The 125,898-nt window shown below is 42.4% G+C and overlaps 3 protein-coding genes across 5 annotated transcripts; 1 reads left to right on the forward strand and 2 right to left on the reverse strand.

Annotated features, from left to right (window-relative positions):
- Positions 1–26,515: 26,515 nt before the first annotated feature.
- Positions 26,516–29,995, reverse strand: LOC118787310 (jnk1/mapk8 associated membrane protein). Its single transcript, XM_036542826.1, has 7 exons — positions 29,893–29,995; positions 29,375–29,454; positions 28,777–28,931; positions 28,411–28,617; positions 27,889–28,070; positions 27,699–27,775; positions 26,516–27,504 (listed from the first exon to the last, which is right to left on the reverse strand). Exons 1-7 carry the CDS (start codon positions 29,894–29,896, stop codon positions 27,286–27,288), a joined length of 924 nt encoding a protein of 307 aa, XP_036398719.1. The 5' UTR covers positions 29,897–29,995; the 3' UTR covers positions 26,516–27,285.
- A 3,949-nt stretch (positions 29,996–33,944) lies between these two features.
- On the forward strand, positions 33,945–36,307 carry LOC118787345 (G-protein coupled receptor 135). The gene has a single exon (XM_036542874.1). It carries the CDS (start codon positions 34,265–34,267, stop codon positions 35,639–35,641), a length of 1,377 nt encoding a protein of 458 aa, XP_036398767.1. The 5' UTR covers positions 33,945–34,264; the 3' UTR covers positions 35,642–36,307.
- A 5,033-nt stretch (positions 36,308–41,340) lies between these two features.
- On the reverse strand, positions 41,341–121,120 carry daam1a (dishevelled associated activator of morphogenesis 1a). 3 transcript variants are annotated; one of them, XM_036542180.1, is made up of 26 exons: positions 121,024–121,120; positions 81,610–81,838; positions 74,997–75,086; positions 65,588–65,659; positions 63,477–63,571; positions 61,942–62,275; positions 61,563–61,673; positions 61,359–61,462; positions 61,184–61,250; positions 60,966–61,083; positions 60,447–60,585; positions 59,448–59,506; positions 59,111–59,298; positions 58,441–58,734; positions 58,076–58,183; positions 56,858–56,887; positions 55,574–55,671; positions 52,266–52,350; positions 50,680–50,786; positions 49,296–49,384; positions 48,789–48,957; positions 48,572–48,679; positions 46,742–46,802; positions 46,025–46,156; positions 43,634–43,804; positions 41,341–42,915 (listed from the first exon to the last, which is right to left on the reverse strand). In XM_036542180.1, the coding sequence occupies exons 2-26, from the start codon at positions 81,790–81,792 to the stop codon at positions 42,718–42,720; spliced, it is 3,210 nt and encodes a 1,069-aa protein (XP_036398073.1). In that variant the 5' UTR covers positions 81,793–81,838; positions 121,024–121,120; the 3' UTR covers positions 41,341–42,717. The 3 variants fall into 3 exon arrangements, with proteins under 3 accessions (XP_036398073.1, XP_036398072.1, XP_036398074.1); XM_036542179.1 differs by lacking the exon at positions 121,024–121,120 and adding an exon at positions 98,449–98,703; XM_036542181.1 differs by lacking the exons at positions 56,858–56,887; positions 121,024–121,120 and adding an exon at positions 98,449–98,703.
- Between the last annotated feature and the right edge of the window lie 4,778 nt (positions 121,121–125,898).

Below are 125,898 nucleotides of genomic sequence, written 5' to 3' on the forward strand. Positions count from 1 at the left end.
TAACTTTGTATATCGATACCCCAAATGTATGAAACAGAAATAGAGACACGCATGTTCATTACATACTCTAATAGAGAGTATTGCCACAGTATTGATTGACTTTGCTCTGTTTCACACTTTTAGCACCAATAAGTGGGAAACAGTGCACATAAAGCCACATGAAACCTATATATATATCAGTATCCTCTCTTTACTGCGGATGAGTATGTATTCTTCTGGTTTCAGTCCTCTCTTCAGCGAAACACAGCTGCAGTTGTGCAGTCATTCAGCTGTACAGCTGTACCTATCCTAAAGCTCAGTTCTTGAGTAAGCAAAATTTCTCAACTTCCTTTGTAATGCAAACATCTGAAGCACTGACAACCTGACAAAGCAGGTTTGATGTCTCATCCAGATATTTTTATTCAAATATTTTTTATCCAGAAATTAAGAGCACCTTTCACGGCTCGTCATTATGCCATTGGTAAGTGAGACACAAAACATTGCGTGTGAGTAAAATAATCAACTATATGAGTCATATTTATGACTTTGGGTGGAACAGGGGCAGGACCTGCCTGCTGGCCCCCAATGCACCCCTGGAGGCAGAGGAGGTGCAGCACCACTCTGCTGGAGGGAGATCAGACCCAGCTCCCAGTGATTGGCAGAGGTCCAGCACACCTGAGGCTGGGCGTCTCTGATTAGCAGCCGCATGAAGAGAAGCTCAGCCTCCCCCTCAGGGCTCAGTCTTGGGCTGACTACCAGGTCGTTAAATGCTCTCCCCTGCTCTGTTTTCCTTCACAGAAACCAGTGGTCTAGAATACGACAAGCCCTGACCGCGAGCTGACTCTCGCTCTCAAGGAGCCACAGGAGGACTCCCGATACCAGCAGGACCTCAAGGCCCTGCCTCTCTACCTAGCTGAGTTGCCTCAATCCCCAACCCCAAAAAGCCAATGTTGAGTTTTTGTTTGTTTGCAAAACCAAAAAAAAAAAATGGTGACTATTCTTTGAATTAATCCTTCATAGGTTGCTGGCGATCTGGTCTCTTGCCATATTGTTGGGCGCCTACAGGGAGGTCAACCCCTGAGCACCAGCATTACCTATATGCAGTTAGTCATCCATGAAAGCACCAGCAGTTCTACATAAGGTCCAAAAGGCATTTCCTTTGTGAATACCTACATAAATTATATCATACTCATTATGCTTGCATGACCTTTACTATTTTGGAAGTGAGCGATTTAATTTTGAGAAGGCAGTCAGAACTGTCTAGTGTAACAGCATTTCTAGATCTAGGTACTAAATTCAATCTGCTGGATTGTTACATGTGTTAGAGTTAGTGGATATATATGTAATAGCACTGAAGGGATTTGCTTTCAGAGCTCCTTTGAACAGTAGACCCAGAATAGCTCGACAATGGACCATGAACCCTTTGGATCTATATTGTTCTCCTTGATCCCCAGAGCTTTCCCCTGAACAGTCATCCATCAAAAGGCAATCAGATAAGGTTATCAATTATTACAGAGCAAGGGAATGAGTGATGTTCTCCCTTGTACCTCAAATACAAAAGAAAGTACAGCTGAGGGACAGCTCTCTTGGGACCTCATTATTTCATTAGTATGGAAGCCTAACACATTTTATTTAACATTGCAGGAAGAACAGACTTCCTGCTTTTTTAAGTATATAACGGAAATAAAAGTAAATATTTGGATATTAGAATCCCAGTTGGGGACTTTTAAAGCTGACCAGCATCATTCATTTGAGTTAGTTGGGAAAATATACAAATAGTAAACTGTTCCCATTGCTTTGCCCGCTCCTATTGTTAAACACCTGGTTTTGCTGACGAGTCTTGCAGGAGAGTGATCCATAGCCTGTGTGCTGAGGAGCCAGTGGTGAAGATCATTCATCATAACTCTGCAGGGTAAACAGACGCCACTGGCTTTTGGCAGTGTGCAGGCGCACAGCAGAATCCTCAAAGCTGGTCTGATTCAATATCAGTCAGGTATGTTCCCTGCAGCAATTTGGGTTTTTTTTTTGTTTCTTTTCAAACCCTAGTTTTATAATTCATGCAGTGGTTTGCTTCTTGTAAAGGCCTGTGCTTCTCTGTATTTGTGGAACCCAATCCCTTAACCAATAAAAACTCAAGAACAAGGATCTGCAGACATATAACTTGTACTGTACTGGCCCCCCTTTGGGCACTTCAATATTGCATGCATTGTAGGAGTCCTAGCTATTTTAGACCGGGTTCACCCATGGATAACATCAGAAGTGGCCACAGACTGGCAGCTTGCTGCAGTTTACAGTGTAGGTTCACCTGTTTGCCTGAGCAGTTAGTTGGGTTGCTGGGGATTTAAATGTTAACATTCTCTACAGCAATCTAAATATTCCTCCATAGTTTTGAGGACTGCTGATTCTAACCACACCAAGATGCATGTGTTAACCTGTAATGAGATATATGTCAAAGTGGGTCATATTGCGTAAGCACCTTCTTCTCTGTATTTGTCAGAGTTTTCGGAAGCCACTGAACCAGCATCCAAATACGGTTACCGGATTTTCTTCTCTGCCGACTTCTGCTCAATTATTAAATAGCCTGACAACCGCTGGGGAGGATTGCATGTGAGACAGTGGAGGGCAATAGGAGAACTTGTCAGAATATAAAGCACTGCATAACTGTACATAGAAAGCCAGCGTCTACTTCACACCGTGCACAACAGGTCTCTGTCCGAATAAAGAGGCCATTCCCTGCCCATTGGGAGTGCAGTTACGTGTCACTTGGCTTTAGATGTGTAGCTGGGTTCCCTTCAGACTCAGTATAAATACTTCCCTACTGAGCTGTACAGCCAGCCAAACACTCCCCATGCTCTCTGCTCCTCTCATCTCCACAGCACTCTACCAGCACTAACACAAATTTTAAGGCATATTAAAAGTCTTTTTAGAATACCTCTCCTTTCCAGCTTATGAAAGCTAAAGACACAATGAGCTCAGCCAACTGGGTATTTGGTAGGTGTTGGATCACTTCCTGCATTAGGGCAGAGCTGATAAACTCTAAATCCGTTTCACTTTTGTCACACTGCTTTGAAGCACGCTGCACCCACGGATGCTAATTTCCTTTATTGATCTCTGTTCTTCCTGGCCTACGCTGGGATTTAATTGAGTTAATGCCTTGAGAACTTGTGAACTAAATCAGTTTACTGTGGCGTGATTCGTTAAGGAAGGCGCTAACTGCTCGAGCAGGAGCAAATAATAACTAATTATTATCTGTTTCGCTTTCAAAATAAAAGCATGTTAAATTTAATTAGGCAGTGTAAAAAATCTATCAAACAGAGGGTGTGAATCCATGTTAATCCATTGCTAAATTTGCATCACAGATGCTGAAAGCCCCACTCAAAGTGAATGAATTATCTATATTTTCAATACGTGTTGGAAAACAAAAAGAATTCCCCCTATTGTTTTTGAAAGACATGCTTCTGCATCAAGCTGGCACTACTACATGGTCTGGTTATCAATTCTCCCTTGGTCCTCGTAAAAGCAAAATCATTCTTTGAAAGCAAACGTTCAGCTATATCCATCAGTGGATGTGAATGAAGCCAAGGAATAGTGTGTGTAGTAAAACATGGATATTCAGATGCACTTCAGATGAACCATTTCATCCTGGTTGAATGTGACATGTGTTATAGGAACAAAATACAAATGATATCTTAAAAAAACAGAATTAATGTAGACGAACTGTGAATCAGGAGCATGCATACTCAGAAATAACATTCAACATTGTTTGCTATAGAACAATAGATAATACACAATAGCATTTGTAGCGGAAGATTGAACACATTCTAGTATACTTGGTCATGACAATGAAAATAAATTGTACAAATGCAATAAACTGGAACACAAAAGGAAGGTAATCTCCCCTTCAGCCTCAGTTGTTTTAGACTATAATAACATGCCGGGGAAACTACAGTTTTACATTAATCCATACATCATTTTACACATTGGACAAGTATTGAGAACAACTTTTTAATTTTGAAATCTTCTAAAAGCCATGTTATGGTTGATACATTGACCAACATATGATTTAAACATGTTTGATAACACTTGCTTTTTAGGTTTGATATGTAGTTCAGCTGAATGCTTCACAAAAACGTCAGAGTGTGTACAGCACTCTGCTTACCAAGGAGTAATGGTCTTTTTTGTCTCTGTAATTTCCTAGACATTAATCAAAGTCTGACACAAATCAAACAAGACAAAACACGCTGGTCAACTCCCAAGGCAAATGTGATACTTAAATCAGTGCATGCTGTGTGATACCCTTCTGTATCACTGAGTGCCAGTGTTTCTAGCTCTACATACTCATACTATCTATCTATCTATCTATAAGGCTGGACATACTGTACACAGGAAGGAAGTTACTCACTACAACTAAGCGTACTCTGAGCATATTTTTGCCAAGATTCTTTCAGAGTCTGTTCAAACAGAGCTGTCTTAATCACTGAACTGGACACACACACACACACACACACACACAGTTATCACATGGTATTGCTGAAGATGATGTCACAAAGTCCTTCTGGGAGAAGACCAGTCCTGGTCACACGCATAAGTAAATTGTGACACTAGTACACCGGAGCCTCCGTTCGCTGGCTCCTGTCCTTAGCCCCCTCTGCAGATGCTAAGAGCTGATTAGAGGGAAGCCATCCCCCATTTCTCTCAGTGTGACGGCGCCATTCACAGGTACTGCACAGGTGCGCCCTGACAGGGAGGGGAGCAGATTGATTATTCATTATTCATTGGCGTCAGCTTGCGCTTTCATCTTAAGCACCTTACAAATGCAGAGACACAACATACAGCTGGAAATCCAGGTGAGGTAGATTGCATACACAGAGCCATTTCCACACAGCGTCCCATGGGGAGCTCAGGAGTCTGGAGATTTAACTGCCGCATCGCCACCTTCCATTCCTCATTAGGCTTTATCACAAAAACATGCTGTGTGCAGGGCAGCTTCTCACATGACACATTGCATATTCTAATGATCCATGCAGAGGCAATCTGCTTTAGATGATCATTTTGTATATTGTGAAAATTAGGTCTTGTGCTGTAGTCCCTCTCTCTCATCTCTTGACTGTGTCCATGTCTCTGTTTGGTAAGGAATTCTTCATCCCTCCCAGAACTTCCTGGTAACAAGCTTAGCAAGGAGAGAGTCAGCTCCAAACATGCAGATCAAGTTCCAAACATGCAAATGACACCAGTCATTTTTACAGTAGCCTTTCAGGACTGTTTTGAGGGGAATAAAATGTTATTAAATGGGGAAATTGCCATTAATGGACATATTTAGGTTTATAATGAACATGTCGTATGGTTAATTTGACGCATTATTAGTTTTAAGCTGAACAGGCTCCTCACTGGCAGTAAGAAATAATAACATCCTCACTGATGCCACAACTATGTGGTTAGCTATCTAGCTAACAATGTCAGTGTTCTGCCCAAAAATATAAATGAGTTAGATAAAAGGTAATAATCATTTGCACATGTGAGTGAAATTGTTGTTTGGTCCATTAGTATAAGCCACTAAGCAAATTACAAGGCTGATGTTAGCCTGTCACGATTTTGTCATACACAATAAGCATTAAATTGGTTGATTTTCCCTTGGCAAGACATTCTGTTTATACAGACTGTTTGTCTGATACTCAGATTAGATTCTCATCCATACAAGTATGGACAAAATTTTGTGTACAGTAGTAGAAAGTGCCGAGTATATAACAAACACAAGAAATTCAGTGTTTCACTATCACTGGTTCTTTACCAAAATAAATACACTGTTATGGCTATAACACTGCTGTGTATTTTTTTTTTTCGCTGGTGCCCAAACTGAGGGACCAAATGTAGCCTGTTTTTGTGGCAAATTATCTGCTCTCTGGAAATGTATGTGTGAGCCACTGACATCATGCTAGGTAAGCATTTCTATTGAGCAGTGCAGTATCATTTCTCATTCCCACTTTCTCAGACAATGAGACCTTTTTAAATTGAGAATGGTGAGTGAGTGAGAGAGTGAGTGCTTAGACTACTGTGGGACTACTGAGCATTATTACTCCCTAGACATTCTGCCATGGCTGGAAATGAGAAAATGTGAATGTCAGTTCAGAGATGTGCAGTATATTGTGCAGGAATAATTAATCTATTCTGGCTGAACTTCAGCAGAACTTCTAAAAAAAACCCCACAATGTTTGTTTTCAGACAGCATTGTTTTCAAGTAAAAGGCAGTTTTTTTCTTTTGCACCCCCTCTTTCACCCATAATTTTGGATTTGCAAATTACACACATTAGGCTCGTCTCACTCTGACAACCTCTCCACTCGTTCGGGCACACTGGAGCATAGCGAATCCTCCAAAAAACACACCAACCACAACTACTTTTCACACTACAAATCCCACAGCAGGCCAGGAGTGCCAACACCACACAGCGGATAGGGGCGTCTCATGATCGCCTGGTGAGTCGCAGGGGGGCTGAGAGCAGGACGAAAAGGGAGCCCTGGCTGATGAAACCCACCCTACCCCAGTGGAACAGAGTCAACTGTGTTCCACCACCACAGACTCCTGGTCATCACTGTGAATAACACAGCTCAGAGCTGAACCTGGGTCTGAGCCCCAGGACTCGGTCAGCACTCGCAACGAGACTGGGTCACTCAGCAGCTATTGTGTGTAGCAATGTGTAGGCATAGAAATCTTTGGTACTCTTTGGACTGTACTGATATTATCGGAAAAAGTGATGACACATGAGCCAAGGGGACCTGTACAAAAACAGGTGTGGCAAAGCAGAAGTATGCTTTCATACTGTTCTAGAAAATTCTTCTGTCCTGGATATTCCTCTCACAGCCCTGAAACTGCCTGGAGACTGGATTGATTAATTTACTAAATTAAACTGATAAGAACACATTCAAAACATCCATTCTAAGTAATAAAATTAATTTATTCATGAACACAAGCCATGAATTTGATATCTACTGGCTTACGGAAATGGCTGGATTCACGAAATTAACAGATACATAGATACTGAACAAATAATTGTTTGGCAAAATGTGAATATTGCAATGATTCCAAGCATAACAGTTCAGTACACTGGGAGCTGAATCTGGTTTATACAGCTGTCACTGACAAAAGATGAAGCGCTAGGCTGTGATAACTGAGCTAGATAGGACGCTTAACAAATCAGCTGTAGAACCATAATTCATGCTGCTTTGTATTCATAACTTCCAATTAAACTAGTTTGTACTAAGTTTGGTCATTTGTAAGAGTACTGGATATTGAATAATAACACCAGTAACACCACTGGTCTAATAGCTGAATAGAAATGTTACTGGTACTGCAGCCCTTCTGTAGCCCCATGTCATTCACGACAAATTTGAGGCACACAGCTGAGAAATTGGTCTTCTCCCTCACAATTATGTAGTCAGGTATACTAACATGCATATGTGGAGACCTGAAAGATATCACATGCCTTCTCTACTCCACTGCTTCCAGCACTTTCCTGGCATTTTAACCTCCACATGTTTTAATGTTACTTTGCCACCTGGTGGCTGAAGTCTGAATTTTAATGTTTGCTTGCCTGACGCTGTGTGCAACAAGATAACTTTGGTTTTAGGCAGAGCTCAGGAAATGTCTTTCTGGGGCATTTAAGGTTGTACAGTCATAGTTTAAGGTTGTACACCCTCTGACAGCACTTAATCCCATTGTGGCAATGTTTCTCACAATGGAACTACATTTCAATGGACAGCACTAATGTCTCAGTATCAGTGCAGCTAATTGCCTAATCCTGCTGAATGCACTTTTGTAAGTCGCTCTGGATAAGAACATCTGCTAAATTACTAAATGTAAATGTAAAAGTAAACATCACATTTCATAAGGTACTTGAATGGCGTTTCTTTTTTTGTAACTAAGTGCTTAATGTTATCCACAGAAATCTACCGGGAACATAGCAATATGTACTAATTCAGTCTGTTGATTTCTTTATTGTATAATGTGCTGTGGGAGACAAAAAAATGTAAGGGGAGGTACAATATGCCCTTCAATAGCACATACTTGTTAACAGGCTTCACAACAGCAGCAAGCACTGCGCTGACAAACCAATGGACTGGCCAGCCCATGAATCACCCAGCAAGTCCCAGTTCACCAGTGATGACCTCTGTTGCATGTATTACAGGTATGCCTTACAGTTTTCACTGAGATATTATACACACAGACATATGTATGTGCACATAGTTGGCTAGGTGTATATACTGCTTTCAGGTGCAGTGCAGGTACTGCTTTAGTATGTACAACGGAACACACACACTGAATTAAACCTAAGAAAAATAACAGTGTCTGGTACCTTTCCTCATGGTTAATTGGCGAGTCACTTCCAATTACCTTCCTTTAAATATTCATGGAATGCTGCCAAACTGTGTAAAGGGTGGGTTACTAAATATTCAACTTCACTAGTACCTTGCATGGCATGTTGTAAGTTGCAAGGTAAGTCACTTTTGAAATTAATACTGCACCGAGGTGTCCAAAGAGGATCATTTTCTGTGGTCCTCAGCGGTGAAAACTACTTTCACTTATGAAATATTTATGTTGGCAGTTCAGGGCCTTAAATCCAGCTGAAACCCTGAAAGTGTACCTGCTAGCCTTCAAGGCGCCTTTGTGAATGTGACTGCTATCTTAATCAGAGAAGCCAACGCCAGACTATATAAATGGCACTCTGTAGAACATCTGACTTTTTGTTGGCATATGATGGTGTGCCTTGACAAGGTTAGTCTGCAACAAATTAATGATGTACACAATATCAAATAGCAGCTTGATCCTCAACTGCCTATGAAACTGCATATAATAAAAGTATCTGCAAACCCAATACTATTTCATTGCAGTCTTCAGTGTCAATCTAAATGTTCGCAAGTCTCTGGGTTGGAAAATAGGACCGTAAGTAGAATAAATGTACTCAGCCTAAAGATGATGTTGAAAGATTAGCTATGAGTAAGTGGGATGGTTCATTAATTGACAAAAAAGCATGTACTTCAGCTATACTTATCTTACTGTCACACACAGTAATTTCCCTTTTCCCTGAATAAAATCTGGCTTTAATGGCTGTGTGACATATGGCAATTGATAAATCTGTCACCGAAAGGCACAGCCAGTGATGGAAACTTAATTTGGTGTATTGAAGCCCATCAATGCAAGAGGGAACGCAGAAGACTCTTGGTTCAGTCACAAAGCAGGATCAGAGACGCTCCTGTGTAGCATCCAGAGATTGCACCTTGTGGCACTCCATTGTAAAGTGCTTGCTTATTTTATCATTGAATTTCCACAATTTACTGAATTTACAGCTTCTTAAATATTCAATAATTCTTATAGATGTACAACTCCAGGCACACAATATTTGCTTTAAATTTATCGATTGATATAGCTGAATATCTGGAGTAACTCATCTTAAGTTTTTTTTTCTCAATTCAACAGCAGTGCTCCTATTATGTTGTGTCTCTAAATCGCAACCCATAGTAGTCTACCATTTGATAATGTAAATATTTCCATTCACACCTATCATTCAGCAGATTACAGTCACATTGTATCCAGGCAGTGTAGCACTGAATATCCAAAAGGCATTGTAGTAGAATGAGAGGTTGACAAAGTAGTCTGGGACAAAACTGAAGCTTGTGATAATACCAGCACTTTGACATAGATAAGGCACATGACAACGGCTTTAATGGTACATGACGACACCACGTACTGCAGCAGTTCAAACAGAAATTGCTTTAAATTCTAAATCACTGTGGAACTTACCATCAAATTTGAAAGCGCTACGCTGAAAGACACATCCTTGAATTATGTGCAGGACCACTCAGTGTGAACGTACGTGGAATATGAAGGCATGAGGTGACACGAGAGGCAAACTTTTGGCTGCTGCAATCAATTGAATAAAACCAATAACACTGTGGATATATAGAAAGTCCAAGGACAGCATATACACTGCCCCTTCCTTTCTCAAGAACTGCCACAAAAACAGGCAGCTTTCACATTTAAAAAGTAGGTAGGTGTGAAAAGGGAGGATTCATTCATGTGAAGCCGTTATCCTGCAGGAAGTGAAAAATGACAGTATACCTCACTCTATTCATGGCGCAGACAGGGAGAACTTCACTCCAACATTCAGGATTTAGCACAGTGAGAATAATAAATCAAAGGCTGCGTCATGAAGTGGGACCTTATGAGAGAAAATCTTATAAAATCTTATTAAATAACCGAAAGTGCAGACATAAGGCTCAGCCTAAGCCTCGGTACAGAACAGGAGCCCCTCCTGGCAAACTCCCCCCACCCCCCACCACCGCCTATTTTCTCTCAGGAGCATCAGATTAATAAAGCACTCCTCAAAGGAGAGGACTTGCTGTTGCTTGCCACCAGATTTTAAGGCTATAAATCATCGTTTGTGTTGTACAGAGGAAAACAGCGTTGGCTGCACACTGCTAATTGTGGGACATCTTTCTGGTCTCCATCTGACCATGATGGCAGCTTTTTCAATTATTCCATTAATTTTAAAGCTGCACCTCAGACAAGGTGTAACATCCTTTTTTGTTCGCGGGCTTAATGTCGTCAATAATGTAGACAGTGTGCCCTAGGTACAAGAGGAGTCCTCTTCTACCCAACTGCTCTCTCTGTGTTCCCCTCTCCATTTACAGTCCTTTGTTGTGCTACAAGAAGGCTATTACTGTTATCAGACACCTGACGCACAGCGTACCGTGGCACAGGTAACGCAAACAGAATTAATCTTGGTAGAGCTATTTACCGTGCGCGTCAGCTCAGAAAACGGCTGCTTTTGACAGTTCACTTTGGCAGCTGTGCTTTCTTTGTATGATGTAAAGCAGGCTGGTGCTATGTTGGTAGCTTCTGTGAGGCATCCTTTACGGCCTTACCTGCCCCCAAATCATGCCTTCTGTCTTTTTCGCTTGCCGCCAATTATCAGTGTAGCACTGACAAGTTTGCTCATTCTTTTAGGCCTAATCTCTCCGAATCACTGTGATCTGGATTTACGGTGCAGTTTGTCAAAGTACTGTTTAAGTAATTAAAGCCTCATTGCTACAGCAGCAGATGCTGTAGCAGTACACTGCAAAAATCACTGTAAAAATCACAAAACAAAGACAGCCCAAGTTTCTCGGAAGCTGCAGGGGCATTTGAAGATCGTCTGAGTGTGGCTTCCTGAGCGATTGCCGATGAGAGGGATCTGTGTGACTGAGGGGGGAGGCGCGCCGACAGCGAGCTGATCCCCCACCATGATGGATATCTCGCCGAGCGTTCATATCCCCGAGTCAGCGAATCAGTCTGCCAGCACAATGAGTGGTCAAGGTAAGTCAGACGGGAGACGTGAAGGTGACGAAAGACGGGGGGTGGGAAAACCTCAATCAGGCACCAGCACCGTGGGCTGAATTCACTGAGTGTGGTTTACAGAGCCAGCAGGTTGACGAGGTGCTTTTATGCGTAGCTTTTAGACGTCCGGTTTAAGCCCCTGTGGAATGGGAGCACAGGGAGGACCCCGAAAAAAACACCGTCACCCCTTCTCCGCTTCAGCCAGGTTGAGAGGCCCACGCAAGCTCTGTCATAAATCTCGGGCCTGGTCTCTCGAAACTGCCTCCGAACGAACTCGTTTGGGAGGAAATTGAGTTGTGATTTTGCCGTATATATCACTGTCCTCAAGGAGCTTTCCCAAGGCCTCTGGGACTTGGGAGGAGGGTGGTACTTAAGGATATATTAAAGGCGGTCAGGTTGGGATCGACATTGGACCATCCTGTTACTAATCAGACAAGCTGTCGGATGAGAAACCTAAAAGAGCTTGAGCCCCGCAGGCTGAGTGAGAGAGACACGGTGATATATGATCCCCTCCGCTTTGGAGTTCATTACCAGAACCACCACTGGCACTTTATCCTCTGTCATATTTTAAACTTTACTTTCCCCGCAGAGAAGGAGATGCAAACCCCCTAAAGGAATATACCAGTGCATCCCCTGCATCAGCATCTCTCAGGTTAAATTACCTCCAGTGCAGACTGTATAAGGCCCCCACTATTTGTCTGAATTGTTGTATTTATTGCCACATCATATAACATTCAGACACCCACTCATTGTAAGAGGCTCAATAATGTAGAACATGAATACGCTCTCTTATCTGAAGCATGTTGCATGTATCGAATGACAAAGCTTATGCAATATAAGTTAATAGCAGTGCATCAGCAAAGAATCGAATTGCCATGCAAGTAGCCAGTTTTTGTGAATAAAAGCCTCTTTGCTGTGTGTTGCATGGTACTCCTCAGTCACCAGAACAACACATAAGAAATAGCCAATAAAAACACTCATCGTTTTATACTGCAGAATGAAAACAAACAACCAAGCTGCTGAAAGCTTCAAGAGGGGGATAGCGTAATGTATCGGTTTGGATTGATTTAGTTGCACCGTCTGAATCATTGATGAGCAATATTTTCATCACTGTAGAAACTATGTACTTCAAACAAGGTGTATATCTTAATTATACACACAGAATTCATTAAAAAAAAACCCACAGTAAGTGTTACATGTATTACTGCACAGCCTGTTTTATGACATTGAGAGGAATATGAAGATAGATACCTTGAGCTTCATACACCTCCCTTAGGCGCACTTTCTCTATGCTTTTAGTATTGTTTTCTGGCAACACACCAAGACAGATAGCTAGAGCTATGCCCTGCAATATCCTATTAAGTCTCAGGTTACAAGAAGAAAACAATAAGCAGGTTTTAGACGGGAAATGTCAAGGCCTTACCCCGCTGTCCACCAAGGCTCCTCATCTCAGAAAAGAAATCTACTCACCGTTGACACAACATTAATATTTGTCTCACACAGCGTGTTTGATTGTTCACATGCTTGACGCCGTGTTTACTGCCAGATTACAGGGTGAAACTGTTTCCTATCATCTGAAAGAGGCTTTAACCCGGTTCAATAGCTTCGCCCTGTTACTCACAGCTGCACGCTTGTGTTGGTGTTAAAGGATGAGGACTTTATGCACAATTGCAGCTAAAGGTGTTCAAGTGTAGCAGGTTTATCGAGGCCATAATGTCTTCCTTAAACCTGCCAAGTGGGACATTTTTCTCCCTTGGATGAGCACTGCAAAAAGATAATGTAAAGTTCAAATCATCTGCCTCATTTTACGAATGTTTGTGGTATAGCATGATATTACAGTGGATGACAACATGACATGTTTTTTTTCACAGAAAGAAAACCAGCAAATGTGGTGGAAAATTCATTTTGTACATGTGTCACATATGTATACAAGATTGCAATTTTCAAATAAATCAAGAAAAATGCAGAATGCATGCAACATCAATGCACCATAATAAGGTTTTGCAATATACAGTATTATAATCTCAGGCTGACTGTGTATGCTTTCAAGCCCAATGCTGAGCGATACTTACTGTACATGGTTGAGTTACCAATAAACACATTGTAATTTGAAATTCTGGTCCGAGTGCCTATTGTATTACAGGACACCAATAAATCAATAGTTGTCTTTTTGATAAAGCTACCAATTCTGATGAGTGATGACTGTAATGCTGTGGAGGTAAGTCAAGGGTAAACCAACTTGGGTTCTGCAGAAGTATAAAAAGACATAATGATCTGAACTTGAACGATACAGTAGTTGATTTATGACAAACATTTTGTCCAGCCACTAGGCTACAAATATGAGCAGTCACATTGCTATTTATATTGATCCAGCAAAATTAGATGCATCAATTACCCACAATTACATTGCAATAACCTGTAAATGTTGTACAAATAAAAACATAGTCAATTAAAAATGATATACAAGCTTAATATTTTTTCTATATACTGTGACCTTTTTCCAAGTAGACATATGAACTGAATGTTATTGCATTGCTTCATTAGTTAATTTTGAATATGTTCACCATTGACATATACTTATCATAGTGCAAATACTGTAGTTAGGGGGGAACTGACAATGTTTTCCCTCCAAAAGTGAGGCCAGAGAAACTTGGGCTTTTTAATATGACTACAGTGGTCCAGTGGTCTTATTTTGTGTGCCAGATTACAAACATTGCAAGCAACTTGGGTTACGGTCATGCTGTATATTGGTTCACTGCCAGCTTCACAGACTTCCCTTTATAACCTTTGAGTCTGAGTAGTTAGAGATCATCAATGGTGTAACCATTGTTTCAACATTTTTACATTTTCACATTTTCTGATTCCACAGTCAAAATGTTTGTGAAAAGACTTTTGGACTCACACATATTTGGAAAAAAAATTGAGCAATACTAGTTTAAAGTAATATACAATTAATAATAGGAAATACATTTTAACTGGTACATGTAGTTCTGGCAGATTTGTCGAAGAAATCCAATCACTTTTTAATTTGCATGGTCTGTGTCTTGGGGATAGAGACATGGCTATACATATATATGCAATACATTTGTGTATACCTGGCAATACTGATGAGTTGCACGTTTGTTTGGACTGTCTTAGAAATGGTTTCAAACTGCCTGATGCAACATTTTCCCCATTGATACCCCAGCTACGGTACCTGTAGACTACTGCTGTCATCACTGTGATGCTGGACAAACTGTGTCTTGAAACTCCCACTGATTGTTCTACTGTAGTAAAAATCATGTCAGAGAAAACATACATATTAATAACGAACATAACAATCATCCTTCAAATTCTCAATGTGACTCTATATCTTATGCACCCTAATAGCCTTGCTACACACCAGAATTTATTTCCACCTTCTCTGTAAAATGAGTTTTGACAGTGCGGTAATGGTAGCTCCCTACACAAGTGATACAAGAGCCTTTTAACACCATGGCATTGCCATATAGCGTCACACTTACCCTTACCCAGAAGTCCTTGACCTTGGTTAGGGATAAATTACTGAAAGGGGCCCCCTGGACCACAGCCAGAGTGCTTAAGCATACATCTAGCTGTTACGGTATGCATAATCAACCCTAATAATGCCTTGTCCACAAACAACACAGGAAGCAGCATTTTGTGACAGGGTCTGGGAGCTGAGGAGAAACAAAACCCTTATTATTCAAATGGAAGCATGTTTACACCCTATAACAGAACAAAGAAAACATGCTCCCTGCTTCCTAACATGACACAGGTAAACAAACAGGCCACGAGCAAGCAAGTTTGGAGTAAACGCTACTGTAAATTGAGATGGAGGTGTCGGTGTACTGCCAGCAGCCTCGGTGGACATGATATTGGCTCTTCAGTGCTACCTGTTTAAATTATGGGTTTCTACTGAACCCCTGACAGCTACTTCTGGAGTCAGCTATCACAGGACCATTTCACTTCCCTTTTTTTAGAGAAAGTCAGAGGACTTTCATACGGTGCTCGCATACCATTTTAGCAAGCCATGGCCAGACTTCACTGATTCCTAAAGACGTGTCTGTTAAACTTTCCTTCAGAAAGCCCCAAAGAATAAGCCGTTGAAGATAACAATCCCAGGCCCTGCCTCAGAAATGAGAAAAGCTGCTCCTCACTTGGCTACATGCCTGACCCAAGTGCCCTACAAGGAGTCTGTCTCCAGTTTATTTCCTCATGGTAGTACCTTTCTCTCTGACTCACAATTGTATTACTTTCGAATCTTTTTGACACACTGGGGAACACAAATGGGCCATGTCATATGCAATGATCTTAACTGTTGGACTTAAATATAACAATTACAAACCACACGTTAATGATATTGAGAACAAATGTACTGCGATCGCAGGCTTGTCATGGCATTACCTCTCCACACCAGAAAAGAGGTTGGGTCTGTCGTAATTAACTTCAGTATGCATTGCGAAAGGTGCTAAATGCAGACTGCATTGTGATATGCTCAGATGCTTCCATTCTGCATTAGACCTGCTGCCTTTTGTTGCAAGTAGTAGTTTTTGCTTTCTCAGCAGCTATTTGCAAGTTATTCTTCAAAAATCAAATATCCTGCAGGGTGTTCAGTTTATATCAGGTTCTGCTGACCGTCACACACAGGGTTATGAACTCATAACCTTAAATTACAGTGGGGATAGACACAGAGGTGGATGCTTTATAGAGGCATTGATTGAGAAGGTGGACTGCTGCAGTTTGTGGACATCTTGGTCGGTGGTGGGGGGAGAGCAGCATACAAGAGATTTCCTCTGCGTTGTAGTAAGACAATCGATACAAAAACACTGCAGGGCTCAAACTTTGTCTAATTACTTTTCAAGTGCAGTGAATCGGCCATCCCTGCTCGGAATACACAGACCAACAGTGCCCTCTGCTGGAGGGCTCAAGACCCAGCCCGACTCCTCAGAATGCTGTGCAACTGAGCCAACGTGTTTGCATTCCGTACGTCACAGAAAACACAGGGTAAAATCTGACTGACTTACTGGAGTGCTAGTGATGGCAGTCTTATTATAAGCATGCCTTTTGCATTGAAATTACTATGTTGGTAAGTGTTATCATGAGTCATCAATTCAAATCAGAACCTTTCAGTTATTGACATTCTGTGAAGGGAACATACTGTCTTAGTGGTCAGATACATATATTCACATGTGTATGGAATTTATGTTTGCTGGTGCAATTTATGAATACTGTTTTATGAGAGGGCTGAAAATACATCCCAATGTTTCTGATAAACCTATCATCGGGAATAACAAATGCATTGGGATATACTACAGTTTAAAGCGGAAAATGATTGACCTATTACTAAATGCTCCTCATTTTGAGAACCTTCTTCCAGGGGGAGCATGATTTCATGTAGCTGTGAGCAGTAGAATATAGAGTATAGCCCTATTGTTTCCTCCTCTCTGCTTACACATATCTCCAAAGCCCCCGCTGAATACAAGGCCACCATTCAGACACACAACACAATACCTGGACAGTGAACATTCCACATCCAGTGTAGGTGTGCCTCATACCATTGTTAAATGTCAAAGGATTTTTATACGCAACAACCTTGGAGATGACAGAAAGGAGATTATCATTTCACAGAGCTCTGAGCACAGAATTCCTGACCCCTTGCTGCCACCTAGTGGAGAATCACGATACTGGTCTTAACGAAGTTACAGCCTAGAATATGTTGTGGTATGGTTATAAATGCCATTTCCAGAACAAATACATATTCCTATATTAATTATTATCAAATTTGACTTCATTGTTTTCTTAAGAAACTGTATGGTAAACATAGCTGCCAAGTTAAAATGATCGTGTTGCTAAATTTCTCTTGTTCAGAGTCAAATTGATAAATACATCAGAAGAATACAATCCATCACACACAACAGACATGAATGTCGACCACCAAGAGAAGTGACGGGAGCAAGCCGGGGAGTCAGACTAGAAGATGAGCTGAGTTCAGCGGGCATGGAGCAGATAACACTGACGCATGAGAGATACTCTTTTACCTCAGAGCAGGTTCACGAGCTGGGTAATCATTTGAAACTAAACCCAGCCCCAGACCATTCTGCACTACAGAGTAAAATGGCGCTTTCTGAGAGCATAAAATAGCACAGCTGGCAGCGAGTTTATTGGCTGCATATGAGTTATGATGCCAGAAAGGCGGAACACTGCCCTCACGGACTACTGTGAGTGGGCTTTAAGGGACTGTGAGAAACAGTGAATTTCATGGATATGGCGTAGAGTTTCACTTTATTGAGTCTTGAATTTAACCATCAAGCATCATGCTTCCACGCTATCAACACTGCCAACTGAAAAACAAGGAATGTATCAATGTAATCTGCAGCTGTTAAAATAAGAATCATGTCACCTTTACAGATGACCCACAACTTTTGTCTTTAGTTTCTAATAATAAAGTAGTTTCTATTAATACAATTCTGAGCACTACTGTGCATTGAGGGGTTTAGTAATGGCTTTTTTAACATTGTAACAACATTGTATGTAACTTGTGTTATTGGCCTAATACCATTATTTTTCTGTACTATTTGTCTGTGTCTGGGTTTGCATATTCATTTTAGGTTTTCAGCACTGACTGTAAATTTAAATAGGCTCTTAGACTTCTCTCTGTGTAAAGTAAAGGTCGATGTATTTGGCGTTACTCCATTTGGTTTCTGGAAATGTCTGACTGTTTTGGGTTCATTTATGTATTGTTATGTATTTTTCAGCCAGACCTGTTGGCAATTCCATAGTAGCTAAACAAAATGTTTGTTGGCTCAGGGTGTCCTGAGGGTGACCCTATGTTAAATTATGGTTCATTGGAGTTGGCTTAGTTCTCTGCTCCAAGTCACATAAGCATTATTGCTGTAATAATTTGAACCTTGCTGTAGTAATTTTATTATTTTAATTAAATAATAATGTTATAAGTGTAATTCAAAATTTCATTTTGTTAAAGTTTATATGGGCAATTTTGAGATATATTGTTTTACTGTGTGCTGTAGCCAGTTTAGCTTTGCCGATTAAATTCAATACTTGATCAATTGGAATAAACTTCTTGACCTGCAGTCGAACATCTGCCTTGTGATTTATTTTCTACATCCATGCCTGCAGACAGGAAAAATGTCATTTGCAATATGGGTTTGTCTTTCATTTTGCAAATCATACAAGCTGTTGATGACATCAAACACAAAGAAAAAATGGTAACATTGCGGGGTAGCAAACAAATAGTCAATCTGTAGCCAGCAGACTCACCAACATGACCCCCTGACGTAAGGTCATTCAGTGAGAGCGGAGTCTTCTTGTGTGTGTCATCTTGGTTAGCGGTATATGCAAGTGCTGTGCATTGTCTTGACACAGTACAAACATGCACAAACAACGATCAATCAAGACAGATTTATGTCAAGGGTCGTAGAGACAGATTAGAGAGGGTTTTTTTCTTCATCCCGAATGAAACCAGCTTAGTGGCAGAGCATTCCATGCAAAAATAAACCACAGAAAGTAAATTTGAATGCTGAACTCCTGTGCTAAGACAACTTGTCTGACTGCTTCTTCAAAGCTTTGCTTTTAATGGTGCAAACTAGATATGTTTTCAAAATCATTATTTTCATACTTAAATAAGATAGTTACTTATGCCATGTGTGGGGGACCAAAATTTAACTAACTTGCAACATTACCATGAATTATGAATCATATTCAGCTAATTAATCAACTTAGGCGAGTTCAGTATTATTACTTTGCTATTTGTTTTCAGGTGGACATCTGAAAGTGAGTCATCACCTGAAAGAGATATCAGCTGAATTGGTTAAAAAAAAAATCATCAGCTGTTTCTCCCAGAACAAAGCCATTTTAATACACTTTACTTCAGGCTCTTTGCCTGAAATTTGCAGCAGAGCATGTGTCTTGTTATGAAAACTATATAACAGGGGAAATATGAGGCATGCAATTGCTTATTTTTTATTATCTTCTATTATGTTTATTTTACAATGCTTATGTAGGTGTGGTGTGGGTTTTTAAACCAAAACTCTCATCGCTTCCACAGCAACCCAGCTAAAGACCAAGGTCCACAGTGACACCACAGCAGACGCTTATGGGCCCACTCACACTAACACAGCTACACTTTCCTTACTGGCTTAATATAATTAATGTTCTGGCTATTCACTGGAAACACAGTATATGATGCACAATGTGTACTGTGATCTGACTGGTTGTGCGTAGGGAGATGCAAGTTAACATTGCTCTGTAGACCATTGTTTGGCACCATATGAACTACAAATCTACAGTAATGTCCCAGATCATTGATATTCACTATATTCACTTTAGTACATGTGTTTCTTGCTTGAAAAATTGCTAACCAATATGTTTTGATGATATTTTTTAGGTTTATGCCTATATACTGCAATTCTGATTATTCGATGTGACTGTTGCTCCTGCTATACATATTTAATGTGTGATGCCTTATTAGCTTAGTAAGCCATCTGGACAGGATCATCTGCAAAAAAAAAAAATCCAGTACATAAACATAAGAACAAAACCTCTTGCTGTAACTACAACAAAGATATTAAGTAGTCTATATTTCTTGAGGGGAAGTGCCCAAAAATGAGGCCAAGCTGTTTTGTCTTCATTATATGCACAGTGGGAAAAAAATAGTTGCAGGAGGCTGTTGTGACGTGTGGTGTGTGCACAACAAAACGTGGGCAGGGCAAGCAGGAATGCCACTCTCTGGGACAGTGTGAAGGGCAATGGCCAGAGAGCTGTATTTATCAAGGGTAACAGCAAAACAACACACAAAAAACAACTCAGTCGGGACAAAAAGCCTCAAACAAAGGCAGTAAATCAAATTTGGGAGCAAAAAAAAAAAAAAATTCAGCTGCATCCAGGTCCCACAGGAGCTCTAAAGGTGCCTGCCAGACATGGGATTCAATGGTTCTGAGCGGCACAATTTGGTGGCAGTGCAGCTTTTCCCACACTGAAATTGTCTGGAAAGAAGCGAGACCAGCAATTACTGGGAACACAGTGAACAGTCTGTGTCTCTGAGGCCTCTCCACTTCTCCTCAGGGTGCACACCCTCAATGAGGGAGCGCAGTGCAGCTGAGTTGATTAGGCATTTTGAACAGGTGAGAGCGGGGAGCGGCCGAAGACAGCAGCTGTCCATGGTTCTGAAGGCCAGTGCTGTTTTCCTGATGCTGACGCTCGTTGTCCGTGGTTCCGACAGCCCTCACCCCCCATGGGAGAACATTGGCTCGCTTTCCCCAGCCTGTGTCAGGGCCTGATGTGACTGAAATGCAAACTATTCACCTGGTGTTTTGCACATTATTACCTGTTCTATTGTTAGTTATGTGGAAAATATTGAATATATTGTGGCACAGGGAATACCTGAAAATAAAAAAGACTAAGTAGGCTTAACTTGAGAGAAGTTCATGCTATCTACCTGAAATTTCATGCATCAGTATATGATCTATCGCTAAACTAAATGCCAGGTATTGAGCATATATATCTGAGTGGAAGCGCAAACAAAAAATGTTAATTCTCCCTTATTATTACTGGGAAAAATGCTAATTGATGTTACTTTTGGAAATAAAGCCACCAAGCCAAACTTTCACATGGTACTACATGTTCTCTTGTTATATATACAAGGGATGAATGTATTTGTCTTTTCATAGCAATGTCCTCTCTGACCAGTGGGGTCGTTAGGTCCAATCATTTGGGGCTATAGGCCCAAATATTTTCACCCTGAAAAAGGAGGTGTTTATAGCAAAACAACAGACAGACTGTGTAACAGAGTGGAACTTGACTTGCAGTGTCCGAAGGTGTGATAATATTTATTTATTATAAAGGTAGATATAGACTCCCCAACCTACCAACGCCCATCTCAATTCAAACAAAAAAAGACAAGCCCCAGGCAAACTTGACTTGGCTCCTGATCTTTTCAATAGATAGAAACGCCCCTGTCTCTGACAGTATATTCTGTGTGTGTCTTATTTGACCCTCACCCCCTTCAAAAAACTGTGAGGACTGAAGTTGCTTACATACTCTACAAAAGTGATAAAAAGAGCTTAACATCTGACCTGTATTTATAACTAGCTGTCCAGTTACACACCTTTTAATTTTGTGGAACTGTACTGTGGAATTTTCCATTCTCTCACAGCTTCTTTATGTAGCTGCTCTTTATACAAGTGTGTAAAGAGCAGCATGAGAAAGTGATGAGAAAGTGAGAGGACCCCCTCTGTCTAAAGTGTGACTTTTCATTGAACTGACTATGTTTGCTGAAGAAATATCTGAATACTCTGAATTCATTTAATTACTGCATCCATTTCACATTTGTGTTCTTGTTGACATTTTCAGATCACACTTTCCCTGAAGCTGTTTAATCAAATGTGTCCCATTTTAATGAGCTCCATGAAAATGACTGAGTGAGGAGAATAATCTCAGCAAAAATTTTAGTCTCTCTAAGAGAACATCTTACTCATTTGTTCAAATGGAGATGTAGTGCATTAATATGCTGCACTCCCTTGATATGATATGCATTTTTGTCTGCTAAGAAAACGTGTCTGGCAAGACTGCCAAGGTTTTATCAGCCAAAACACAAGCATGCTTCATCCTTTCAAATTCCTTGATGCCATTTTGTTTTACAGTGCCCAATTACACAACAACATGCACTAACAGCACACAAGATTTTAAAATGGCAAAGCAAGGAGCCAGTAACCCCATTGTTGTGGATGAAATTAAAACATCAGCCACGTTCTTCGTTAGATGTAAAGAATTGATTTCCTGCCAGAAGCTGGCCCTTCTGTTCTTTAATAAAATTGATCTTTCAGAAATGCCCCCATCAAAGGCACTTTGTGCAGAGATGACCTTTGAAAGAATCGGGTTACTGGACAGCCCTTAGATGTGGTATAGTTCACACAGTCGATGGGAGGGCAACAGGTTTGGCCCCGTGAGCTCATGAAAGGCTCAGCAAAAAGATAAAATTCCCTTTGGAAAGAGAAGGACCCAGGGAGCGTTCATATGTATCTGGTTTGTTCAGCAGCCAAGCTGTTCATCATTATTATCTAGTTTATCTTCTTCCAGAAGCCAGCTCTTTTAATGCTCATTCTACCATCTAAAAACATTCAGATCTAGGTTTGATCCTACAGTGTCAGAGGGAAGTATAAGTGTGAGCCCCAGGGTTATTAAAAAAAAAACAAGAATTAAGACTTCTGTTCCACGGTGATACTGTGCTGTGTGTTGACGAGATCGATCAAGTCTACATGTGGAGACGGAGCTACAGAAAGGTCACACAAAGACCGGGGCAAACAGGCGGTCAACAGGGAGACAAGAGTACAGCTCAATGGCAGTCCACGGCAATGTGTCTAGATACTGTGCTGGGCATTCCCTATGACCTAAACAATCGGACACGTATAGAAGTAAAGCTCATAAATAAAGTATTAATGCATTTCATGATTTCAGGGCATGCAGCCCCACTATTGTTTGTACTTGCTGTTCTGTACCCTTGCAGACCTTCTGTCCACCAGATAAATAAATAACTTTCCTGTGAAACTGAAATGCTTCATGTTTAGTGCATGAGCCTGCAGATGTTGTGTGAAGCAGAGATCAGCAAACTGGGAGGGCTATGAGGACAACGGGTCAATCTGTAGAACAACCTGCACATACTGTATAGGGAACTGCACCAATCACTGCACCTAGAACAGGGCATCACAAAGTCGACACTGTTTCAAAATGCCATGTCTGAACGGTATTGCACAGTACTAGTCTAGCAAATACAGGTAGGACTTCTAAGATGCAAATATTGGAAGCTTCGTCTTAGTGTTCTCAAATCTATCCATGTAACTTTGGAAACATGTATCTGTGCTGCTTTTATTTTTACAATTATTTTCCTTTTCTCCCTTTCTCTCAGTAACAGCTTGTGGGCCCAATGTGATGGTGTAAAGGTCAATGTCCAATTGTGATGATGCAAACATTGTCTTTTTTTGGTCAACAGCATCAAGATTGCAATTTTCACTCCTTTAGCGTGATCGCTTTGCCCATGTAGGATGGTGTTTTGTGGTAAAATCATTTAGGTAATTGTTGCATATATTCAGGGCATAGTGTTATTTTGGACACAATGCAGTATGCATTTTTGTTCTTGCATTTACAGAACCTGAAACCTTTCAGAAAGCCTGGTGCAGTATCTTCCCTGGACATTTGATGTGGGCACTTCATGACCAACTACTGAGTAATAACAATATACTGTAGAGGTAAACTCTGAGAGCCAAGGATGTCCTATTCTCTTGCCCTGAAAACACATTACAGTTTCTTTACTCACACTCTGAAAAAAGCTGTCAATCCAAAACAGGTCAGTGTTCAACTGGTGTTCTTCATTCTTACAAGAATACACCAAAAGAAACAAATGCATTCTTGACAATTTAGGAAGTGTGCCTGAGCCATGTTTGAATCTACTTAATTAGCTGTAAATGTTGAGTGTACATGTTTTCAAATTGGTGAGGGAGGAGAGTATCTGACAAGAAGCACTTCAGAAACAGAATGTGGGGAAATACAAAAAAAACGTCAATTGCTTTTAATTGCTGCGTGTTAAATGAAGTGGCAGGAGCTGTCTTATCTGCCACATTAAATAAAGCAATGACTGAATGGGCACTGGGACATTCTTTCAGCTGTTGCGATTAGCATATGGCATGTGCGTCTGGCGTAGGCCCAAGTAATCCACAGTTATCAACAATCATTTTTTGAATGCTCACTCAGGGGGGCAGATGAGGGTGCCACAAGCACCCTCCACAGGCTCTGAATTGCCTGCTGCTGTACTGAGTTGCATACAATATGGTGGGTGGAGAGAGTTAGCCAGGGTGGGTGCAGGAGGGAGATTCAGATCTGAGGAGGAGGTAAAATGTAACTGGATTGTGACGCAGCCAAGCAAAACCAGGGATAAACCAAACTACCAAATACTTCTGGGCTTAATGCAAAGATTTCGGAATATTATGCCAAAGACAGCACAGCAATATCCCAGTCCCTGCAGCCCTCCCTTAGCCCCTAGCCCTCAGTTTTTCACGTGTGTGTGTGTTAATCCGCCATTGACGTCACCTAAAATTTAGAGAATTTAAGCATAGGTTCAGGTGCCTTCTATTACACCCTCTATGTCCACTTTGTACAACCCAGCAAGGCCTGTCCCAAACCAAATGCTAAGCCCTATTTACTCAATGATCTGCAGACTTGGATGATGAATGCCCTTGGTGTTCTCAGAAGTACCCAAATGAACTCCTCTGAGGTTGACTTGATGATCAGTACTACGCTATCGATGGCCACCAGGTTTCGCAGCCACAGATGCCTTTTCATTTATCTTTGCTCGGAGGCATTAGTTCAGAGCAGGAGTTGCTCAGATCCATTAATATTCATGGAGGAAAACCATTTGTCTGCTATCATGGCATCCAGATAGTATATCGGTGGATCTGCACGATGCCAGCTCTGTCAATGAAAGATGAGCCCATTATAATGTGAATTCATTCCAATGGAGGCTTGGTAAAAGACCCAAAAAAGAGATTTCTGTCAAGAATTTCATTTACAGAACTAAATTATCTAATTGATCAAAAGAGACACAAACATTAACCAGGTAGCTGAAGCTTCTTGCTAGTTTGAAAACCGATGGATGATGGTTTTAAGCTGCTCCATGGTAAAACCATTTCCTATGACACACATTTGTAGCTATTAGACCAGACAGCCTCTTACCAGCTTGGTACCACAAACTGTAAAGAAAGACTGCTTAAGAAAGGCAAACCTGACATACAAAATTTCAAATTAGCAGGAAGCAAATACTAGCCAGCAAACCACACTGTTAAACTAAAATAATGTACATAAATAAACTTTTATGGGGCTATTACATTACCAGCTGGTACACCATGCAGCCACCCACTATAAGGCTTCTGAGCTTGAATGGTGGTGCTGCTTTTAGCTGTTCAAGACAACCAGAAACAACTAAGAACAATTTTTTAAAGGCATGGATTATGTTGGTATGGTCAATGGTACACAAACTGAAGAGCTAGCATGCGAAGGGGGCAGCTGGTGCATCTACTTAAGAGGCTCCCAAAAATGTCCCCAATTCATTTTAAAGCAAAATGCCAAAAATATACACCATTTTAACCAGATTTAACAAATGTTTGTTAACATAACAAATGACAACAGGAAAAATACACTGAAGAAATATGAAACAATTGTTCTGCAGAGTGGAAATATGACGGACCATAGTGCATTTTTGCATTTTATCAACTAGCTAGAAAGAATGAAAATTGTTTCAGATAGCCAGATAGCTAGTTAGCTCCCTTTCTCTAGAGGAAAATGAAATTTTTTATACTTTTCAACAGACAAAATGAGATGTCAGCATATATAGAAATAAACAACTTCTCTGCCAAAGTCCACCTGGATGACAGAGGCGTGAACCGACATTACACGCACCAGCCATACACCACCTCACCAATCCACCAAAGCCAATCCATCTTATTGCAGTCTTTAGACCACATCCAAGGTAGTATCAAGGAAAGCTCAAAAAGGCAGTTTGGAGTCAGTTGGCTTTCTGGCGATTCCCTTTCACAATTCAAGTGTATGCTTGAAAAGGTGTGTCAAGCTGTCTTTAAGGTGGGTCACTCTGTCGAGTAAAAGGGACTAGAGTGACAATAACATCACTATACTGAATTTTTGATATATGTTTATTTGAATAAAAGGCCCCTTTGTCAGAACGTTCACATAGACACACTTATGACATACAAGTTTGAATCCAACTCTGAAGTCTGAACCTTGTTATTCTGAAAGATTTCACATATACATCTGGGTAATTCAATGTAAAATGTCTATATGGAAGCTACCTTCACACAGCACTGTTTACAACACTAAATCTCGTGTAAAAAGTAAAAACCACTGCCGTGCCAATGCCATTTCTTTAAATATTAAAGATAACCACTTGCATTTCAATTTATATAAATAGAAATCCACATATAAATTCAACAATTCCCTCTTTAACAATCAGAAAAAAAATAAATAAAACAAAATAATATCAGTGAGGTTAAACGCTGTTGTCCTATAATTACATATATACATACTGTATGCACACAAAAAGCAATTTTCAACCACATACCTTTACAGTGAATATATTAGGCATGCTTTTTTGCACAGATATATACATATTAGTATTTATATACAGCAGCAAAATATTACATTAATGTGTTTGATTATCCTACATGCAGAGTAGATTTACAAAATTTGGTTTCTTTAGTGCTGAATGCAGTTTTACCTGTGTGTTGGGAAAGGATACAACAAAGGATTTGGCACACTGATACTGACATTTCTTTCAGCCATATAGAACAGTTTTCCCTCTCAACACCATTGTGATCTGAGGCAATCACAGCACAATGTCAACACCTGCATTTCAAGGACTACACATGACTGTACCACAATTATGACAAATGACAAATTAGTACAACATACTGTATAGCATATGGGGTGAACTACATTGCAAATTTCCTAATTATTTGGGATAGAAAATGTACAATGCAGACATTAAGACTGGATCCAGTTCAATTCAATGCACAAGTCAGAAGACAGATTAATTTGATCACAAATATGTATTGGTACAATGTAAGTCACACATTAAGGTGATATGTGAATTACAGATGTGTAGCTTCACTTTCTACAAGTATGTACAGTAAGTAATTTCAATATTCATTTTGGATGGACTGTAACATGCGACTACCCATAGAGCAGTCACCAATTCTGGGTCTGCAGCAGGTACAACAGACAAAGCAAGGGTAAACCGCAGCTGAAACCAGTAGATCCCCTCCCCATGTTGACAGCTGCTGACTGGGCAAAACATGGCAAACCTGTGTGAACACTGACCACACAAGCAATTAGAAGGCATGTTTCCTAACTTAGAGCTGTCAGTGCCCATTTCCCCCTTCTGACAGGATCCTGTTCGGCTCGGTGAACTTGGCGGTGAGTAGGTAGAAGAGTGCAGGACCAGGTACCAGGGCCAACAGAGGCAGGTCCTGCTCCAGTTTGTCCAATCGGGAGATTGAGATGATGCCATATGCATGGAGCAGCCAATGGCTGAACAGAACCACCAACCTCTTTTTCTTGGCAATCAGGTTTTTGAAGGACTGAGTCCAAAAAAAAGGAGGAGAAACCGAGACAAGGCATTTTGACGTGAAGACATGTCTCTTGTGAAATCAGGCAAAATATAAATTGATCATAAGATAAAATCATTAGGTGAGGCAAATACAAAATGAACCTCAGCAATATATCTTAAACTCATGTATTCATTGTAATTACCACTTAACATAAAAATTCTTACCTGTATTTCTGAGGCTGACATGTACACTGCAAGCGTGACCAAGGACAAGACCAAGATAATGTATGGAAATGCATAGTCTAAAAAAAAAAAAAAAGTATGTGAAATTATAATATTTATTTTGTTCTCCTCTTGCATGGAGTTAACACTATACAGGAATTCCAGCTTACACTACATCTGTACTCATACTTACAGAGGAGGCCTCCTCCTACAGCCTGCAGAACCGTGAGAATTGGGAAGAAATAGAGGGCAGCATAGATGCTTTTAAAGCGGTCCGATTTTCCTAAACCACATGCAATCTTCTTCACCAGCAGTGGCCTCAACAGCATCATGAGCACCAGGCAGAAAGCGTAGTATATTAACACTATTGTGTACCTGTGAAGGGACACAGGGGAGAAAACATTTTGAGAGCTATTACACAGAGGATCATCTGGGTATCACAGAGTTCAGTAAATTGCAAGTTTGCAACCAAGCTGAAAGTACACCACCAAAATGTAATCTGAAGGTGACGTTAATTTATACATTTCAGTCCTCCAGAACAGGCTTCTGGTATTTCAGCATTAACTCTCTTTTAGCAGCTTGGAAAATAGGTACTGATACTCAAATCATTATTTCCAATTACTGCTTAATCTATGAATGCTCTGGTGGACTGAAATAAAAGTACTGCAAGAGATCCCGTTTTGTATGGTTTGGAATGCGTGCATTGTGTACTCACAGAGGGAAGACAGCCTCTTGTGTGCAATGCAGTGTAGTGACATAGTCTGGGCTGGGGTTATACAGCATGGTGTACCAGTCCGACAGCATCTGGACCCTGCAGGACCGGATGGACAGCTGACCCACTGGGTCATTAACCAGCAGCGTCATGATGGCTGCCACACTGCACTCCAACAGTGCTGTGATGTGCTGGAAGAGTGCACTGGAGCTGCGGATAGAGACATCATTTTTAATCATTATTATTTAAATATAAATATGAGCCAGGTTAGCATCAAGTAGCACAAAACAACAGATGTGAAACTGACTAAGTGGATACGAAAGATGGTAATTAGTAGCAATCAACTACTGGTGGAAAAAGAGCACCCACCTCTTCTTCCCAGAATACCATTCAATGAAGAACCAGTGCAGTACAAGAGGAAGCATTGCCATGAAACCTAGGTACAGCCAGTCATAGAGCTCTGGGGACTCTGTACATTTTTCACAGATCTTGTGCGCATTGGTCCTCTCACCTCGTGGACACACCTATGAAAAATGGAAGCAATTTGCTTGTAGTGTAAGGCAAGACATGTGTAGCTTCAAAGCGGTACTTTTCAAAGCATGGCATTACCAACCGTAATAATCCAGTTCTAATGGATTCCCATAGCAAATTAAATACAGCTCGCTGATTAATGTACGACTGCTGGAGAATGTCCCCACAGAAGCAGGAAAGCTAGCCAGCCAATTCATCCTCTTCAGACAATGTTGGAGATGCCACACAGATGGTGCCACAGAACACCAGCAAATCCATGCAACTGAAACAGCTTTTTTTTTCCCTGTATTAAAATTACGAGTAATCATTCGTTGAACCTTTTTGTATTTTACAAGGTACTTTACTGGGGAAAACTAACACGTTAGACAAGTTAGCCAGCGACGTTACAATCACTAACCTTAAGAAAAGCAAGCTAACATCTCGTTCGTATACTCACCCCGCATTCCCCCTCGAAAGAGCCGTTAATCAGTGTCTTTCCACAATACAATCCCGGGCACGTCGAGCTCATTACTACAGCTGCAACGAAAATAATGTGAAGCATAAGTATGTTGCTGAAAAAGCAAATCATTCACTGCTTTTAAGGAACGCTTCTCAAGAAAACGTTAGCTTGCTATGCTAGTACGGGAACGCTGACGACTGAATTAGCTAGCTAGCTAGTTAAGATAACTCCCTACACGAAGAACAGCCAGCGGGAACACTGTCAAAGACTAATCAAATATCTAAAGAAAATACATACCCAGTTAGCCATATTTAAATCTGTAAAATATTTTGGCACCCAGTTGGGTTATCTAGGCAGCTATGTAAGCTACACAAGATGCTAGGGAGCTAACGATGATGCCCAAGACCCAGCTAGGCTAACTAGCTAGCTACGAAAAAAAACATTTGTTCGGTTACTGTTAATGGCTTAGTACTATCAAAAACATGGTCATTATTTTTTGACAGCTGTATACGTACCCATGATATATAGCTAGCGAGCTCCTTGAGTACCCTTAATCGTGAAAAACAGATAATTCCGCATCTGATGATTTTTTCCGACAACTTGGTGTTAGGCAAAACGGGACCGGAAGTCTCGACCTGTACAGTCTCTTAGGGCTTGCATTTTGTGATGCTACAAGTCGCCATTTTTAAGATCAAAGCACCTTTAAGACGTTGACTTATTATTTCTACATTCAATACAATTATTGTCTGTTAGATTTTAAATGGTCCTTTATTGTTATTATTATTTTATGAGGTGTATAATTATTACTCAGAAATTCCTCCCGAGAAAATCTTTGAGCAAAGTACATATCAAAACCGCTAAATGCGCATGTGCGTTGAACCTCCTAAGCGCTTCAAGCCCTTTCCTCTCCTCAGCTTAAGCAGTTTGTATTGTGCATTAACGTAGACAAAACTTCAGAGAGTTCAAGCGTTTGGCAAGTGAGTGTGCTGGCGTAAGCATATGATAAACAAGAAGTATAACAACCGTAAATCTAATCATATAAGAAATCTTAAACCTTATATCGGTATATGATCATTCCAAACCTGAAATAGGGTGACTGCTTTACACATCTTTGGCACTGTAAGTACATTAGTAAGTTTCAGGGTAATGTTCTGACGAGTCATTGTCTGGCATGCGTGTGTTCGCTGCGTTATGTGCTAATATCGCTCTTATACAAATAATCCTTTCATTCTTTGTGCATATCGCCAGAAGTGCCACTCTCAAAGATAATTGTTAGGTACTGTGTGTAAGCGTGAAACAATTACTGGTGTATACTTACACCGTTGCACCATTTTCAAGCTTGATCATTCTCAATCACTGAGTTTCTGGGTATTCTGTTCTGTGATACATTTCTAGTCACGACAACCGTGTAATCTGCAATGTATCTGCAAGTGTCTTCCAAATAAATAAATAAAAAATCAATAAAGTGAATAAATATTAATGGAGTAATAGTAAACTTGACAAAAAGAATACAACATTCTGAATATACAGCATAAGAACAGAACACATATTCAATGGTTAAATCAAATAATGTTATATAAAATTTGGCTAACAAAGTACAATATGTAGCGTGTGCATAGTGTTTGCAGTTAAGGAGATGAGGTAACTTCCAAACCACTAAGGCCCAGCGCTTAAGAACTATACATTGCAAATGAAACTAACCATGAAAGCTTGTGACTTAACAATGACAATATCAAATCACAGGTCAGGATAACATTTCTGCATAACAGAGGTGAAGACACCTGGGTTGTGTGTGCCTTTGTTGTGTCATGTTATTCTTTGATGAGGTATTATCACTACATCGACCAGCTTTCCTCTATGATGCCACGATATCCTCACTGATGGCACAAACATCTCCCAGGGTTCCACACCCATCAAATGTATATTTTCACTGATGCTCAGATCAGTAAAGGAGAAGACAATTATATGTTGATAAGATTGTACAAATATATAGTTATACAATTTAATTCCTTTGAGAGTGGTAATACTGTATTATTGCAATTTCATTTCTGCTATGCAGAACATGTGATTTTATGCAGGGTGTGATTTTAACAGTGTTCCTGTTTTTATTGTTCAGTTTAATGTTTTCAATAAGTACATAGTGTGCTTGAACACAGTGCCATTGCTAATTAGAAAACAGGCTGTATAGGCTGTAAATTAATGAGGCAGAACTTTCTGGCCATGTGCAGCACATTAATTTAGGTTTTGAGTTTGGTGGAAAAAAATGGAAAGATATGTCTGAGAAATGCCTTTCTCCTAAAATGCAGTCCATAGCTCTGGCTGTTATATACATATGTCTCAGTTCTCTGAATCTGTACATTCTTGAAAATATGTCTGCGTAGAAAATACCTGAAGAAGGAGAACATCCATGTGACACAGTAAATTAATGAAATGTATACAGCAGAAGCAACACTATGCATTCTGCATAAAATGAGCCCATTACTCTCTGCTGTCCACTGTTCTGAAAAAAAAGTATGATCTGCCTCAGGGGAATATGAAATAATACATGAAAGGTAATGAGTCTGTTGAGTACACTATGTTCATATACAATGTGTTCTTTTAAATGTACCTGACTGTTATAGTGTTGGCTCCTCATTCACACTGACATTATCACTAACATTATATAAATGTTGATATTATTAGCATTTACCTTCTGTCTTATTACAAGCAAGCACTGCGTAGTAATGATGGCATGACTCACCATAATTGACCTTCAGAATCAGAATCAGACTTTATTGGCCAAGTATGCTTTTACACATGGAATGTGACTCCGGTTTTTCGATATAAAATGGTTCTCACCTTTGCTAGGAAAAAAGCATTTTGTTACAGAATACACTATTATCTCTTGAATAGAGTGGAAGCAGTTTGAGAGGGAAGGGGAGTAACAGGTTCATTTGGTCTGTTTTTTTGTTTTGTTTTGATATTGTAAAAGATAGAATAAAATCATCAACCAGAATTTGTCATGCAACTTTAGCTTTCAGTCACACTTAAGTGTCTATCCACAATATAAAGTTAAGGAACTAAATAGGAGACATGACACAACCAGTATATACTGTTGTAAGATGGTGTTATTCATTATTTCTACATAGAAATAATGAAATTATTTATATATATATATATATATATATATATTTTTTTTTTAATAAAATTATATAAAGAAATTACGACAACCTATATGCTCTATGCTATCTTAAGGAGGTTTTTCATTACCTAAAAATATTTAGAAACTAGAAACAGGTTAGTTTTACACTCTCTGACCTATTCCCGCACAGAATACCTAAATATAAATCGAAAAACGTGTTGCATTATTTGTAGGGGAGCTCGTTTAACAGCAATACACTTATTAAAACAACAATCTAAGTTGTGTTGTAAATAAACAGTTCAGTGTGTGACCTAACTAATCAAAAAAGGATGAACCAGCTCATTTAAAAGACCCTTTGGGATTGCAGGTATCCTATCCTTCAAGTTGGCATACCCCATACAGTATGTCTTGGCATACCCAAGTTGGCATACCCCATACAATATGTCTTATTATAGATATATCTTTCTGCTCTTTTGTGTTACAATATTAACATAAGGTGCATGGCAGAAAGATATGATATCTATAGTAAGATATATTTTCAGTAAAGAAAAAGTTACTCACCTGTATAAATCATGTCAGCACAAATACTTTGGAAAAATTTGGATCCGTAACAAGAACACATTCTGCCGCAAAACACACCAAGTTGTAAAGTATATAATCCAATTTCACATCAGACCGTAACATTGAAACACTTTCATGGTTAAATGACACCAGAGGAAAAAGGTATTTGAAAAAAAATGGAGGAAATATTGGGTAGCCTTGCACTCTTTTGAAATACCTCATTATCAGCAAATGTGAATGTACTTTGATAGAAATTACATCATTCCTACGCGACTTCAGCAGTCAATATTGGTAGGGTCTATTAAGGAAACACAGCTTTTTCATCTTCATTTACATTGAGGCTGTGATCTGCTCAAAGAAAGACCTCTTTCACGAATAAGGCAATGAGCCTGTAGTTTTTTAGCTTTAACGTCAGAACGTTACATTACGCTACTGGTTCTTTAGGTGCAAGGATTTACAAGATGTTAATCTTGCATACATGGTTACTCGTAGTTACTAATTCTCTTGTTTTCTGTCGTCATATAAACGCATAGTTTGCGGATCCATTCACAAAGTCATCAATACAGAATTATATATTTCCGCCATATTCTGTATAATCATTTAAAGATCACTTTTGTGAAACATAATTGTTATAGGCCTGCCCTTACTAAGCACTGTCAAATCATCAACGCCAGGAATATATTGTAACTACGGGGTCAGTATGATCTAAAATGTACATCTTTAAATTAAAATGGCAAACCTTTCAATTTTCAAAATTCCCCTCCCACATGCTTACAAGAGTAAGAATAAAATCATTTTATAAAGTGCGTAATACTACTAGGACCACAAAAAAAAAAAAAAAATCAACATCACCGGTACCTTGGCAACGGCTCTCGACGTCACGAGTGTAGCAGAGGCTCCAAAATATGTACGCTGGGGCAGGCGGAGACTATGAACGAAGAACGAGACTGGGAGTGACTGAGAAGAAAATTAATAACATTCAAAGAGAAATGTCCTCCTGGGACTGTAGAATGCGAGAGCGCAAACGCCAAGATAATCCGAATCCTTCCTATAGATTACGTGCCACGCCGCAATCATCGAGATCTACTAACGGGAGCGAATTTTACCGATGAGACTGCTGCAGCTTTTAAACTGAGACGTTGATCTAAATATTCCAAAAGGGATGAGTCCTCCTCCATTCCGTGGATGCCCCCCAGTCGTGTCCGATGGATTTTCCTGTGAACATTGCCTTGCTCGGCACAAGCAACACCCCAGCTGCAAACAACGCGTCGGGCACAGGTCTGATGCTGGATATAGTCACTCTGACCCCCGTTTTGAACAGCCTAGTAACCCAGAGCAGCGCTGGAAACTACACTGGGGGAGGCGATCAAAACCAGCAACACAAACCCGTCAACAACGCCGAAGCGAATTCTCTTCTTCATGGCATTGCCGTCGCGGCTCAAGCACTGGTGCTTCTGGCCATTTTCCTCCTGTCAAGTTTAGGAAATTCAGCAGTCGTGGTTGTCATTATCAAGCACAGGCAACTGAGAACGGTGACGAATGCCTTCATCATGTCTCTATCCCTTTCCGACTTCCTGACAGCCATTCTTTGTTTACCTTTTTCCTTCATAATGCTTTTCAGTAAAGATGGCATGTGGATATTTGGGGACCGTTTCTGCATAGCCAATGGGTTCTTTAACACCTGCTTTGGCATCATCTCTACTCTGACGATGACTTTGATCTCCTTCGACCGGTACTATGCCATCGTGAGGCAACCTCAGGAGAAAATAGGGAGAAGGAAGGCCATTCAGCTGTTAGTAGCTGTGTGGCTGACAGCGGTTTTTTTCTCCTTTCCTTGGTACTTGGTGTTGCGAACATCCAAGGACCTAGTGGTGCACAAAAGGGGCTTTTATCACTGCATGTATGTCTTTCATTCAGGTACCTCCAGAATGGGCACCGCTTACAGCATAGCTTTAATCGTGGTGTGCTATCTCCTTCCGTTTGCTCTGATGTGCTTCTGCCACTATAACATTTGCAAGACTGTCAGGCTGTCAGAAATAAGGGTGCGGCCAGTAACCACGTACGCACACCTGCTCCGTTTTTACAGCGAGATGAGAACGGCCACGACAGTACTGATCATGATAGTGTTTATCATCTTCTGTTGGGGCCCGTATTGTTTGATGGGCATCATCACGGCTGTGGGTGATTATTCCTTCAGCCCTGTCATGGACACCGTCGCGATATGGATGGCGTGGGCAAACGGGGCAATTAACCCTCTAATTTACGCTATTAGGAACCCCAATATATCAATGCTCCTGGGGCGAAACAGAGAGGAGGGATACAGGACTAGAAACATTGCTGCCTACTTGTCAACGCAAACCCAGAGCAGGGAAGCCAGAACGCGCGCCGACAGAATAAGAGACAGGTATGTGAATAGGCACGGTGCAGGCAGCAGAATGTCTTCCTCCAGCCCAGCTAACGGAGGCGAAATCGCGATGTGGGCGTGCAAAAACCCCGCCGTCCTTTTCTGCAGAGACGGCCAGCCGGACACAGTGTCTGAGCCCACTGTGCCCAAAGTTGAGACCGCGGATACTAGTTTATAAGTTTTTTGTCGAATGTCTTATTGTTATCCAAATAATGGTAATGCATTTTAAACAGGCTGTTTATACACAGGACAATGTGCCAAAAGAGCGTTGTTATCCAATAAGGGTCATGGATGTCCATCCACAGACACGAACATACTTGATGGTGTCAGCGAAAAGATACGATACCAAGCATTTCTGGAGTGCCAATATGCAGTAGGTCATTACAGTAGGTAGTGTATCGGTTGAACACTGTGAAAGAATGAAAAAACGGAATAAGCTTTTTATTCCGGAGCGCATTTATAGTGTTTGATTATTGACGTTCACTTCCACCTGATTGTCTCCACGGAATCTGAATTCAAAAGCTGAACTGAAACAAATGCATAATGGTACATAGCGAGGGTCAAAGGCTATTGTGTAAGTAGCAATTCGAAGATGAAATGCAATTGCATACATGTTGCATTTTCGTACAAATGACTTAAAACTTTAGGCCATTAAATCTGTGCATTCATATTCATCAGTTCCAGATTAATATGCATGTATTTAATTATACAACCACTGCAAAGGTCGTCATGCACACGGACAGGTGACACATAATCAACCTGTTTAGATTATGAAACATTAAGGTCACATGTCTTTGATCCCAAAACGTTTATCTATAGGAACCCAGGTATTTAGATATTAAAAAGAGGGCTACATTTTGTTATCCAAACATTCCGTTATGGTATTTGTTATCTCGTATATGTTCCCGAGATATTTACAAGTGATTTATTACCAGTGTTTACCAATATTTACTATCAGCATCTATTGTTATCAAAGACAAAGCCAAAATCAAGGATTTGAAGAGGTATCAAACTGTGTTCCTTTGCACTTGTGACCTGTCACAGTTTTATAAAGTGGCTTTCCATTAAAAAACATGGTAATTTATGTGATATGTTGATGTCATTTATCCAGATCTTAGAATGTAGGCAACATAAAAAGGGAAGATACGAATGTAAATCGGAATTTTTGTTGGTTTGCTTTTTTGTTTGTGTAAGTCTGGCTTTGTTTGAATAAATCCAAGAATGCTAAAAATGAATGCTTGTTAATCATGAATGCTTTAGACCAAGCAACATGTTCTGTTTAAACAAGAGAGTGTCTTACACATTCAGCTTCATGTGGATTTGGATATATATATATGCTTTCATAAGCTATTAAATAGAAAACACATATTTGAAACTTTGGAATATAGTCTGAAGTTATCACTATTTAATACCTGTCCCAGAAGTATCCTTAATTCAGGCAAACCCACACAGTATTATTAAATTCATGAATATTTATACATTTTACTGTTGAATTACCCATTTTTACAATGTGGGTAATGTGTGTAAAGACAGTATGTCCACAGAATATGTCAAGTTACTCTATTGCTTGAGTAGGACTACAATTTCCAATTATCTGGTTATGTATTTTATGTTTTTAACTTGACAATATATTAATATTGATTTCAGAGTGTTGATTTTGAAACGAGTCATTGTTTTGATACTTAGTAATTAGGGACATTGCCAGATAAAAGTTATAACTGTGAATACAATGAATTTGTAATAAATCACAAATGTTCTCTTTTAGATTGAAGGTGATCATTTATTAACAATTATTTAATATGCATAACCCATGGTTTTACAGTGATTAACTTTTATTTTGTGTGCTTGTACAGGTACAAAACAGGTTATGTAATGTCATTGATGACAATGCTAGAATAACAACACACCCGCCCCCAAAATTTATTATGTTTTTTTCTGGATTTTCTTTCTTCTGAATGTGTATGACAAAAGCACAATATTTTATACACTCCATTCTAAAAACTAATTGTACTAAATTTGTAATGAGAATGTGCTCATTGATGTAATGCCTTAAACAGTGTCCAGTTAGAGAAAATGTTGATTATTTGTTGGGTATGGAACATCTGATTTGTTTACTGCTTGCCATTTTGAAATGTCTGTAACTAATTCGTCTGAACATTTGTTATTGTTTGCGACCAAAAATGTGTTTGTAAGATACTATTTTGCAATTGAAAAATTTAATGAATAAATGTTTTGAGGCTTCAAAAACCTTTTTTGTGTGATGATTTTATTTTATTTATGTATTATTTCATGATAGTTTTAATTCAATGTAAAGTTAAGGAGGAAATTACCTAGAAAAGCTTTGTATTCCTGGACTTATAAATTGCAGTACAGATAAGCACATTAAATATCCTCTCACTTTTGATGTCACTGGGAAGGATATATCCTCACCTGGCTGTGAGGGACTTCAAATAACTGTGCTGATTTGTGTAGATGTCTGTTTTGTCTTGACAATGTTCTGATAAGGTAGCCAGTATTGTGTTTATTTGTATGTAATGTGAGTGTGTGGTACTGTTTCTGTAAATGTTTGTACATTTAAGGATCCTGAGGTTCCACTGCCAAACTCAGCAGCAGATTAGTTCTGTCTGCCTCATTCCAAACTGTGTCGATGTCACTCAGTGACAGTATGAGTACGGGGACTGTGTGGGGAAAAGGGACCCAGCCATTGGCCAATGAGTCAAACCTGTCCAATGAGTTGTGCTTAAATGCACATTTGTGGCAGCATTTTGTGGAGTATTTGTTGAATTGCTTTTTATGTGCAATATTCTGCCATGGGTCAGCTTTCCAGTGTTTTGTGTTTTTTTTTTTTTCCATTTTCTCTGATGTTTTAATGAGTGGTGCGTTGGGCAGCACTGTCACAGTAACCTTTCCTCGAGGACCACTTGCCACTCCCCACAAATTTCCATGTTAAATAATTTCTTTTAATACCTTATCAGAATCCACATATTATCTCTATTTAGGACTGTGTATCAAAGCTTAGATGCTGAGGTGTAGGGTTCTCAAACCAAAAATATTGATTTTACATTAATGAACAGCCTAATTTTATGTTTATTGACTGGTTCATGTTGTAGATCAGCCACCTAAGCACTAGCACTTTAGCTACATACAAGTGGCTACAGCAATGAGAAGTATGTACATTGCCATTAATTAGTGATTGTCTACATCCTGCTCTTGAAGTTGGAAGATTCCTGTGCTAAAATCATAGCTTTGGGAACATATTCATCTAAACTAGCCTTTCCTCCAGCAACAAACCTTTTGGATTTTTTCTCCAATAGCTAGCTTGATAACTTGCTTGTTGTATTTATGTAAATGTCTAGATACAGTGACTGAAAAGCTAGTTATCTCTATAAATTTTGCTTTGAGTGATCCTACATTGATGTAATTGTCAACTTTAGACATGCTGCACACTAGTCAGCTAAAATCAGTATACTGAAGTATACATCTATAGCAGCACTATAAACAGCAGTTTCTGAGATGGTGTTCCAAAGAGAGTCCAGACACAATGGCCATTAATTACTGAAAACTTGACATAAAAACATGTTTTTTCTGTGAATTGTTTAAATGGTCTTTGAGAGAACACAAAATTCCAGCTGTCCTGAGATCCATCGTCAAATATCAAAGAAAATTCATCCTTGCATACCTAATGATTTCTGCCCTGTTGCACCAACATCAGTCTTAATGAAGAGTGTTGAGTGTCTTGTGCAGACTCTGACAGACCCTTACCAGTTCATCTATAACCACAACAGAGAGGTGGGTGGGTGACACTGTTCTGCCACTGCATCATCTTCACTGTCATCTGAAAAGACCATGATGCTCGGCTGGTGGTTGTGGACCGTTCCAGTGTTATTAACACAATCCAGTCCGCTGTTAATGGCTAGGTAACTCTTAAACACGAATGCGAATCATTATGTTATTTTATGGATTACTATCTTGGGTTAGATTTAGGACAATGCAGTAAGGTGATTTCAACTGGCCCACCCCAGGTTTTAGCTATCTCACCTGTCTTCACACTGCAGGAGTGTCTGCCTCGCGAAATTTTCTGATGATACAGTTACCTTCGACACACTTATTTCGGACGACATGTCCTAGTCTAGCGTGGACCGATTCAGACAGTGGTGCAGGAATAACGTTTTAGATCAAAATGTCAATTGGAGCTTGTCAGTGAGCTGAGAAGAGGACCTTGTAACACCCTGCTGCAAAAAACTAACAATAATCAAACCAGAGCAAGTAAAAAATAACTGTGCTACATTTTCATTGAAACTGTTGTTTTTGCCCAAGAAGAAGAAGACTTAATACAAACAAATCCTGCAAGCTTTTTTTGATGTTTTGACATTTAGCATAACATCCTGGTTTGATTCCCTTGCCTCTAAAAATCAGAATAGGTTCATCTTTGAATGACCAATGTGCTAGTACAATGTACTAAATCTATGTCGTCGGTTTTCTACCTTGTTCATTCCTGTAGAGACCTTTTTATATTAACTAATCACAGAGCTCAAAACAAAGCCTTGGCAGAGAATTTCTCCTGTTTTTCGTTATGTATACTTAAATGCTGTAGATCCCCCTCTGATTTTTTGATGCTCTCCTGATGATTTCCATGTAAATTTTGCCTTTTGCTCACTATTTCATAGTTTTCTTTCCACTCATTTTGTATTTGCAATACATTCCTATTTGAAGCACTGGTGAATATGCAAAGCTATGTAAAGTGTTTCAAAATACAAATTGTGTAAATAACCTACATATATATTGAGCTTCACATCAGGAGGGCCACTTTTCACTGACTCCATTGTCTTCCTTACTACAGGGCACTTATAGCACAGACTCCTATTGTGAACTGTATTTTGAGCTTGCATTGAGTGCAGGTGTTTGTGAAACATTGTCACATTTTTTCACTCAATACCACACACAAAATCAGTCAACAATTAATCTAAGATTAGGAATTATCTATAACACTACATAAAATTCAAAGGTACATAATATATGTATGTACATTACATTCATTATATGTATAAATGCAGCCACTGCAGTGGAGGTCTGGTGCTGAGGTATTCATTTTTGTAGACAAAGGACTTTCTCTTGTGTTTTCCTTTCTTTAAATGTGTTTCAAACGTTTCTTGAGGCACATTTCATTCGACGTTAAGTGGCTCCATAAAAAATACAAATTATGCATTGTAACATAAATTTGGGGAATCATCAGCCTTTCTTTCCAGGCAGATTTAAACAGGTAGCTTAATGGTAGTGTTCACTTCAGAGTATTTGATCTGTGGTATGTGTGCCTTGTTGAGAACAGTAGGCTATACACTGTACATGTGGAGTAGAAAGTATAGCTTTTCTTTTACAATTACAACGGAGCAAATTGTGTTCCACACACCATTGTATTTGAGTAAAATCCAAATATTGTATGGATTGAATTACTTTTCCACCTTAGGTAGGAGTGCTCTATACTGGGGCTCTGTTTCCTTTCTCAAATAGGCTTTAGTCATGTTCACTTACCTTACAGAAACAGGACCAACTGCAGTAAATTGGATTTAACACTGATTTTAGCTATTCATACTGTACAGCCACAAGAGGGCACTCTTTACCCACCGTTGCAAACATTTTTGCAGGAAAAACAAGTTCATAAAAACTATTCATATATTTCCATGCCAATAAATGAAACAAATTAATTTCTGAATACTACTGGTTGTTCAACCACAAATATGTATATAATAAAAACACTGATTGGAACGAGTATCACATAACTTTCAAGAAAAGATTAAAAAAAATATTACATCTCCAATATTTTTATTTACTTAAGATCTACATTACATTAAAAAGCAGTTTTAAATAAAAAAGGTCATACAGAAGGAACCCACATGGAAAGGAAACCGTAAAAGGAGGCTATTAATAAAAAAAAACTGTATTCCAGGGGACAACGACCAACAGGATGTAACTGATGGGAGAGGTGCTGCCTGATTTAAATGTGAGTAAATACGTGAGTAAATATGTGTGTATGTTTGTATGTACACACATACAGCTGGGATAAAACAACTTTTTTGGATGCATAGAAGTTTTGAAACTCATATCCACAGTGCTTCAACATGACAGACTTGTCTTTTAAATATTCCTTGAAGACATACCAAAAAGTGAGCTCACACAGGCCGACCTCAGAATTAACAAAGTGCTGCTCTTGAAATATTATATTCTGCATACATTTTGCATTTGTCTCACTTTTTCTTGGAGAAATAGAGAAGATATTTTCATATTGTTTCAAACTTATTGCATGTGTGGTCCTATTGTAAGTACTCATGTCTCAAGTCCTTAAAAAATCCAGCTTTTTAAAAAAAAATATCGTCAATGCAGAGCAGGAGAATCTCCCTTTGTGTCGTTTCTGTGGGGTGAAAACAAGTCTGCCATTCAACGGGGCACGGAATGTTCTCTGTGAGCACATGGTAAGTCAGGGTATCCTGGCTGAAATAAACATGCGCTGTTATTCTCTCCCACAGCCCTAACACTGCAGATATTAGAGAAAAGCTTATCCTTTTGGGTTATCTTTCCCTTCTGCATTTCAAGAGGAGGGTAACTTGGTTCAGCTAGGGGGGAAAAGGAGTGCACGTGCTCTCTTCCCCACAGTTATGAAAAGCCGCAGCTGAGCAGAAGCCCCCTCTATATACCCAAGGGTGGTTTGTCCCAGTCCCGCCTTCTGCTAGGGCCAGGTTGCAGGTCCCAGAGCTCTGCAGTCAGCACTGCTACTGAAAACTAGCAGCTACAGTGCACCAGCACCATAGCATTCACAGTCACATCCACTGACTGAAAACACCATCATATCAAACAAAATAAAATTTAAAAAAAAAACATATTTTGGCAGGTAAGATAGGGAGCTAGCGAGCCATTCCTAACTCTGTTTGCTTTTTCCACTCTAGTCTTCCTCAAAGCGAATGTCCATTTGGTAATCTGTTTCCAGACAGACAAAACCTCTTAAATTTTGTGACTTTTGTGCTTCTGCAACAGAGGAGAAAATAATGGCCTTTTTATATTTACTGTTCTTTTTTTTTTTTTTTTTTTAGCAAAGGGAGACAAATAGGGGTGAATCAGCTTCACCAGAAACAGCACCCCACTGTTTGCCACTAGAGGGCAGTGTGACCAGAGGATAAAAGCTGTTCTCAGCAGGCGTGAGCTGAGAGGAGGAACCTCTGGTGACGGGGGGAGAGAGGGAAGGGTGTGTGGCCTTCCGCCTCCTTAGAAGTTGAGCTTGGTGACGGGCCGCTCCCTGCTGGTTTCCGTTGCCTGGCTGTTGATGCGCTTACGGTTGCGCTTCATCTTGGACAGGTCCTTGTCGAACACCTCCCCAGAGCGCAGCGCTGACACCAGGTCATCGAACTCGCCGTCCTCCTCCGCCTTCCGCGCCTTGCGCTCCCTCTCTCGCTGCTCCTTGAGCTGAGGGAAGTGGGACAGAAAAGGTGAATCATCTACAGCCGACACATACCTTCACCAAAGCAACGCCACCGGCACTACAGTCAGATCTGCAGCACACAATAAATGCGGCACTGCTGACCACAATGAGAGCATCAGGTCTTGAGGAAATGTATGAAATGATGATAAGGTTGCTGTATTGTGGGGTTTACCATATGTTGCAGTACGTTATATTACATTCATTTAGCAGACGCTCTTATTCAGAGCGACTTCCAGCACAAAAGAACAGAGGTGTATCCATTCAAGTGGAATGAACAACAGTGTCACACTAGGCTAACAACACTCCCAGACCAGTGAATATGAGCAAAACACTATTTAAGCCATACCACAATATGTCGAATGTTTTGCGGGATTCTAGCAATTTTCTAATAACTTCCAAAGAATATATACAGAGTTAGGACAGGGTCAAATCCTCTCCATCTGTGACACATGTATTTGGGTCTGCAACTGTTAACAGATTTCATAAACATGGATCCGCAAGAGCAAATGCACCTTTGCTTTTATATCGGAGGGATGAGCGGAAGACTATTTTAGTGCGTGGCCAGTAACTTCAGTACACAATTCCAGACCGACATGTGCAGGCCGTCTGCTCCAAGCACGGGCTCCAGGCAGCGTAAACCGCGGAGTTTCCCTCTCAGGCCAGCGACAGCGACACGAGCGAGACTCCCCTGCGCCTCCTCACCTGCGCCTCCATGCGGGCCCTCCTCTCCTCCTCCTCCTTGCGCCGGCGCATGTTCTCGTTCTCCTGCCTGGCCTCGGCGTAGGACTGCAAGAACTGATCGAAGATGCCGAAGAACTCGTCCGGCTGCATTCGGGCTGCATCCTCCCCGAAGTGCTTCACCACCTTGGCGAACTGCAGGAGAACAGGTTGGGAAAGGCACGCTTTAAATCGGCGGCAGGTTAATTACATTCGGTGACGCAAAACAGGTAAAGATCCTGGTGTGAGTAATAACCTCTCAGGATTACTGCTCAGACCAATCGAGTCTATGCCGGAAACTACAGTAGACGGGGCCTTCTTCGTGAGCTTGTTTAAGCTAAGCTCAAACAAGTGTGACAAGAGCTCAAACAATGTGTCCACAGTGAATCAGAACCTCCAGCAACGGGGGCTCTCACTATACAGGAACTAAATAAGGAAAATGGCTCTTCCAAGGAATATAATAAAGCCAAACTGCTCATTTGATTTATTTACATCCAAGAACTGGTGCGTTTTTCCTTCTCCCCCCTTGTCAAACGGTGGCAGCTTCCTCTACCCTTCCTTACACAGCGTAACCTTACACATAAATATCCTTCTACCAAATGCAGTAGCATTAAACGCATTCCATATGGCACTTCAGGAACACAGCAAACGGGGGAAAAAAGGCCTTGTGAAACTGATATCCTCACCCCACCTCAGTTAAACATTGACCGTGTGTTTTCAATCGTTCCAACGTCCACGCAGGCAGACAAACCTATTAACTCAAGAACAAGCGGCAAGTTAACTCCTCCACTCGAATGTAAACCGGTGACCTGAAGCGAGGGCTTTCATGTCTGTGGGTAATTACCGACTTTAAAGCTGAGTTCAAAGCTAAAGTAGGCGCTCTTTCTGCCTCTTCCACGGACAAGCTGTGTTCAAATTGCGGGCCTTTTTCGCTGACAACACGCAGCCAGAGATGAAGTTACCGGATTAGCGGCACAGAGAGGCCCCTATCAAGACTTCCCGAGCGCCATCCATTAGCTTTATGGGAACATCGGAGCTCTCTGATCTGGGGCTGCAGGACACATACACACACTGGGGCACCGCAGGGGTGGATTTCCTCCCTGGGCCCGCAGACCCAACACAACCACAAACCGGCCACGAGACGCATCAACACCGCCAGGATCTCACACCCTCCCAGCATCTCTGGATCTGTTTTTAAACACCCTCATTAAGCGAGATGCGATCACTCAAAGCGAATGCCAGTGAAGCCAAAAAAGTATACGGCACGACTGTGCGGTTTGAGGGCACCGGCGACACGTCTAACCCCTCAGTGCTCACTGCAGGAGTTCAGGGGGCCGGTGCTCCCAGCGCGCCTTTGATGTGCGTTTATAAGTGCCATATGGGGGCGCATATCAGAACCAAATGTGCTGGAGGCAGGAGGGCTCTCGCGGGCCGGCGCCCGGTGGAACGTGGCCCAGTTTGGGAGCTAAATGGCGCGTGATTAACGGGCACCGCGGCTCGCCGTGTTGGAGCCCGGCCCGAAAGCGCCGGAGTGACAGGCGGCTCTTTCACACATGCGCCAGGGGGAGACGCCGCGTCACCCCCTTGCGGTTCCGTCTCCAGTGCCGCCGCCGCACACAGAGCCACCGTGCCACGCAGGCTCAAACGCGAGGCTCAACCAAACCAGATTAACAGCACCAGGAATAGCGCTCTCAATGTGTTTTCAATGTCCGCTTCCTTTACATCTTGGCCACAGAGAGGTAGAGCTGGAAAATGGTGATACAGTTTCAAAATCCTCGTTCAAATACTGTCCAGTCTTCACATGCTGTATGGGTTACATCACATGATGCATGGGCTTTGTTTTATCATACAGGATGTGGTATTCCAGTAAATACAAAAGCAGTGTCTCCCACTTCTGCTCCCTCTACCAGCCCTGCTTGTGGCAGTGTCGCCGCAAAGGACCAATGAGACTGAACAAGACACTGCACGGGATGTGCAGGCATAGAAATGGTGGGCTCCCAGCATTCCCCCAGCTCTGACTCTCAGAGATGCAGCTTGGGATGCTTTGACACGTGTTTGATAATGTAAGTCAGAGGAAGTGCCAACAGGGCTGAAACATCAGTACTAGGAAAAATTATACAATTTTTCTGTTTTTCATACGTAATCAAGTGTTGCAAGGGTTGTGCCTACTTTGCATCAGTGACGAAAGCTGGGAATTCAATGCCGTGGCTGGTTCTGAGACAATTCTTTCCATAGGGCGAATGCTCACTGTGGATGCAGTGGATGTTTAGGGAGCCCAGAGAGTGGATTAAATGGGAGCTGGTATGCAATATGTTTTACTGAGATGCTAAACAAGTCTCTGGATTTCCATGGAAACTTCAAAGGCTCTTTCCTCACCAGCTCTTTGGCCTCCTGAAGGGAATCCTCCACGTCTGAGAAGCTGAAGCTGGCCACTGTGATGAACTGGCTGACCACGGACACAAACTTGTCCCCTGACTCCTGAGGACGGTTCTTCTGGTAGTCCAGCTCCTGTGGAGGAGAGGGTGGGAGGAGAGGGTTAACAGCCACACCATGGACCATGACATAATCACCATCAAACCATTCTATCATACCCTGGAGCGCTAGGAGTGAGCTCACTCTCACTGATCAACTGCATTCACACAACTCCTGAATGAATGCATAATCAAAAGATCTGTTCTCTGCACTTTATTTTTGTATGGATGGGCCCCTTGTTTGAATGAGGGACTCGTCAGGAGTTAGACCAGAGAGACTATGAGAAATGACTTTGTGTCGTGGTTGCTTTTACCTAGGTGATCTTTAATGATTATTACACCATATAGTGCAGCGTATTTACTGAAATAAGTACAAATGACTTTGCAAAAGGATGCATCAGTACAGTAACTCTTTGTATATTAGGGTTGTTAGTATTTATCCTGAGTTCACTGTTACAAAACCACTCCATATGTAGCCAAGAGTTACATGAGTTTTGGAGGGGACAGCATCACGGGATTCCCCAGAGGGAACAGAGGATAATGATGGGCTCTCCCTGCTTCGTCACTCCCCTTATTCATCACAGCCCATGTGTGGAGGAGAAAAAGAAAGCCTTTCACTCACACTTTCCACGTTCTTCAGACCACTGCGGAGGTTGTTGATGTCTTTCTCCAACTCCGTCATGCTAAGGTGAAAGAGTTACAATTCTAGTTACAATTCTAGCAGTTCTGGTTACACAGTTACAATTCTAGCAATGCAGAGGCACTCCTTGAGACAGGAGATCCGATCACAAATCAGCTCCTATGACAGTGATTCCCTGCTGATCTCCGCCTCAGATGAGGGTGCGGTCGTACCATTGTTCTATGAATAATTGTTGCACTCACAAACAGGAAACACTGCGGCCTTCTGGGTCCAAAGTGCGCACATTAACGCTGTTTACTCTTTCTGACGCACAAGGAAAAAGATTCTAAAACATCATCATAGCCCTGAAGGAGGGTCAAATTAAACTGACACTATACTTCACAGACACTGCTGCACCATTTATAAGTGACTTGGATCATTAACAACACCTGACCCACACTGGAAAACGAATACTAACAGACCTTAACCTTTTACCTTTGTGCGAAACAGTTTTTCTTGTTAAAACATCCACTCTCAAATGCGGTATGAAAGAAATCAGTCAGACAGAGTCATATTATTCATAGAAACAAGAAATGACATAATGCAATCTGCGAAACCTGGTGGCTGTTCTCTATCAGTGGTGTCCTTTATTTTCTGATGGCCACAGCCAGGCCTTTGTTCAAGGCCTGTAAGTACACACATGCTATGCCACAAGCTCCACCAAGGAGGAACAGTATCAAGTGACATCAGGGTGACTCCACAAATACAATGGAAGCGACTGTGTTCACTCCGAACGGAAAGCAGATATGTCAAATGTTAATGGCTACCATTCTGATTCTGAAAACAGAAATGTAGCTGCTTTCTCAGTCCACACAAGTCACATTAATTAACACATGAATTACATTACTTAAAGCCACTATAATGGAGACAGTGGTCGTGTGACTTTTGAATCTGAATTTCTATTGCCAGTCAGGCAAGCTCACCATTCAGGCTTTTATGCAACATTTGCTGACCCATTAACGCTAGGTTAGACTAAAAGGGCATTGCAGTTTATTTGTTTGTCCTGCTGGACTTAAGTCTTCCACAGACCACAGTATTGACTCTATGACGACAGAGACTGTCTGGCCAAAATCCTGCAGGGGAGAAATGGGGGTGTGCGCAAAGAAATTGATCGCGGCGGTCAACCTGTCGGAAATGTCAGACACCGTTGTTTAGTGTGGCGTGAAAACTGTATGGTTGGAGGTTTTCTGGCCACTTCAGAATTTGCTGACAAAAATGCTCAGCCAAAATGCTCCTATCCCTGAGTAGCTTGTAATTAATGTGAAGAATAAAAATGCTGTGTCCAGCCTCACTGTTCTTTGGACATTGGGTAAACATTGCTCTTTGGCAAGTGGAGTGTGTAGTGCAATGAGAGAAATCTGGCACACCTAAAATTTCATGTGTAACTGATACATATTTAAGGTCATTGATCATTTCACATGATATGACAGGAAGCATAATGAAAACAATGCTCAAATTGCTGCACATTCTCTAAATAATGGCTGGCATTGCCATGACAATGCAGCATGGAGCATCTGAAGCTCTTTGTGTGAGAATGCGATTATTCCAAAGGACTCCAAAGGAAAAGCACTACTGTGGCTGGGCATTTTTACCACTGTGACATGACTTGTGGTCAACTTTGACAAGCACATTCTGTCACATTGGACGGATTACTCAGGTCAGCATCATTCAGGCCATGCTGCTCTCTTTTGTCTGCAACAAAACCAGCATTGTAGTTGCTTAAATTGCTCCAATTCATGCAGACTCTTCATTCAATTTTTGGTGGGAACTCACTTCACTTTTGCAGCCTCCGGCACATTCTCCAGGTCCTCGTGGAACATGGCAACTTTGGGATACTTCTTCTCCAGAATGGTGATCAGGTAGTGCAAGAGAGTGATGTTCCTGCAAACACACGCACAGTTCTGCCATCTGAGAATGTCTTAGACTAGGTGTATTACTTGGTATCCATACTGGAGCACAACACTCTACACTAGTCCACCTGTAATCTTACTTATCGATGCTGGACTTGGTGTCGGCAATCTTGTTGAGAGAGGACACCTTGAAGCCGTAGGCGTTGCCCCTCTGGCCTTTGTTCATGTAGTTTCCGAAGGCCAGCACCACCTCCAGCAGCTGCCTCAGGTTGCGGCTGTGAAGAACTTCCTTGGAGGCCTTGGTTAGCGCTGGAAGGGGAACAAGACAGGGTGACTTTCATCAGGGCAGACATGCAGAATAGGGATCTCCACTCCTCTCCCACAGTATCATCACTATTATCAGAGGAAAAGAAGGGCATCTTAGGCACATCTTAGTGTTCATTTCTGCACATTTCCACACTCTTATAAGTAGGGACAATTAAGAACCTCAACATAAATTAGTATGTATTCAATTTGGCTGATACCAATACCCTGTTTCTGTGGGAATGTGATGGTCGTTTCACCAGAGATTCTTGTCTCCTTCTACTTTCCGTTTTCACATATATTCAAACAAAAGCAATGCATGGTTTCAAAGGAATCAAACATACCTTCAACTTTTGGTTTGATCTCAGCGATTCTCTCTGCAAACTTCTTTTTGAAGTACAGGGACTGCAGCCTCTGCTGGTAGTGGTTGATTCTGTCAGGCAAAGAGGAGAAAAACGCATCTGATCTTAATGAATCTTAACACAGTTCCCACAGTGCAGGGAGCCACAATCTGCTTCTAAGAGGTTTCAATCAACCACAAATTTCTCCCAGTGCCTTCACAACCCCTTATCTGCATGACAGGCTAGTCCTACACTTCACAGCTTAATGCGAAGTGACAATGAAAACAAATTATTACAAAGAGGAAAACAAACATCTGACTTTGCTGCAGAGATTAACACGGAAGACTTAACCCTCTCATTTTCTGCACCAGCGCCAGAGACTGTTGCCATGGCCGCTTTGTTTTCAGAAACTGAGAGCACTTCAGGGACCATGATTAGGAACATCACCAATTCCTGGAAGGAAGTCTCTTTTCCCACAGCTAAAATAGATGAGGACTTTCGTGCATTATGATAAAAAGTGGGTTTTGCTCCCAAAGCACATGCACTATGCTTATTTCATGCTGCATTTCTCAGCCAGTAATAGCAATAGCATGGTTACAAGAAGATAAACCAGCTTTCCCCAACAGTCTAAGTCAGACATCGAGTGAAAGCACTTTCCCATACTACATGTGTAAAATGTATACTTGTGTGTCCAAATCATGCACTGGAGAAATACACAAGTATGCTGCTTTGTTATCAGTCCTACAAGCTGACAGTCCCCGGTGACGCTGACAGTTCGTGTCCGCAGCTGGTTAGGCTGCATCCTCAAGCAGGGCAGGAAATGGCAGAAGGTTTCAACACTGGAGACGGCTGGAGAGTGATTTTACAGGGAGCCTGGAGCGCCTCATCAGCACTGCACTGACGGCCAAACCCTTTCACCTGGGACTCCCCATTAATTAATACTAAATGAATGAAGTACCGTGGAGCCCAAAGACCCGCGCCCCAGCACTGAGACGATGACTCATGGTAAAGAATCACCCCTCACAGACTCAAGGCCTTTGCTGGCAGGTTTGGATAATAGCTCGACATCTTGCAGTTTATTATAAGCTTCTGAAAAGAGGCGAATGGAGGTGATCGTTCATGTCAGCACAAATAGCTGAGTACTTTGTTTAAAGGCCTGACATCCCACTGTTAAGTACATCGGTTCCTAATGTCCAAAAATCAGCCATCGATCTTTGTCACAGCCAGTACAAAGTTTCATGGTGTTCGAACAGCATGAATTCCGCTTTCAATGTAGGACCACTGCTATCACTTGAGGCCATCAGACTGGAGCTGAGAGGATTCGTGATTCAGCGTGACAGCCATAGAGACTTTAAAAATGGCCCCACTTCCCCTCCACGGCCCATACCTGCTCATCTCATACAGGAACCTGTCCGCTTTTGCCATGCGGTCCAGCTCATGCTTGTGTTCCTCCAGGAGGTCCACGTCACTCTTTTCAGGGACAAATTTCAACAGCTGAGGGGACAAGAAAATATTGCTTTAATGGGTTTTCACACACAGCAGAAATAAAGATGATGTAAAATTATGTTATGTTATACAGTTATGTATTCAGATGAAATAGAAAAAAATTAGATATATTTGAATGAACAGAAAATGCAGGAAATAACAGAACGATGAGCTAGATCAGAACAAAAAGATCAGTATGATGACAAACCAAAAAAAAAAATACAAATATGTATTTCAAATATACAAAATATACTCAAAGAGACGACATCACCTGTCATTAATGCAAGCAGATGGGAGCGAGACCCCTAACAGACACACAATGCCAGGTGATGTGGATATGGTATTCTTTTACACAAGTTTCACATCACTGTGTATATAGCTAGTCATAACCATAAAGAAACAAATGTACATTGAAAAAAAAAGGCAAATGACAATGTCTTCAGTGTTGATTCCAACCACTGAAGTATCTCCTTTATTTTTAGTACCTGATTAAATACCAATAGACCAGTTCAAAAAAAGAACATCAAGTCACAGATCCACAAAGCAAATCTTGCCTACTTTTCCTGTTTTGATAAACCTTCCCGGAGACCGACTTGAAAGGTCACCTGCTGAGCTCTGTTCTCTCCAGAGCTCAGACTGAAGCGACTGCCAACGAGCCCCCTAACAGCATTCAGATGTTGACTGCCTGCAGAATTCTTTCGAACATTTTGGATCACCACAACAAATGCCCTTACACCCAGCGCGCCATCCCAATGAGAGCTGAAGCCTTTATGTAACCGGCCTTAATTAAAGCAGTAAGAAGTCATAACTTTTAAATGTACTTTAATCACGTTTGCGCATTCACTTAAAAACATGACACAAGGATGCAATTAACTGAGCTCTGAGTAACATGCATGGTTAAAAAGTCACTGCTGAACAAAGATATTGGCGGGGGACTGGAAACGAAATGTACGGTAAATGCGAATGGACCCGTTAATCCCCTCTCTGTTGGATAGTATCAATTATCCACTGAACTGAAGTTTGCTCAACAAACACAAACAATGAGAGAGCCTTCTGCAGCGCTATTCCAATCCGGTGGCCTAACCCTAGACTACAGCCTCAACTCCATTAGGTCTGTTTACCCCAATGCTGTTTACTAGGAAGTTGTTGGCAGTGGGGTGACTCCTAGGTCTATTAACATCACTGTGATGACTTCATTCCTCCTACCCCTGAAAACTGAACACCCGATAGCCCATAATGCCACTCCCAGAATTCACCAAGGCCTGGTCAAGGTTTATGCTCGTTATTGACTGCGAATGTACCACAGTCTGTCTTTTTGAGGCCCAGACAAGTTTCATATCCCAGTGCAAATTAAATCTCATGACACGCTCCTCCCCTACTACAAGATGCGGCTTGAGGATTCAACTGTAGAAACCTCTACTCTGGGCAATGCAGGGGGGGTCAGATTTGGTATGCACACCTGGGCCCTGTGACATCATGCATACTCACCTGCTCCAGCATGTCTTTGGGAAGATCCTCCTGCTCATCCATAGTCAGGATGGCCCTCTTGATCTCCTCATTGGACAGCTTCAACCTGGAACACAAGCACATGAATATGACTGGATGGGTCTATTCTCTTGGTAAGAGGCAGTCCCAACCTACTGACAGAATCCGTGTTGGGTAATATGGCAAGGAGTATGTTTTCAGTATTCTCTTCATTGCCAGAATTTCACTGCCAAAGAGAGGGTGATGACATTTCCTGTGGTACAAAGGGACGGTGAGCTTTCGGAAGTTATTTTTCATCTTTTCACTCGCAACATGCTCCCACTTGCACTAAAGACTCTCCCACTTCCACCAAAGTTCTAAAATGTCACAGGTAACTCAGTAATGTCACCACTGCGATGTGGCATGATTCATTCCAAAGGTCACAGGAAACGAAGGGCACACTTTTGGAAATGTGTCTGGTCGCCGAATTAGTGGAGCGTGGATATAACTAGTCTTTCCCCCAGGCTTTCTGACATTGAGCAAAAATGAGATTGGTACAGTACAGCATTCTAATCACCCTGTCAGTAACAGGCTAGAAAAACAGGTGCCTGGCAGCTCTGGCCCCTGCAGACTGTGCACTGCCCGGACTGCGTGGGTGTGAGTCTCTAGCGTAATGTGTGTGCACACAATCTTGTTTCCATTGGTGACCCCTCGTGAACCTCAATAAAAGAAGGTATAACACACGTGCAATCCATGACTTCATCATGTTGAACCCACAGCTCAATTTTACAATTACAGCCCGAGCCCAACAGCTGTTTCGCAGAGAACGCCTGACTCCCAGAGAGCATTGCTAATTACGTCTGAGGGCTCAGCGCTTAAGAGAGCACTTCAATCAAAAGCCTTTGGTGTGTGCCTGTATGGGTGTTCTGTATCAATGTCTTTACTGAAGATTCCACTCACCCTGTAGTTATGTATCTGAAACCCATAATTCCCATCATCTTAAAAAGTGAGCTCAGTCTGCTTTGCTAAGCCTCTCATCTGACTGTGGTGTATGTGTGTGTATGTTGTGTTGGACCGTAACATAGGCGAGGCATGGCATTGGTTACACTGGTGACCCTCTGAGCAACATGCAGAGCGCCACTGCATTGGCCACTCAGCCCACTCCTCCACCAAAGAAATAAACCTTTATCTATTAGCCAGAGCTGGGAGATATAAAACATAAGCTGTCTGCAACAGTCAGTGCTGCCCACACGTGCCTGTTGCTGAACTGTAGGTGAAAATGATGCGGCGCTGCTCCACAGTGTACCATGCTACACCAAACCGTGGTCCTGACCTTCCAGATTGTTCCCAGAGGAACTGTGGTGCCCCGCTTTCACGTGCTCTTTGCTGTACGTGCTACGTTAAGATGCAGATGGACACAGCATTGTGTCACTCCACAGAGCAGCAGATATCCTCAGGCCTAGGACCAGAGAATTGACTGTGCTGACTTCACCGGAACATCTGGTCCATATAACACACATTCCACACCTCACATACCCTCTGCAAAGGCCTGTTGGAGTGTGCCGTATGCCCACTCACTGAGTCTTATACACTCCAAAAGGAGCATCTACAGGTTCACTCTCAACTCCAAGCAAGCCCTAACCCACCAATCCTCAAAGCCAAATCCCCCTTTTCTTTGCAAACATTAACCCTATATGTTGACAACACATTCCCTGTCAGACTACATCTTTATATTTACAGCACATCCCTTATTTTTATCTCCGAATCTCAAACTTCCTAACATGCAAGGGCATGCATGCAAACCCTGTCCTTCTCTCACAATACAATCACCCCTTTTTTGTGGTCCACTGCATTGAAAAAAAAATATACCTTTCTACCAAAGCATATTTTCAGAAACTTAGCCTCACAAAACCACTCCCTCCTACCCTGTGAGAGCACACCCTCCTCTCCTGCAAAACCACAAACTCCAACCCTGCCAGACCACGGCTCTCTCACCATCCGCTCTGTAATCTTTCAGCCCTGAAGTGTCAGAAGTGGTTACGGGCTTCTAAATATAAGGGCATAAATATATCACCAATAAACACTGAGTCTCCGCTACCCCCAGCCTGCCAACCAATTCCACACACGCACTTAGGGTCCTGTGTTTCCAAACGCTGTCCCGTTTCCAAACTGTCTATCAGACCGTCCTGAGGGGGAATACAATTCCTAGCTAATGCAATGTGCTCTTTGGCAAAAAAAGAACACTTTAAGGGAAGAGTGTAATTTTGGTTTGTTTTATGTTGTTTGAATATGAGATCTCTTGAAAGTATTAGCCTCTCTGTAGGAAGGCCTCTTACTTGCTGGCGATGCCAAACCAGACTTAGCGACGGAAAGCAAATCTATCTGGCGAACGCTGGTTAGCCAAAGGTGACGGACTGCTTCAGCTTCTTTCATTCATGCCATTATATTTCATTCCTCTGAAGAAATACGGTCATCACAAAAGTTTAAGAACAGAGCTTTACTTCACAATGACAATACTTAATCAAGAGAATGAAGTGAATGAATGAATCTTAAAAAAACATTCAAGAGGTATTCATTTTGAAGTGTTCCAAGTGTCAAGATTAGATGAGTCATTTTTCAGCTTGGTTATATTTCATTTCATAATTATGCTCTAAAAATCCTGTTTATTTATGTATACAAATACATACATACAACAAATATATATATATATATATATATATATATATATATATATGTGTGTGTGTGTAATGTGTGTGTGTACAGAAATATTTAAAAATAATTTTAAAATGTAAAAATTTTATACAATATGGTATAGTATCACATTTTAATACATTAATACGTGGATAAACACACTACCATAAATGTCAAATTCAGAATGCAGGAAATGAAGAAAAATAGCCAATTCCAGATTTCAGTCACAGCTGTAATATAAGGATGCCTAAAATTAAATTAACAATGCAAACACAGACTTTGTGTGTGTTTGCTGCCATGGAAACCAAAAGGGAGGTGAGTGAGCCCAGAAAAGAAGAATTCAGGCCAACACCTTCCCTGTACGAAGAGGTTAAATATAGTTCTTGGCAGAGGCAAAATCTTAAACATGTTGTCAGATGTGAAAAATGATTTCCCAGAAGAAACAAGTGAAACTAATGTAAATAAAGAATTCTTTGATTGTGAAGTAAGGCGCATATAATTTTCACGGCTGTTATGCTTTGAGTGAGAAGAATGCAAGGAAGCTACCTCAAGTCTCTATCACAAATATCTGATCATGTACATGGGTCTCTACCCGAAATAGCAAATGACCTCATATCCAAGGGATAATGTCAAAAACTTACCGAGACAGCAGGATGTTGCAGTTTTGAGCTCTACGGCCATCAATGACAGACAACTCCTTGACTTTTTTGGAGCTTAGGGAATCATCTTCTGTTTCTTTCTGGAGAGAAAAAATTGGGTTGGAAACAAAGAATCATTTCATTAGCAAAACATGCTGTGGCAACACCAAGATTCAGAGTTTACTAGCTTTAGCGCACACTTCGTAATCTTCTTACAGAATACAAACCGAATGAACAGACTACCTCATATATCATGTAATGGCACAGTCTTTGAACGGCATGTGGAGACATCAAACATTAGGGATTTATTTACAGTTCAAGATTATGGAGGTTTGAAGAGGTTTTATGGAAAGTAATCAAGAACAGGCAGGTTCATTTGTACTGTGAAAAGCCAATAAAAAGGTTGCTGATTTGGATGGGGGGGGCTGATAATACATAGACTCAAAGCTCTCTAGCTATCTGTCGGTGTGCTGTGCAATTCCTGGCCCAAGGCCACATCGGCCCCAGGTGGAGGTGGGTCAGCTCTAATGACGAAGGGCTTTTACTGGGCCAGCTTGGATTCACCTGGTGTCTCCCACTGCCTCGATACCAAATATTTTTGTGCAGTAACCAGACAACACAACACAGCCAGATAAAACAGCCATAAAACACTTAAACGTACACAGACAGGGATGGGTACAAGACGTGACTTGAGCACGGAACATGTTACCGGATACAGACATTGAAAGGCCTCTGTTTTTTTCAAAGGAACATACAAGACCACTGAGCACTAAGGAACGCCATGTTTAGTGATAAAGTGTATTTTTTTGGATACACAGAGAGAGAGAGAAAACTGCCCTAAATCCAGGCGGATTCTTTTCCAGCAAACGGAAATCTGGTACTTTTATTGTTTCGAGGCTCCAGCTGTTTGTGAAATTGACTGCATGCCACAAAACCAATTTGGCTAATTACGCACAGAAACATCTTGAAATGGTGCCTAATAAACTGAAACAGTTCATTCATCAACATGGTGTTTTTTGAAATTCTAGAATACAAGACATTTTTTGGTCAGCTTTTACGCTGCAGCTTGTTACAGCAGAACATATGTAATAAAAAAAAAAACAATGGAGCACTGCTCTGTAGAGACACTAATCAGAAAACATCAAATATAACCATCTGCCCACAGGTACATTAAACACAGACAATCACAAGAAAGAAAATAACAGGAGATGGCTGTAATCAATTTAAGACAGAAAGTAAAGATGGAGACAAAGACACCACACTGATTAAAGCATAGATATCACTCACCTGTTTGCTGTTATTGGTCATAAAGAAGTCCTAAAATGCAGGCAAGAAGCGGGGAAAATGCGGCATTCATTAGAATGATAGTGCAGTTTGGTGAAACGAAGCAAAAAAAGCCAATACAGCAAGTCATTGATCGGTGATGCGTGTGAGAGAAACCCGATGGGTAAGCAAAGGCTTCTGGGAGGAGAGGACGGTTTCTGTGAACTATGGCTGAGTGCTGAACAAGGGGCACTCACTACATGCTAACATTTCCAAGAATTTAGTCACATAAAAACAAGGTTAATATATTTGAACCTTTCCAGTTCCACAACACTAAGGGTACAGTGTAAACATTTTGAAATAACCACTTCAGTTAATGGCTGTACCATAATGACATTTATAAAAATCAATGCAACCACATCAAATTCACAGTAATTTACCCTTTATGGTACTGAAGAGGTTAAAATGCAACAATTTAATGACATCTGTCCCAGTAAAGTTATATTTTTGAAGCAACATTAGAAAGTGTCTAAATCAAATTACATCTGGACTCATTGAAAACACCTAAAAATAACTTGAGCTGCATAACATGTGTAACTAATATCTGAAAAACACTTAAGGGAATTTACTTGAGACAGATTCATTAAACAACAGCATCATGATGAAGTGATAGCGTTTAAAATCTCTTTGAAATCAAGCATTATGGCTTCTATGATTATTGCTGGCAAATGTGTCTGCATGCAAAGAAACAGAAAAGGCCGTCAATAGTTTGATGTGCCATATATATTTTATATATATATTAAACTATATATATTTTGATTATTCACTGTCTGTGGTTATCTGGGCCAAAGTCCACTGCTGATTTCTCATATTGGCTTTGCCCACATATCACTATCAAAATGTTTCCTTTGGGTCCTTATGTATGGTAGAGTTGTAGGTTATCAATGGATGAGATCTGTTACTTTTGAAAACTTTCAAACAGCTCTCATGCCTAACCATGAAACAGCCATGAGCAGTGTGCAACTTTTCTAGTTTTGTGAGTACAATGCCTAAAACATGCTTGTGTTTACCAGATGAGCTGTTACACTTGCTAGAACAGCATTGTGACATTCTCAGGATAGCATTCATGTTCCATGCATTATTCCTTCTAATGATCTAAAACAGGGAGAACAGAGGGACATTTTCGACTGTGTTCCCTGAATGGCTGAGGACCAACTCTTTTGTACCAGCACCATACTCTACCTGCTGCCTCTGGTAAGCTGAGAAGGTCTTCTCAATATCTTCCAGGTCTAGAATTTTGAAAACCCTGATATCATCCACCTCTGTCCACACAGTTCCCTCCAGCTTATTCTGTGGGTAAATATCAAATTACACAACACTCACTTCAATAACCATCAACACTGTAATGGCTGAAAAGAAGTTGCCAACTACATGCTCTAAAAACCACATTTGAAGGATATGGGTTTGGCTGCTTTGAAAAGTTCTGCAATTAAAGTTCTGCAAAACCTGGTATACAGCAATTCAACAATGAAACATCAATAACACTTGTCAAGTTTTGGCTTCCAATCTGCAGGAACTTCCTGATTGCTTATTTCAATAGCTCTCACCTCAGCCAGCTTGGCCCAGTTGAAGGACTTCAGAGGGTTGGATGGCTGGGGAATGTTCTTCTTTTTGAGGGCCGGTCCCATGGGCGCCCCAGGGGGAGGAGGCACCCCACCAAAAGGAGGGAGTCCCGGGGGTGGAGGAGGTCCTCCTGGCGGAGGGGGCGGGGGTGGAGGGGCTCCTCCCGGGGGAGGCGGAGGGGGAGGAGGCATGCCACCAGGTGGAGGAGGAGGAGGTAGAGGGCCGCCCGGGGCTCCTGGTATCAGGGGAGGGCCCCCGGGGATGCTAGGGTTTGGCCTCTGCAAAGAGGAGAGATACACTCCAGGTAAGACAGACACAGTCTCCATCAAGTGTGGCCTGCAAAGTACTACAGTGACAGAACAGTTTGGATTTGCGAGAATAAAACCATTTAGCCAATAACAATTACACACTCTCATGTTTAATACATAATCCACTGGAATGTCTAATATCTCTTTCAAAAATTCTCTTTCAAAATATGACTCTCTAATGACTGTTTTTTCAATAGCCAAAGGTTATCATCATATTTATCGGCCTGTCATTCACTGAATAGGAAAAATGGACAGTGTACATCTTCTCACTGCTAAAGGACTGGCTAAGTGTGACTGTATCAAGCTCTTTCATCCAGGCAGAGACGACTGTGGGAGCGCGACGTACGGTGGAGAGCTCGTGAAGCCTGGAGGAGAGGTCCGCCACTTGCTGCTTGACAAGCTTGTGCTCGCTGCTCTCCTTTTCCAGCTTCTCTTTCATCTTGTTGAGGGTCTGCATCATGTCCTCCTTCTCCTGCGTCTTGGCATCGCACTCCCGCTCCTTCTTCTCCAGCTTCTGCTGCAGCTCGTTGTGCTCTGCGGGGCCAGAGGACAGAGTTGACAGGGGGTGGCCCGGCATGGAGGTCCTCACTAGGGGGACCTCAAACCTTTTCATTTTGGGTGGGCATATTGGGCATGGTACACCCAGAGGAACAACAATAATTCAAGACAGTTAATCAACCAACCTTTTCGCATTTTTTCTGCCTGCTCTTTCCACTGTTTGACTTCATTTTCATTGACCAGCCTGTGCGGGTTTAGAAGAAAAACTGGGTGAACCTCTGAAGCAAATGTCATATACTCATATTTATCCCTGAAATACCAGCCCTCATTCTACCAGTAGAGTATTATTAGTTCTGTTCATTTATATATGCCATGTTTTATTTATCAATAATGGCAGCAAGAAATATATAACTCCCCAGAGTCACTGGCTCTGATTTTGGCTCACGAATAAAATCTGGAGAAAAAAAAATGTTAATATTGTTTTTATGGTGAATTTAGCCAATTCACATTCTAACACCAAAACAATTAAAAGACATTTTATTCCAGATTAAGGATTTAGATTGGCATTTTTATATATACAAAATATTAATGACCCCTAACTAATCCATTGAATGACAGTCCGATTTGTGGGCTGTATTAAAGGCTTAGGGTTTCCAGATGATGATTTAAAAAACATTCAAATTATATTCTATAATGTCATACTCTGTAACGGCCTGGATAGGAAAGCATGAAATTTGGATGTCCTTGAAAAAATAATTGTTTATGGTTTTAGTTACCCACAATGGTATAATCACAGGACAAATGTCATTGGCAGTGTCATCAATGCCATTACTAACCTACCGAATACAACACTGACAGTGAAATAAAAACATGTTTTGTAGGACTTGCATAAGACAAAACCCTCAATTTCCAGAATCAGCTTTGTGGGACTGACTCATTTTCCTCAAAGACCCTCAAAGTGCAATGTGGGGAAAAAAAAATCTGGTGAAACAAGGATAATCCTGTGATTTATCCATACATTTTTGCTGTGAAAATAATGGCCAGGAAAACTTTAAGGGCAAGTAAACATTTACATTACAAGAATAAATATCACAGAAGGCTCATATCTATCAAAAGAGCTGCTCAAATCCAGACACATGGGTTTTTGTAAATACCCTGCCCTGACAGCACTTTCAATCACTCACATTCGGACCACATTCTTCACATTGAAGTTCTCCAGTGGTGTGACGTCAGGGTCCTGACCCTTGTCGTTCTGCAGGACAATCTGCTGCACAATGCGGTCAAGCAGCAGCCAGTACTGCACCGTGTTCCCACTTCTCTTGTCTGTGGAGGACAAACACCGCCGTCAGCTTTCCAAAAGGAGACGAAGAAGAGCTACCAAGAGGTGAAGAGTCACCGCACTGCTGGATTTTCAGACTCTGAGACCCAGGAGACCAAACCCTTGTGGAGCGGAGACAGCCATCAGCTCCTGATCCGTGACTGAAAGAGGGCTCACAGCTGTTTTTGGAGCTGGGCCTCACAAATCTTATTTACCCAAGTCTCATCCCCTACAGAGAGAATTAGAGTCCAATTCTAATGGCAAGAGAGATTCTCTGAAATACAATACCCTCTGTCTCTACACAGGTCACTCTGCTGAATTTTAACTGACAATATCAATATTCTGTATACTATATCATGATAAATAACCTACAGGAAGTACTTACAAGGCATGAGGAGACAGTGGTGTAAGACGGATATAAAGTGCGGATATGCTTCTGTGTGGTTCATCTTCTTTCGGATGAGGTCAAATATCTGGGTAGCACTTTTAGTGTCTATGTGCACCTAAACCAAACCAAAAAAAACAGTGACCTCAGAAAATCGGGTTTTACAGAGAGGGGAATTTCAGCAAACTCAGAACAGTTCAATGTAGGAAGGGACTTACAGTGTCAAACCGTTTCGACAGACTCAGTTCATCTTCGTTTCTCAGCATTTCAAAGTAATCCAAGTGCCTGCAATTGCAACGCAAGGGGGTCAGACCGAGTTAAGAGGGGGAATTCAGCACATGAGCTGTGTGACCTCCAATTGGGACTGAGGCCAAGGCACAAGGACTAACTCACCGATCTAACGTGGAGTTTTCATGTGATCGCAGTTTATCTATAACTGGCTGGATGCCCAACATGAGGAACTCGTATCGCAGATGGACTCGAAACTCCAGGCTTAGCTGCAATCCCACATTAACAGTTTACAGTTAGAGTACTTGAGATGGACAGGATGAGCACTTGAGAGCGTGTGAACACAGAGTGAGAAGGGTAAGCTCTCACCTCCCCAGCTCCTTGACTGAGGACTGCATTGATGAAGGACATGATGGCTGTTTTCAGGTTCACTTCATCCCTGTACCGCCCTGTACTCCTGTCCAGATCATTCAGCAAGGTCTGAAGAGAAAAGAAAATGGCTTCAATCAGAAGGTCAAGTGTTGACGTTTGGACCAGGTCACAGAGTTTGTGTTGACTTTAACATCACACCCAACATTTCTACAGGGAGCACAAATGTTAGACTCCAGTGAGTCAGAAGTCATTTAGCTTCTTTTGAACTGTAAAAGTGGCTCATTGGAAACAGAAAAAAATCAACCAAGGTCACACATTCCTTGAAGCACTGGTGAAAAAACTTTACTCAGAATGTAGCAGTGAGTTGGTTTGGCACCTGGAAGCGCGTTCTTTCACAGGCAAACTTCTGGTAGTGCAGCATTGCTTCCAGAATCTTCTTGTGCCCGCCGGGCACCAGGCACACGGCGCCCATGATCTCCAGCACGGCCACCTTGGTTTTGATGTTCTCCGTGCTAAGGCTCTGGGCGATGATATTGATGCTCTCAGGGTGAGAGAGAACGTGGGCGCGGCCCTGGGAGTTGTTCATCAGCGCCTTGATGCAGCCGATAAGGGAGGTATGGATCTGGGACTCTGTGGTCTCATAGTCCATGCTCTTCAGGAAGTTCATTATACAGGTCAGCCCGTCCAGGTCGATGAACCTGGTCACAAACCTGAGGGATAAACATCAGGAAGGAAGAGATAAATCAGAAAATTCTGTGCGTTGGTATAACATTCCTGTTCTTATACCAGGGAGCTGCATTTACCACTGGCTGGCATATCAACAGAGCTTTATCGCAAAATGGGTGAAATTGGGTCAGATTACATGAAAAAACTGACTAAATTGCTGATCAGTATTCACAAACCAAAGGGTCATACTGGGTTGAAATAGGACCAATGGATCTCTGACAAGTAAAAGCCCACTGCTTACTGAGCATACAATTTATGGTCAGCTAGTGGGTTGCACATTTGATATAATTTCTGCAATGTTCAAAATACAGAAGATAAATGTCATTATTTACTCATCTACCACAATACAGCAGGGAGGGTGAGGCAGGAGAAAAAGCAATCAGTGACTGGCTGACATGACACCAGAGGTGAAGAGATGAATGGGGAGAGTCAACTTAAACTCTTAAGCACACAGACTGCATACAGAAGGCCTTTGAAAGCAGGGAGACTTATTACCCTCCTTGTGTGATGAAGTAACCAGCAGGCTTCTGGTGTAGTGCTATGTTATTTATGAAGTTCTTTTCAGAACGGGAAGTGGTAACTAATTGTTCAATGAAGGACTGAGCCTATTGAACGCCACCCCATGATTAATCATAAATTAGGCCATTCAACTTTTAATAAATGGCCTTGGAACGCCCTGAGCATACTGAATTAACACTGTGTTTCTGTGTGCTTTTTCATAACATAGTTTACAGCCAACTCACTGAACCCTGTTTAAAACAAATACAATGGAGTATATGGAGGTTCATGATTTGACTGTATCTAATATACATATGTATGCGCATACATATAAACAAAGCAGTTTGGTTACATTAAACCATTTTGATCATATGACACTGGAGACTGGTCTTAATTTTTGTTAAAAACACAACTGCAATACTTCAGTACTTGACCAGTACACATGCCATCAGCTCACAGTAAACCTGTGTGGTAACGCATGCTACTGCTGCTGGACTCTACCATCCCATAGAGGAGCCCCTAGAATAGCTCAAGAATAATGCCTACAGTCTTCTTCCAAGTCCAAAGACAATGTTTCACATGACTCGGCCTTTTTGGACATGGTTTATTGTATGGCAGTCATTAGAGTCATGGTTTAGTATGATACTGAGGTCTTGGGGTGTTTTATTCCGCTTACTAATACAATACCTCATAGGCTGTGTCCGTAAAGCTGTCTTCAAGCTCTCAATTGTCTTGTTCCTCTCCTCTTCATCTTCCTTTTCCAGGGCAAGGAGAGTCTTCCTCTGTTAGTCATAAAATAATGGATTTCTCACACAACATTCCATTCCAACGGTTCCACCATGGCCTGCACTGACAAATTGTGAGGTGGTTTGATTCCAGGTCATAACCCTGCATAGTAACACATGGGTCCCTGCTATGACCAGTCAAGCGCTGCATCCGAAACCTCAGGCCACAAGCTCTTTTTATTTGTCTTCTGCTGATAAATTTCCTTCTCTCTCAATAAAAGTGGCTGATCCCCGTCCACAGAGCAGTTAAGCTCAGTTCCTGGAGTGTGGTACACACTGTGCTTAGAGGCCAGGCAGGGCTGACTGCGGACTTGCCCTCTGTCCCTCTCCCCTGAATGGGAATACATAAATAAGACCCTGCAGTCCTTGCTAGACATCTCCCAGGATGATGTCAACAACCGGGGAGTGAGAGCGGGGCTAGAGGCACACGTTCCGCACCCCCCTCCCTTTCACCCCCATCCATCAGCCCTTTACAGTGGTGTTGGCCAACTCCAAACTTGTGGCACAAGCAGCTGAGCTTGTTTGAGTTTGTTTTCTGAGGCCGCGCAGTCATTGCGGAAGGGGAAAACCTCAGCCCGCTGCTTGGAAAAAAATGAATGCAACACCCATGCGTGTGTCAGGCGCTATGCTTAATTACTGTTATTCTACAGGGCGGGTCACTGATTGTGTTATTGAATTCATGCTCGCTCAACGAGACGACTCAAACCCTAAGCAGATTTCAACAGGACTTTTTTGACAGCCTGCCGAAAGCCCTTCTGACGTGCTAAGTCTGTTGGGCTTGTCAGGGCAAGACAGATAGGCAACCCTATACTCATCGTCTTGAATAACCTTTGATATTATATTTATGTCATGGGTTGGCACCCAGCACATTCACTCATGTCTCCCACCTGTCAAGCTGGAAAGTATAAATAATACATTTTACCACAAACACACCACAAGGGAACAGCTAGTGAGCACATTAGTTTTGATCATTACTACATGAAACACTCATGACAAACTCAGATAAAGCCTCAATAATAGAACAGAAGACTTAATCTAATCTTTATGGCAGAGAAACCTTACTTTAATATGATAAACATCAATGTTATCCAAGACAACACAAATGACATTTGGCATTGTTTCTATAACTTCTCTATGATTCCATTAAGCTAAATGCTTATGACTGATTGCTTTGAAGTTAGTTAGCTGCTTGTAAAAATATTCCTTTACAAGAACCATCTATTTGTGCACTACAAACCTGAATTCAGACCCTGGCTGTATGCTAAACTAAATAAGACCTAAACAGTTGTTCTCTCCATTTCTCTTTCCTGCCTTGGTCTTTCTCTCTGTGATGATTACACGATCTAGTCAAATGTGAAATATTAATATTCAACGTCAAACAATCTGAACAAGCCCAGTGGAGGACCCAGTAAGATGGCGAGTGACTGCAAAAGTGCTTCAGTCTGACGGTTTTATTGTGTGTGAATCATTATTTGCCTGAGGATGTAGTGTCTCGAGGCAATGAAGCCGACAACAAACACTGCAACTCTGATTCCCTCCATCAGCTCTCAATCTTCATACCCACTAAATTGACTGATAAACCAAACAAGCATGTCACAGATGTGTAAATTCGTCCTGTCTGTTATTGTGTTTACCTTTGGCACTAACACCTGAGGTATTTTTATAGATGCTTTACTGTTGTTTACGGATGTGTGGGATATGCTTCACCATAAAAACCCACCAGCGGTATTGCCTGTGGCAAAGCGTGGTCGGGGTCCAACAGTGAAATACATTAATCTTATACTTCCAAATAGCTGTAATTTCTTTAATTTTCCTCAAATTTTGTGTAATAAGCCAATTAGCGGCTACAGGGGAAAATGCCTATAAAATGACAGAGACTATTAAATGGACAATGTAATACAACAAGCTTACAAATCACATAGCTCTCTAATGACAGGCCCAGAGCAGCCCAGAACAGCAATAGATTTGCTCCGTGGGTCAGAGTATTCCACTATTATGACAATTTATACTTACAGCCGCCATGGAATTCAACTGGTCAATGTAGTACTCAGGCCAGCTGGTGGCCCCTTTGTTTTCCTCCTGTTCCTGGAATAACAAACAGATTGGGGGAATTAGTACTCAGGAGAGACTCAAAGCTATGTTTTCTGTCTTCAGAGACTTGTTAAAAACTGCTGAAAAAAATATGTGTAAATCATGCAAAATAATTTGGACCATGGTACGACTCCCCTCCCTCCCTCCATCATTTCAGTATCCCAACACAGGCATGCAAAGCAGCCCTTGCTGGGAACTCTGGGCTCTCCGTGTCACTGGAGGAACAATAAAGCAATGTGTTAAGTTAGTTGTGGGAGTTCTTGGACTGAGAAATAAAGCTATCTACAGGCCCATCTTTATAGTCGTAACTTACAGTCTGGCCCTTTATGTCATACTTGGCTATAAGGGAGCACATCCCTTTTCCAACGACAGCCATGCAAATCGAGGAGTGGGTGCCAGTCCATACTGATCTCCCCATTTGTGCATTAATCCCTATATCTGTCGTCCAAGATCAGCAAAATGAGAGAACCATCAGCAGAATGAGACAACGCTGAATTTCAGAATTCCCATGCCACTGCTGCAATCACATGAGAAAGACAATAACTGCAACATTCCGCGTAGTCATTTATCATGTGTGAAAAGGATCCAGCAGGGAGATGGCCTACTTAACAAACATGCACATACATAAGAACACACGCATGCACTCTCACAAGTGCAAGATCCATCACAGTGTGAGAAGTTCACATGCGCCAACACAGAAAACATTCCTAGTTTATAGTCAAGTTACACTGAGATCACTGGCAGAGCAAAGCAAAAAAAAGAGCAGAAGGAAAGCTTGAACTCAAAGGCCATATGGCCTCAGATTCCTTCTGGTTGCAGAGGAAAATCTCAAGCTTTAGAGATTTGTAAATAAATGAAAAAAAAAGCTTATTCCAAACAGCCTTCATGTTTCTCCTTCCAAATCGGCTTTTCTGTTTCGCATTAAATCGGCACAATGGTGGCACATCAGGATACAAGCAGGCCATCCGAAACCCAGCGCAAAGAAGAAAGCCTCGATTCAAGCGTAACGGCTCTACAATGTGGGACACTTCCACTTTCCACCTCTCACACAACCCGCCCCCGCCACCTCCTTCCAGCACCACACACAGCCGGGACACAGAGGGACAAAGCCTGGGGGGCTTGTTTCCCTCAGAACTAATCAAGTGTCCTTTAATTGCATGAGCGCTTACTCCACTGACAGTGGAGCGCATTAATGAGACAATGCTGCCGCGTTTCACACTCCGTCTCCCCAGAACGCCCGGGGAAAGGGGCGGCGGGCGTCCAGCGCGGCGTTGTTGCTCCATGCCACGGAACCGGGGGGCTTGGAGGCTGACCAGAGAACCAGCCGACCTCGCCACACCTGTCCACAGCTGCCTTCCACCGCTATAATCTAATGAGGCCCTTTCCCTGCCCACTCTATGGCGTTTGCCATCAGCCTGCTTCTCTGACCACAGCCACAGAGACCAGCATCTGGGAGTGCTGAGCACTCACTTTACAAACCGAGAATATAAACAGCAATCCTAAGTCCTGTCACTTCCAGCCCCTTCTGTTTTTGCGACAATCTGAGTCTGGCGGCCAAAATGAATTTCTAGTGTGGGATCAGAAGTAATTTTTCTTTTGTTTTAGGTTTTGGCAAAAGGCCAAGATGTTAAATGAAATTTTGAGAAGACATTAGTTACGCTGTTTTTTTTTAATGATTTTCCCAGAGACAAATTCTTCACAGACGGAGTTCTTAAACACTCTACAGAATCAATGGCTGGGAAACAATGCAATTTTGCAGAGCAATTTCGAGCTGGCTTTCTTTAATTCAGAGTTCAATGTGAGGCTTGCAGGAGAAGAGATGCATTCAGGAGAACAACTTTGCCAGAATAAGCTAGATCATCAGGTTGAATGACTTGGCAACCAAGGGAAGCACACTTCATTAACAGTTTCCAAGATTTTAACCAGCAGGACCTTTGTTTTATAGCAGTCTTCTGCAAATTATGCAATTTATTTATAATATTACAGTTGGATTATGACAAATTGATTTGGTCTCCGGGGAGAAGAGCTGGAGAGCTGACCAAGTTATAACAACAAGGACAGCGCTGGAGAGGCTATGGATATTGTCATGCACCTCTTTATTCTAAACGATTTTATTTACTTCATTTATTATCATTAACTATATATCACGGTACAAATGCTGCATACAAGAGCTATTAACAGCTAAAACATTTTCATTCACAAGTCCCATGGAGATCAGATTCATTTTTTTTTTCACTGACATGTCTCATTTTGTTTGAACATTTGAACATCAAAATTTAGAATTCTATTCACCTACAATAGTGTCTGCAGTGTTTTTTTTTCCTTTTTCCATAGTATGCACTACATGACTTCCTGAGATACAGTAGGCCAGATACATGGTCCCCAGAGATGTCACACTGCCCTTGAATTAACCCTGTGCCATTCATTCAGAGCTGTCTTTGAACTGCATCCCGCCAAGCCTTGGGTAAACACGGGTCTGCCATGGCACCTCTAACTCCTCGGCCGTCTTGTGAAAACAAGAGAAAACAAATTACCCTTTCACCCTCTAGTAATGGGGTTGGAACAAAGTGATTGGGGTTTCCAGCGTATTTTTCAGGAGCTCAAGCAGACATCCTCCCATATGCACAGACCTCCACACAACCCCCATACATACACACACACACACACACACACACACACACACACAATGCCCTATCACAAGCAAGTAATTTAGAACAAATGATATCATTTATAAAATTCATGATTTGTAATTTATAAAAAAAAACATTCCAGTTCGATACCATAAACAGTCAACAGCAATGGCTGTTGGCTTCTTAAATCCTGAAGTCTCTTTATGATCTGCAATGTTTCAGGATATTTTGATAAGCTCCCTCTGCACAGCCAACTGTGGGGAACCTCAAATTGCATCTTTCAAAATTGGATTCACCCAACCTAGGGCAGAGGTTTGACATACATATATCATGGTGGCATAAAACTGGTATTTGGGGAGGTGGTCTGCTTCTTCAGTACAGACTACAGTACCAGACTGGGATGAGGTCCTGACAATGGATGACAACGGGAGGGAGAAAGAAGGATTGCTCAAACCACTTCAGAGATAGGTCTGCATTTCAGCAGGCTAAACAAATGGCTGCTTCTTTGGTTCTGATGGCAATTTCACACCAGCCTTCCTCCTTTACCAAGAAATAGGAGAAGATGCATCAAGACAGCAGTACTGGTGTGAGTGTAATTGAGGGGAACCTCAGGTTCACCTCCTGAAGTCACAGAGCTACAGAAGCATTCTGCCAGGACATACTAGAACAGCCACTTTCTAATGAAAAGACAATACACAGACACTGTTTGGAATGTAAAATTATCAATGACAGTGTGCCACAACAAAGCTCAATGCAGTCTTTAACCATCTCTTCTGACTACCATGCGTACTTCCTACTGTGCCTTCAAAGCAAGTGACTTGATTGACTTGACTGATTGGAACTGGGGAGATCAGTGGTCTTAAACATTACCTCATCTGTTCTGTTAAACACAGCCAAACTAAACATCCAGTCCATTCAGGCAGAGAGAGCAACTGAAAGCTCAGGATTAAATCTTCCAACTCAGAGAAAGTATGTTTATTAGAAAGGCATATCCAAGTCACAATGGCTGTCAGATACACTAGCCATGGGAGCTTGAGGTGGTGGTGGTAGGGGTATGGTTCTGTAAGAAGACAGCCATGGCTGAAGCGGTGAGGTCTGGCCACTCCACCAGTGACCTGCCAAAAACTAAAGCAGCACCTGTGAGGGGAGGCCTTCCTGTTTGTTTTGGAAGCCGGAACATTTCCCCTTTCTTTCAAAGCGTTCTCTGAGTAAGACTGAGGCCTCTGGAGAGCGGTGCCAAGCCCAGCTGGGTCTGAGCCAGCCTGGCTGCTGAGTCCACATTATTAGTCTGATTCCTCTAACTCTACTCAAGGCAAAACAATTGAGAGTGGTGGTGGTGGGGGGGTGCCTCCTACCCCAAACAAAACACCCCCACATATTTCCCTGCAACGCCTGCTTTATGAATTTATTTCTCTCCAGCTATGCTGAGAAATTAATTGTGCTGAAATATATACTGGAGCCTTGCCATATGCATAATAAATCTTAACCATCTTCCAGATAAACTAGGGACTTCTGTAGGCAAACATGCTAGGGCGTTATACAAAGAAGGAAGAAAACTCAGATTCCTCAGCATTCAAATCTGTCGGTCCAAACATCTATCTCTTTCATTATTTCCCTCTCTTTGCTAGAAGGAGGGCAATGAGAATTTTTCATTTACTTTTCCAAGACCGGCACCCTAGTTCCACTCCATCGAAAGTCCCCAGACGACTCGTAATTAGTGTCTTAATTGGGTCACAGCAGGTGTGGTTAGGTAAGCAGTTTTAATTTGCTGCTCACTGAACAGGGACGATATCCCGCCCAAGAGAGATCAGGTCGCTTTTATCTGCCCACACTCCAAAACCTTCCAAAAGATCCCAACAAAGGAGAGAAAACAAGCAAGCCAAGCCAGCTTAATTGGGTCCTCCATGTTTACTGCAATCTTCACAGGCTTAGTAATGGTCAGGAAAATGTTTAACTAAACTTTTCAATAAATCAACACCGCCTGTCCAAATGCCAGCAACACTGTTTGTCAGCTAAATTGATTCTTAATGTCAAAGAGAACTGCCATCAAGTGTTGGCAAGTTATAGAGGGAAAAGAAAAATGTATTTTTTTGCAAGCATATTCCAGATTTTCTGGTAGGCCATCCTGAGGATTCGGACAGCCTACCACTCCATTTTAAAAGAGGATGTCTAAATGGGGAATGAGTGAGTGGGACACATCCAAGCTGACTGGAATAAAGTGAATGGGAGTGCCGTGCCTACTCAGCTTCGGCAATGTGCACATGAGGTGACAAGCTTGCACGTCAATCGACAGGTCGCATTAAGAGCCGGATTTATGACTTTGACGTCACTGCTGGCAGCACTGAGAAAAAACATCTGTGTGCGGTTTGTCACCCCGCCCCTGAACCCTCCTACTCTCCCACCCCCACAAAGCAAACTCCAAAGTGTGATCTGCAGACCCTTCTGGCTGAGCAGGGGGGGCTCAAGCATACGCCCCAGTCCAGGGTCCTGCGCCTCTCTGTTATCTGCAGCTGATTAATACTCCAGTCAGAGAGATATGATGGGACAAGTCGGCCTCACGTGCTCCTCCCTTCAACCAAAACCCCAGACTTGTTAACACTCGTGGAGGGGAAAAAAATGGGAGTCATGTCAAGAAGACATAAATACTGAAGCTGCACATGTGGCAAGAATGTGAGTTTTGATTGTGCTGGTGTTAGGCCTCGGCCCATCCATCTTCAGGCTGGAGAGGGATGTTTTCCCCCACAGGGCTCCTAGAGCATACTGCTCCAAACATGGCTGGTATTAAACCATGGCGAGACCTCTCCTACAAGTGCCTCCTTTTGACCTACTGTTGAAGGAGGTTACAGTAATGATTAAGAGATGTAATATTAAGAGATCTACTGTGGACCAGTTCTGCATGTAGCCCTACATGTAAGCCTTGCAAACCCATTAGCCTATCAGAGACAGACTCTTGGCTGAGGGATGCTGATTTGGGGCCCATATGAAGGACAAAGGTGGCTGTTGGGAACGGGTGATGGATCGGAGGGTCATATCCCGGGACGCGAGCATGAGGTCAACAAAACGGGGGAGGGATCAAAGTGCCTGAGACGGGGGCGTCGGTAATGGGGATGAGGTCAGCAGTCATGACTGCACGTGAAATGTGACATGGGGCTGTCATCTTCTAATAATCCCTGTGTGAAAGAGAAAACTCTTCGACTCCCACACAATGCGGCCCTTTCACTCACCCCACCCAACCCACACCATAGAGCTCTGAAAAAAAAACACAGCCCTATCACTCACCCTGATCAACAACACCACATAGTGCTGACCAAAACAATACAATCTAATCACCCGCCCTGCCCGTCAACAATATACAGCATTGATCAAAACCACACAGTCCGATAACTCACTTTGCTCACCAACACCACTTAGTGTTGAGAAAAACAGCTCAGTGATATCACTCATCCTGCTTAGCTGCTGTGCTGAGCAAAATCTGACACATCATTGACACTGCTCACCTATACCACACAGCACTGACCAAAACCAGGTCAGCCCTTTCTGTCTCTTTTCCAAAGGCTTCAAAACACCAGAGGAGGATCTTCAACACTAACTCACAAGTGACTGTTTTCCCTCCTGGGAAATAAAAATATTCTACTTATGTTCTCCTCCACCTCTCTGTTGTGAAGACTTGTCCCCTCCTGTTTTGACACCAGACTCTAGCCACACCGCATCTGATGCCCATCTTTAGTTATGTATGCTGTAAATCGAGAAAAACATTCCCACTGCTGAAAGAATGCCGTGCAATAAGAGCTTTGAAGTTCTGGGGAGAAATATTGATGCTTTTGATCTTTTCAAGAACAATGTCCATAGCACTGGGTGACTCTGCACACATATGAAAAACAGCACAACAAATTCCTGTCTTAAAGAAATACCCTTCAGGGTGAAAGTTACATATCTGCTGCTTTGGAAAAGCCAGCACTCACACCAATGGACCAGTACAAGAATACACGTTGCTGCCATAGTTAGTGCACCTATTCTCTTCCTCTATAACTACTCTGTGCCAAAATAAAGCTCCACCCCATGCTTCTCTCTTGCCAGCCAGAAAGTCTGTTGGGTCAGTATAAATCAACATGGCATGTGTGCATGTGTATGCAATATTTACAATGGATAACAAATAATTTCATTAAGTAGGTGTGACACAGCACAGAAGCCTAAATTGTTTGGAGCGTGGCAAAACATGTTCTTATCACATGACTGGACCAGGAAATTCAGCTGTGGGGGCATACATCTAACATGTGTGTTTTTTTTTTTTCTTTTTTTCATCAGAGGGACACCACCTGGTCATACAAATTCAGCGACCTTAAATTCGGGTTTATGATGAAAACATTCATGCACTGAGAGGCCATATCACTGGAATGCACAGAATTCTGCCTCCCCAAAGATCCTGACATTTTTGTTACTACACGTCTGTCCACATGTAGATAAATCACAGATGTCATGACGAAATCACTAGATTAAAGAGGTGTCTTACTATATGCTCTCAGCTGAACATACATAACTGTACTGTACATAACCAGGGGACATTATTAGGTACAGTGATGGAATTCAACCAAATTAGTCATCACTAGTGTGTGACGTTAGCACAGTTTAATTCTGTAAAATTTCACAGAAAAATCCTAAAATTCAGCTACTCTCAGAGGTTCATGATGGAAGTGAAAAATGATCTTATCAGACACAAAAAACAGTGCTAAGCAGCCAAATGCAAACAGCTCATGCTGCAAACATGTTGAGAAAAGCAGATGCAAGCAGTTGCAACTCCTCCAGAACAAGCCCAATGAAGCTACACTTCTCTGAGGGGTTTCTCCCCTGACAGTAAACAAGCAGAACAGCCACCCAACAGGAATTGCTCTAACTGTCTTGATTATACCTGTAACCTGACAATGATGTTCATATTTTAGGTCTTGGAGAAGAAAAACAACACCAAGAGAATGTAAGGTTTGGAGAGGAGTGGGGTGCATTTATATGTCAAGGTCTGTTTGAATGCCCTTTTCAGGACTGTAACATGAAGTACAATATCAGTAGTAGAAAGAGTTCATTATTTAGCTTGCAAACATGCAGACCGAATCTCATTTCCTCAAGATCAGAGAGCACTGGGAGCCCAAGCAGATATTTGAAAATGCAAAATAAAGCTCTGAGTTTCCCCTTACAATCTGACTACTGGCCCATCTATTACTTTACCTATGGAAAAGTGGAGTCACACAGACAATCAGACACACATCAGATAACACATACAAACACACACATATATACACATGTGTACCTGCACATGCATGTGTACGCAGGCACGCACACACACATATACAGATTACTGTAGACAAATGCCTCGCATGGCCCTGTAGTTCATTGTCTCAAAATCCTTTAGTTTTAAATCCAGAAAGATTACTAACAGATGCTGCTCACTGGCTGGGCCCAAGAGGGACCCAGCTTCAAACCAGAGAGAATGTTGTGTTTGGAACCAGAAGAGGGAATTACCTTGCAAGCAAAAACTGCAAGCATTTCCTATTGAAAACACCTCTCACTCTGCAGCATCTCTTAACATAACCCAGCATGTTAATTTAGGCCGGTTGGCGCAGATGCACAACTGTAGCTTGGCCTCTGCGGAGGAAGAGGAACAGAACATAGCGCTGGAGCAATTCTGCTGACCTCATGATCTCTCACCCCGGGCCAGGCAAGTCTGGTTCCACTGCTTGTATTAGCCATTTTGTATGTGTGCTGATTTCCTTTGGCATGCCACCTGGAGTTAATGACAGGATGTTGTGTCACGTTGCATTGTGGGATACGCTGAAGTGGTATCTGGGGAGTGCTTTTGGCTCAGGATATCCTGCACCTGCCAGTGGCCTTGAGCCATGCCACTCAATGGCCATGGGACAGACAGCTGCTGATTGGTCAGTGCCAGCTGCCTCAGCTGTCTCTGTGGCAACAGTCATAATTCGTTAGGCCAGATCTCTTAATGAGCCTTATAAAGTGGGAACCAGGGAGATTGATACTCACTTACAGACAGAACTGTTTAAACGTCGGCCCACTTTAGGCACAGCCACTGCCTTTGTGCACTGAAATGCACGTAATACTTCAATGGTTAAAACTTTCTTGTTTGGATTACATTTACGTCTGAGATATGAACAAGGCACATTAATATCACAGGCCGCTCCGTTCGCTGAAAGATTTATGCACTACGGCCGTGACAGATGAGATGTTTCCCAGGAAATGTGTCCATTAAAGAAAACAACTCCCCAAAGTTAGGTGAAGTAAGTTCCCATCAGAAGGCATCACGAACCGATGGCTTTGATCTGAGTGAGGGGGCTTCGAGGGCCGAGGGCTTTGTCTGGCACAAGTGATAAAGGAGCCCTTTCACTACAGAGGGTTTGCTTTGCACTCGCTCCCCACGCTGCCCCCAAAAGAAAAAACAGCTCATTTGTTTTAGTCACTGTGGAAATACTTCCCACTCGGGCAGGAATTTGTGCTCTATATACTGTACACACACACACACACACACACACACACACATTCAGAAAATCTCAAAGTAAAGGTTAGGTTGTGCACAGGGTTGTGCTGGGGAGAGGCAGAACCCCAGACTGGACCTCACTCATTTCTCTTCACTTATTCTGTGACTTTGCAGTGTTCTCTGCCTGGGGTCTGGAGTTGCGGTGTCAGCATGTCCTTACCTTCTTTTTACTGCAGTATATCTGCCATTTCTTCTCTGCTGGGAGGGCAAACATGGCCTCTCTGTGTTTCTCTGTGAGGTCAAGCTCATCCTGGATGGATAAACAACAGAAGAACATGTCAGAGATCTTCTAACCCACTAATTAACCAGCCAAATGTTCATTTTGGGGAAAAGATGACACCAAAGTTTACAGTCACTTATTAAATAATTTAGTGCTATGAAAACAATGAAATGATATATACTTATATATATTATATTATGATATATACTATACTCTATATCAAGTAATACAGTTCACAGGGATTCACAGGGATTCTGCAACGTCAGTTTCGATCTGACCACTGTACCACATTTCTTTGCTCCAATTATCTTTTAACCTAAAAATGTTTCCACTCCGTGTCATTGAACAACTGAGTAAAAAAAAATGTCATAAAGAGGTGTGAGGTGAGACGCAGAGGGCACAGTCTGGTCCCAGGCCCCACCCATCACTGCCATTTTCCCCAGCATGGCGCCCAGCCATGGCCGAGCATCCTCTCCGTTCTCCCCTTCCTGAATGAGCAGCTTGTGTTCGCTGGAATCATGTGGAAACGCTGCCCGGCGTTGTTGTGGAGACGCGGCCACAAAAGTGGCCGAAAGCTCTCTGTTCTCCATGTTTCTGAGCGCCCGGGAGATCGTGGCTGGCAGGCAAACAATGCCACAGCCCTGCTATTTTAAGCACATTCTCATCATACTATTAGCCGTTGTAAACAATTTGAACTTTTGGGGTTGGGAGCGCAGCCATGTAATTACATATGTTTTTCTGTCTCTGGCCGGGCTCCCCGAGGTGCCTGCGGTGTGCGCTCTGACACGGAAGGCCAGCGAGGCTGCGGCCCCTCCCTTCTGGCCGTCCACTCCCACTCTGTGGTAGGCTGGAGCGAAGCCTCAGACAAGCATGCAAATTCAGAGCCCCCTCACAGCTGAGCAACTAGCCCTCCGACTGGTCCTCGGCCCACGTGGGGGAGAGCCTGACATCTTTAAGGAGAAAGATGGGCGCTGCTGGGAAACGCTTATTCAGACGCGGCAGCCAAGGTCCTGTTCACGGAATCGTTAAATTATTACCTGTGCTATTACGTAAGTAAGCCGCATTCCTCGGCAGCCCCCTCTGGTCAAACTCGATCCAGATGTTTGGGCGCAACGTTAATAACATCATGTGTGAGTTATTAACAGTAACCCCCGTCCCCTGCGACCCCAAAAACATCAGTGTGACCAAAGCAGCCGAGGACAAAAAAAAAAAAGAAACAAAAAAATCTCTGCGCGGTTTGACGGATGCGAAACACGCAGCTCTAAACACGGATGAAACAAAATACTTTTAGCGGGTTAGCCTGTACAAACATGCATACCAGAGAGACAGCATCACTGCCAGATCGCAGATCTCTTCCCCGATCTGCACAGAGAGACACCCTGATGTTACCCAGAGCATTGGGCCTCCTCCAGCGGGCTGTGACATCAGCGGGAGTCAAGCAGGCGTGAAGAAACCCCCTCTGATCCCATGTGTAACCCCACTTTCACCCCATGACTTTATTTCATTATGAACCCAGCTCCAGTTACGGGGGTCATTGGTCAACAATATCATCCGTGACAGAAATTTAGTATTCTTATTACGTTGCACTAATTCATGTTTAATATGTGCAATTTTCACATTAGTACCTGGGCAATGTAAAGATTGTAGTAAATACTAGAGGTGATGTGCAGTTGCAGACGCCCACAAATGCATGTGATCATTTTCTTTCATTTATTTTTTCTGTTTCGTTTTTTAAGCCAAAAAGATATCCCATAATAAATCATCAAAGGAATCACAAGGTCTTCCTTGAAGGTCCACTATGATGTGAAAATCCCCAAATGAAATTAGTCATGAAGACGTGTCCTCAGTCAGACTGTAAAAACACAGACCTGATACCTCAATGTTGCGTTTGGCGGTCTATTAGTGCAATTCTTCCACATGCTACCCGGCCCCCCCATTCCCACACCGCAACATTCACTAGTTTAGAAAAGGATTTCTCCAACACGTTACATTGTTCATTTCCTATCCATTTCCTCTGAAGACAAATTTCCCCCGCTGCCCACACACGGTGACAAATGCCTGAGGAAGCCGCGGTGGTCTCACATCCTGTCTGATTCCAGCACCCTCCTTTCCCCCCTGTCCACCGGGACACGCTGCGATAACCTGCGGAGTCAGAGTGCGCATCAATCCCACCGCCCACCTCTCCAGCCCTGTCTACCGAAGGGGGACAGCCCAGACGCAGCTGCGGTTCATTGTGTAATCTGTACCCACCTCTTCTGACCACAAACCACGCCAGTGGAATCTCATCTGAGACTGTAACTGCTAACTGTTAACAAACATCCTGCATAGAATAACACACAGCCTGGAGAAGGGAACGTGCCGCTTCCCTCCCAAGTGGAAGCCTCCGGTTATGACACGGCGATGTTGAAAGGGTCACCCCCCCGACGCCACAGTGTTGCAACGCGAAATAAGCAACAGTGACCGCATGGGTCCCGGGGCCTCTGCCTGTCACACACTTAATGACTATTTCCATTAGAGTCGTGTTTGCGCTGAGCTGTCAGTGGAAGTGGAAAAAATCTGAAGACACAGCTCTCCCGCGCCCACCCGAACACCTGAAACAACATCACCTAAAGCAGTATCTTATATTGTAAACTTTGTTTTCCATATTAAAAAAAAATTAGTCTATGGTTTCATGCGCTTTAACCTCTACTAGTTAGTTTGTACCACGTCTGGCCAATGGTTGACACTTGTTCATGCTGCGCTTCTAATATTGTTGACTCCTTTATGTGGCTTTTTGCTTGTGTAGTACTCTGCTTCACTTGTGAGTCGCTTCGGATAAAAGCATCTGCCAAATGAGTAAATGTAAATGTAAATGAAGCCCTCCTGTACTCAAACAGTATTTTATTATACTGTGCTTCATTTACTGAAAAGACCTGATGCGACTTAAACCCAACCCCAGCCACCCTTGGGCAGTGGCCTCCCAACTGTGAATTAACTGAAAATGTCTGACGTCTCCATTCTGGCCTTTTGTCAGCGCTCGCTTCGGACACAATGGCTGCAGATGCGGCCCCAGCGTGAGGTCCTGCTTGGTCCGGCCAGCGGAGGGGGAGCTCACGGTACAGTGTGCGGGGCAGGGAGAGCAGCCCGACCGCGAGGGCATCTGGAAGCAACGTGAGAATCAGACGCCGGCGGAGCGAGACACGCTCGCACCCGCGGAAGCCTGGTGAGCAAAATTAGAACGGCACGGTCTGGTGCACCGTTTTGATGCATCATTAGCACAGAGCGCGCAGATTCTTGTGTTTCCACAGAATCCGGACATGTGTGCGGCACCGCGGGAGAGGGGGTAGGTCTTTGAGGCGTGTGTTTACGGGGGGGAGCTGAAGCCTTTGATTTGGCGATCCTGCCAGACATGTCCACTCAACACAAGCTTTCACGGCTCTCTGATTCAGTAGTCGCCGTGATGCTGTGGAGAAGCTGTCGTTCCTCACGGTCTTCATGCGTCTTCCTCAACTGAACATTCAGCTGTAAGCTTCAGCATGAACTGTGTCAATTCAGAAATCATGAATTCATTGCACAATTCACCTGTATGCTTCTGAAGTACAAAACTGAGAAGCAGTGAAATATGCGTATTTGTACAGCATTTAAGTGAAAAATAACATACGTTCAACAGTTGACAGAACAGTGCAAAACGTATTCGCCAGATTATTCTTCGTCGTGTTCAAATGTTCAATGCTATGGAGTGTGAATTTTCACACTTCTCCTCGATAGTATTCCAGTATCAGAGGGATGCTCCTCTGTTACAGCTGAGAATAGCCAAGCAGTGAGGATCATGGGAGAAAAAGACAGGCAGCCACCTTCAAATGTGAGTCAATTTCCACTCCAACCCCCAGCATGTGAAAAACAGGAAAAACTCGGCAACTGCATTTAACCTTGACTTCCGCCCCCAGCCCTCTTTCAGACATAATTTCATGCTGTATCATCATTTTATGATGTCTGCAGCCTACAAGTTCAAAGATATACCCTCTGATGGAACACGACGGCTGGCCTTTACCGTCCTCTGGATTGTGGGGAAGGAAAGAAGTTCAAAGCAAATCTTAGCATCAGAACCAGTCTGATAAGAAAACCTTTGTCCGTTTGAGGAAAATAAAAGAATTGAACAACCTTAACTGCTTACAGATGGCATCAGTGATGCACACTGTTTGCAGACAACAGTTTCCAGAAATGCATTTATTTCCCTCCTGTTACTCTGAATAGACCTTCTGTGCATTTAAGTGTACCTATTTTTATTCAATAAAGGGCTTTTCCCTGTTTGAAGAATTCATACTTTTCACAAGTCACTCCATGAAAGAAAATAAACTTCACTTCTGTGTCTTGTGATTCCACTTTATATTGGCATCCAAGAAAAATGATATGAGGCCATTATTGTGCTAATTCCCACAAAATGAAATCAACTGAAGACTACAGAGCTTACCCTCTTCATTAAACAGAGCTAAGGGGAGTTCCTCCCCAGCACAGTCTCATATAAAATTATTTACTTTTTCTATGTAGGAATGGGCAGCTCTTGCTCTCCCTGTGATGTGTTCTGCAGGCAAGGGGCCAGGGTTTTGGGATAACCGTGCACCCCCCTGTTGAGAATGGCAAGACTTCAGGACTCCTGTTAGTCCCCTCTGCCAAAAACAAGGTCAACTACCAGATCTCCTTTGTGCTAGCAACAGGCTCCTCCAACAGGCTCCGCTTTTGTACGGTCACTTGCTCTCAGATCATTTTAAGCGTATATAAAAGAGGCACCAAACAAAGTCAACAGCTGCTCACACTGGACTTTTTTCTTTGGGTAAATAAAGGGAGAATTGCTGTGAAATGAGGACTCTTCTGGAGCCCAGTGCCACAGTCTTAACGCACTTCGCCAGCTCAACTGAGGCCAAAGAGAGAGCGCAGCAGATGAAAACATGCAATTAGCAGAAGGAGGCCAAACAGTGGGCACTCAGTGGTCTTATTGATGTGCAAAGCACGCGGCATTTGCATAGTCTCCCTGTGAACAGTTGACTGGCAGGGGGAAGTGTGTGGGGGGGGGGGGGGGGGGGGGGCTCGCATAGGAGCCCACTGTCTGTAATGCTCATGTAATCTCCCTACACTGGTGAATGGGAGGGCCACTTCCACTTGATCTGAGATTACCTCAACAATCTCAACGTTAAGTGCAAGTGGCATTCACACAAAGGACAGACTCAGGGCAAAAAACAGCCTGCCACCGTTTGAAACGGGGGCGACTCCACTCTGTTAGCGTTGTTCAGCTAGCATTAGTTTTTATATATCTCCTTTTGATGCAATTAGATACCTAAATCTGTCTTGGAATGTGAATTAGACATATTTCCTGAATCATCCTGGAGTTCATAAATGATAATGCAGTTAGCTAAACAAAACACAATGCTTACTGGAGCTATGTCTGACTGGATTGCACAATTACTCCTGTTTATATTACTTACAAATATTACTTTTTCCATTGCGGTTAATAGTTAACATTTATATACATACACACACTTTTAAAACCTGTGTATTTCACACACAGGTATCCACATTACAGCACCACATAACTTTTCAAGCAAGCTTACACGTGCTAAGGATTTTGTTGCAACATTGAGGGGCTATTTAAGTCACGGTAGCAAACAAGCCAAAGAAAATGGTGGATGTTTGTTTCCAATCACTCTTCTATCACCCTGTGTTCTGTGCTTCAGGCAGGAATTGTGAACCACACAGGACAATTCAATAAGGTTTCTGTCTGCCAGGTCAAAGATCCTACAGACAAGGAGAGCAGGGCAGCAGAGAGGAGACAACTCCTGAGTAGCGCTGATCATTTTCATTCATTAAGTACAAGTCACATGGAGCTGATCAGGGTTCTAAAACTAGATTGAATGTCTTAAATCTAAATATAATCAGACTAATGTATTTTCATTAAACTGTCAGCACATTACCTCTGTAACTCATATTTCAGCTCAAGGAGCAAAGCTGACATACAATAAAATGTGCATGTGAATTAAAGTTCACATTTCAATAAAGAGCACATTTACTGGTTCTTTATACGAGCTGTCAAGCATGGCCGGGCTAAGGAATAAAAAACAACATTGTATGTAGAACCAGGTTTTGCTTTCAATGTTACTTTAGTGGCCCAAATTTATCTCTGTTTTAATTAGAGGGTCTTTTAAATAATGCAAAATCATTTAATTTGACTAAAATCTAACTATATTGACTAATATAATAGATACAAGATACAAATCATTTCAGCCAAAAATGAAGTTCAGGTTCAAGGGCCTGAATTTCAGGGTTTGACTGAAATACACAGAATAGCAGAGGAACATCAAAGGAGCCAAAAAACACACACACACACACACACACACGCAAGCATGCGCGCGCACACACACACACACACACACACAAGCATGCGCGCACACACACACGCAACCATGCGCGCGCGCACACACACACACACACACACACGCAAGCATGCGCGCGCACACACACACACACACACACACACACAGAGGCCACAGCAGCACTGCCCCTCCGTGCTCACTGTACGTACCACCAGCTCGGAGAACATGGCGTCCAGCTCCTCAGCCGGGGGCATGGGCAGGGCGGGCTCCATGACCTGCAGGGCGAAGTTGCTGTCATGGCGCAGGCGGTAGGTGATCTCCGGGTGGTCGCTGCCTTTGAAGCAGCAGAAGATGAAGGAGATGCCCCTGCCACTGCGCTTGCGGGGGGCCATGGCTGCCGTCAGCGCTGCCTCAGGTACTCGCGTCAGCTACAGCTCCCTGTGAAGGACAAAAGAGAAGGAGACGGTGTCCATCAGCACTGTGCGCGCAGGACACATCACAGTCCTGAGAAATACGAGGGAGAAGCTCTATCTGAGAGGGCCCCTGAGCACTGACTCGGCACTCCTTTGCTACCCCAAGTCAAAAGGCCACTTCTTCCTGCAGGCATTCATCAGGCATTTCTCTTTTGTCAAGGGCAATACTAAGGTCAGAGTTGAAATGCATTTCTTGAATCATTTTTTAAATACTTCCAAGTGAAGGAAATTTTCTACCTAGGCGTCCTTGAAGACATACATTTTTCAACACGACATGCTTGACAGGAGAATCTTCTAAATCAACTTTCAAAAATTTTTGAGAGGGTCATGATCCGTAGCTGGAAAAAGACACACCCCACTGTATTGGAAACCTATAAAAAACATCATCAGGATAATTATATGAGTTTTATTATGAGTATTTAATTCACAGAATGCTACTGTCCTCAGAATAGTTCAAACCACTGTACAGATATGGAAATCAATTGGTCTATTTATAACCTGATGTCCTGTATCAGTGTGTCTTCACAGAACACATTTCATATTGACGAGAGTCATTCCATCACTCAGGCAGGTCTCCTGTCCTCTAGGTAACCCCCCCACCTTGTGAAAAGACGACTGCCATGTTATGTCACACAGCAGACACAGAAGACACACTATATGAGGAAGATGAGATCACTGAAAGGCCTGGGGAGCCTCTCTTAAGAAAACACAGAGGAGTGGAGATCAGATGTCTCCTGCTCCTGTGATGCCTATCCCCATTCACTGGCCACTTACAGTGCTTGATATTAGTGACAGACTTCAGAAGAATGGGCTACCACTACACAGCCTTCTGCCAACTGTGTTACCACACCTTCTCTAACAGTTCCCTTGTAGGAGAACGCAAAACAAGAGAGTGCTACAGCAATTGCGTGGGCTGGTTCCACCTGACATATGCGTCTGAGTCTAAAACATAGTCCACTGAACTTTGTAACAGGGAAAAACAAATCCACAGTGATCATGTGATCAGATCAACATCTTAAAAACAGTGAGGAATGTGGATAAGCTCAACAGTCAACAGCAAGTAAAGCATATACCTGCACATGTAATGAAAATCTACTGCAAATCTACCGCTCAGTGCTTAGGAAAGGCTGCAATGATAGAAGAGACAGCAATATGATGGCACAGTTTGGCCCTGCTCCAGACTGTCTGCCTCATCAAAAGTGGAATTATCCGCACCTCCCGGCCGCTCAACATAACCATTCAGTTTACTGGCTATGCCTTTTATGACCGTCTACCTTCTTGTTTTCATTTTTGTTTCATTTTGCCCTCCAGGAGTGGAAAGACTAGCAGTCACGCATATGACAGGCCCGGTTGTCAGCCGGTCTGATCGCATGAGAGCGGTACTTAAACCCTGCTTAAAATGAGGCTGTTAAGCAGATCCCGCAGTGAAGTGGGGCAGTAGGAAAACACTGTTCCATTTAAAAGGCAAATATACATTTTATTTCTGCAGGGCCACTGCTTTGACGCACACACCCACTCTTCCTTGATGTTTCCACAGCGCTCAGATGGAATATTTAACCAGTGGGTTAAATATTGGGTGCTGTGGGGGTTTGGTGCTGTTAGAGCAGTATCACTTGATTACCCAGAGTGCTCTTCTGCGCGTGGTGCAGGTCGTATAATTAGGCTGGTATAAGGTGGCTTCCCCACTGAGCCCCTGGTTTTGATCTCAACTTTCTGCCTCGGTGCCCCGCAGTGATCAAGGTGGAGTGGCAGCTTCTCAGCACATGAAAGCTCGATACCTCTTTCCACATCTCTGAACCAGCCTCACTGCTCCAACTGTCATTTCCTTGTCATTTTGCCAGGGTCATAACCACACATATAATCAAATCAGTTTTACACATGTAGTGAAAAGTAATAAATATGTTCATGGAATTCGGTCTGTTGATTTAAACACAGCCAACACTGGCTTAAAATTCCCCGTTTGTTTGTTTGTTTGAAAGTGAATAACAACCACGCAGTGCAGTTAATGAACCAATTGTTCCATAAAACAAATTTAATGAACGCATGTATTCAGCACTTAGGGACAGACTAATTGCTGAGTGATGTATTGCCTAGCGCTGTGGCTAACAGTACATCTCTTCATTCACACCAGCGTAAATAACGTCCATAATAATCCAGAAAACTGTACCAGCTAGAGCATTCTCTCTCTCATTCCTCCTCTTCTACTGCTTTTTCTCAAAATTTACTGTTTTTCCCAATAAAGAGCTTTCATGGTCGAAAACTGTCCTGCCCTCCTTTTTGCTTTCTCCAACACAGACATGAAGCTGTTGAATATAATATAATTGAGGACCTTCAATGTTTCCAGTACTTTCTCAGAACACAGACATCTGAAAGCGTGGTGGGTAAACAGCTGATGAAAGCAGCAGGGTCTTCTGAACCCGTATCAATGCTCTGAACTTGCAGAGGATAAGATAAGAGTGGACACCACAGCAAACGAGCAGGGGTCACAATTCAACCCGCATGCGTCGAAAGGTAGGAGCACAAGCACACCAGAGTGGACCTGCCACATATTTGGCATGCACCATCACTAAAAGCTGGGCAGCTTTGAATTCCTCGCTTGAACAGTCCTACCATGGTTTACATATTTCCCCATTGACTTGTCCAAAACAGTTGGCGCAAAATCTATAAAGGCATGCAGGCAGGGTAAGCTGAACATTTCTTGCAGAATGGGTGTGATCTGCAGCTGACAGATACATGGTATCATGTTAAGAGGGCACAAGGCGATTACATGTAAGTGCAGTAACTCTTTGTGACACTGCCATTTGTTCAGCATTTTGCGATTCCCCCATTTGTTGAAAGATTAATGATGCTGACCGCTGAAAAGCTGAGTGCAAAATAACTCTGAGACTCCTTGACCAGGCAGGTGGTCAATGTCTTTACCAATTGAAAATCACCAGGCCAGAGGGCCTATGGGAAATTGGCAGAGTAGGCCTGTTTGAAATTCAGATAAGTTCCATCACCAGCAGGAGGCTGAAAAACCTTTTAATTTTGGGCAGGTTCCAAGACAACACATGGTGGTATCTCAACAACATGAAACGAAGAAGAATGAAAACTAGGGTTGTAGTTTAGGCAGCTCTGGCCACTATTGCTCTGATTTCTATTCTAGGCATGGACAACTGCAGCTGTTTTTTAGATGTTTTTGTTTTACATGGCAAAGCAAAGCTGAACCCACAAGTTGGTCTAACTTGGCACTGTCACGGGAATCCCAGATGCTCCTGGAAGGCAGCAGCAGGCCTCTCCAAAACATGTCCCTCTATCCCAATGCTCCTCTCCCACACCCACCTCACTGTGGGCCCAGCAAGAAAGGGGTCTCCACTTAGGCAGCTACCAAACAGGATGACACATAACATGCCTACTGGACCTCCACACATTCCAAAAAAAGGAAATAAACCTGTGATCGGTAGAATGGGATCCTTAGCTACAGTAACAGAGAAGCAAGCATAATCAGCCACCTCTGGTTGCTTAATCTTACAACCAGTGCTGTTTACTACTGCTGTTTAGCTTTGGCTTTACTACCACGTCCCAATTCAAACACAACTCCCTCCAACATTTATGTTCAGTCGACGGTCCCCAAGAAGAACAGATGTTTCTTTTTCAGATCCTCCGATCTGTTTAGGACTTAAATGGCACCTTGACATACTGTTGATTAGAGCAGGAGAAATACTGCCTGGTCATCAGTGGTCTGCTATGTCCTACACTGCACGAGAGCAGCATTCACCATGCATTTCTGTCCTCAAGAGTTTCACGTCTAAACAGAGCATCCGTGGTGGTCGCTGACAGTAGAAACATATTGGTCAGTAAGCCATCACAGTAGGAGCAGACTGCTCATTGTGAAGAATTCTCACTGCAGCTGTAGAGCTACCCTTCCTTGTCAGGCCATAAGATGTGGCAACGCATGGGACGGCCTTTCGACCAACAGAACGCCTGACTTCTAATCTGTCCAGAAGAATTTGACAAATATTTGTTTCTCGCCGCACAGTCTCGTGCACAAGTACACAACTGTGACAAGCTTGGCTGAAAGACAGAGGAATCGCACTGTTTACCAGAAAGGGAAGCTTCCCCTCGTGTCTCAGTTCAAGGTCCCGACCGTTTGCATTTCATGGCAGAAATCACCCCTATCAAATTGTGTTACCAACCTGTGCGACCGACTTCTTCCAACATTCCAACTAACATTTCTGTTGCAGAAAATTGTCTCGGTTCTTTCTGGGCCCTCTGACAGATGCCGCTGCTCCTCAGTCCCTCGTCTGCCAGCCACCTCGTCACTGTAGCCCGTCTGCAGTCACCATAACTCCTCGTCCCCTTTGCTGACCTCGAGCTTTGCGAATGTGCGGTTTAACCCCAGTGGGTAATTAGGGATTTGCTCTGCTGCGACTCCGACCAAAGAAGATTCATGTTGCAGCAGAGCTATTTCCACAGTTCTTCAGCCCGAGAGGAGCTGCCATGGCACACATGCGCACTTCACACCAGCATACATGCACAGGCACGCATGAGACATGCAAACACACCAGGCTAGTATCATCAAGAAATACCTTCTTGTGTCCTAACACCTACAGAACATGCCACATATTTGATTATTAAAATGCTTCTCCTTTAGGGCCACAAAATATTTGTATCCAATTTAACTGAAAAGCTCATGTTTGGCCTGTCACTATGCTGCTACCCCATAAGTCTGCTTGTTCACACAAAACACTCTCCCTGCCTTATCTGACTAACTCATGGGGAGTTATTTTGAGTTCCAGGACTCGGCCTGCAGATGTTTTTGTAGCCACTGGTGTCTGGGTTTGGAGGGGGAGGCTGAAGTTCCCTCCAATGAGACAAACCCTATTCTGCCACAAACTCTATTCTGTCATCAGACCATGTTTTGACCGATAACGGATGGCTGGGAGCCACACGACCGCAAACACCTGGCGGTGCCCATGCAACGAGACCGCACTTCTGCTATCCCCACGGCCCACCATGCAGACATCTGCACTTCCTTTCCCATGATAAGGAAGATCTGAGGAGATAATGTCAGCATGCGGCTTCATCTTCTCCAGGGGGGTTTCCTCTGGGACTAACAACCGGTGGAATCAGTCAGCGAACTCGCTTCCAAAACCCTCACTTAACTCTGACGAGTTATTTGTCACTTAAATCTGCACCTGGCAGGTTAACCCTTACCGGTAATCTTCGTGGGAACCGGTTTCTTAAATGCAGTCACTCACGCTGAGGCACGTTCCGATTTCCACAAAACACCCTTCTAGGAATATGGGACCCAATGTCATCTCAACTTAATCAATTCCAACTTGGCTGTCCACTCCACTACCAAAGACCACTGTCACCTCCCATAACACTACCACCAAAGGCCTTCAGACATTTCTGCACACTGGAAGTGAATTTCATAATACGTGTTCATAGAGGGAATGCCTCCAGACAGCCCACAGCTAGACAGCAGCTCTTATCTTGTGCTTTGTACCACACCCTCCCCCAGTCTGAGCAGGACCAGTGCTGTCCATGCCAGTCAAAACACAGAGCAAGACATTTCCTTTGAAGGGGAATGTCAGCACTGCAACTGCAGATCATGCCGCTCGTATCTGTGCGATACCATGCACCAGGAGCCTGTGACTGAACCCCCTGCTGTTTCCCAGGGTAAGAGCCCCAGAACTCAACAGGGAGTTCAAAGCACCTCCACGCACAGCTGGAGCACTTACATGCGAAACCGAAAAGAAATAACAAGCAGCCAAACGAATAGACACAGCCCGGGTATCCAAGACTAACTGTGCTTGGAGGCAACTATGACAGTATTACTCAACACATCTCTGCCCAATGTCTGCAACCTGAACTGAGGTCACAGTTTCGACAATCCAAAATTCTAGGTACCAGCTGACTCTGAATAGTAGTAAAAAAAAGAAACAGCTTTCTACATCTATGTTCCTGAAAAAATTCAGCAGTGCCAGTCACACACTCTCTAACAATTTAGATTCACTTCAAAACCTGGCCCTCCTTCACTCTGAAGCCAGCAGCTCTCATATCGGTCACACAGTACAACTTACCTCAAATGGAACGAATGGCGTTAACTTATGTGATCTCCCTCAGGGTAAACACATCCAGCAGTACCTGCGCTTTTTTTCCTGACCAGGTTCAGTGACCCCTCTCCACAAAGTCAGAACTTCAGAAAGAAGCGGCCGTCACGAGTGCGTACTGTCGCTCAGCGCTCTCTGGCTGATCGCCAAGATCGATGCCGCTGTGTGCTTGATGCTATCTGCACCGCGCTACTGTAAAATTCCCTTCTCCCAAAAGCCCCATAAACCCCGGCCTCCGAGTTCAGCTCAACAACATCTCCAGGGCCTTTCAAATTGGAAAACATCTTGAACCAGTTCGCGATCCCAGTTCGAGAGTAAAAGCTTTTTGACCTATCGTGCTGTTTTCACAGGGTATCAAGTGAGTACTTCATTCAGAGGGTGTGAAAATAACACTACTCCAGCAGGGATAAAATTGATTTATCTTGACAGACTAAGAGAGGAGCCGCAGTTTTTCATCAATATTCATGAAGAAGAGATTAAAAACCCGGCATAAAATAACAGGCAATTAATTGATAAATAAATCACTTTCCTCCATAAAACTGTTAGCAAATGTAGATCTTTCTGCAGTGAGTAATTATTTACTCAAAAAGGACAGGAGATCCACTGCATGGGTGGGAGGGATGGGGGGAGCAGGGTTCGATTTACTGAGCCGAATATTTTTTCTTTGGGAGCACAGAATAGTCAAATATCAAATTACCTCTATCACAATCATGTACCTGTTCATGTCCAGATGTTGCACTGTGCTTCTGCAATCATCAGTGTCACCAATGTCACCGATGTACTATCAGCACAACGCAATACAAATGGTAACATGGTACCAATAACAAAAAAGCCCACTCACACAACCACTGAAACCATGAAAACATTAGATGTGAGCTGCAGGCCTTAATCAAGAAAAAAGCAACTGTCCAGAAACTGCACACACAGGCAGGGAAGGACAGTTTGCACATTCAGTAAAAGCTGGTAATGAACGGTGTTTAGTATGTAAAGGTTTAATTCCCACAGGTGTGAATGCTTCAGCTGATGTGTTACCTTCTGATGCTCTGCCAGTCACTCCCTTTTTCTATTTTGACTCATCTCTGTAATGAAGTCTCTTTTGTTTTTCTGTCAGACAAAGAGCCATTATTCAATAAAAAAAACAGGTTCACTGACTATAACCAATAGGTCTATAGCGTTTATTCTTTGCAAACATTTAACAGTCCACAATTGCGAGGAACATATTGACATTAGACAGCTGTCATGATGAGACAACTAGGTTCACACTGCTTTAAAATTATGTCCACGTTTAATGCCTTACACATGTATGGCCATATATTAAATAATGACACGTTTGCATATTGATTTCACCCACTCACACTGAAATGTTCACCTCACTGCAAAGCTGAGGTTAGGGGCAGTCCTTTGAACCAAGAGGTCCCTCCTCTCTTTACCCAAAAGCAACGTCACAGTTTACACGTGCCGTCCCCTTTAACGAAACAAACAACTTGTACCTCCAGTCCATGGGTTATAAATCACTGAAGAAACAATTCTGTCTGACAACCAGCTATCACCATGGAATTCCCGGTATGTCAGTGTAAATTATACGACATATGCCTTAAAGAAGGTCCCCTAACAATATAACATTTCTGTAGATTAAGGATGTTAAAGGAGTTAACTGCACACAATAATCATTCCCTTTGAGAATAATTCCAACAACATTCAAAATCTATAGCTGCCATATCAAGAGTTTGTAAACACATTAGACGTCACTGTCTGTTATAAAGTAAGGGTGGTGACTATAGGTCAGAGCCCCAAGCAACCATAACACAATTACTTCAAACTTCATTTAAATTATAGTCAATACATTCCATTGACTTCTAATTGTTTAATATAATAATATCAAATCAAATAATGGCACGTGATTTTACATTTATGAAGAGACTTTCCGGAGTATGTTTGATGACACTGCAGCTCATAAAGGACTATTTTGCTTGTTAGTCCAAGCTAAAATCTAAATTGCACCTTGGGCTATTCTCATATTTTTCTCATATTTTAAGTTCAATAAATCAATGCAATTAAAGCGTTCCATTTGACGTATCAAGTGCACATTGAGTCAGTGGTTTTTGTGAACGCGTAAAAGCTTTTTACATAATTTGACCATTTGACAATTTACCAAAAGCACACTCATGTGCTACAGTAACGAAACAATCCAGGAGCCTATGTAGCTTTAAATTTAACTATGAGCCGTTTTGGCATGGTACACTATGTTTTTGGAGAGATCTCAATGCACTGCATACTATGTGCTATGTCTCAGAATTAATTACTGGAGCCAGGAAAAACACGCCTTTGGATACTGACTGCATGTTTAGACAAAACTGTTTTTTTTTTTTTTTTCATTTTCCTTAATTGGAATAGTAGACCCCTTTTAAATATTTCATGATTCTATAGTTCAACCACGATGCCGATTCAGATGTCTTTAAGCACATTAGCCAACTTGGCACTACTGAGTGTTTTGTCTTAGCAAGTACAGCTTCACTGTTTAATTTCCTTTATGGTGCTCTCATCACAGACAAAACAAACTCTAAATAACACATGACATTTCTACAAGTTCTTCAGCCACGCTGCACTGTTTCATAGCTCCCTTTTCATCCAACCTACTGTGCACTGAGGCAGGTGGCATGAAATGTTTATTGCAGTCACCGAGACAAAGACCTGCTAAACTAAAACAAACACAGCTCAAAATCAGCTAACCAAAACATGACGTAAAATATACCCGTGATGTTTTCCCCTGACCTCAGACGCAGAAAGGAATCTCACAACCGTCTTGTAAACACATAAAATCTACGGTTTATTTTCGTACAACCTTGACTTTCCTGAACAGACTACCAGCGTCCACATCCGTCTTCCACGCGGGCCGGAGGAACACGTCCACCCTTCTGTGGAGTGGGCCTGCCTGGGTGGACTCCACAGAGCCCTGCTTCCCAGACAGTAACCGGAGAGATGAGAGGAGGGTTAGGTTCTGGGGCCCACATGTGGACGGGTTTATTGGCAGCCGTTTGAGCTTCCTCTGGTGGAAGCTGAGAGAGCGCTCCCCGCGTTCTGGGCGGGGTCAGCCACAGGAGAAGAGCCCTCTCCACTTTGAAGTACAGCCATTGCTCGGCGCTCCATGTGTTTTCTCTCTCCCTCCCTCTCCTCTTCCTCCTTTCCACGAAATCTGTTTGTTAACAGATTTCTTACAGGACTTTTTAGGGAGGAAACGTACAGGAACCCATCAGGGGAAATGTGGCTGATTTACTGTTTCAAAGTACAGCCTGTAATACCAATGAAGGCAATAATGAGGACAATGAAGATGACTGTGATGAATATTATGACTGGTGTTATTATTAGCAACATCATTATTATCATAATTTTCATTCTGTGTTCAAAGAAAGCACACACAGAGAGAGCCATATAATGGGCAAACAAGAAAGCAAGTGTGAGAGATTAAGGAGAGTGCATGTAATTAAGCTACTCTGTGTTTGTGCATTTGCTGTAATTCCATTAATCGGAATGGAGGAAATTCCATTCAGAGTGGAAAGGGATGTTGGGTGAAACACCATGCCAATGCTCCCTCCCTTCATCCATCCATCCATCCCATCCTGCTGCCCACTGTAGTGACCACTCCCACCAAATCTATACTTCTGGATCCATATATTGATGTGCTGCTGATTTTCCTCAACAAAGCACCTACAGGTCACGCTAATGTCCCACTGCACATCAGTGCTATGCCAATCAAAAATGCAACATGAATTAACATAAACCTTCATCTTCCCATTTCTGAAACGTGAAACATGAAAGAAATAATGGTACACACTGTGGTCAATGTCCTGGTCCAAAAACAGGGGGGCTCATACCACACATCAAGCAAGCCTTGATTCGCCCTCTCTCTTTCTTCTTCTTCCTTGCTCCCTCTCTTTTTCCCTGACACAGGAGCCTCCTCACCACTCCCTCATTCCCTGTAGATGCAACATTCCAGCCAGACAAACCTGCCCTGACTCATAAGAGCGATACAGAAGTCACACCACGCAGGCTGCCTAATCCTCCCAACCCTGCCCTGCATACCTCACTGAGGACGCCTTTCCCCACCCTCAAAAGCACAGCTGAGGTTTCTCTAATGAATGAGCAGGAAGATCACAGACTCTTGAGTTCATTCCCTGCTTGCAAACTCCAAGAAACAGCAAGGTGATCATTGGGATAAACTGTAAATTTGTTAGATTGTTTTGTTTACCCTCCGAAATTGCACAATTGCATTGTGATATAAATCATATATCTACAAGATACGATGACCACATTGTCAACAATTCAATTTTTGGTGCCAGTGTCGCTGGGCCACTGATGTATAAGCGTGGGGTGCCTTATTCTGGGGTCAGGTTGATAGAGGTGTTGTTTTCATTCATCCAAGAGGCACAAAAGAACAATGGGCAACAAGAACAAACCACAAGCTAACAATTTCAACCATTTAATTGGTTGAAATTGCTAACTCGCATAACTGCAGTGCTTTCATGTTTTTGACCACTGCATTTCAGAGCCCCTGAGGAACTTCCATCTCTCACTTTACACAGATATACAAAGTACAGGTATACAAACTGCAGTACATTACCAACTAGTACATTTCCAAGGCAGTATTTGGAATTCATATCTTTCCACATTCTGAAAAGGCCATAAAGCACATTCTACCCAGAGACCCCAGGTCAAGCACAAGAGCTGCCGTGACCCTCAGGCCAAAATTCTCCACCATGTGTCAGCCCCAGAACCAGTCACCTCTCTTTCAATCTCCTCCTCTTTGTAGCGCAAGGGGCCAGTTTGAGGTCTTTACCCAGGTTTGACATGATACGTAAGCTGTTGCTTTTTGCTGTCTATGAAGTGATAGGGGCATTTTCTCCATCAGTGCCCTCGGGGCAGGTGGCTCATCAGACGCGTTGTGTAATCAGATTGACTCAGACGTCGTGTTTTTGTTCCTTACAGCTCATTTGACAAAGAGCAGAACCCACACCTGCTATGCCGTGACAGTCACACTGACAACTGAAGATAAGTGCTTTCTCCTCGGTAACCACTATGCTTCATACACATTAGAGTCTGGACTGAGTGTTTGCCCAAAGTATTGCAAAGTTGATACATTCTTGTAAAGCGAGCAATCACAGAATTCTGGAAACATGTCTCCTTTACTGAGCCCAGATGTCAAAAAACATCATCTGTGGGCTTTTCCCATGCAAACCACATGCAAAGTAGTCTGCAAACATCTGTCAATTAACAATTGAACAATGGCAGGAAGTTAATTGTTGTTATCAGCAGCCTGACAGTTGGATGTTCTTCACAGAACCATGTCACTGCAGCTTTGACAGGTCATGCACCACATGCAGCATTGAAATGTATCAGAATCATGTGTTCACCAGCAAAACCTACCCCGACAGTTCCGCCGTTGATGTTCAGGTCTGAGTTAGATAATGGCTCACTTCCCTTATACGACTCTGGTCAAGTTTTCAGCTGTGAGGGTTTATGGTTAATTATTCAAATGGGGATAATGATGAAAACTCGATCAGTGCAGCCATGGAGAGTCAGCATGATTTAAACCTACACATCTTGAACACTACACCACCGTTAGTTCCTCAAGAGAGTTTTCTATTTTACTTTTTAAACTTTTAATTCCCTCTTAAGTCCAGTCCATTAAGCATTTCAACAGAGGTTTTACTCCTGTCACTTCATCTCACTGAATCAAATCCACAGAGATGCCTTTGCAATCCGGAGCCATTAAGAGGAAAAGCTGGGCTTTCAGTGGCGTGGAGTCTGATTGGTGCGTGCTACAAGCCACATCAGGCTCAATTTCAGTCAAATTTGAATTCTGGCTTTGGCAATGGCAGTTTGTAAATAAAAGCTTGCATTAAGGAATTCCTTCGTGTAAATACTCAGCCCAAAAATGAACTACTTTGTATGCTGTCAATATCATGATACGGAAACAATGCCTTACAACAGAGAGCCCGTCGCAGGAAATGTTTTACGCGTGAACATCCTGCTAGTAAACAGGCCTGGAAAATCTGATTCACTGGCTCCTTGGCCTTGCACACACAGTCCAAATTCCATCTTGGTACGTGTGTTCGGTGGGGGAACAGTAATTATAGAGTGAAGTGTTTTTAAAGTATGACTGTCACACCACTGGTCCAGGTGCTCTTTTGAGTGGTGTCAGGGATAGAGAACAGGTGGTTCTCAAGAGTGTGACAGACGCAGAGGGTGTTATCTGCAATACCCGGACATGGCACCTCCACAACAGATAATGCTGGAAGGGCCTTGTACAGGCACTCATTTGGAAGGTCAACCACTATAAGCAGTGTGTGTTTTGAAGGTTGGAAAAATCATGTCTGAAACATGTGCACACTTCTTAAAACACACAAGATACATTTTCCAGCAACATGTTATTCTGTCACTAAAAAATCACAGATATGAAGTGCTATCAAGTATCTTGGTGTCTGCCGTTCTGTACTCGATATTCTGTGACTGAACAAAGGGCAACTGCCACACTGAGGTACTACAGAGTAGAGGGAAAGATTGAGAATGTAGTGATCTGTGTTTGCACGGCCTTCATCAAAAGTAATGTGGACAAAAAATATTTGAAATATTCAAGTTGTCAAACATGTTCATCAGACAATGGGAAACAACTTTATGTTCACATTCTACACAGCATGTTCAATTGGACCATCAAGAAGCAAAAAAACTTCAGATATGTTAACTGCAGGTAATTACAATAATTTTGATGCTCCCTTAAGGCTATCTGGAATGAGGGGGGATGCCCTTGTTTCCACAGATTTGTTTAGTTACCTGTCTTTTATGTGAAACACATCTTCTAAATATAAGAACTCAACAGGATATCTTATATATCTGTCCAAATATCTTTGCTATCACAGCCCTCCCTCACCACAGATAATATTTCACAGAAAACTCACACACAACACACCGCCATGAGCAGTGACAGAAATTCTAAACTGAAAAGGCAGCTTAACTTCAACTCATCTCTTTTCCAAAGGCTGCCAGCCCAACATAGGCAGCGTCTGTGTTGGAAACATCAGACTGACCCAGTCAAAGGCATTAATACAATATCAATCCTGACCCAACACTGGCCTGCCACATCCATGAATATCAAAACAAGATGTCAGTCCCCAGCATCCACAAAAGCAGCCAGTGAGACTGCCCCCTTCCTGAAATACCATCCCTCTTTGTGAAATCAATAATGTATGTCCCTTTGGAGCAGATGACCTTTTCAGCTTTAGGAGAGGGGTCACACACTGCCATCCACGAGGAAAGTGAGTGGTATATATTACATAACGTTCTCAGAAACATGTGCTGTAACTGACAGAAAACGGAACCAGTCGATAACTGATCAAAGTCCCTTTAGGAGACTCACTGCTTGGAAGTCTGAAACCCTGCGAACAAAGAACACAACAAAAATGATTAAAGCAAAATTTATCATGTGACGGGAACCAAGCAAATCAGTTTATTAAAATCTAATAATCAGCCATTTTCTCGATCCAGAATCAGTTGGGTAAGAGTAAAACTCTGAAGACAACATTGTTGTGTAAGGCGATATTCGAAATGCCATTCTCAAACTGAATTAAACTGGCCTTGCCTACATTTATATAGGGCTCAGATTTCTGGCGACCTCGTGAGAGTACCGCATGAGAGCATTGTACCGAGCTGGTGGGAGCCTTGCCTTGCACTTTGCACCCCAAGAGCAGATGTCAAATTCTAATCAATGTCTACAGACCCCTGCCAGAATATTCTCCCATATTCCCAAGATCTACACTGAGAGGTCAGAGACCCCATTGGCAGGGAATCAGGACTGTCTATCATTTCTCTTCACAGGTTCTGCCTCACGCTAATAAAACAGAGGGGCCAGGACACGCAAGAGAGGGGGAGGTAGCAACAATGGGGACGCAACATGAATTCGTATTTCTCTCATAATCCAAAATGCCCCTCTCGCCAGCACCCCGCACGTCTACGTTTTTACACCCCACCAGAACGGATCTGTCCCGTGACCTTGGTGTGCGGAAAGCCGTCTCCCCCAATTTCTAACCCCCCCCCCTCCTCGGTTGCCAGGGCTCTTTCCGTTTCACTGCTCGTCGTTTCATAGCTAATCCCCAGGGACGGGCTGTTGGGATTGCAGGAGACCAGTGTGAGTAATGAGTTTTTCCAAGCTAAGCTTCGGACAGATTCGCCGCTGCCAATCAGAGAAGGGGGGCCGTCGGAGGACGTCACCGGCTCCCTGAATATTAAATCTCTCCACGTCCATCAATGCAGGAGCCTTGCCGCTGTTGCCATGGCAACCCCCGCTTGAGGTGATGTGCACGCTCAGCAGCTACAAGCCCTTACGCTGTCTGGCACTGCCCATTGGGATGTTTTTCTGTTTTTCCCCCCTTTTTTCTCAATAGGATATTCAGTGTAATCACCAGACCAAGCTAAAGCCTCCGCGATAATAACGGTCAAAGTTCCTGTTCCTTTGCAAACAGCCGACCCCCCTCTTGCTGAGCAGATATGACCGCTCACAGCAGGGAAGCTCCACCCTCTACTCAAACACTGCCTAATGTAATGGTGGGTAATGAGAGAAAACACTGCAGTTCGGCTGACAGTGCAGGAGCAGATTCCAGTCATACCTGCTAACTCCTAAAACCATCAACACACTGGCAACCTAGAATGTGTCTACATCTCTCAGCATCAAACACTGCTCCTGCTGTCTGTTGCAGAGGAAATCATTAATGACAACCCAGAGGATGCTGTTCATTGATTTTGAAGCGGTACCAATTTGGCAACCATTTTCAACATTCCGCAAAAAAGTGATCTTTTCAAAAAGCACATTATTTACAAAAAAGGAATTGATAAAATCATTGTCATATTTAAAAGCAACTGTGTGTATGCAGTATTCCAGATATCTGTTTATCTTTTTATTCGCACTAACACGATGAGGCATATGAAGCAGAGACTTGTGAAAGAGTGATCACAGAGCTCCATTCAAAATCAAATGTAATGTAACTCTGACATATGACAAGACAGCACTGGCAGCTATGCGTTCCACAGCAGGCTGTCAAGTGGTAGCTGATACGGGAGACAATTTAAGCACAAGTGAGACTGACACACATTTCGCTGTTCACAGACGACCCCTGCCTTCCTGTCACTCTGCCAGTCCGCAGCCTCCCCTACCCTCGACAGAGACCTGCTCTGATGTTGCATATCGCGTCCCCAGACTGACAAATCCAATACACTACCCCCACTGTTCTGAAAAGGCTCAAATCTCCCTTCACAACAATCAGTCTTCTCCCAGATAAAGCCCCCCTGTCAAAAGAAAAACTGCAGTGGGGTGTTCGCCTAGCGTTCGCAGATAGATCACACGTTACCAGCACTCCTGGGATACTGTGGTGTTGGAGGCAAAAGACTGGAGCTGTATATCCACAGTGAACAGTGGTGTACCTGAAATGATTTAAGGGAGTGGAGACGGACAGTGTTCTGGTCCTGACACTGGCAAACAATCACAGGCTTCTTTGTGTGTGTCAGATTGCTAGCCTGAGGCCCGTTTAATCTGTAGTATGGCAGGTGGGGTAGAGTGAATTTGATGAATTGTCCTTTTTGGGGGGAGGGGGGAGACTCACCGGTTAGCGCTCTGGTAATTCAATTGTCGTTGAATCCATCTCTATCTCACTGTGCAAAATCCATTACCCAGCGCAGAAACAGCAGATTCACACAAACACACTGGGGTGCTTTGTCACGGACCAGGAGAAAACTACAGGACTGTGGCCATTCTGGTTGGGTGGTTTCTGAGATGGTTCTCTCTGCGCTGAGACAGAGACAACTTGAGTTTCAAGGTGACTCCCTCTCTCTCTCTCTCACATTAACCTCCTTATCTGTGTTGTCACACCCAAAGATGAAATGCATGCCGGTCTCATTCCATTCACAATTGTCTCGGCCGGGAGCTCACTTGCGCAGCGAAAAAGCTCTGTGGTGTTTTTCTCAGGGAACATTTTCCCACCGTATCACTGCTTCCTCGTTGCTGCTACACGTTATACTACAGACATCATTGTGAATTGTGACAGAGAACGAAAGCTGAAACACACACAAGCTATCATCACCTGAGACTGACAGTTCAGCGTTAATAAATACCCTTCCACACCAGCCTGCTTTTCCTTGATTACACATTACACCCACAGTTAGGTGCTGATGAAAGAAACCATTCAGAAACAAGGTGACTTCTGACTTCCAAGGGTTAGAAACTGCAGCAGAATCTCAGCGCAATTTTGTTCATTTGCAGGTCCTAAAATCCAGAGTTCAAGAGGCTATGCTCCTACTTTCTAGATAATTTTATAAGATATACCTGGTGAAACTACCTCTTTAAACAGCCATGTAGACACCTTTGCACTCCATCTAAATTCTCTCTCTTTCTACAGCACAGAAAACAGATGTATGTGAAATAATGTAAATATACCTGTGGGTAAAGCAGTTCCAAGCTTACATCTCCAATGATGCAATCTCAGCCCAGGTAATATCCTCTCTTTTAACCAGCAGTTCCCAAAATGCCCCACTCTGGGTCTGACACATTCTCTGATGCCGGCTTTCAGGGGGGGCAACGCAGCACACACGATCGGTCTCCCTCCTCTCCCAGCGGACTCAGCCTCTCCCTGCCATTTCCGAGTTCACGCTGAAACAAAAGGGCTCTCACAAGCTGTTTCCACTGCGCCGGGGCTGACGGCAAGCACACAGATGTTGCTGCTGCGAGCCAGTTCGCTACCTCCAAGCCCCGCCCCTTTTCATCACCATGATTCCTATAGGATGTAGCCAGAGCCAAGCCACTGCCCACTGCTCTTTCATTTTTTTTGTGGGGGGGGGGTGGGGGAGGAGCGGTGCTGAACGCTTGTGTGTTTGGGATTAGATCTCAGAATAAGAGCTGTAATAGCCTGTCACAAAATGAGGGACTTCATGCAGAAAAAAAAAACATTCATTTCAATACTGTCAGATGTTTGTTAATCTATTTAGGAAGAGGGGAACACTGTCATTTCCTCTCTTTGTTATATCTTAAGATCTAAATCTAATTTCCTTTACTTTAAACCTATTTACTTAGATTTTACATACATTTAACTATATGTATGAAGTTGTATTTTGGTTTTGTTTTCTGTTCCTTCACATTTACACATGTTCTGTCTTACTCTGAAAGGAAGGGACGGTTGGTTTTACTTTCCTGTTCGTGCAGCTTCTGCCCTAAACATTAATGTTAACACATCTGGCTGCGGGGAGGGCACTGCCGTTAGATTCACAGTACAGGATGAGGCTTGACTATGACATCCCTCCCAAGCTCAGTTAAACAGACAAAATAAGGGAAGCTTTGCTTGGCTTTCTCTTAAAGCTCATGGGTCCGCACAGACAGACAATCTGCTTTCCATTGCTTTTCCCTTTTTAATAATGCCAAACATTCTGTCTGCTTAACAGAGTTTACAAACAAACGTGCAGGCTGAGGAGAACAGCTTGCGCGTAGGATAAAAGGAAAAAAAAATAAAAGAGCTAAAAGAGAAGCTTTCTTTTCTAATTTCAATTTTTTTTTTTTTTTAGTTTTGGCTGTGACTGGTAGGAGCAACATCTGAAAAGGGAGACTGGCTAAAAGCGTGAGAACCGGACAACACTATCACCTGAGAGCAAAAGGTAAGCAGCACAAAAGGTAAACAGTCACAGCCATCAACACGGTGACAGACGCAGTCTGTTCAATTAGTGTGTCCCCAATTTTTACACACACACACACACACACACACGTATATATGTGTGTAGTAATTAAGTAAAATCATAGGTGCTTTCATTTTTGAAATTCTACTACCCCAGAAAGAAAGTGACTGAAAAAAGCAGAAGTGTAATATTCCATGTAGATTAAAATCTATTCATTTCATTGCAGAGGCCTCAGTAGCAGCAGCTGTAGACACACAGAGCCCCTGGTTTTAACCCCTTCAGCAAAAGCATTTCACCAATGCGCACTCTGCTCGAGGGGCTTGAGGGGGGTGGGGTCTGGGGTGTGTGGTTGGGGGTTGGGCCAATCTGTTGTTCCTGATGAATGGGGTCTGGGGCCAAGTGTAATGGGCTCTGAGTGGTGACGCACACAATAGAGACTGTTAGCCATCATCTCCTATCCATTACCACATTTGCACCACTCAGCGCTAACCCACATTGACATCCCTTAACCCTCACAGATCTGCCATTTATTATGTACAGGGGGTAGGCAAAATAATGGAAACACCAAACAATATGAATGTTTATTAACTAATCAGGAGCTAGGCCACTAGCTAGTTGCTTTTAGAACAGCTTCAGTTCTTACTTGGAATGCTGTTATACAAGTTTTTAACACCCTTTTTAATACCGTTCTACAAGAGAGAAAGCTTCCAGTTCTTTGAGAGATGAAGGAGATAGAAATTTACTCCACACTTACTTTCCAGAACTTCCCATAAAGATTCATTTATATTATAGCTCAGGCCATGGAAGTGTTTGACGTCATGCTAGCGTTCATGAAACCACTCTTAAATCCATTAGGAGTGTGTATGGAGGCGTTATCGTTTTAGAATGTGGGAACATCTTGAGGTAACAATGTTTGCACCTGGTCACCTAAAATGGCTTTGCATTCCTTGGCTGTAAATGTACCATGCAGAGTAATAATCAGAACCAATGTCTCCCATGAGATGGCTGCCCATACCATAACAGATCCACCACCATGTTTAACGGTTGGGAACAGTCAATGTGGGTTGATGGCTTCCTTTGGCTTTTTCCAGGCATAAACCCATCCAGATGTGGGGAAAGAGTAAATGATGACTCTTCAGATCATATTACTTTCTTCCACTGCTCAGAAGTTCAGGTTTTGCGCTCATTAAACTGGGTTATGCGTTGTTGCGCACTGGCATTTTTTTATGCCATTGGCATTTTTTATGCCATTTTTTATGAGACAGGGTCATAATGGAGTACATTAAGCTCTTTACTAATTTTTGAGGCAATTGTTTAGTGGTTTATAGCAAATATCCTGTTAAGAGTACATCTATTCCTGTCAGAGAATCTCAGCTTGCAACCACTGCTTCTCCCTCCTGATGCAGTTTTTCCTTGTTCTTCCATAATTCTCAACGCTGTTCCCCTTGTCAAGTGAAACAATTTTGTCATTTCTGTGACTGAAGCACCTGCAATTCAGGCTTTCAACATCCCTTACATCTTTCATGTTACTTTAGAAATTGACATATTGAACTGCTGACTTTAAAAAAATCTTTCATAGCAGAAACATATTGGTAATTAACATTGCCTATTAACCTTCTTAACTGCAACTTAGTTACTTTTTTCTTCATTTGGTGTTTCTACCATTTCATCTACACCCTGTATTTACTGTGGAGACAACCTACATAAGGGACACCTAATATGCACACAATGTCAGACTTGTACAATCATTCATTTACAGTTTGAGTGAAGCAGAGGTCCAACCTGGGCCTCATACCTTTGAACCCAGAGTCCACTGCCATCACCACTAATCAACTCAATGCTTATGTTCTACGATGGAGAGATGCAGTCATGGGTGAGGTTGCTCCTAACAGGCGTCAGCTCACAGCATCATCGCACCTCTATGCACCTCTGTGTCTGTAATCCTGGTGGTAGGGTGGGCTACATGGCTCTCACGATGGAGCACCATCCCATCATGTGTTCCACCTCAGGGGGCAACGAACCAGCTGGGCAGTCGCATCTGACAGCCGGGTCACGACAGGAGGTCAGCGTTTATCTGTAAGCAGCTATATGTAATCCTGGAAAAGGACTCAAATACCAGGAGAGGTACCTCTTGTACACGGTTGTGTTTACTGGTCCAATTTTAACACTGCAAAAATGTAGCACAGTCAGGAAACACACCCAGCACAGTGGGTAATTTCATGTCAGCACATTCTACAAAAATGCCAGCCATTTTCATCCTGGCTGCATTAATGCTCTCCCTAGTGTCAGAGGATGACAGGTGGGTGGTAGCAAAATGTAGGGCGTGGTTATAAATACTCAGGTGCAATAACACTGTAGGCTTTTTGTGTTTGCGTTTGAATCACGTGACACCTGGTGGAAAGTGTGTTATCTACCCTGAAATTATGAAAGGAAGCCTTTGATTTAAAAAAGATGGCACAATACGAGACATGTAGGAAAGGCCATTCAATTAACAATGCTAATGTTAATGGTAGTATGAACATGGCTGAGGCAATTCCCTTCACAACTATACTGCAAGTGAAAGAAAAAGGGAGAAAATAGCTCTGAGAGACAGCCAAATAGGCAATTTACAAAATAGCTCTTTAGCCATTTCCCTCCACTAATCATTCATGGCTTTTTTGGTGCTGAAGTGCACATTTGATCTTCAGTGTGGAAAATGTTGAAGCCGATGGCTGCAAATAAAAGCTTCTGAATTACATCAGTGTTCATTCAGGAGGTGTCAGGCACAGCTCCAGTGGCCAATCTCTGTTGTAGGCATGATGTTTAACCCATTCTCTTTTTCTGTGTTCCCTGCCTTCTGCTTTAAAGGAGACAGCTGTATACTCCTTCTGTCAGATTGACTGCGCCCACATACAGTTGCAAGCACCATCTGACCACAGTATCATTTATTTCACCCACGGGGATCCACGCAACCAACATTCAGGGAGCATGCAATGCCAACCGCAACACATATGCCCGGGCTACACAGCCTCTAATTACCGGATATGCATAAAGCTTTTGGCCATTAACTTATTACTCTGAATCACACAAACAGAAGATGCTCTGAGTGGTTTGCATGTGAGAGTTGGGTTTTGGACTTGGTCATGGTAATTAAGGTAATGGAGCATATATAAATCAAGACTATTAGGGATATAACTCAAAGAAATTCTTTTACTTATCCTGTTTATAGAGTGTATATATATTACAGCCCTGTAACCCGACCCAAACCTGATGGATATGGTTCTGGTATTAGTCCACAGGTTGGATTGGGCTCAGGTTTCCATTTCAGGCCCATGCAGACCTTTACTCTATACGCACATTACATTTATGCACACCACTAACGCTGAAAACTATTTAAAATACATATGCTATACATACACTATAGCCATACATATTCAATGAGAGGCAATTTCACAGACATAAAAAGTTATTACTGTTCCATTTTTTAACAAATCCAACAATTGGCTCATTCTTTCTTGTCTTTCATATGTTGCTGTCCTCCTCTTTCTCTGATGTTGTCGCTGACACAATTGTCCTTTGTGTGTCCATGGTTGAGTAAATGAACCTTTTAAGGTGACATGGCAATGTCCCAATTGGCCAGTACATGATCACAGATTCCAACGCTCCAACCTCCAACTCATTAAGCACGCTCCCCCACCCGGCTTGCTGCACGCACTAAACCTCTGCCTTCTGTCAAAATACCACATCTGCACTGGCTCCTCCTCTTTTGACTTGCACGTATTCATCGCGCTCTGTAATACAGACATGGTTTTGCAAACTCGGGTCCTAAATATGCTTGTCAAGTCACAACTATACCTCAGCGTGAGGAAAGAGGCTTACCAATTGTTCAAGATCAGTGTTCCAGGATCAGCTGCAAACAGCTGCTTGTGGAGTGACAGGAGACCGCAGCAATGTGCAGAAGGGCATGGGCAATTTTCAATAGGCCGTTACAAGCAGGACTCCCCTGGCAGGGCTTAGCTCTCCACTGCCAAGTATGAAACAGAGCAGGCTGACAGACTGCCGCTGGGAGAGACGAGATCACACATCTCCCCCCGCAATCAATACGCCTGCCTTTTTTTACATCCTCCTTTACTTTGCTTGTTTTGTTTTTCCGAAAATTGTTTCCGGCTGCAGACAGGGCAGGGCATCAATCTGTTTTATTGAGCTGTTTGCAGATGTGTTAGATTCAAGTACTGCCGGCCTCACTGACCTCACCTCACAATTACCTCACAAATATTCAGATTCATGACATCACAATCATTTTTCACAGCCTTTTTTATCCTACACTATGAGAGGGTGCTGACCGTGCTCTACATACAGTAAATGAGTCTTATCTCCTCCCATCTCCAGACCCAAAACACAGGGCATGTTTCCACAAAGTGAAGATGAATGCCAAATCAATACTGAGGTGGACTACAGTTTGAACATTGCCAACCTAAAAACATGACAAAATCTAATTGTGCCTAAGAAAGAAGGTAAAATTTCAGGCATAGTCAGAAATATTGGAAGAGCTAATGCTAAAAGCAGAAATGGTTGTCAATCAATTTCAAAACTGAACTGCCAGAAAAACAGGCAACATGCAGTCCAGCTTCTTTACATGACAACACAACACTCCTCAAGAGTTTCGCCTGCCTAGTACCAAAAAGGCCATGCATGCCTCATTAATTAGCTACTTAGTTACCACAAAACAGAACAGCAACAGGCTCTCTGGACACTGTCTTTGTGTATACAGGTGAAAGGAAACAAAGGAAAACAAGTGACAAGAGAAATCCTCCATAAGATTTTTTTTTTTTTATTTTCAGAACCAACATGGGAGACAAAGCCATTGGCACTGAGTTTAAAAGCAGAGACGCTGAGCCACAGCACTGAGGCCATGTGAAGAGTGTAAATGCTTGTTTGTTTTCAATATTTAATGTATCTCTTGAGGCATATAATCAGGACAGTGAGTTAATTTTAGTGCATGACCATTTGGCTAAATGGCCATAATTGACAACCTAATCGATAAGCTGTAAGCTTTTATAGGTGGGTGCCATTGTATAAAATCTCAGTCTACTAAATCTAATTGGCTTCTGACTTTTATATCATCACAAACTGTAAATGCATCTTTCCTTCACAGACCATGATATACATATATCAATCTGAATGAGCTGCGCTCTCCCACTCTTTCACATACTTGTAATTGCCACTAGCATAATTTGCGCTGTGTCACAGAAAGGAATTCACGTCCTATAATCTTCACAGGCTACTACTGAACACAGAAGCTGTGAAAAGAGCCTCAGTCTCTCCAAGAAGAGCTCCAGAGAAGTTCCACTACCGCTTCCAAAAAACCCACCCCTTCTTAAATATAGCATCTTCTTCCATGTAGCAACCATCTCAGGCGACAGTGCAACTTCGAAGCAAACTTCCAAACTGTTTGGCACTCTATCTGGCCTCTTTTTTTTTTTTAAATGGAGAGCTCAAATAGCTTGAAGACTCTGTAATGCCAGTGACTGGCCACAGCTGTTTGGACAGTGTGGCTTTCATCACCTCCTCCTTCTTCCACACCCCCCCTAAGCACGTTTATTTGTTCTTATCACCTCGTGCCAACAATCCGCCACTGTGTCACTCTGAGTAATGAGTCACACTAGGCTGTTACACTTATTGGAAGGGACCAGGGCCTAAAATAATCAAGCACACACTGTAAGGACCATTAAAGGAAGAGGATGGGGGTGTTAGCTGTTATTTCACCCAGAAACAGGAACACAAAGGTTATCAGACTATTCTCTAAATAAATTTAGTGCCAACGGTGATTCATTGCAGACTTCAGATATTTGAAGACACCAAGTAATTGGGCAGGTTAAGTATGTGGTACATGAGGTCTGGGTGTATTCCTCCATGAATATGTCTTGACTGTGCACTGTGAAAATTAATCCCCAATGTGAGGACAATAATTAATTCATACCAAATTCATACCAAAATTCATACCAAAAGAAGCTAATTTATGCACAACTGATCAACCAGTCACACTAGATGAGTGACATGTGCTTGTGTCATCAATACCACACTCAGTAGCTTCACTATTCCCCTCCCCCTCTCTTTTACCAGACATTTCTACTTTTCTTTCTTGGATGTTTCATTATGAGCATTAGGCTGGAACATGGAGAGGTGCTAAGCAAAGCCTTAGACTGTGTAAGTGTAAAGACAGCCTGCCAAACCCTACAGTTTATCTTGTCAAATGGTAGCCTTTAAATGAAAACTGAAGACAGACATTGAGTCCTACACTCAGTTAAGTGCTGAAACATCTGGAGATGTTTCATATCTCAGATACATCACAGTTATGTATTACAATATAATCAGAAATCCCACTATGGCACGCACACTGTTGTTTCACCCTTTCACTTCCTTGCTTCAAAAGCTTTGATTTATGAAGGAAAATGAAGGGGATAATCACATAATAATAATAATAATAATCACTATACATTCCTGTGGAATCTGACATTTTCACATAACCCACTTTTCTTCCAGAGCTCAAAATTCTTTCCTCCAGTGACATTATTAGCATGTGACCCGCTAATTATATGTCAAAATATCTTAAGAGTCACATCATAAGATGAAGCATTACTAAATAGTTGGCTTTTCATTGCTTTTTCATGAAGGCACACAGTGTATATTTTAGATGTATTAGAGGAACTGTTTCACACAAAATCTGGTCATACTATATTGTAATTCAATGTCTGAACACAGACACTTTTGTAAAAGGCAACAGGAGATGAGAACCTGTGACTCAGATTATTTGAACAATGTAGCCTGCTTCAGGGAATGTCTTCATTGTAAGAGCACTCACTGTGGTGGAAAACAAGATTTCCTATTTCAACAATATAAATCCCCCAGCGGTTGAATAGAAAACACAATACTACAGGACAAATGTTTCCATATTTTGTTGAAAGCAGAATTGTGATGTGGTGAATAGAGGAGAGATAGGCATCATTTCAAAACAGTTTTCCCTTCTGTTCTTTCCTGCCAATTTAAGCATGATCCTTCAAACACACTTGTCAAACCTTCAAAAAACCTGTCAAATCAAACACCTTTGTTGTATACTTTGATCAGCCTAATGTACACCAACACAACTAGAGATGCACAGAGAGGAACCCAATGTGTCCTGTGAGCACGTAGTCACACAAATCCTGTCAGCTTTCCCTTCATCAATATGTGAGACTTGTTATTGGTGAGGGTATTCGTTTGATGTTTCATTGAAGAATTCCAGATAGGGGAAAGAAAAGAGACTTCAAAACACTGCAGCTGTTGAAAGCATTCTTGCACTGGATCACTGGCACATGAGGGTTAGTATTTCAGTCCACCCTCAGAACTACAAATGTGTTTTTTCTGTGGGTGACCTTTACCCAGATAATCTCATGCGGCAACTGTTGTTTTTGTGTTCCAATACTGTGGCAAAGAAGAAAAATAAAGAAAAACACTTGCCTCTGCCAGAACCCTCTTAATAAGCAGCAGATAAATGCTATAAAAAGAATAAATGAAACACATCACCCAGCCAAAGCACTCTAAGACAAAGATTTCATTCCACTGGGATAACGCACTACCCATATCACTTACACCCATAGAGATCTAACCCTCTTTCACTCCTGCCTAATCACACAGCATATACAGTACACAAAGACAGTGTCCTCTGTGATGTGGAATAAAAAAAAGGAATTTATGTTCAAATGCCCCGTAAAATAAATCTTAATCTAAATGAAAACCCTGAAGCTCTCATTTGAAAAATGTCCCCAGACCACTTGTGCCAGATGCCTTTGTGGCCATTCAGGAATTTGTGGCCTATACGCATTACCAGTGTAACCACATGTAACCAATCACAGTCCCATTGATTAAGTGAATCCGCATGCGAGTGGTTGATTGAGTAAGAAGAGCCCAGTTCCACTGCGATGAGGATGAGCAATATGATGAGAGAACTACAGTATCTAATGCTGACAACAATAACTAAGACATTAGGTCTGATCTTGAATCATTTTTTTCTGTTTTTGCCTGTCTATTGCAGTGTACAGTCAAAGGTGCTGTACTGCCCCTCCTGGGTCAAGGAAAGACATTCTCCTTTCAGTACTGCAGGGCTGTTCTGGCTAAGATTCATCCCCTGTCTGAAGAGGTATCCTTTCCCTCACGTTCATATATCCATGATAGACCTGAAAAATGAAAAGCCTGTTTTTACAATGCTGCTCAGTCTTTGCAGCAACACAGAGAAGAAAAAAGAAGCAGACAGAGAGACAGCAAGAGAGAGAAAATTCAGTGAATGCTGTGTTGCTTTTTTAATTTACAATCATTTTGCAACAGCGCTTCTGTTTCAGGCTAGACACATTGGGATGCTCTCTTATCAGTTCCTATTAGGTCTCATCGTAACTACCATGCCATTTTCTTCTCATTAAATGGCAAATACTAGCTTATCCCATATCTCATGTTTTCATTCAAAATGTCAGGTGTCTTGATGGAGCCACTGAAACCAATACAGCAATCCTTGGTTATGAACATTCATTTACTTGGCTGCCAATAATATGAGTTGCTTTGGTAACCACATCTGCAGAGCCACAGGGCAGCTTTGAAGTCATTGATTTATAAGCAGGTCTTGCTAAAGCAGGCAGCAGACTCACAAGCAGGATTTGAACCCCTTCCCCTATTCTGACAATGGCGACTAGCTGAGTAACAGCGATGTTGTGAAGCTGGCCACCAAGACAACCACTCAGGAGTGAAGAAAAGATCTTAAAGAGATGATGAGGCCAACTGCTTCATAATAGGATCAGCAGGAGCCCCACAGTGTCTGTCTCTCCCATGTAGCACAGCAAGCACAAGAGGTACACGCCACAAGTAACCTATCTATAGAAGGCCTAATGCTGCTGAGAAGGCTCGGCTTAAATGCTGTGGCCAAGGTCTGTGTGATGGGGCATGGAGTGTGAGTGGGGAGGGACGTCCCTACATTTGGGTCAGGAGGTGTGCTTCCTTTCCACACCACGCTCAGCCCTGCTGCTCCTTTTATTGGTATGTCTCATTGGGAGCATCTGGGGGTGACTCCCCCCAAGGACCAGTGAAGGCCAGGCAGGGTGTGGTAATAAATAAATAAATCCTTTTTTGAGCCCAGTTTTTCTCACATTTCAATACATGGGGTCAACCATGCCATCTTTTTTTCACATTTCTTCGGTAAATGTTATATTTAGGTTTCGATTTAGGTCTTCATGGTAGGTTTTTAGGGAAAATCAGCAGCAACATGTCTTAATACACATGGATTTGGAGAGAAGGAGTCTACAATGCATTCCCCATTTCAAGCCTTGATATTGCTTGGTAGTTTCCCATATGTTTTTCCCCCATTTGCCTTTAAGAGCAGCTAATACTGACCCATCTGCTGAGGTTCACACAAGTGTCACAGATCAAACACTACAGGACAGGCTTTCCAGTCATGTATCTGCTATAAATCAAATCAGCTGCCTGCATCCACAGATAGCGCAAATCGAAGACAGCACTCAGAACTCCATCAACAGCACTTTGGAAACCAGAGCAAAAGTCTACTTTCCAAGGAAGATCAATACGCGTTCATGAAATAGGCGAACCTGTGAAATACCAAAACACTAGCAGTGTTTTATGTTAATACAACATTAGCAATTCAAAAGCCTCCCAGCTGTTTAGGACCAGTTTTGCTCTGTACTGGTAAACAGCTCGGTGAGGGAGTGTCTTGTTTTGTGCTCTAGCTCTAGGCGTGTCTGGACAAGAGATGCTGACGCCTTCAGTAGGTGGGATACAATTTAGCAGCCTTCACTGAACGCCCATATCAGAAACTCTGTGGAGATTATGCTGCAGCATAATCTCTCTTGATAACAGTCTCCAAAACCTCAACCATATTCTACTCACATGACATACATACTAGTCTGTGCTGAAACGTATGTGTAGTTTTTTTTGTACCCCCACCCTTATTATTGGCAGATTCATGTAACACCCCAAGAAGTCATGAGACCAAGTCTGCTTTTCACACATAAAGCCTGAGTAAATGCTTTAATTGGAGGCAATGAGCCCCACTATTTCTGTGTAAGAAGCAGTGCAGTCATTTTGGAGAAGACTGAGCTCTTTCTTCTCTATCAGCGGGACACCGTGTTAATTTGGGCAATGTCCCCTGATTATCATGCTAACTATCTATGTTGGACCCACTCCTCCAGGCTTGCTGCTCTCTTTGGCAGGAGTGCATAGTTTTAGAACAACACCCAATAATATGACAGTTCTTGCCTTACACAGCAGTTAAGAGTGGTGTATCGCCCCAAAATCCATCCTCACCCTGTGAGAACAGCATGTTTTCTCTCTCCACCCACATTGCTCAATAGCTTAAACAGTCCACCTGTTTTTCTAAGCTTCAAAAATTCTTTTTCTTCTGCCTCTAAGCCACCTTTCCATGTGCCTGTATGCTTCAGTCTACCTATTCAGACACCACGGATGAAATGTTGCTGTGAGTAGCACTCAGAAAGAGTGGCTGGATTTCTGTCCAAATAAGACGAACAATAACTCTGTTAAGTTACATACATCTGATGGTTCAAGGCTTCCTTCTTCTTTGTATTATATAAATGACAGAGGAGAATACTAATACCTGTCCAACACCCACAGGCTCCAAAGTATAAATACACATCTGGCAGTGACTGGCACGCACCTCCAGAAATATGGCAGGAATAAAGACTATACCAGCAGGCTCTCTTTAAATAGTCATTTGCAACAGCTTTTTGGAGGTCTTGACACCATTAAAGATGAAAAGGGAGTTTAAGGAAAAGACTTTATTAAGTACAACCGGAGCAAAACACACTTCTAGTTCGTAGATACACATCTGAAAAAGCTCTCACTGGGCCAAATGTCCAAGAAAAGATTTTACAGGTCACCTAGTTTCTTCTAATTTTGTCAGAAAACGTCAGAGCACCACAGTGCCAAAGTGAGCTCTGGAGAGATTTAACATAACACTTAATACTGTGAAGTGAAATGGATCCAAAATTAAAAATGAAGACGGAGAAGTCGTGAGCTTTCTGTCAAAGGCAACAGAATTAACTGACCTGCTGAGTGAACACCCTCACCTCAAAGCAACCTGGAGTGCTTTTTGTCCCGCAGCCCATATCTGTGTCCACAAACTTTTCAATATTTCAATTTAAGTATATTACAGTGCACAGCAGCAAGTCAAATTTATGTTCAGTCAGGGAGCTTCCAAGTGGCACAGACAGTGAGGCCTCTTGTTCCAAAGCCCTACAGCCAAGCTCATCTGCTGACAATTACCAGGAGCCCACAGCAGCAGAACAAATTGGATTCTTTCTGCCGTGAGTAGGGGTGAGTAGGTCGGCCAGGGTCCCCTCATCACACCGCTCTCCGCACCCTGCGACTCATCTACTCACCGCCTATCCTCCAATTAGTGGCCACTTCACTGCATTCACCTCATCCTGTGCTGCTGCTACAGTGCAGAGGGTGCTGTGCTATGACAAGCCTAATGTGTAATGGCAGTTATAAAGAAATTAGGTTAAAAAAAGGGAGAAATGCAAAAAATGGGGCTTATTTCCACTTCACGTTGCTGCCCTGTTGAAATGTTCTCAAGAGAAAACTGTAAATGAGATTATTGTCTCATCACTGAGTACTGAGCACTGAGCACTCCTCCTCACTATTTTATGCTGCTTATGATATTGTGATATGCTGTTATGCTGCTCTGATTAATACTTTTTCCAATATATTTTCATTCCTTTATTATCAAGACATAATTACTGTTATACCTGTTCAAATGTAGAGAGGATACCTGAGGGTAACCTTGGGGGATATAAGCAAAATAATCTGATGGCACATTCCAATGCGCAACGTAACTCAAAACAACCGTTTTGTGTTACTTTCCAGTATGGTTTCCTGGAATGCGCTGGAAAGCAAATAGGAACGCTGCTGCTTATCTGTACTTTCATGAAGACAGTTCAACTCAAAGACCATGAAAAATACTTTCACTGAGCCACCCGATGAGCTAAAGAAATGATTTCATTCTCCAACATACAGTAACACGTTCAAATCGTACACAGCACACACTCTGACTCCACAGTACCCGCCCCTGGTAACTGTACTTAGGGTTCCTTCCACATTCAATGGGAAAACATGCTCCCAGGTCAAACAACCAAGCTTATTTTGAGCTAGAGGCAGCTTTAATTAGTTTGTATCAGGGTCTCCATGGCAGTGTGTTGTTCTTACATAATGGGCAGGCTAATCCACTTAATTAAAATCGTATCTAAGCTTCATGAACAGGAAAACATCAGTGGACTCTGGAAACTCAGGAGTGATTGAAATTACTATAAAAATACAAATTCCAAATTATTGTTATTTCCCCTGTATTCCCCACACTCTGACTTGTGGTTTTACAGCAAAGGCAGTAACAGTTAATTTTGCAGACAATCAAAAAAGACCCATAAGAGGGGGTCAGACCCCTCTTTCCAAGGAGCATTGGCTCTCTACGGATCAATTCTGACACTGTTAACTCCCAAAATAAAGATAAATAAGGGCCTCTTGCTCTTTCTGTTTCCTTTAAGTGCCCGAGGACACCAATAACTATCCGGGACTGTTGATCCAGTTAGGAATTTTTATATTGCTTCAGTTCTCCTGGTAGCAGCAAAGTTCAGGGCGACGACATATCTGTGCAGTGCCTGAACGCTCAAACGTGACTGGCTAATACTCCTCCAGCTTTTGACCTTGGTTTAAGCTCACGGCAGCCAGAGGCAGATGATGACCATCAAGCGTCCCATCTGCAGAATAAATCACATTCCTCTCCTGCCCTGTTGGGGAAACAGACATTAAAATCCCAGCTTTGTGCTCGGAACATGCGCCCACCCCCTCTGTGCCTAACCCCAAGAAAGGTTCTACTTCTTTCAGAGCTGCATGCTGTGTGAGGCGAAGGTCGGCCCACCCACTTGTTGAACATCTGGTTCATTTAAAAGTCAGGTGTTGCTCAGCCCCAAACATTGAATAACCTGATGCCACGACTCCACATAAAATACAGGCTAGGCTGGGTATAAGAGTGACAAATAGGGGTGGTGGTGGTGGAGGGGAAAGAATGGGGTATTGTGCACATGCAAAACAAAAAAACAGGAGATCCATCTGGCATGGAGGTGAGACGTGTTTTTCCAGCAGGGAGAGCAATGATGGAATCAGACACTCAGTCCTTCTAACAGCATCGAATGGTGCTTATTAACGAATAGTGGCATCCACTGGAACAGTCACTTCACTGCTGTAGCCTTTACCAGGAAGTGATGTAGGAGACCAGGAAGTGCTGCAGTCCTTCACCATCTACACTACACTGTTTACACTATAGCCTACCATTCATAAACTAATACATTTGGAAACAAATATCCAGGGTCAACTTTTTGATTTGAAATTCCAATGTATTTTATGCCCAGGTATACAGGTGGCCTAAGTACTGCAACACTCTTACAATAAAAGGTCTAAGAGAACTGAGATATAAACAGATATCATGCCCGACAACTAATTTTGAATATGCAGTTACATATTACGCATTTATTTTTGTGAGACATAGAGAAAAATCAAAATGAAAGGACATTACCCCAGTTATTTCTTTGATTTGTAAAACTGGAAGGAGCTGAGGGATGCAGCTCTAACCACCTTCCCTTTCAGCCAGGAGCTCAGCTGCTGGTGAGTAGCCTCATCTAATCCAGCTCTGATATTTTCTCAGCTCTGACAACACTTGAAGCTCAAAACAAAGAAAGCGGCTTTGCACACACGATGCAATCCCAACAAGAATTGCCTCAATTTGCCCCATTTTCAGAGAAAACAGTGAATGAGCTCAGTGGCTGGAAAACACGATACTTTAAGGGAAGTCATGTCTCCATACACACTGAGGAGATCACCTGATTACTAGGCATTGAGAACAGTTTCATGTATTCTCCATTTTTTTACAAATCTGTATTTTCTAATGCATTGTAATTGAGGCCCTTTTAACTTCTGACATTTTTTCAAGATAAATAAACACTATTTATATTAATAGACACTTGGGGTGGTGCTTTAATATATTAATATAATTATATGACAAAATGACCAAATATGACCACTACAGGATTCCCCACAGTGATATTACACACAGAAGATAGAAGAAAATATAGTGTCTAAGTATATTGTAAGAGGCATCAGGGGACAGGTTGAAGCAGCTAGCATTACAGTGCATTTTCTATAACTGAAAAGAGTTACCTATGTTTAGGGTGCATGACAGACATTCTCAGATTTATTTTTTTTTATCCTTTTTTCATGCAACTTTTGTAATTGTCAGTTGTACATTAAGCTTGTTTCACTGTGACAACCCCTGCACCCACATGCCAACCACTGATATTTTCACACTACAAGTCCCACAATACACCAGGAAACAAATGCCAAACAGGACAGGTGCTTCTCTGTCACAGTGCCTGAGCAACTCGAAGGTGCCCAAACGAGTCACAGCATGCCGGAAGCGGTCGATAAGGGAACCCTTACCGACATGCTAACCCCAGCCGTGGCAGAACAAAGCCAATTGGGCTCCCAGTCATTGCTAGCAGATGACATAGCTGGATTTGAACTCAGGCCACAGGGCTCAGTCTGCACTCTGAATAAGCACCTTAACTGACACAGCCAGTCGGGAGTAATGTGACATTTATTTTAACCTAACCTAACCTAACCTTTCAATTACCCCATAGAATTTAGGGAGTTGCTGAGTTATTGAAAAGATATGAGAGCCGTTCCTCTGTACATGAGCAGAGGTCAGGGCTCAAGACTGCACCATGTAAATACCTGGCACACAGAATGAAGGATTGCCCCTAAATGGCCTTAATTCCATGGCTTACAAAAGGAAAAATCATTTTCACAGCCGATAAAAGCGTCAGATAAAAGCTTCAGATGGGTGTATTTCACCAGAGGGTAAAAAAAAAAAAATGACTGATCACATACCAGATTAGATTGGTATGGAAAGGCTGCTGATAGACAGTGGTAAGAGGGAAGACAGCATTACAGCATCATGAAGAATAGTATTAGGTGTAACACTACTTATACCACGACATATGGAGAACGAAGTCCAGGCCTACTGAGGTCCTCAATATCCTGTGAGGGAGTGCACCCTGCCCCTATAAAAGCCGGCTTGCTCCATTCAGAGCCGGGGAGAGTGACCTGCCCCTTGGCCCCAGGAGAATGGAGCAGGTCAAGGGGCCCCTGTCATCACGGAAATCTTTCACTGCAAGGCTGCAAAGCGCTGCAGCTGTGGTATAGGAACTATCGGCCAGTGCACATACTTTCAATGAGGCATGCAGCAGACACACACAGATCAGAATCATACAAAGATCACTGGCACCTGGTTTTTCTGCCTGATGAGAGACAGCTAAGAAAAAGGGACATAGACTGGCATGGAACTGAGCACTAGGATAGAGACACAGATAATGAGAAGTGAAATTCCTGCTCTGCTTCCTGTTTCAACAGATAAAGGATGCCTGCAGCGTCCACAGAAAGAGGCAAAAAAAAGATAATGAATTATAAATGCGATAATGAGGCAGAGTTTGGAGGTGTGCGATGGCCTACTGCTAGAGAATGATTTTTCACACTCCTGCTTAATAACACTAATTATCCATGAAGTGCACGTAATGATCCTTCAAGTATGCAAACAAACGTCATCCGTGAAGTAGGGTCCACATCAAAGGTAATTACAGGCCTTCTTTGTGTAATCAGCTTAAGCCTTTTCCTCCAAAAGCTTGACAAAATTCAGCTGCACTGAGGGGCGTGCGAATAACAAGAGCAGGAAGAGAGGGAGAAACGCACACTGAAAAGTATCTGCATGACGGGAGTCGTTAAAAAAGAAATGAAGTATTCAGTAATTATTGTTTTTCTCCCTGCTCGACAATAACTGAGGTATTTGTTTACACAGTGTGGGTGCTGACAGCTCCTGAACAGTTAGATGTGTAGCAGCCTGCTGGGGCTGTGGGGTGACAGGCTGGGCCCAGTAAGGAAAAAACACCAAATCAGGCCTTTGTCTGGCCCTGCTGAACCACACTCTCCAGAGAATGAAATATTCAAACAGTCACACAGGACCATTGTTACAGCCGCACCATTGCGGGAGGGCATGGCGGACCTTCAAGACCTCTGGTACCATTGCGCCGGTCTCCTTCAATGCACCCGGCCTGCTTTGCAATTCTAATTCCACCCAGAAATTTCTGGAGGTGCAACTTTATTTTCGCCACAGCAGCAAGGCGACCGTGGACGGCGCACTTCACGTGCTCTCGTATCTTGTCTCTCTATCTTTGGCTGGCGCAGCCGGTGTGTCGCCAGCGTGAGGCTCGCCACGCCGTCTGCCACTGCATGCAAATACGCACAGGTGCATGCACATTTGTTTTTGCACTGGCGGTCGTGCGACTACGTACAACGCAGGTGGCCGGCCGAGCAAACGGCATTTCCATGTGCCAAGGTAGAAACTGTGAGAACCGAAAGAAAAACAAACAAACGGGGTTCAGTGCGATGTGACCTGTCGTCACTAAATATCTGAACGTGAACATGTGGAGCTGTGTGAAAGGAAAGATGTAATTGCCAAAACTGAACACAATAAAGTTTTTTCCATTATCAGCACAAATAGAAAAAAAAACTGGCCACAACAATAGTAATGATTTGCAGTGCAACACCTAGAGTAGTACAGTGCTGATAACTGAGAGCAGTGGTTATCACAATCCAACAAGCTTTGAGAAGGCAACTGTGAGGACCTTTAGTGAGACAGCATCCTATTCCCTTTTTCAAAGCCCCTGCTAGTTACTATGGATACAGCGAGCAGAGCTGCAGTGATGAAACAGAGTGGGGTATCGATTATTAATCCTCTGCACTCAATGCTTAGAGGGTGTGATGTTCACCTGTCACTGACATCATTCAGTTAAAGAGTGTCCCCTGTTAGTTTTGTTCAAAATGGGGAATTTTCCTCCCTGTAACAGTGACCTTGAGCTCAGCTCTGATCTGAACAGGAGATCATTCTCCACCCAGATTACAGTCACCAGAGAAATGGCACTCCAGAGTGTGTAGGTAAATCCATTCACGAGTAAGGCAAACACGCCCTGAATTAAGCTATTGCTGTGCTGCTCTCCCACTTTCCTTTCAAAGCCAGGTAAAGGAGCAGCTACATGAAAACATGGCCAGCTGTGGTGCTTGATTAGATATGGAGTATGACACTGACTCATCCTTGAGTTACAATGCCATACTTAGGTACTTCTGTCTGGAGTCAGTGCTCTCTCCATCCTGGACACTTCTGCTGCCTCAGGACCCCTTGGCTGTCACTCAAAATGTACAAATAAGAGCATGCCACAGAACACATAAAACCACCAGAGTTAATACAGCGGAACAGACATGTCACAAATGCCCTGAAGTATAGTCATTGCTTTTTTCACTAAAGTGGGTTTCACTGTAAATAATCATAAATCATAAAGGGTTGGCGTAGTATCGGTATTCTTATCATTTCCTGGGTTTTAATTTTCTTGCTTTGTATCTACACTACATTTCCCACAAGGAATTAAAAAACTGGCTCTGCTTCATACTGTAAGCATAGAGTCTCTGAACACTTACATTCCCCATACACAGGAGGGCTGCATGCTTATTTTCCCTTTGAAGTAATGGACCTTCTGGTGTGAATATCAATTCAAACCCAGCGGTCCCCAATCTCCCCTCTTTGTGTGTGATAACCATTAGGATTCCCAGTGGTGTCTCTCCTTTCACCTCGACTACAAACGACAGTAGCAGAGGTGCCCCTTCTCTCAGTCAGGACTGTGAAATTCAAGACCCGTTAAATTATGCCTCCTCCCAGAGACACCTGCCTCTCTCACCTGCACCAACATGAGTGGGCGGGGCTTAGGTAATTATCCCCAATAAAGGGCTGGATGCTCTCTTCGCACATCTCCTTGAGTGTTCAATCCACTGGGGATCCCTGGGACAGTTTTTTGTCAATGGTTAATAATTCATAAACACTTTCTCGGTTGGGGACAGTGGGATTTAATTCTTTAAAAAGGACAGCTGAGATGTGGATATCAATCTGTATCACAATCAATTTCTCTTTGGATTCATAGGAAAACAGTATTGCTAAAACGGTAAGGATGTGCATTTCAAATAATCTGATATTCAGGAATGCTATGGCTTGAAAGACTCAAATGATCCAGCTCTGCTTTTTCCCACTAACCACTGCATGAAACTTCAGTTCTGTGTAAATAATGACTCACTGCAAAGAGATCTGTGTTCATTCACACTATCAGGCAAGGAAACAAATAACAGGGACGAATGATATCATCGTATCTGGGATTCTTCTATTCTCCTTTACGACTACTGATGATCAAGAACACAAAGGACGCTTCTTCAATTTTTAGTAATTAGTAAGGATTTGAATACCAATCCCAGTGATTGATTAGTGACCTAATTTTCCCATAACTGACTAAAGGAAAGCTATGTAAATAAAGTTCAGATGTCATTTGAATTATTTTATAATAATCTCTTCAATTTTATCTCAACCATCTCCATAAATCCACGCCTCAGCTAGATGATTACAGCCATGTCAAACACATTTAACCAAATCCTGCTGACACAGTGGAGGAGTGTGGAGAGTTCTTTAAAGGCACGCACTGCTGACCACTTTATGATCAGGTACATTAATGAGTCAGAAGGTCAAAAAGTCAATTTAAGTGTCCTTGAACCAGCCAGGCATCATGGCTTCCGGAAGCTAACCAGAGGTGAGTCCTTCCACAGACACACCCAGGAGGTAAGCCTAGGACAAGGACTTTCACATTTCACTGTAGGACACAGAAGCATCAAGGAGCAGAGGCATCCCTGCCAGGCCTGTTCAGTTTCGGTTACTTGTGAAAAAAAAGAGCGCCAGTACCACTTTCTGGCACGGCAGTGACATTCCCAAAGGTTGAGATAGCTCTCTTATGACCTAACATCGTTAATTGGAGGCTTCTCCTACACCTCTTGTCAGCATTTTCAAAACTTGCCCGCACGAACCCTGAGCTAATTGAGAAAAACAAATTCCCTCTAGCCCTGGATGGCAGCTATAAGCTCCCTAATGCCAGAGGAATTCCACTCCCCTCTTTCACAGAATGTTCCAAAAGATAAGAAAATGCTGAACAGAATGGCAAGAGCTGAATGCCAGGGATTGGGAAACAGACATCACCCGACACTGAGCTGAGGACAAGAGCTCCTAACAAGTAAGGGAGCTGGACTACTGCCTGGCATGTTATGTATCACTGGTGTCACTAATTCAGATGCACAGACAACAGCATTACACATAAGTATTCAAACATCCATGCGTGAATGATTAAAAGCCATGGAATTTCAGTCAGTGCGTATGAATATGGACTCATGTCAGCCAATAACTTCAAACCCACTCGTGAGAACATCGGAGCAGACTTGTGGGAAAAAGGAACATGAGCTGATGTGACGTCTGGGATGGTATGGGTTTGACCAAGACCCTTCAGTTTTACTCTCAACAACACCTCGTATGTCTTTGAAGGGGTGGTAACCAGGTTATTATGGGTCAGTAACATTACATCCAGTTACAAATGCTTTGCACATCACAGTTTGTGTGGCAATGAAGACAAACATGCTCAATGAATTTCTAGTACAGAGGCAGGCATCTCTGTTATTTGAGGGTTTTATGCTAAATTCACACACTTAAGGTATTATTGAATTAATCAGTTAATCACCTCAAATAGTCACGGGGCTCAACGTCAAATTAAATGAAGTTAGAATGTTGTAAGACAACATTTTCAGAGGGTCACTTGGCTTTACCACAGATCCCTTCAGGAGCTTGCAGCCTGACACAGTTGCTATCTGACAGAGGTGCTAACCACAGTGCCACTGCAGCCTCTTCAGCGAGCAGGCTTCGACCACGAACACCTCAACCCAATTAACTCTCATGGGGCAGCCAAGGAGTAAATCTTTTAATAGCTGTACACTTGGCAGTGCTCCCCCTCTGGCCCCCAGAAGGCAGGCACATCACATGTGGTCATGAGAACAAACCTTCTATACACTGACATAGTGCTGATTTACTCTGTAAGTACACCTTCACTCGGCTTCAGGGTTATTTACTTGTTTGCTATTTTCAGCTCTGAACCCTGAAAATATTGACTAGCTATATTCAATGCCTTTTTTATTTTTGCATTTGAAATGTCATTTGTTTTGAGTATATGGACTGAATCAAAGAAAAACAGCACAATGTACCACAACCTTTTAAAGCAAGTCAATGTAACTGTAACAGTATTATTAACTGGAATCCTTTTATTAACTGGAACATCCCTTTTAGTAGATGGCAGAGATATTTTCGGATAAATATGTTTTCTTTAGTTAAAACACTTTACATCAGACTGTGATGAAAATATTATGTAAATATAAAGAGCTTTAAAAAATTATTTCTTTTTAAAACGTACTATGATTTACGTAATTTCAATGTACAAAAATTGATCAAGTACATTTGGATTTTTAACGTCATGAAAAAAAATCCGTTGGCCATAAATATTTTATTAATTAACGTTACACATAGCACACAAGAGCCATCTGCTATCAGCGTATGCACCCAAATTGAATGAACAATATTTACAGTACGCCCTGTGCCGGGTTTCTATCCTGAAGTGCATCTAGACTTTGAGCTGAAAACTTTCTATTCAAAAAAGAAATTTTGCCTTTTGGTTTGCGGTCCTTCTAATATCTAAACACATTTTAATAAGTTAATACTTGGCATCTTACGTTCAGTTTGAAAATGGCAATACCAATCACAGCTATAAGTTTTCTGCAACAAATGTAACAACGCTTCCTTCGTTCAACGAGTTCAACAGATCACGCTCTGCTAACTTCTAGATCTTCTAGACGATATAAAGACTTCAGCTCCATACTCTTAAGAGGCAGGTAGATTTAAACTGCGAGTGGAAGAAGCAGCGAGCTCAACGGCGAAACACCAGTCCGACTTCGCCACTTTGCATTACAGTAACTCTCGCAAAACAGAACCCCATACAATTTAAATCTATTAAACCATGCAATGCATAAACAGCATTATACAATATACGTTCAAACTTCAAGACCATGGTTAATCATACAACTAAATTCAATCTGTTCAACTGCAGTGCACGTACACTGTCCACAGGTTTTGCAATACCTTGAATTTGCATGTGTGTTATCTACAGTCCCACCCATTCAACCTGAGGCAGTGTTTAACATATCTCTTTCCAAAGTACTGAGGAACGCAAAATGATTTCTTTGTACCTACATGTGCGGAGACAAAGTGCGGTCACACAGATTTCATTATCCATTGAAGAGAGCAATGTCTTACCTTGGAAACTGACCCATCACTAAAGCGTGCTCCGCGAATGTTTTACAACAAGAATCTCCTTTAACACAATACTGTAACGATTCAGCAGTTGCAGGTGACATCATCCCTTCTGGCTAGATAGCAGTGCGCATGGACCAGTGATAACAATGCGAATGTTTCACTGGGAATTGTAGTTCTAAAAGCATTCGTTCCATGTCTGCATTCCAGTACAACAAAAGGAACGTAAAGACTTCATATCCCGAAACGGAATGCGCCGGGCGCGTCCCACGGATTCTTCAAATGGTTAACTGATAAGTGTTTCAGTTCCAAATTAGATGGAGAAGTATTTAGTTTGGGAGTTAGTCGCCCACGCCATGTATTGAACGTAATGAATGATAGTTTTTGACAAGGTGTCTCATGCTGTGTTACTGTGGGTCAAGTGTCTAAAATATCAATAACAATAAATCAGCAAACTTTTCCAGCATGTTATCGAACCGTGAAAAGAGCTATCTTCGTTAGCGTTGCCAGTACCTAACTCTAGTAGGTATGGTAGGGGGATGACCAAACGTTTTACTCTGTACGTTCTACTTCCTTTCTCTTTATTATTCCTTTCATTTATTATTCCATTAAAGTGCAATTAGCACTTAATATTTTTATATGGAAGCGAACTTCAGTCAAAGGACATACACAGCCCATGTCCACGAGACACCTTTTTCAGTTTTGTCATAGTTTACTTTGTAAAAACGTATCTGCAGATGTCTCGGGAGGGCGCAGTAATCATCGTTAGGTGCAATAACGTGGCACAATTAACGGGCAGACAATAAAAGCTTGCCAGTTTTTCTGTGCAATGCATAGTTATAGATTTGGAGACCTTCATTTAAGGGCTACTTTGAGAGCTTCACAGGGAAAATTCTCCTGTGACACCTGCTGCACTTCTCTCATAATAACATTCTGCACAGGTGCCTGGTTGAGAAGATTTCCAGCATATAAGCAAGAGAATTAAAATCACATCAGCTTTACACCTGTTTCCTCAATGTATGTATAGCCCATACAATGATGCTTTCAGAGGATTTCTTTAATCTTGGTCTTGGGAAAAGTCAAATGTTGAGGGTTTTTTTTTTCATTTGGCAGAGAGATTAATTAACAAGTTAAACAGCTGTCTCGTTTGAGAATTCTTCCTCTCGTTTTGATCTAGATTGAATTAGGGGAAGAGAAGATGGTTTGATGGTTCCATAGCTTACACAGTCAGCCATTGAGCACTGCTCCAAAAGGGGCTCAAACAGGGCCCCGTTCTGTTTCCACGCTCTGTGGAAATCAAATGGGCTTACTGCTCCAATAACAAGTCAAGCAGGTCAGACTGTACCTCCCCAGCTCCCCTCTTTCACAGACTCTTTCTTTCTTTGGATCAAAATAGAGGTTTGTTTGTGCCTTCATTTCCCCACTGACCCATGTGACAACTGGTGTAACATTAAAGTAGTTTGGTGACAAGTCATTATTTTATGAAGGGCCACACACTCCAAGAAGTGTGATGTTTCACAGACTGACTTTCACAGACAGAGACTTGACAGAAAGGGTGAGGTTCAAGAAGAAACTGTGAGCAGCAGGCTTCTGAACAGTTACCAAAGTTAATCTTTAGTTCTTTAATCTTTAGTACTTAAATTCTTTAACTGTCAGCTGCAAACTGTAGCATGTGTGTAACAAAAAGCTGTTCTCTCTAAAGTAAAATCTGAAATGGTTAATCAGCGCAAACAGAGGTGATTTGTTACTTAGGCAGTGGGTGAACATGTGCCTTTTTGTCAGCGCAATTCAAGTGACCAGTATAGAGTCTAAAAGCTTACAGGGTAAAGTCAACACATTGTGTGTTTGTCCCTGAAAGTCCAGGTTGTGCATCTCCACAGCCCTGGCAGTTATATTGTTGGGCAATTAATGGCCTTGACGGGGCCAAAAAGAAAGTGTGGAATGCAGAGATAGAACAAATAAGCATGGCCTGCACTCCTCTTTAAACACACAAGCCCTGCATACAGTATTCATTTATTCACTGCACAAGTCTTGGACTCAACACAGAAGTGACATTTATCATGTCATACTATTGTAAATTACATGTTGAGTAAGATCTCAAATACAATATATCCTACACAGTAACAAAATCAATATAAGACCATCTGTGCTGAAGTGCTATGCTGAAAGCGACACAAAGTGCTTTGTGATTGTTATTACAGTGCAAGTGGATGCGGTAATGGATTTACTGATGTGCATGGATCCCCCTGTATTAACAATGAAAGGCAGTATGATTGAGAAATTCAATGCACATGAAATCAGAGAAAAAGGTGTAAATTCACCGAATTAACCGGCGTGCATCATTGCTCATCCCTCCCAGGCTTATTTGGTGTCTTGCTATGGGCACAGAAAATGGGGGTTCTGTGGAGAGTTTGCTACCACTTGCACAAGAATCTGGAAATAATTCTATAGCTCTTACTCCCTAATCTCTCTTTATCCCTCATCTGGCTCAGAGGAAGCAGTGATGAGACACTGTGGGGTTACCAAAATCCCAAATCGGTTCCCGCGAAATGAAAAAAAATACCCCTCGGACAAGTGAAAAGGGGCATGTAGAGAGCTCACAAATAACAAATAATTTATTTAGTCGTGCCTCCTCTAGTCTGTGCACGACTCAGCTTGTTGCTGTGGTTTTTTTTTTATTTATTTAATGCCTAATGCCTGCTAAAAGGGGATCCTGGTACACATGCACTGAGGTCACTATTGATGTTATTAGTCTTATTGATAACATTGGAGGACTCTTCGTTTGTGTTCACATTGCACTCCACACCACAACTCCAAAGGTGTCTGCTGAAGTTTTATTTCCAGTGGTTTAATAGGAGAAACAGTTCAAACAGGGCAGATTGAGCAAGGCTTGGATCAGGCTGGATTTGCGATCCCGGGACCCCAGGAGCACTAGGAGCAGGATAGACCTTGACACTAAACATTGGCCATCTGTTTACATGTAGATAGTTGATTTAAAAGGCCCAGTGCTTATGGCATGCCTGCCATCTGCACTTCTGAATGCATCGACTCCATGTCTGACAGCCGAGTGCTGCGGCAATCAGCAAATTAACTTCCACAGGAAGACGGCACACCATTTTTGAAAAGCCTCAGAAAAAGTCAGAAGGTTTAGAAGTGCCAAAGGGATTTAACATGAATTTCCTTTTTCACTTGCAAAAATATTTTTGCAAAATTAGCTGAAGTTAATGAAGCTGAAAGCACGAAAAGTTACCCTGCAAGAACTCCAAATAATATGACATGCTATAACTTATGTGTTTCATTAATTTATTTTCATATTTCAAAATACATACCACTGATATCTTCATGACCAGTCTATGTTAACTTAACATTACAAGGGCAAAGGACGAAAGGACAAAAACCAAACATTTGCTTTTTTTTAACAGAATGAAACTGCCAGTATGGCGTAATTAACATTGGTCACTGAATTTTTGTTGCAAACTCAGTGATAACAGAATAGATTTTCACAACCCATCTAGAGCACATTACTGGTGAAAGGATTCCCTGGGAGATCTATGCATGTATGATGTATAAACACATTTTATCCAATCAGAGAGCCTTTCCCCTGTCAGTCTCCACACTGTCAGACACAATAGTTGGCAGCTGCATTTTTATTATCTCCTGAAGAGGAATGCAGTAAAAGTGGAAAGAGCTTTTGCTTACTTGTCTTTGAAGAGGCTCATGTATTCCCATCAGGCTTAAACCAGGCTTTCTCGTTTTAAACATTTCCCCTCCTGTTATACTCTTCCGTCAGGCCCTGATGTTCTGGTAGGTCTCTTGGAACCTACTGGAATAGGAGAACCAACAGCAGGGTCCTGAGCTTTCTCAGTTATCAGACTTGAAGAGCTTTGCAAAAACCCTAGCAGAGGTCAGAGTGAACATCTTACACATTTGTGCTGAAATAATGATCACAGTTCTTTCCCTACTGCTTGGGCAAATGTACAGCAGAACAGGTTCCAGGCTCCTGCTGTTTAAAATGCTTCTTGGTGATTTTCTGAGAAATGAGGGTTGGAGATGCATCTAAAGGGAAATGTCAAATACATCAGGACTCAATATAGCCTCAGGACTCAATATAGCATCAATACAGTATCCCTCATAGGTTGTACCCTTGAGCAATCAAATTATGCTTCCCAACATGCCTGAAGTAAAAAATCTACTTTTTGGGTCACCTGTGAAATGCCCATAAAACACCCATGGGTCACCCGTAAAAAATACACCTGCAACGTTGCTCACCTTGTCATGGACAAAAAGCATCTCATTGCTCTTCTTTTTTGGTTCACACCTAATTCAATCCACGTCACACAGCTCTGCTGAAAATAACAATCTCTCTCAGATCCCTTATCTCTGTCTATTCTACCTTTCTATTCTCGTGAGACAATAGTCACTTAACAAGAAACAAACTAGGGTGACTTTTTAGTTTGTCTGTAACTGAATTGCCTTTGTGCTTGCAGTGGAAAAAAGGTCGCTGCAATTAGGCAAGGAATGATGTGGAAACCTTGCACATTTTCCAGTCTGTTAATGAAATCATTACTGTGAAGCTGGTCTTGTGTTTCTCATGAAGTCTCATGTGCTTCCTCTTGGAGGAGGGTCAACAGTTACAGGCCCTATCTCTTTCTTTGTTCACACTAAACTCATTTCCCCTTGATTTCCGTGAGGTTTGAATATTAAACAATTCAGCTGGCAGGTATTATTCACAGAGCCGAAGTGAAAGAAGTTCTTCTTTTAATTGCTCCCCTCTTTCCCCCTTCACAATACATTTCACAATACATTTCACCGGCAGAGTAGGGACAAGACATTTAAAAAATATATTATTTGATCTGTGCTAATAGAAAATAGATAAAA

The sequence above is a fragment of the Megalops cyprinoides genome, chromosome 12 (assembly GCF_013368585.1).
Source record: "Megalops cyprinoides isolate fMegCyp1 chromosome 12, fMegCyp1.pri, whole genome shotgun sequence".
Classification (NCBI taxonomy): domain Eukaryota; kingdom Metazoa; phylum Chordata; class Actinopteri; order Elopiformes; family Megalopidae; genus Megalops; species Megalops cyprinoides.

What these genes read in the sequence shown, in the direction of transcription:
- LOC118787310 (XM_036542826.1), bottom strand. An exon ending in TGGTATTCTGGGAAGAAGAG is followed by an intron (nt 28,618 to 28,776) that starts GTGGGTGCTCTT and finishes CTCTATCCGCAG; the next exon opens with CTCCAGTGCACTCTTCCAGC. An exon ending in CAAGAGGCTGTCTTCCCTCT is followed by an intron (nt 28,071 to 28,410) that starts GTGAGTACACAA and finishes GTCCCTTCACAG; the next exon opens with GTACACAATAGTGTTAATAT.
- LOC118787345 (XM_036542874.1), top strand. Translation starts at nt 34,265, where the DNA reads ATGGATTTTCCTGTGAACATTGCCTTGCTCGGCACAAGCAACACCCCA.
- daam1a (XM_036542180.1), bottom strand. Translation starts at nt 81,792, where the DNA reads ATGGCCCCCCGCAAGCGCAGTGGCAGGGGCATCTCCTTCATCTTCTGC. An exon ending in GAAAACTCCACGTTAGATCG is followed by an intron (nt 61,251 to 61,358) that starts GTGAGTTAGTCC and finishes TTGCAATTGCAG; the next exon opens with GCACTTGGATTACTTTGAAA. An exon ending in TGTCGAAACGGTTTGACACT is followed by an intron (nt 61,084 to 61,183) that starts GTAAGTCCCTTC and finishes GGTTTGGTTTAG; the next exon opens with GTGCACATAGACACTAAAAG.